This window comes from Ammospiza nelsoni, chromosome Z (assembly GCF_027579445.1).
Source record: "Ammospiza nelsoni isolate bAmmNel1 chromosome Z, bAmmNel1.pri, whole genome shotgun sequence".
NCBI lineage: Eukaryota > Metazoa > Chordata > Aves > Passeriformes > Passerellidae > Ammospiza > Ammospiza nelsoni.
In genome coordinates this window covers 57,863,331-58,007,509 of record NC_080669.1, presented here as the reverse complement: position 1 = coordinate 58,007,509, position 144,179 = coordinate 57,863,331, and the positions used below count along the sequence as shown (strand labels likewise).

Sequence of the window (144,179 nt, the reverse complement as noted above, 5' to 3'; positions counted from 1 at the left end):
TGCTATGCATAGTGTAGGTTATCCAGACAAGACAATGATAGGAGCCATCATCTGTTTCTCCATGGCTTATTTTATTGCTTGTGGTCACTTGAGCTCCTAGACAAGAAGATTTTATACAACATTCTCAAAAGATAGAAAGGGAGATGGCAAGGTGTGCATTTCATTTATTCCTAAAACCCCAGTGATACCCTTGACCAGCAGTACACAAAGTCTTTTGTCCTGCTATCAGCCTGAAAAGTTCCTCTTTCAAGAATTGCATAAAAATATTAATTTGTCAGAATCTGAGTGTTTTGCCATGTAGCAGGTGTAACATAAAAGGATTGACAAATGAGAGTTTAAATAACAGACTATGGCAATCTTCTCTATGAGCTGCAAGAGCCCTTTTGGATTCCTCTCTTAATTGGTGCTGCAATTGTTCCAGTGCCTTGAGAATTGTTATGACAATGATTATGGCTGCAATTGAATAGAGAGCAATAGCAGAGAAATACTCATGCCTAGGTTGGTCTTGCACTTCTTTTATTACATCAATACAAGTACCACTCAAGCAAACTCTTGCAAGAAAGAATGTGCTCATATGTCAAAAATCCCAGTCATCTCAAGGGTGCAGTTTGGTGCCACTTATATGGCAGTATGTTGACTCTGAAGCTGTCTCAAAATGATTTCTGGAAAAGAAATACAAGTCCTTTCTGTTACACGTGCTAGGGAAAATAAAAGAATAAAAAAAAAAAATTATTTTTTTGTCATGTAACATGATCAATAATGTTACTTCAATAATTATCACAGCAGTATAATTGGCATACAAGGACTAACTTTTATTCTGAGCCTTAGAAAATTGGGAAAAAGTTTTAAATATAGTCTTTGAAACTGAAGTACTTAAGATAAAATTAGCTATCTTAAAAGTCCCTCTTCTGGTTTCACCGGGGACTGATTTTTGTGTAGTTACAGGCACGTTGTGATTGAATATTCATATAGAAGCTCATCTGGTCATTTCAAGACCAGAATTTGGCTTCATCATAAGGATTGCAAAATTTGGGCAATATCTGAGGTTTAGGTATAAATGGGCAGTACTGGTTCATAGTATGAAACCAATATGTATAGATATGGTAAGAAATGTTCATTTGAAGAGACTTTATTTTGAAAACCTTGTCAGCGGAATCTTGCATGAGATAGTGAGTTATGCAGACTGCATTCAAAGAGGAGGTTAGAGAGAGCAAGGAAAGGCCTGGACAGGCAGCCTCTGAGTCCTGGCAAGGCCAACACTATTCTAGGTCAAATAGCTGCAAATGGGCTTGCACATGCTGTGAACGTGTGTATGAAGAATATTTTCCAAAGAGCCTTTCAGTCGTCAATCACCCTCCATTTTAGGATCTAGTTGTACAGAATAAAAACTTACTTTGTCCCCCATTTCAATTGCAATATACTCCCATTGAAAAAGTACAGTCATGTAGACAAGATGAACTGATTTCAGTATATCAACTTTACATCTGCATGGACTAGGGATAGTCTGATAGGCTTGGACTAGGTATTCTTTGGTTTCTATAATGCTATTACTTTTCTCTAGCTGGTTGCATCCAATGCAATTATTAAATCTCAGACAAGTCCTTTTGTCACAAGTCCTTTTAGCTGTTATCCCTAACAGTTCTCTGGATGCCTTTTTTGCCTTTAAATTAAGATCCCTTTAACACTCTCAAATAATCATTATGTAAGCAGAACAGTAAAGTTAATCAAACATAAATGTCTCCAGTGCTGTGAAGTGTGTATTCCAGTGGCAAAGTGGTTTTTAAGGAAAGAGCAACATACAAAATAATGCTTTATATTGAGTTATACCTATAAATTATATCAATATGTTTCTATAAAAACTAACATAGCATTAGATGTTCAATATATTAATATTGTATGTTATATTTATTACATGGTGCTTATTGATTATATAGTAATATAATTTAAAATTAATTGAAATGGCTATATGATGTAAAGATACATTAATTAGGCAGTTAGTGTTAACTGTGTAGCATTTTAGATAAGAGATTATGTGTAAGGGTGTATCTCTTTTGTCTATATAATACTGGTTACTTATGATGAATGGTAAAAGTTAAGAAACAGCAGAAATCCCAAAATTAATTCTGTTTAACCTTTATGTCATCCAGTGTATTATAGTGATACAGAATGTGGTTTGGCAAAACACAAGTACTGTTATTCAGCTGAAAAAGTCAATTAGATGCTCAGAGGAAGCCACATGGACCTCTTCCTTAGTCCCCCAGAGAAGGCACTTCTGTGTTGCAAATGAAAAGTGCTGAATAAGGAACACAATGTGATAATATTTGTTTCGGTTCCTCTCAGTCATAGTGTGACTTTATCTTGCTTATTGTATGTAAGCTATACCTTATGTCAACACTTAAAATAGTTATTTTCTTTTATGCTTGTTACAATAGGATCAGAGCACCCTACAAGCACAAATGAGTTAGCCATCTCAGCCCCCAGATATGGTATTTTGTAAACTCCATAAGCATACGTCCCAGAATTTACAGGAGCAGCCTCTAAAGTGTTTCATTACTTGTGCTCTTCACCGGGGATGACTGGAACTCGTCTGATGGCCACCAGTCACTCGTGGCATCTGCTGGCTTCAGCTGCACTGACTTGTCAGCATCTGCGAGATGCAGACTGTGGCTGTCTTGGGCTGGGGACCCAGAAGGGAGGCAGCATGTCATTAGTGGTACAGTGTGGTTGTTTACCCAGTATAAAATGAAAATCCACAAATCTGCAGTCTGCAGAATCAATGTGCACCACAGTCTGTACTAATCCTCACTCTACTGAGTTTATAGCTATCTGTTTAAATTCCTATTGTTAACCTCATCCCTTGAAATAATGCACGCAGTTCTTTCCTTTATATATACACAAGTTTCATGGGAAAATAGAAGTGCAATTCCTTCCAAAGGACAGGGTGTGCCAGTCAAATTGAATTATTTACTTATATAGCTTACAAATGTCAGTATGTCAGTCTTATTATGTATAACACCAAAAGACATTCAGAAAACTTAGGGGAGCTGCTGGGATTAATGTCAATATACTTATTATACAAGCAGAGTTCAACAAACCGACTTAATTTAAGGGTTTTTTTCTGCATTAAACTAATATGAAGAATCAAAATATTTTCATTTTCATTGGAGGAATCATGGCAGTATCTAGGTTGTGGTACTTTTCACTTCCATAAAAAATACACTTTTTTATAAAAGATTATAAATGCTTGATGAGAAAGAAAAAGATTTTATACAGAACAGGTCTGTCAGAACTGTTTCATATCCTCTTTTATTCATTAATTAATCCTTCTAATTTTTCACCTTTGATTATGGTAGTTTTTTAAGGGTTTTTTTTCCTGGTTTTTGCTTTTGTTTTCACAAAAGTAATTTTTAAAAATTAATACTCTGTCTATCCTCACAGTTTCTTCTTCTTTCTCTAATATCCTGAAACCTCCTAGAATCTGTATTTGTTACAACAGTCAAATATCAGTTATCTGGATTGCAGATTATTTATGCAAGTTATGGAAAGACTATTAAGGTTTGGCACAAGCACAAGCACAGTTCCACTGTTTCTCACACCACTTTACCTCTGGGACCAGTGTTGCCACCGCTCTGCAGCAAAACACACAGAAAAACCACCCTGGCAGATACAACCTGGTTTCCAGCAAGCCCATCCAGGTCAGGTGCCTCCTGATCTCCTTATGAAGAGTAGGGCAGCTGGGGAGTACAAGTACCCCCGGCCCACAGATCTCTGACTCCCGGAAGCTTGCTGGGTTTGATGCAAACCCATGTGAACACCTGGACCTGGCTGAGCTCTAGCACAGAGTTGAGCCCAGCAACAAGCCAGAGGCTGGGAGAGCAGTGCTAATCCCAAGAGACAAGGCTGGCCCCTAAAGAAAACATTATCTACCACATATTTTTTCCTGGGAAGATGCAGCCCATGCTCCTATTTATTGTACCCAAGTCCCAGCACTTTCTGGCATCTAGGAGCAAGTGCTGCTTTGAATGCAGCACCAAGGTGCATGCTAGGTTTTGCATTTACACTGCGCTGTGCTATGCTGGAGGCAAAAAGTCCATCCAAAGCACCACGGATAACACAGACCTGCATGGCAGTTTCTCTGAGCAGGGCAGATGAGGTCCAAACTTGTTGTTAAACTAGAACTAATAAAGAGTATTCATTGCCTACTGGAGATACTGGTGGTACTTTGAACCACATTCTCTCTGAGCTATACATCCCTCATGCAGCGCACTCCTGCAGGCCTTTCTCTTTGATCTATAGATTACAGAGGGTATGGCTACATATTCTGAATTTATTTATCTAATTTACATGCTAAGAATCACCATTCAGAGGTGCCTAGTTTCCTCCACATGCTGCTATAGAGAATTTAGTCTCCTGAATTTAGGTGTTGGATATCAAGCAATCAAAGTAATTGAAAGTAGATGGTGTTTAGCAGAATGGGGTTCAAATCACACTATTACCTCGTATTCTATTGCCCAGAAAATCACTTCAGAAATACTTATCTAAAATTTATTAGGAAAAAATGCAGTGTGGAAAGGCAATTTCAGCTCACTCTTCTCCTTAAAGGAGATGTTCTTCAGTTCAAAGTAAATGGAAGTAGAAATACTTTATAGCTACTCAAGTACTCAATGTGGGCAGGGACTTGTCTGAAAGAAGAGCCCTCTCTTAACACCTGTTGGGAAAGAGGGAAAGTGAACAACTGAACACATCATTTACATGCAAGATGTGCAATAATTTAGAATACTTCTATTGAAGAAAAAAAAAATTATGAAGCTGAAGTGATTGAAGGACTGCAAGCCATGTCTGGAAACCTCCAGAAATGAAATCTTTGACAAATATACCTATAGACAAATGCTGCTCTGACAGTGGCTGCAGTCAGAAATGGGAAGGTGAAAGATTTTGAGACAAGTAAAAGTCATGGCCAATACTGTCCATTTTTGAAGGGTAAATTTATATTTCATGCATGAGCGAAGCACTGAAGTAGTCTCCCAGAAGCCCAAAAGAGCTCACAGGCTGAAAACCAACAGCAGCTGGGAAAGTTCTCTGGCAATGATGACATATGTGGGTAGGAAGGCAGCAGGAGTGGTGGTAGAGTTGAAGAGTGGCAACACAAATAACAAAAGCTGCCTTTTACCCGGCAATGCATGCCCTGGAGTTCCACATACTGTAGAGACTATTTCAGATACTTCTTAGCTTGGATAAGGATGTTAGCCTATGTTTGGATGGCTGCCATGGACATGTGAGAAGGTTAGTAATATTGACATAACTTATTTTGCAGATTAATTTTTTTATCTCTGACTGGTTTATTGTTTTATTGTGTCTCTTTATCCCCTTATTAAAGTTATATTTGTTCAAATTACTTTTACTGGTACTCCTTACTTTTGTATGTCTTATTTCTCAAGTTTCTGAGACAGAATCCTAAAGTACAGATTTTTAAGCTTTCAGAAGGAACTGATAGAGTTGTATTGACTTTTTGTAAGGTTAATGAGCACAGCCAGTTTATGATTCATACTGTCGAGCCAGCTATAAGCTTTCAGTTCATCTTTCCCTTCCACAACAAGAGTTGAGTTCAACACCTTCCATGCTTGCTGAATTATTTCTTTATGCATTTAGAAACTCTTACTGCACAGATTTTACACTTCTCAGAGAAGATCTGTGCAGTTGCAGCATGTAGTGTCAGTCTGAGCTGTGTTTGTCATGGTAGTACTTTCCCCTGCATTTGTAACTGCTTTCCTGGCTGCGTGGGTTTGTGGCTGTATCCAAACCCACTGAAATCAGTATAAAGGTTTTATGACTGGTGGGATTTAGATCTTATGTTTCAGGCTGGAAACCAGTTAGACAAATACACATGAAAATCAAAAAGGTGTTTTGAAGTACCTGCAAAATACCTACTAAATTAAGATGAATTAATCTGACAGGAAGACAGATGTCTTTCTAATGAAAGTGTTAAGTAATCCTTTTGCAACACTCCTTCATAGCTTTGTACGGCAAAGCTTTGTATTGCACCTATAGGAGTTTCCCTGGCTCACCTAATCACCATTTACATTTCACTGAACCTCTGCTATGGATGTGGTTAAAGGAAAACACTACACATTTAATTATCCAACCAAATAGAAACAGTAATATATGGAGGAAATTAAGTTTTGAAATAAGGAAACAATATAGGGGCAGTAATATTGTTGGTCAACTATTGTTGTTAATAACAAACGTAGCGAAAATGTTTAACTTGATTTAAAGAGTGAACAGGACAGTCCTAAAGGACAGCATCAGGAAGAACTGTTCATCTCTTCACTTCAGATTAAGTCCCTGCTATTAACATCATGGTTACATGGGGTTGCTTTACCCTTTTCCCCTCAACAGTATTGACAGAGGCTATGAAAATTCCCCAGGATAAAACTTGCTTTAGCTCAGGTTAAGGTAAGGGAGTATTTGCCTTACAGCATATTAATCTTGTGGAAATTATTAGATTTGTCTGTACATGCTCTTGTAGTATCTGACTTCCACTGAAGTATCATCAGAAGCATCACTAAAATACAAGAAAAGTCACTGAATGTGGACATTTGTAAGTTCATTTTAAATTTCACATGTATGATTTTTTCATTGCCTTCTGTAACATAGATCTAGATTTGTATGTGAGACTAACAAAAAAAGCTCACTGCCTGTTATCCCTAAAGGAAGAGAAGCTTCTGTTCTAGGACTGCTCTTTTTTTCTTGTGGGGAAGAAGGCTAATTGTAAAATTGAAAGTAGGAATAGCAAGAAAAAGATGGAAATAGAGATTCCAGGGAATGATGAGACTGCATGAATGTGGGAGACTTTGAGGCTATGCGAACCATGAAAAAAAAAAGGGGAAACCTATATGTTGTAATATTAAAGAGGAAGAAATGTGGATGGATAAGAGCACCAAGAAAAGAAATGAGCAATGACAATTGATAATTACGTTGTAGGCTAGCCAAACCATGCATATTCTGAAGAAGAAACAGGAGGGGAGTGCATGGACAGGTTGAGACTAGGTTGGCATCAGTGAAAAGAATAGCAGAGGAATAAGGGTATTCTCTTACCATGGCTTTTACTGCCAAGAAATAAAAATAAGAGGGATTTTTTTGTTTGTTTTTCTTTCACTAGCAAGACAGCAAGGCTGATATTCCCATAATCCTTCCTCTGATTAAAAAAAAAAAAAACACATAAAACTGGATCTCTTGAAATTTGTTTGAAGAATCAGTTTCAAAAAGAATCTCTCTAGCAAATGGTTGCAAGCCAATTTCTTACCATACTCTTTTTACAAAGCATTTGAAGGTCATTCATCAGAAAGTTATGAGATTATTACTGTATTAATCCAGTAGTTGACTTCTGAAAATTAATTTCACTGATTTGCACGAGTAGGCACTCAAAACAATAGAAGCTTTAATTCACAGGTTCACCTTAATATTTTTCCCTGCAGTTGACATATGTTTTATCTGGAAAGAGCTTCTAACTTCTCTGGAGTGTGTTCTGGAGATGGGGATGTTTTTTGTTTTTGGTTTTGTTTGTTTGTAATATTTATTTTCTGTCAAAAGCTGTTTGTATTCATGTCTTAAAATAAGATAAACATTCTCTGTATTATTTTAACCAATTTTAAAGACATGTCATGTACATGCCATCCAAAAAAATCCCTAATGCAACAGCCCCAATTCCACAGTCAGTCAAGTGCTTTCTTTCTCATACAACTTTCTGTCCTTCTAGCTGAGAACTTACAGGTTTATTTACTGAATTTATTAAATTAAAGATATTTGTATTTTGCACTCTGAACTTTACTGTTCACTTGAGAAGCCATATTTAGCATGGGCACCTTAAATGAAGTGTTGCTGTGTTGCTGTAGTTTTATGAACAGCATTTAATACAGAAAATGCCTAGAATCTCTGACAACCCTCCAAAAAACCCCCAGTTTGCCCAATCTTGATCTTATTATCAGCAATAAATCACGTTTTCCATCTCTTTTTAGTCAGGAAAAGTTACTGTGGTACAGCCATGAAACTGATGCTATTGCTACCTTGCATATTATCTCAGTCCTAGATTTCAATAGTGCTCAAAACTGCACCATGAGGTTGCTGTTCCTGTGCAAATCCTCACACTGGAGCCCAGAAATGTCTGCCTTGCTTCTGCTCTTAAAATCTACCTCTAAAGGGAAAAAAGTGGCTAAGTGGTTTAGTCTTGAAAATTACTGCTGTAGCCAAAATTGGTTTATGGCCTAGTTTCAGGTTACAGTGTGGTTCAGTTTGAATGCAAATATTATAAACGTTCAGTGATCAGTTTTCAAGGTGTGCTAGGAGTTGCCTGTGACTTTAACCTACAGTCCTCAGCTGTTTCCTTAGGGTCATCTTGTCTTTACCAATCTTGTCTGTGTATTTATTTATGCATTTCCAGTTAGTCATTGACTTACAATGACAGTGCAGTGGGAGTAGCTGTCTCTCACTGCCAAGTGCATATTCTTTGCCTGGAGCTCAACCAATCGCAAGAGGAAAAAACCCAACAAAATCAAAATTATTCTTTTTGGTCATTTCTCAAACGATGGACTGATTGTCTTTCTAAATTATTTTTGGAATCAGATGTACCTTCTTGGTCTTTTAACAATAAACACAAGGGAAATGAAATCTGAGTACAGAATATATCAGCTACCTTTTGAAGCCAAGTTTGAGAAGATGGAAATATTAACCAACACCTTTAGTAATATTTTGGACTGCAAAGCATGTATACCCAGTTCCCCGAATCATAAACTACTTCCTCTGCAGTTTCAGTAAGAAATTCAGGATGAGTTCTAATTCATGTTTAGATGTTCTAGTTCCTGCAGCTATTAAGGGTCTCTCTGTAGGCAGGAGGGATAGTCAGATGTGTACTTTGATGAAACTTTTTAAATCTCATCCTCTGGAGACCTCACTTCTCATCCACAAGCAGGGAGAAGGGAAATGTATTCCTCATGAGGATAAGTGCACTGAAAAATGTCAGGCATTTGCACTTTGACACTACAGCTGTGTCAGTGCCGGACACAGACCACGTTATGGAGGCTTCGCAACAAAAATCAGAAAACTTACTGTGTCAGGGTGACTGTGTGATAGGGAATAGAGTTTGTCTTGGCCCATGCTTCTGAAATTTGCTGAGGCATTCGTGATGGCTGAGGGGCTGTGAGCACAGTAATTACTTCCTTCAGATAGTGAAGAACTGAGAGACTATTTGTGCACTCAGAAGACATGAGCGTAGCTCTGAAAGCCAGATGAAATCAAGCAGAACCTAAAAAATGGAAAATGACTGGTGGTACCAACTTATCACAGGCAGTTATAAGGGTTTCAGTAAGCTGAGAAAGCAAGAATTACTATAGTGCAAACAACTCTTCAATACAAAGACAAGTACACTTCGTGTAAAGGCCTGACTCTGAGGAATCTGGAGGGAATGTGGTCTTTGAAGATTGCCTAAGAAATAAGTGCTCAGAGTTCACAGGCTGACTTAATCAAAGCAAGTCACCCATTAAGACTTCCTTTACATCCCAAGTGCTTTGTATCTCAAGGCATATCTCCTTTTTGCACACAGAAAAGAAGGCTTTTTCTCTATGATTTTGTTAGTGTAGAGGGACTTTATAACAAAACTACCATTAGAAAGCCATTTATGCCTCATTTTTATGTTAGCATTGGATTTTTGTGGTGGATTCTGTGATTTGTTTGGCTTGGCAATCTTCTAGCTGAGGACAGGATGTGTGTTATGGACTATCATGCTCATTTCCACAACTCATTCTTCTTCACTTCCTGAATCTTGACTAGTCTGGTCCGGGAGGATGAAAAGCTCTCTTGCACTGGCAGAACAATGGCACTCTGCATAGAGCATCCTACAGTGAAGTCTTCTGTTCTCCTAGATCTCAGATGCTGATGTCTAGAGCAAAATTCTATTAGTGGTGGCGTGGGGCATGAGTGTGATAGGACTCACTTCCCAGGCTACCCAACCCTTGGGAAAGGAGGAAGGGTGAACTGAATCACTCAGCCTGGAAGAGTCAAGTCCAAAGATGATATTTGTCAAGGTTAAACAGCCAACATAAACACTTGCACCTTCTGAGGCCTTTTCCTTTTCCAGGGGAAATCACTATATTAACCATTCTCTTACTGTTAGTGGCAGACAGGCTACAGGATCATCATGGGGAATAGCTTCTGGTAGGGAAAAAGAAGGATCAACAAGTGACTAGCTGGAGGGACCTCAAGGGACCAAGGCTTTATTTAAATGCCCTTGAGGTGCCTTGGTCACAAGACTGAGTCTGGCAGGGATGCACTCATGCTAGTCCCAGACTCTGCCCAGACTACAATCACAGGTCATGTCACAAACCCTGGTGACCTGGGAGCTCTGCTGGTATTTATCATCCCAGCAAACAGTACACTTGCCAGCCCAATGAATTAAGTAGCTCTGGGGTGGAGTTGCAACACAGTAGGCTCATTAAATTATTGTGAAATAAGCAGAATGTTATGGAATAGTACAGAAGATCAGCGGAGGCTACACGGGATCAACATCCCCTTTGTTCCTGCAGGCAGGATTACCAGGTAATGGCATACATACCTTTAGTAAGTTTTGCTGCTTCCAACACTTATAGGTACATATCTGTTCTAATTGCCTTGTTTAACTAGTTTTGAGTCCCTGATTTGCTTAAATCCTACCTTTAGGGGCAATTTTTGATCCTTATGAAACAGTGAGGAGGAAAATGAGCATTGTGATCATCACAGCAGCAATTTTTTTTCTGCTCTTCCAAGCTGAATTTCATTTCAATAAAAGTTTCATGGATTCTGCCTTGGAAAAGAGGGGAGCCTCATCCATCTCAAGAATAACAGTTTGATTTAGAAAAGGAATGAAACCCCAACTGTAATAGTCAGCTGAAGTCAGCTGTTCTGCTGCCTATAAATGGCCGGGACACTGATGAATAAACAGCTAGAGTGCACAAATAATGGAAACATTACTCTTAATAGATCAAGGCTTTACAAAATCTGTTGTTAGGCTACATTATGGGAACTTGGAAGAATTTTTTTTTTACATTATAAGGAAATATTAGAGGCATTGTTGGGATGGGGAGAAGAACTGTTCAATATTCTAAAAGGAGGTTAAAAAGCAGTGAGAGGCATACCAGCAAAGGAAATTTCCACATCTCACATCCTAAGGAATTTCCATTGTATCTCTAGAGAAAGGAAGAAGAGGTAGTAACCATGGACTAAGCTGGCAGCCTTCTAAGGGAGAAAGAACAAAAGGTTGAGATAGAGAAGAAAAAGGAGAGCTTGAGTATTAAAAATGGTAAGAAAGACAACAATCATATCAAATTTGTACTTTGGAGTACAGTGATATAACACTTAAAGGGTAAAGTGGCTCATAACTGAATGCTGCAAAGAGTCTAGGAAACATGAAGGAAAAGTGATCTCTCTCTTACTACTGAGAGGCAAGCTAATCCTTTTCTCCATTTTGAGACAACAGGAGGTATCCAGGCCATTATAGCAGGAGAAAGGACGAAGAAATTCAATGCATCTACTTTACTGCTATTGGTAAAAACCAAGTCATTCTTATCTGTTGTAATCAAGTGTAATTAGGTAAAAAATTAGCAAGTGAGTACACTTCAGGCTTATTCTGTTTGCACTGGATTTTGTTTTAGACCTGTTTTTCCAGTTTTATTGGCTTGATATGCTTTGAAAGATGCCATTTCAATCTGTGACCCAGGACACTACAGATGCTTATTGTTCCTATTTTAACAAAACCACAAGGTCTAGGAATAAAATGGCAAAAGAAAATAAGCAGCAAAACTGTAACTAATAGCATTTATTAGCTCATTCTGGTATTAATGAAAGTACAGTTTAACACCAATGTTGCTATTTTTGTCTATTTTAATGACAAATTTTCTCATTGGACTCAAATTTTACTTTTGTAACAATTATCATGGTAATAATCATGGTCTTCATTTTGCTGGGAAAAAAAGTGTGATGATTATCACCCAATGGGGACAGATAAGGATTAGACTGCTATATAAAATATTGTGTATATTTTTAAATTTAGTTCTATTGTTTGAAAAATTAATTTAAAAATTGACTTGACGACTTGATAGATATTATGCAAATGAGACTGGCACAAAAATATTGTTCATTTTCCTTCCAGTCCCATAGCCCTGTGATTTCAGAGCTCACCACAACTCTCAGCCCTGCTTTGATTGTCAAGCACATTCTTGGAGTTGGTTCTCTCAGACCAGACCCTGGAAGGTGTGGAAAGGGAGCTCACATGTTGGCCAGCAAGGACCCATCTAATTATTTATCTCATTAAGTAAATGTCTCAGTGCTCAATGTAATACCTATGTGTAGAGGCTGTTCTGCCTGCATTCAGGTGCTACATTTGTTGCTGCAGCTGCTGTGGATAGCAAAGCTCTCATGAGTACGTGAAGGGCCTGGCCCTGTGGTGTGGCCCTTATTTGAACTTGGCAGACAAGGAACAGCCAATATTTTAAACTGCAGAGTTCAGAACTGTAACCATCTTCTAGCATTAAGGATTTACAGATTTTATTTTAATGATGTAAAAGAATAAGTCAATTCAGAATAGCATTAAACTTTTGTTTGTAACAAATATTTTCCCTGCGTCCTTTCCTCTAACATACTTATTCAGATGGATATTTCAATCAGGTATATACAAAAAACTTTCAAGACAATAAATAAATCCTAAGAGTGAGGAAGGGAAGATAGCTTCCCCCACTGTGGGGGGAAGGAGTTAACTGCTTTCCTATAACAGAAAAGCCTTCAAGTCCAAGTTACTGCAATCATGGATGCAGAGGCAAATAACAGCATCAGTTATGAGATAATGTGGTCTTCTTCAAAAAATATTTGAAATGTATAGTCCAGTTACAAAAGTGTTCTGGGAATGATCATAAGGAGCTTCAGCCTCTGAAAACATTAACCTGAACTGAAGCAGAGCTGTGCAGCAGAAAGCTGTGCAGCAGAAAGCAGAGAAGGAAAGAGGTGGGATCTGAAAAGGCTAGCAAAGATTTGGAAAGAATATTAACATGCATAAATATTAATGTCTTTCTCTTACATAGAAGAGACTCCAGAAAGTCTTGATGTATGAAGCAGCATCTGAAAGGAGCAATTGAGACAATGAGCATTGCTGCTGTAGTAATTTTTTTCCGGTTCTATATTACTGAACTGCAATCTCCAGCAGCTGTGTCGGGATGTGGGGAGGGGAGGCTGTGGTTGGAGATCACTAACAGGGAGGAGAACTCCCAGGAGTTTACACAAAGCACCATTTAAAAGCTGAGTGCATTGACTCAAAGAGAGTTTTTGGTTGGGTTACACAGACAAAAAACTGGTAGGTGTTTGATTAGAGTGTGACAAAACCTCCTTTGTTTTCATGCTATTAGGTTTTAAGTTATGGAAATTAATTAGAGACAGCTCAAGTAGGCAGATGATCCTGTCTACATCTGTACTACTAAGTGAAACAGAAGCAGTCACTGATGGGCAATACCCACACTTACATAGCTTTTGGCCATGGTTTCCTCTGGGCCCCCATCCAGCACTTGTAGAGTATAATTATTATTTCTGTAGCTAAAATTGTGTGAAGGCTCAGGTTTCAGTCTGCCAGACCAGTGTTTTCATAGTGTGAAACTGCATGAATGTGCTGCAAACCCCTGAGTGTACCATGTTGCATGCCCGGGGATTCAGACACTGCTGGGACAGTGCTGGGACAGACTGAGAGCGAGGAGCCAGCTCCAGTGGTTTAGTCATCTCTGTACTTTCTACTGGAAACAGTTCCCAGCCAGTGCTATTCCCCTGGCATTATTCAGGACTTGCTGACTCAGGTCAAAACTATGCCAAAGAGTGTGTTATGTGATGGGGATGATACGGGGCCCAGTGAGAAATCTCATTGCCAGGTCTTGTTTTATTTTTTTGTTACATTGAAATTACTTTCACTAAAGAGAGAAGATGTGATTTAGTAGAAAAGGAGTGCAAGGGATGACTGGATGAAGCTTTGTCAGCAAGGTTTAGGGGACCAAGGTAGATAGGTACATGTACTCCTCCTGGCACAGCCTGTCCTACTCCTCAGGGTGGCCAGGCTTCTCATCTGTCCCTGTGGCAGTGGCCTCTCTTTGACAGCAATCACCAGCTCCAGCAGCACCGTAGTGACGGTGGCATGCTCTAAAGAAGGGACCGCGGGCCAAAAGATGGATCAGACAAAATACTTTGTACAGAGATAAGGCAGTATTAATGACACAAAACAGAAAATTCACAGAACAGTGTGTTTCACCCACTAAAATGTGATGTGGACCTTGTAGTATCTGAGAAACCTCGGCAGAACCCAAGGTGGGGCTGGATTGCTGGGAGCTTCCCAGAAGCTGAGCATTTTGTTCACACAAGGTTCAGCAACAGGACCATGCCAGGACTGATGTGGATTTCAGATTTTGTGACTCCAGAGCAGCCAGATCTCATATATGGCAGCCAAGTAGCTGTATTTCACTGCTTGAACCAAAGTGACAGGCTTAGGACCTTGGGTAGCAGAACTAAAGTGACTACTGATCTTCAAGCGGGCAGCTTTTGAATTAGGTTCTTAGAAGTTCAGTTCACAGGGAATTTTGAAATGTTCAGGTTTTGGTCCAAATCAAAACAAAGTAAACAAAAAAAGAGTAAAAAAAAAATTGCATTAAACTTGAAATTCTCCTTTTAGGGCAAGTCAGGACCAGGATTATTAGGCAAATGAAGTATAAATCACCAGGTGAATCTCCATTGCAATTAGAATTGATTGACTGTTGATTTTATCAGTCTCTGACCTGAGAGGTGACTGCAGCAGCTTTCTAAATTCAAAGTCAAAGCAAAGAGACAATAATGCAACTATCAATATATCAAGGGAAAAAATTGGGAAGGCAGTGAGTAACTTCAGGTGAAGGACAATTTTGACTGATAAAGAAAAGGATTTTTGCTGGCCATGAATATATTTAAGCGTGGAATGCAATGAATACTAACAACCACAAGAAAAGCTGTCTTTTGATCCTATCTCAAGATTCATTGCTTAAAATGAGCTCTGAGAGAGTTTGAGATGTTCAGATGACACAAGAACTGGAAACTGTGGACCCCTGTATATAAACTGCAGAGGATGTTGAAGAATATCCATCTTGCCTCTCTGCCCATGTGAATAAGAAGTTTGGAGTCAATGGTGTGCACCTGAATCTCATGATTCCTAGTTGTCAGGAGGAATGTAGGCTCTTTATGTAATGCTATGTGTTGGAGATGCCTCTCTTTCACTTTTCGGCAGTTATTCAAAACATCCCACACTGTTCTGGTTTTTCTGTCTCTAAACTTCACTAAAATCATTAGGTGTGAGAAAAAAACAATGAGGAAGTCCCAACATATAAGTAGATATACAGTCATGACAATATTTTGTTGAGACCACTGAAATATGTACATACCAAAGACAGTAATCTTACTATTGTAATCCTTGCCTGCCTGACCCATCCCATTCTTCCCAAATATTTTTCCACTGTAGATAAATGGATGGGGCTTGATGGTTCCAGTCCTGTAGGCTGCCACTTCTGCAGGGTAACATAAACAGTGTCTGTGCTGCACAAGTAACAGATGCTATAATTTTTAATGAGATGTGTCTCCAGAATTACAAACTCCCCTCGCATTTCCCTGTCCTTGGGTAAGTTAATGACTTGTTTCAAATATTAAATTAAATTTCTAGGATGCAACAGGAGTACTCCAGTGCCTCTCTTATGGAGAAGCTTTGACCAGGCATGGATTGATCTGAGTGAGGTCAGAGGCAAACAGACCTTCAACCCTGAGTCCACAGCCATGGTAGCTTGCCTCTTCATCGTGTCAGGCCAATGCCTGCACTAGGAGTTACAGCTGAAAACTACTAATTCAAAATCATAAAAGCGGAAGATTGAATGCATGAAAGTGGGAAACAGCAGTTTTGTGACAGTTTCTCACTAAAGCACACCTTCTGGGGTTGAAATCATTAGTGCTCCTGTTAAACAGCAAGTATCACAACTCTCAACATAACATGGACCTCCTCTTGGCTGTGTCAACCATTTTATGGGATTATTTCTGCATAGGCTATTTCTAGCTGTAGCCTGTGTCAGATATTTGGGCTGGCTGGATATCCAAGTATCTGTTTACAAACATCAGGATGGATGAAATGTTATCAAGTACAGTCAAAGGCAATTGGAAAGGACACACACGGTTGGTGCTCCACTTCAGGGCTAGAATTGTGACTAAAGCAACAAAACAACATTAGGTAAATGTTACTGCCATTGTTTCAACCCATTTAAATATTACAACTGCAAATGACTTCAAGGGTGCTATCTAAACTCCACTAGACTCAAGTAAACAATGAAAAATAAAAGTACAATATAACTAAGAATTTTGATAAAAGACCTCTTTTCCCTGTTTGTCTGTTTAGTCTTTCTGATAGTCAGTAACAAAAGAATAGTGCAAAAGTCTTCGAAGAAAAAGAACAGGGGAAAATCTACATGCTTGAATTTAATTTTATATACCATGTGTTCACTTTTTATGACTGCTTGAACATGAACAGTTTGGATACATAAATCCATTTTGTACAGATTTAATAAAAAAAATTGTATGCATTGGGGAGAAATATGGCAAGCTAAGTTGAAATAATGAGGACACACAAGAAATTAATAAGAGGAGTAAGGATACCTAAAACATGACCACAAAAAAGACCTTACTGATAAATAGAGTTATGAGTAAGGTAACTACATAGTAGGGCAGTCTAACATTAAAGGACACAGCCCTTCACTGGTGCTGAACTTCAGACAAATGAGAAAGCTGGACCCATCAAAAGCTTGTGGATGATGGTGAAAGAAGAGGAGGACTCAGCTGCAGCTGTCAGTAAACAAAACCACAGAACAGAGAATGAACAGAGAATACGCAGGGGAAGCCTTTATCATGAACAAATGACAAATCATTTAACACCCAATGCACAGAAGCAGAGTCACAAGAGAGCTAACTATCCAAAGAATGGGTAGGAAGGGAAACATCAAGTGCATAGATCAATTAACAAGCTCTATACTGAAAGGCATTGTTCACTTCTATTTCTGTATTAAAAACAGAGAGAGGAGAGGCTCTTCTGGATGTGCTTCTATACCAGGGAAAAGTACCAGTGGAAAGTAGCTGTTTGAGAAAAGAATGATGAAAGGTGACTCGGAGACAGTGACTGAAATTATAGAGTATATATTCTCAGGGAAGAAAATAGAGTAAAAAGCAACAATCATGGACTTGAAGCAGACAACTTTCACCAATTCAAGTCAATAAAAAAGTCAAAGAAAAAAGTAATTAAGTTGTAGCAGAAAACATAAGCTATACTTATCAGAAGGGAAACGTATTGAGAGAGAGATTAGTTCAGGTAGGCCAGGAACTTTTACTTTATCTCAAATTCATGAAGTTCCATCTGAAAAGTGGAAATTAGATCAAATTCTTAAACATATAAAATAACAGTACAATCCAATCAGAAGACTAAGGCATAAACCAAACACAGAGCTAGAAGACACTTCAAAAGGAAAAAAACCATTAAAAATACCAAAGAGAAAACAAAATTATGATTGCTTTTCCTGACTATTTGTGAGACTGGAGGCAAGATAATGACACAGCAGATGATCCCAAGAAGATTGGAATATTTAAAACCTTTTTTTGCAAGTGACAAAAAAAGTTGCACACATCTCACTAGCATAATTAACGTTCATGAAAATAAGTTAAGTATTCAATTCAAAACAGGGTCAGTAGAGCCTTATGGAATGTTCTCATGTTAGCCAGACCAGGCAGACTTTGGCCTAGGATATTTTAGAATGAGGTGAATTCTTCAGATTAGCAATTACTTGAGAATCTGTCAAAAATGGCTAAAAGATATAAGTCTGGGAAAGGACAAAAAATAACAGCTGCCTGATATAATAAGAGGGGAGAAAGTAGATGAAGAGGAGGCTGTAAATATTAAATGAATCAATCTAAGTTCAACTCAGAAAAAAAAAAAACAACCCAGAAACAAATTCAAAGCATATATAGAATTAAGTAAACTCTGCAAATACTTTAAATGAAAAATAATATAATAAAATCTAATTTGGTAATGTATATAATTTTGGACCCATTTTCTTTATTTTGATACTTTCATATCACAAAATTACAGAACCTTTCTTTGTTTTGACTTTATTCCATCTTTTTTTAACAATCTGAATAACAGCGTTAATAAGTTTGCAGGTGAGAAAAAGTTGAAAAGATGTGTAAACATAAATGTATTGAAAGACACAATTCAAATTCAGAATTATCTTGAGAAACTGCAGTGGTGGAATGAAAATGGTTTAAATTCTACATTATGTACTGCACTTAGTTGGAAATAATCAAAATTAATGCTCTGATTTATAAATAGCAGTATAGCCTTCAAGTCTTTCTCTTCTGAGCACTATGAGAACATCACGTAGAGAACTTGGTCCCTTTGGGGCATTATACTTCAGGAGAGACATGAAACAACTGGAGAAGGCCCAAAACTGCACGTGATTAGAAGCAAAGAAAATGTGATCCATGATGAAAGATTTTAAAAATAGAGACCCTTTGGCCTAGGACAAAGGAAGAATTCTAGAGTACATGGCAACTATTTTCAAACACAGAAGAGAATAATCTGATCATTTTCAGTGTGGATAGAAGAATTCTTGAATTTAAATTTTAACAAAATAATAAGAGGTAGGCATTATGGAAAGCATTTTAGCAATAAACGTGTGAAAATCTGACACAGGTCGCTTTAGTAAGTAAGGAGGTCTTTTGCATTGAGATATTTAGAAAGCTAGTCAAGAAAATACCAAGAATTAGGAAATTAAAGCAAATCCTGCTTTGGGATACATGCATGAACTATACTATGAGTAGCTAACTCATAGCTTTCCACTGTATCTGGCTTCTCAGTAACTCAAGTGTGGTAACCATGTCAAAATAATGACATGTCAAACATGTCAACCCCATGATGAGCAGGTGGGCTGTTCTGGTGCAGGAGCTACTGCTTAATTTGAATCTCCACCAGTAAAGGGAAATAGTCATCAGATCCTGCTTCGAGTGAGGTCACCTATTTTCCTGGAACCCATCTTTATATTTAGCTTGCCCCAGACCCCATGATGGAACTCAGGAGTTGTATAAGAACACTCCTGTTCTTGGGAACCCTGCTCTATGGCCTCCCCAAGATATATGGTATGCATCATATGGCTATCATCTAAGGTAAAATATTGTTTTGCAACTCCATGAACCAGAAAGAGGCAGGACACACCCCAAACTGGATGACTCTTAAGGCCATTTCTGTGTCCATCAGTACAGTTCTGAGTACCAAGCATCATCAAAGTACAAGCATGCAGGATGAAGAGTTTGAAATAATCATACGCAGCAATTTCACCCAGGCAGTGATTGAGGGCTACGGAACCATAGATTGTGTGGATGGACAGCCAAAACACTGGGAGGAACTCATGGAGGAGAGGAACTTGTTATGTTAGACCCAAAGGGTCCAGAGATCTGTATTTTGACTATAGGGTGGTTATGGCTCCCATTAAGGTTACGGACAGGAGAATTATCAGTGTAATCACATTTGCAAAAAAGACTCCATAACAGGGAAACCAGGGAACTACAGACTTGTGGGTCTGATTTTTACACCAGATTAGATGGATGATACAGAGTAGAACTGGGAAACATGTGAACAAACACAGTCTTTCTGAAGAGTCAAAGTGCTACCTTCCATCCTCTTAGGAACTTCCATGCACATACAAATATTCTCCCTTGAGAGAAACTTCCCTGTATTTGAATTACAAAATAATGCAAGTCAAGATTTTCCTTTCCTGATATTACAATTTTCTTAACATGGTGAATTTTTGTAAAAACCCACACTCTCCAGATAATGGTTAATGTCATCCTGAACAGAAGCACACCCATTATGTAGAGATGGCAACAGCATGTATTTGATCAGTCTCTCCATCTCAAAACCCTTATTGTCACAAATGCTTATGATCTGTCAACTAGAGACCTGAAGCTGAATCATAAATTAAAGGATGCTGCAGCTCCTGGAACTAGCAGACTTTATGAAAACAACAAACAAAATTACTGTCTGGCTTTGTTCACATTCTTTGACTAGGCAAGAAATTTAAGAATCATCCTTTATTCTCCGTGACATTGACCAAATTGCTGTCTGTTGTCTTTTGCATGGCAGCACTACTGTTTAAGCGTAAAGTGAATTTTAAGTACATAAATAATCAAGCATAGTGTCTGTTCCTCTGCGTTTTCCTTTCCAGCTTAATCTGAGAGACAAAAGAACTTGATGTGGAGAGCAGGAACGTCTAGCAAAAGTTGCAGAAAAATGCTCATGAAATGTGGGTAGACAATGAATACATGTTCTGAACAACTAAACATAAAATACTTGGAGATATTAATTGGTTAGGTCTCTAGCATGTTACTATTTAGGAATTCAAACGTAGGAAAGCAAGAAAGCCTTGTTTGAAGCATCTAAACCTTTGGGACACTTAGACAAAAGTGATTCAGGCAGGAGATCTACCAGACTCCCAAACTTGTTCATTGGCAGAAGGAAATGGAGGATAATATGGACAAATTGGGGCAGAAAATGGTGTCAGCCTCTGGATTTCAGCTTTGCAACAGTCACAGTCTTCAAAAAACACTTGACAGACTAAGGATGGGTTTCAGTTAAGATCCAGAGAGCAATAACAACACATTCATGAAATAATACATACAAACACACCCACACACATATATATGCATATACATGCTATAAAATTGATTGATGTTTTTCACTGTTCATGTGGAGAAGTTCTTCTGTCTAATGTAACATTTAGGATGCAGGACAACCTGTATAGTGCTGGAAACAGGCCAGGACCAGCTTTGATATTTCTTGCATTAAAAAATAGCAGTGAATATATCAATTGAACCAAAACCTTTATCTCTACAATCCTCCGTCTCCCTTCTTCAGAAAAAAAGCAAGGAAAATACCCCCAATATACACCTTTCCCAGCAAACCAGAAAGTCATTGAATTCATTATATGGCCAGATAGGTCTTTGTTTTATATTAGCTGTAGATACATAATACATGACTTAGATACATGATACATGATAGATGACTTAGAAACAACAGAATGAGAGAGCAAGATACCTCAGGCTCTGGCAGAGTATTTCTTCAATTTTTCTTTTCTTGCTTTGCCTGTGCCTTCTTATCCTGCCTGCATGCATGTTCACAATTATTCATTGGAGATTAGGTCCTAAGAGAAAATTCTCTGTTTCCACAGATATTTATTGGTTAGGTAATTATTCTGCTTTCATATAAAGTATTTGGGGGAGCTTTGCTCTGTAGCTTTAAAGGAAGTAACCCAGACAACCCACAAACTAAATTTTTCCACATATTCAGAGGCTGAGAACAGACCTGCTATTAAATATTGGTTTAACTTTTATATACAGCAAGAACTGTGCATTCCCAGCTCTTGATACAAGTCTGATTGTGGTTGGAATATGCATTTTATTAGTGTGGTTTCTTTTTGTGGCAAGCAATCGTGTGTCATGGTACTTTTTTTCTGCAATTCAACTTAGGATGGAAATTTAGATTAAAAGAGAGCTTCTCATCTTTCAGCTATTCCTTATTTCTTACATGAATAAAGAACATTAAGAAGGTGAAGGAAGGAAAGAAGAACTAACTTTTCCCTGCACAGAATTTTGACTTGCTATTGTCCTAAAAACAAATATTTTGATGGAAAACACAGTAAATGTCTAATTGACTGATTAACTTTCTATCAAGGTTATCACCTAAGTTTCACGCATTGCCAGTGGACTTTCTTTCCCCTTAAGTTTTCTAAAAGCATGACATAAAGGGGGAAACGCTTATTCACCTGAATCATTCTCTAGTTCATTTCCAAAAGACCAACACGTTCCTTTTACATTCCCCATTTTTTATTACCATCTAGATAAGATCACTGGAGATTAATTGGAAAAAGGTGTGTATTGTATTACTAAAAACTATGGATTCATAGTCCCTGTGCTTGGGCACCAGTAATCTATACCTGTCCTCTTTAATATTTGCATCAATGACCTGGAAGAGGTACTGTGTACTCTTGACAAGTATGCAGATAACACCAGACTGGAGGGATTGGTCAATACACTCAAGGGCAGAGCCGTCTTACAGCAGGACCTAGACAGGCTGGATGAGCAGGCTGATGGGACCTGTGAGACATTCTGCCAGGACAAATGCAAAATCTTGCCCTGGGGGAAAAAAGCCCATGAGGTGGTACAGAGAGATATTGCCAAAGTGGAGGGAAGGACTACCAGGATGCCCATGAAGCACTACCAGGATGCCCAGATCAGGAGTTGGAGCATCGGCCCAGAGGAAAGGAGTATAATAAGAACTGAGGAGCTCAGAGCAGAGAAGAAAGGAAATGTCTTGCCCCACAGGACAGTGCAGCTGTGGAGCAGGTTGTCCCAACATGCTATGCAGCCTCCAGACATGAAAGGTTTTGAAACCCAACTGGGTAAAGCCCAGCAATATTTGTCCTCTTCACTGACCCTGCATTGAGCTGGAGGTTGGACTGGAGAGCTCCTGAGACCCCTTTCTAGCTGCACACTTTCTATTTATGATTGTGTTAGATATGAAGCCAAGAAAATAAGATTATAGATTTAAACTGCAGTTAGGAATGCAGAATATGAACAATAATTTTATTTAATCTCCCTTCTGCATTATTTCATGTAGTTTTGAGAAATATAAACTCTTTTTGTAATTAGTGTAAGTAGTTTTTCACTCAAGAGAACCATATCCATGCACACATTAACCTCAAAACACAGGGAATTTTAAACTACTCAGTCTAAACTACCTTTTTTCAGGCCTCAGGTAAAAGCTCTGCAGGTAAAGCAGTGTCAATTGAGTTCATTTTGCACTACTGTATTAGCAAAAAGCCCAACAACAAAAAGTCGCTTTATTTCCTTTCAATACAAACTGCTACGCAAAGAAACCCCTTTACATTTTTAGCATGGACCTTGCATGTGCACCCCATTATATTGACACAGAAATATATAAATTAACATTGCTTTTGCTGACTACAGGCACCTACTGCCTACTAAATCAAGCCATGGAAGTTTGACTGACAGACTTTACCAATACAGCTACCTTTACACTGTAAAAGCTCAGACTTTAGCCAGTGCTTACAGAAGCACTCACTGGCAAGCAAGTCTGGCAGAAAGTACAAACAGCACTTGCTTTAGACACTTAGCAGGGAAGGAACCTCTTCCAGATGAATTATCATGAACTGAGCTGCTGGAATTCTATTTGACACCTTGTTTATAAACACTGCATTGTACACTATTGTAAACAGAGAGGAAAATCAGACTCAGGCATAATTTTGTCTTCTGCACTTGGTTCCACAGCATCATGCTCAGGAAGGATTTCAACTTTTTTGAACACTGTTTGGAAAGGAGTGAAGCAGCAACTGCATGCAGAGAAAAGGGTAGATGTAGGCCTCCCTGGATATTATGTCAGAGCAAATGGTCAGAATTCAGGTGTCTTTGTAAATGTCCTCAAGCCAGACTTGGTTTTCCAGGCTTTCTAAGGAGATTGGATGGAATCTGGAAGAGAGATAGATAATACAGCATAAACCAAAAAGTGAAGAACATAGGCATGGATGAAGGTATACATAGTTTTAAAAGTAGTGTTTTAAAAGCGCAAGTTATGAAGTTATACATAGTTTTAAAAGTGTTCCTAATGGACGTATGAAAAATACAACCAATTTCTATATTGTTGCTGAGATAAGACTCATGTTTCATATGACACCAATCTTGGGTATTTTACTGCTAATTTATCTGGGAGATTAAACTACTACCACAGATTAGCAGTACTAAATCTAGTAAATAGTTTAATATACCCTGAAATCCTCCATAGAAACTGAGAATAATAGTTATCAAAATATAGACATTTTTATTATTATTTTAATAACAGACAAGCCAAAAGACCACTGACCATTTATGATGCTATTTATTTGTATTGGGGTGATTGAGAAAATTCAAAGTATTTATCCTACATGCAAGCAACACACAGCCTTGTGCTTCCATAGATCCAAGGCCACCTTCCACCTGTAGACAATGCCGAAACTCCACTCTTACCTGTCTCCTGTCTTTCCAGCCCCCCCCCCAATACCCTCACTAACTTCCTGATTGAAAATTACTTTGGCTGCTTTTGCCTAAATCTGGTCTCGTTGGCAGTGTACTGTGTTTGACATTAGTCCACATGAAACTGAACAATCTATCATGTGAAGAAATAGAAAACTTTATCTAGTGTAGAGAAAGTCCAGGCTTGTAAACCTAGACTATAAATCAATGGATTTATTGTTATCCAAGTTTATTTGTATATATAATGAGGGAGAAATAAATTATTTTCTCTGGTTTATTCATGTGGTATTTTACATGTTCAGCTCCCACTGCCACTTAGTTAATGCAAACCAGCTTGTCATAGTCCCAGGTGTTACTGTGTTATAGGAATATTGTATTAACAAACCCCATAAACATCTCTGGACCTGGAATCTTCCCCTTTTATCAAGTGCTTCAACCACAAGACTATAGGGCCAGGGTCAGATCTGTGGCTGCAATTTCTAACACACTGAGTTATTAATCATGCTTTGCCATAGCTTCAGCACAAATGGTAAGAACGAAAGGTCTGAATAACAGCTGCTAGTTTGGCAGCACAGGCATCTCCTGGGAGATGTGGGTATGAATTCCCTGACCAGTGGTAAGAAGTGGAACTTAATGTCCTTTGCACGTATATTAATGCAAAGACAATGGTATTGTTCGATACTGTTTAAAAAAAATCTGCTCCTGTGATTTTGAATGAGGAAATGGCAAGAGATGGTTCTGGTAGGAATAAAGAAGATGGATCTGTGTGCCTTTAGTTTAAAACCTCAAAAGCAATACTTTCATCATATACTTATCAACGTGTGAGATTTTAATTCCCTTAAGTCAATTGGGAGCTGATGAGGTCACATTTCACGATCCATCTCACCCCTATACATGTCTTCATTCCTCTGGAATCACTTTGTTCTGGGCAAAAGAAGCCTGGATCAACAGCACAGTTGAAGACAGATCACTTGCAGCTAGCAGGTCAGCCTTTGAGGAGCGCCAGCCTCCTAAGACAAACAGCTCCCAGTCTGGGAGCACCTAGTTCAATAGGAAGGGAAGGGCAGCACCGACCTGAGCAGGCAGAGGTGCCAGAACTGTTCCCAGCCGTTACGGTGAAACAACTTCCATACGCCAGCACTGCTATTCCTGTACACCCAACACAGCAGAAAGCTTGGGCGAGATACAATTCTCTTCTATTCCCAGTTAATTTCAGAGCCGGCTTTGTGACTTACTAAATGATTGTGAAACTCTTGCAACACTGATCTGCGGGGCTGTTATCCCACCTTTGTTTTACGAGGAAGCCAGATGCTGAGCCATTCTGAAGGTGGGGCCACACACATGACAGGGGGCCCGCAAGGGCCTTAAAGAACAATGTGTCACTGCTGAGGTCACCTTTGCACATGTGGGTCTGCATTCGGTACTTTGTCAATGCAAATGGTACCTGAATAAACTGATGATAGTATGCTCCTTTTTAATGTTTTCTTCCCTAAACAGTTTTTCAGACAATAAATCTTTTATTATTTTAAGACAATCCCTAGCAGACGCTCTCCGTTTTCCTGTAGCTACCTTCTACACTCACACTACTTAGCCCTGTGCGTGCACTGCCACACACCTGGGCGCAGAAGTTGCCATCCCTTCCACCTGGCAGCCGCGCCCGTGGCACGCTCACACCTCCTTCACCCTAAAATCACGTTCGTCGATCCTGAACACAAACACGACTGCCAGCCCCGCTGAGCCCCTGCTTCAGCCTGGGCCAGCAGCCCGCGGCTCGCCCCCGATAGCCATCGCGGGCGGCACTGCGCCCACAGCGCGGAGCGGGCGCCGGGGCCGTCCCCCGCCCGTCCGGCCGGGATGCGCGCTGCAGCAGCCGCCGTCCCCGTCTAGACGGAGCCGCGGGGCGCAGCCCAAGTGTCGGCACCGGCCGGGGCTCGCCGAGCCGCCCCCCCCGCCAGGGACGGTTCCGCTCGCCGCTCTGAGCCCCTCTCCGCGGCCGGCGGCTTCCGCGGTGAAAGACGACGAGGAGTCGGCGGCGATGGCCGCTGAGTGCCCCGCGCCCCAGCAGGGCAGGCACGGAGCGGGCTGCGGCAAGCGAGCAGTGCCAAGGCCGGCGCTGCTGCCGCCGCCGGGCGACGGTGCACGGGAAGGGGTGTGGGTGAGCGCTGCCCGCCGCCGCCCCCCCGCCCCCCCCCCCAAGTGCTGATCTCCCCTCCCTCGCTCCGTCCCTCCGCTCCGCTCCGCTCTGCTTTCCGCCTGCCCTGCCCCGCCCCGCCCCGCCCCGCGGGAGGAGTGCGGACTCAGCCCGCCGCCCCGCCGCTCTCGCTCGCGTTTTATGACGGTCGCTGCCTCCCCAGAAGTTGGGGCCGGCCGCGGCGGCCGCTCGCTGAGGCGCTCCCATGGTGCCGGCGCCCGCCGGGGGGGGGGGCCCGTCCGCTGCCGCCCGCCGCGCCGCCGAAACTTGGGGGAAGTTTCCGAGCGAGTCGGTGAGTACCGGGCGGCGGCTCCGCGCCGCTCCCCCCGCCTGCCCGCCCGCCCGGGGGCGACGGGCCGGGGTCCCGCTCCTGTCCGGCTTCACCTCCCTCGCCCGCAATTGGCGCGGGATCGGCGAGCTTGCCCCACGGTCGGAGCCGCTACAGGAGCGGGGCCGCCCGTGTCCCGCTGCTGTGGGCAGTGCGGCGCCGGAGCCGGGCCGGGACCGCGGCGTCAGCTCCGGCCGGGGCTGGGACGGCGGGCGGGGGGCGAGAATTCCTGTCACGTCCCATGCTGTGGGTGATGGATGGGGTGCCGGGGAAGGCAAGCCTAGCCTCGGAGATCTGGAGAAAGAGTTTTCTTCAGAGAAACCCTCTTTTCTGTGTGGACTTGGATTTTAAAAGCACAGCAAGAATGGTCGTTTAGCTGCCAGCGTCGCAATCTTCTCCGCTGTAATAGACCTAATCAGAATTTTTCTTCTGTATGATTTATTCCCGTTTATACAATCCCTGCAAATCCGACTTTTTTTTTTTTTAATTTTTTTTTTAACGCCATTTGTCTGTAATTTTGTTTCTTATTGTGTGGCGTGTTAAAAGTATTGCATAGGATAAAAAAATAGAGAATGTTTTGAAAAATAAATACTGCAAAAGTTCTGAGCAGAAGTGTGCAAACAGAGGGGTTATATAGCATAGGAGTAACTATTGTTTTATCATAGTAATTTCTTCAGTAAAACTTGTTGCAAACTCTCACGGGGCTAATGCTGCAGATCCAGTGAGTGGATGTGAACTAGTTACTCATCTTTTCAGTGCAGTATATTTTGTTTAGAGTATAGTGTATTATTAACTTTATGGTGTTCAGTCACAACCTAACTTTTCTTTTTGTGTGAACAACTACAGAAGACCCACACCTGGTCATCTTTCTGGTCATGATAATGTCAGAAGTAAGAATGAGGCAATTAAAAACTGTAACCCACCACTTGAGTTGGATCCCATTTTATTAATGCTTTAAGCAAGTATTTACTGATATGAAAAATTGAAGTTATTTGTCAAGATCTTTTTAGCTTAAATCCAAAAGACTCTTAACTGTAGCATAGACTTCGTTGCTCACATCAGCAGTGAAAATGAAGTTGGGCATAGAATCAATTTAAGGAGATTTGGTAAGACACATTTAAATGCTGGTGTTTATTTAAAATATGCTATTTTGAATATTGAGATTAAAGTACATTGCAATTGAGATGTCTTGTGGCTCTGAGTGATAAATGTAAGTAATACTGAAAGTTATTCAGACAGCTTGAGCTGTTTGAATAGGAATGTGATGTCTTTCATCTCCACCACATCTCAGTCTCGCATTACTGGAATTGCTACTTGCCATGTTAATTCATGATGTTAGCATGTTCTAATAATTATGAAGGATTGACAAACCAGACAGCTTCCAATCCTTCTGAGGAGTAATTTCTAACATTGCCAGGAAGTGGTAGTGGTACTTTTATCAAATATGTGACTATAACTGCTGAAAGTTACACCAATGTACAAAAAAGTTATAGACACTCACCAAATATTTTTAAATTCTCTGAGTATGATCAATCATTGTTTTTGTTACCATGGGCTGTTTCCTCTCCTGGTCTTGATGTATTTGCACAGCGCAGTGTAGCACCGTTCAAGTGTAAAAAATCAAGGGCTCTGTAGAGGCAGCGCACAGCACTGCTCCCATGGGTGTTTGTGCCACACTGGCTGGGTTGGGGAAATCCACAGAGCCCAGTACTAGACATCTTTCCAAACTGAAGTGGCATGTAGCACTGTGTATGATCTCTTGTGCCCTCTTCCAGTAAGGAATGATTAAAAGCTCTGAAGGCAAATTTCCCGTTTACAGATTGGTACCATTCCTTTTCATGAACTGGAGACTAAGGAAGTGTGAGTATATAGTTGTCCTTTTAGACCATAACTTAGACTTGCGGGGTCTCTTTTGCCTGACTGTTTGTACATGTCTAAGTGCCTATATCACCTGGAGCTAGGCCTTGCTTCTTTAAAATCAAACTTTTGCTGCAGAAATTGTGTTTTATCTTGCACCATTGAAAGGAGCATTGAAGACAATAAATATAGCATCCTGTATCTTATTTGAAATACCAGATTTCCACTAATAAAATAGAAGCTGCCAATACTTGTTATTGAGGAAGCAATGTAGGCAGAGATGCTTTGATTTTTTTTTTTTCTCTTATTGAAAAATAAGTGCTTTATCAGACATGACAGCACTTGCTTGCATTCCGCCCAGTTGAAGATCTTGCAAACTTAAGGTACATATCAAAACATTTCAAAAGCATTAGAAATTAATAAAAATATTATAGGAATACCAAGAAGAGGGGGTAAAACTGGTGGGGTAACAAAGGGCAAGGCTACCAGCCGTAATAATGAATCTACTCAGCCCACATGGGACTCCTTCAGTAATAGGTTAGCTAGAGAGTCATATTTCTTTTAAATAAAAGGGTTTTCTTCTCTTGTTACCAAATGTTTGTGGGATGGAAAGATAATTCTTTGGCCCAGTGGAGCTGAGGTAGTAATTCTGGGGAGAGGGCACTATGAGGAAAGCAGGGAGAGAGGTAGTGGGGCTGCTACTTTGGTGTGGTGAAGGCGAAAGGCTGATGCAATGAGATACTAGCTTGGCAGGAACAGATTTATGTCAGGACTTGAAGGAACACTTTGTGCTCAAACTGTTTATCACTAGGGAAATCTTTCTTTACCGTATATGAATCCTAGTCTAAATCTTTGTGTGAGGTGGGTGTTTGTTTACCCATTATTTTAGTTCATGAGAGATGGAACAAGCGTCCTGTTACCAAAGAGCTGGTTTTCAGTGTATGAGAAACAATTTTTCCCAGAAGATTGGAAAGGCTGTTTTCTGACAGAGATTAATGTTGTCCATATCACATGTACTGCAGATTATGAATTCAGAATACATTTAAACACATATTTTATTGACCTTTGGAAAGCATGTATTCTATTTAAATACCTTAATCCCTAAAATTAGTTATCTTCAATATTAATAAGTTAGTATAAAATTCAGAAATACATCAGAGTAGCAGAATGGCTTGCAACCGGGCGGAACTTAATGTCTCCTTTGAACAATTTAATGTGCCTTGCTATTTGCTGGGCATTTCAGACATACAATGTTGTGAGGATATAAAAGAGAATGAAAATCACTCTTACTGATGGAATAACTGCTGGAAGACACAATTGGTGGTGGATGCGAGTGTACAGACGGTTGAGTTGGGGTAACTTTTCAGATGTAATATTGCCCTACTCTGTTGCCATGTACTCAATAGCTGAAGGACTACATGACAAATCAAGCATTTCTGAGTTTTAAAACCCATCTGCCGTGCTATTCATACTTACCATGCTAATTTAAACCATTTATGTTTATCTTTTGACTTGCCAAGAGATCCAGACTGCAATGCCAACACCCGTACCTACTAAATCATGTTCAGCTTTAGAAATTAGAGTTACAGAAGTACTCCTGTAGTGACACAGTCTGCAACATAGTCTTTTGTCCTGCTGTGGCCATGCTAGTGGTTGGATTCTGTGGAAGGGATCTGCTGTGTGGGATTGTGGTCCTGTGGGGGAAGGTGATACAGGGCTGCACGGAGAACGCTGGAGAGACGAGAACCTCTGCACAGTGACTGCTGGTGAGAGGATATGAAATGCTGATTAATGTAGCAGAAAATTTTAACCTCTGTGCATTAAGAGAATAAACACAGCACCCATTCTGTTGGTGTGGAATGATTTATGCTTCCCCATTTCTCTTTTTCTGTGGCCATTTAGCGAGACTCAGAGCATTAGTGCATTACAGCGCTAGACCTGCTTGGCCTCTGCATCAGGTGCCGAGTGACTGCCGAGGATAAGTTCCAAGTGTGTGAAACTGAACTCAGAATGTGCGAAGCAAAGATGCTTTGCTGGCTTTGTGCTCATTAAGGCAGCAAGCAGATTGCTGTCTCTGATCACTTAATAAGCTTATTGCTTGTAATTCTAGAACAGAGGTGATATATGAAAACATAAAAACAAATAATCAGTTGCATTTAAATAGGACATTAACAGAGATGGAGGTAATATTTAGAATTTCAAAAGCTGTTTAAATACTGTCACAAATCCATTATGGTCTTCAAACTCTGTAATTGGTCAGTCCAAACATGAAATATTCTTTTGGATGCACAATAGTAATTTCATACAAAAAAGTCAGTAGTTAACAGACAACAACTCTGAGGGAAAGTTGGAAAGAGGTTATTAATAACAACTATAATGCTACAGCATTCAAGCATTTAAATAGAATTTGAGTTTTTATAGCCTCAAGAGAAAACAGGATCAGTAATACTTCATATTGCAGTAAATCTGTAGGATGATTAATCAACCTCATCATAGCCCTCTCCTATGCCCTTCCAATCTTAATCGCAGTAGCCTTCCTTACGCTAGTAGAGCGCTAAATCCTAAGCTACATACAAGGCTGAAAGGGCCTAAACATTGTTGGCCCTTTTGGACTCCTACAGCCCCTAGCAGATGGTGTAAAACTATTTATCAAAGAGCCTATTCGACCATCAACATCCTCTCCAATTTTATTCATTGCAACCCCAATACTAGCCTTACTCCTAGCGATCTCAATCTGAAGCCCATTGCCCCTTCCATTTTCCTTAGCGAACCTCAGTCACCCTAGCTGATGAATTGATGGTTTGTAGAAACTGTACCTGTGTTAGTCCTGTGAACAGATGTCTTTGTGTCTGACCAATATGCAAAAATTTTGGGTTTTAATCCACACGCAGTGTATCTCTACAACCTTATTGGAACAGCCAAACAACTCCCTTTGTGCTTGTTGGAGTTTGGGGGTAGTCTGACCATTAAGTACAGCTTGCTGGACAGAAGAAACAGACTGAAAGACCCGTCACATTTTTTTCTAGCTGTCTCAGTTAAATGAGCATGCAGTCAGTTTCTGCCTTACGTACCTGTTTCCCAGCTGCAACAAGCAGTCTGATTTCTGCTAGGTTTCATGGGGTTTTTTTTTTTCATACATGTGTTTAGTGCTACCTAGAGAATGAGTTGGGCTCTCCTTCACTGCATGACTGAAAATGTTGTTTAAATTTTTTATGGAATGCTTATTAAACTGTGTTTGCTCAAGAGCCATGTTATAAGCCTACTTTATAACTGTTCTTAGCAATGCCTTGTTTACTGTTTTCATCCAGAACAGCTTTAACTGTTTGGTGTTTTGATGGTTTGTGGCATTGCTAATAGGTTTATGTGATGCTATAAAAAATGAGTGAAAAACAAAGCAGGATTCCTTCTTGATGGTGGTTCTTGTCCCTTACTTTGCATGAGTTGAAGAAGACTGGTTGTGGTTTGCTTTGGGACCAAACTTTACCTGTTCTGCCAAGAATAAGAAAGATCTGATGCAAGGACTGAGAGAAGAGCCATTAAAAGGTGCTGTATCTTTGGGTTTTGATTGCATTTTATGTCTAAGCCTGTTACAGTATATCAGGGGGGCACTGTGGAACTTTTACTTAAAAAGAAACCTCTAAGAACACCATAGCTTTCGTAATGACTGTGACAGTTCACAGTCAGATAGAGGAGCTCCAAGTCAGATGTTAAGTAAACAGAGTAGAATACAACATGGTCAGGAGTCTACCAGGCCATCTCTTTCATAGGACACATAGATCAAATCTGGTGAGCTGTGTTTATGCTGGGGCTTTGGTCTTGTAGGTTGAGTCCTGGATGGTTTAGGGTATAAAATAGGTGCATTGAGCCACCTGAAGGAATGATTTGCAGGGTGCAGTGGGAAATCCTGCACTTTTTCTAGAATCTGTTTGCAGGTTTTGGCAGAGGCACACATATAGCTGCAACACATGCAGCTGAAACACTACAGTGCTTGTTCCAAATAGTGCCAGCCTACTGGTCCAGCATGTGTGAATGAGCTTATCTTACAGCTGCAGTGTTTTTGCGGTAGGATCAGAAAGAGTGTGTGAGACAGTGCTTTACACTTTTCAGCTGTGATTCCTGACCTTTGGAGAGCAGCAGTGTGCCTCTGGGTCTGCTCGTGCTGGGTGTTGCTAACAAACACTGCACAGGAGAGGTGCTTGTTACGTGATACGGTCAGGCTGGCCGGCTGTACACCAGCCAGTTCTGCTGCTGCAGGACAGCGTGTACAGCACGGAGGGACTGCAGCCTCACAGGGGGAGAAACGGCCCTCCACTTCCCTGTGAGAAAGGCTATTTTTGTGCAACTGTGATGAGCTCTGGTATCTTCCAGCTCTGAGGCGCTTTAATTAGGAGGGCCATATCAGTTGAGAAAACATGTCAGAAAAAGAAGTCACTGTTGTAAAGAAGCCTGTGCTTCTGGTTCTTGGGTAAGTGTTTTGTTTGAACAGCTAATTTCCTTGAAATAATGGGTAGCTTTGAGAAAATTCATTTCTTTGGTTGTACTACATCCAGTTTTTTTCAGTGGTGTGTAATTTCATCCACCACAAGGCACACACAAGTAGGTTGACTACAGTGGATTCGGCTTGATGGTTCTCAGGGCTCTAGCTGACCACAGAGGTGCTGGTGCTGACAGTAAGGAAGCATGGCATTCACCTCTTTAAGTGGTGTGAGGGGCCTGCCTAACTTGCATCAAATCAAGAGGAACAAGAATATTTGCTTTATACATCATTGTAAAGCTAGCGCGGCTTTGTATGAAGGGGAAGTCTTGACTGACAAATTTGGTGACCTTCTGTGATGGAGCTACAGGTTTGCTGGACAGGGCAGAGCAGCTGATATTATTTACATGGGCTTATGCAGTTTGACACTGTCCTGCAGGCCATCCTTTTCTGTAAATTAGAGAGACATTAGAGAGACATTAGATCACCCACTTGGTGGACAAAGCTGGCTGGATGGCCACACTCAGAGCTGTGGTCAGTAGCTCCTTGTCCACATGGAGACCAGTGAGGAGTGGTGTCCCTCAGGGGTGGGTCCTGGGGCCGATACTGTCCCACACCTTTGTCAGGGATGCGGACAGTGGGATCCAGGGCAGTCTCAGCAAGTTTGCTGCTGACACTGAGCTGGGTGGGGCTGTCCACACAGGGGAGGGCAGGGATGGCATCCACAGGGACCTGGACAGGCTGAGAGGTGGGACCCTGCAAACCTCAGGGAGCTCAGCAAGGCCAAGGGCAAGGTCCTGCACCTGCATTGAGCGATCCCAGGCACACCCACAGGCTGGGCAGAGAAGTGATCGAGAGCAGCCCTGAGGGGAGGGACTTGGGGGTGGTGGCTGATGAAAAACTCACCATGAGCCAGCAGCGAGCGCTCCCAGCCCAGAAAACCGAGGGAATCCTGGGCTGCATCCAAAGGAGTGCGGTCAGCAGGTCAAGGGAGGGAATTCTGCCCCTCTATTTTCCTCCTGTGAAACCCCACCAGGAGCACTGTGTCCAGCCCTGGTGTCCCCAATTTAAGAGGGACATGGAGCTGCTGGAGTAAGTCCAGAGGAAGCCACAAAGCTGATAAGAGGGCTGGAGCTCCTCCCCTAAAAAGACAGGCTGAGAAAGTTGGGGCTGTTCAGCCTGGAGAAGAGAAGGTTTTGTGGAGACCTTACAGCAACCTGCTGGTATCTGAAAGGGGAATACTGGGGAGCTGGAGATGGACTCTTCATCAGGGACTGTAGAGACAGGCAAGGAGTAAAGGGTACGCACTGAAAGAAGGGAAATTTAGGTTAGATATGAGGAATAAATCCTTTACTATGAGTGTGGTGAAACAGGTTGCCCAGGAAAGCTGTGGATCTCCCAGATCTGGCAGTGTTTAGGGCGAGGTTGGACAAAGCCTTGAGCAGCCTGGTCGAGTGGGAGGTGTCCCTGTGCATGACAGGGGAGACTGGGGCTAGATAATCATTACAGTGCAATTCCAACCCTTAATATCTCTATGATCTATGATTTTTCAGGCTTATGGTGTATAATACTATAAGACCTGTATCCAGCATACAGGGAAATTAGGCAATATGTTTGGCCCTTGTATCTTTGATCCAGCCAGTGGCATAGGTGAGTGCACTTAATGCCATAATGTGAGAAGTAATGTTGTTTACTGTTGTTCTCATGTGTTTGTTGTGGCCTGTTCTATTACTTTTATTTTTCCAAATATAAAAAGTTAATATTTTATTAACGTTATGAGGTATATTGTGAAAATCATTCCAGGTCTCTTTTCCTCTCCTCTTCTACTGCTGCAGGTGAAGGTGAAGAGCTCTCTCCGTAAAAGCCCAAGGGAGCTTTGTGGAGCCAGTGTGAATAAAAAAAATCCATCTGTTGAAAGGAAAAAACATAGGATTTAGGAAGAGAGACTCCTCCTGACTAGTTGTTCACACTGACATTGAATGATATGATGGGAATCTTCATGTAGAACCTTCTATAGCCATGCTCCTGTTGTCTTTGCTGAGGTGGGACTTGCAGATTTTTAAAAATAATTTTGTCGTATTATTTGAACATTATTTCAAACCCAAGGAAACAAGGAGCCAAGTTATCACAGGAGATCTTCAATTAGAGGAGGGAAGCAGTTTTTCACAGTGTTAGCATGTGTTTAGTGTTTCAGTTTACTACATCATATAGAAAAGGAGAAGAGGTTAAAAGATCAAGAGCCAGGGATTATACACAGATTCTGGATAATTTGTGAAACAAAATGGAAAATGTGCAAGTAGGAAGACCAGGACACGAAAGTTTGGGAACTAATGGTTGTTGGAAAGACTGAAGGTATAGGCTCTGAAGCAGTTGGTTCCACTGTCTTAAGTGGACATTTATGTGAACATGTGACTGAACATTAAGTGGTCAGTAATCAAAAGAACATATTTAAGACCAAGAGTAATGATTTGTTTAAGGATGTGTGAGGTGGCTGGACTAAAACACAGTAAAAAAACCCAGCTTCCTCAAAATGATTAAAAAATTCTAATGCAATTTGAATTGCACCTAGAAGTGTATTTTCATACTGATTTGAAATTTTCAAAAATTGTTATTATTGTCAAGATCATAGTGTTTCATGGATAGAGCTATGCTAGAGTAGAAATATTTTTTGTTAGGGTCGGACTGATTTTGTCAGTGGCTTGCTTTCCAAATGGCATACTAGTTGCAGTATTTTTTAGCAGCCTGTCAGTGCAACAGCATGTAAAAATAGAGGGAAGAGAAAGATGGTATTTTTGCATCAAATAGATGATGTCATTCACCTACTCATTTTATCTGTGATTGGTGGGTACACATACTGTTTGTTTGTGCTTTTGCAGTTTGTGTTTCATTTACTAATGCTGGACTGTGAAAACAAAATGTAAGCTGTCAATAAAAAAGGACTGGCACCGTTTGTTGTTGGGGCTGAAATAGAAGAGCTGTCTCTCACTAGTTACTTTTTTGTTTGGAGTTTTTAAACTTCTGAAAGGTTCCTGCCAGGAAATCTGATCTTGCAAAAGGCTGCAACTGTTTGTGTAAACTGTTTGTATATACAAATTGTTTGTATATCCCATTTATAAGAAGCAGAACTGTGGCTTTCTGGGCAAAAGAAGAATTATCCATTCCACTTTCTACATCTCAGATACCTGCTCTGACCAAGTATCTTGAAAATGAGAGAAGTACATTCATTCCCATTAAGACTGAGCAGTACCACAGAACAACAGCCTCAGCTGTGGCTTTGGGGCCTGAAGGTCATACAGCTCTCTCTTCTTGGGACTTTTCATTGTTGCTTCATATCCCAGTAGATTGGTATTTTCCAGATGCTCTGATCTCTCCCTATCCTAAGAATACAGTTAGGTACTCTTGCAAAATGTTATTAAAATACCTGGTCAGAAGCAGTGTGCTTGTTTACAGGCTGTGTCTTGTGGAGCCTTTCAGACAGCGCAGGCTGAAACCAGCTTGGGTAAAGTGCTGGATATGCTCAGGCAGAGATGGCAGCTGCGGCTTCAGCTGAGCATCCAGCAGGCTGCAAACACAGCTGCCATCCCCTGCTCCTCACCAGCCCCTCTCCCTTTGCTTCTGCTGAGCAGAAATTGGAGTCTCTCTGAGGTTGGGCTAATGCATCTGAACTCAGCATCCAGTGGTCTCTAGTACCAGAAGAGCAGGCAGTGATTTAGCCTCTGGGTTGTGTGTCCATCCCTGAGAGGGGGGAAGAACTGCAGAAGCCAGTAGAGGTGTGGCACCGCTGGAGGTGGAAACTTGCTAATGGAGAAGAGCAGGAAGGCTGAACAAACAACTGTATTCAGTTAGACAATTACTGAACAGAAATGAGGCATTTTCTGGGGAAAGAGGAATGTCAATCTATGTTTTGCTCCATTGGTGCTGTTCATACACAAGTGACTGATTTGTGCTGGTGCTATAGTCACACAAACAGTACTGGAGGAATTTGGGCGTTAGAAAAATGACAAGAAGGAGTACCAAAAAGACATTTAACAGGCTAATATCTATACTTGACCTTGTGTAAGTTTTCTAGGATGCATGAAGGGACTGAGTAAGTCTAACATCAAGTAATTCTAACAATGTAGGTCAAGGATGGAGGGTATGTACTTCTGCCTCAACAGCACTGACTTTTTGTGTGTTCTACATTGTAAATAGTTGCTTATCGGCAGCTCTGGCTTTTTGCATTCACATTTGATCCTTACTGCTCTTACCATTCCCTTCTTTGTCTTGTCAGTTACTACAGGAAAGAACCAATCCCATGCATTATATTGTTTTGTCATTTGAAAAAAGTCAAAACAAATGCTCATATTCCATTGACTTTTTCTTTGCAGACTTGTGGTGTGTGGAATGGGTGAGAAATGATGCTTTCAAAACTGTCATTGTACCTCCTTTCTGAGAAATTACATAAGGCTCTGGGGAACCATCTGCAGAAAAATTTACAGATTTTATGTGTATTTTGTGTAGTGTTAGTACTTCTTGATATTGTTTGGCTCAAAAGATGTATTCATGGGTGTTAAATACTGGCTGCTCTTGCCTTGATTACCAGCAAATCACTGTGTAGGGCATGGTCATCTAATTGTTAACAATTTAAGCAAATGATGAAATGGTAAAAAAGAGCCATGTGGACCATTAGATATATTTATTGTGGGGTCAGGAAGACCCACAAGAGTAGTTTCTCTTCAGCTATTAGTAGAGTTGGGCATTGAGAAGTTGTGAAGGAAATTCAAAACAATGTCTCCAAGTTTTGCCAAGATTACTCAGTGAAATCACTTGTTGCCAGATGCTCATGCTGAATGAAAGAGAACACCAACCACTGTAGTGGGAATTAGTTTTCTGAAATTGCTCAAAGCCAATTATCAGTCTAGTTGTTTTAGGGGATTATTAATACTCTGTGAACTCTTCTACGGTTTGAATGACACACCAGCAGGTAGAAGTTATATTTATGAGGTAGTATTTCTCACCTTTATCCTGTTAACTGTGGGAATGAATACAGCAGCTTCTATTTGGGATTTCAGTGTAGCTGTGAAAAAGGGATTGGAGCACAGATTGTGGGATCAGAGTGAAAGATTTGGTCTGTATTTCCCAAGCAGTAGCTCCTGGAAGCGATACGGAGCTTGTGGCTAGGAATGGAGCCATAACCCTGTCCATGACTGCATGGGAGGCTCTGCTGTGAGTTCAGAAAGACCTCAGCCAGATGTGAGCCTTCGAAGCCTCTGCTCATGGCACTGCTTTCCAAACCATAGCAGAACCTCATACTTTTTTTTTTCTTCTTCTTGGAAGAGGGGAATACTTGTGTGTTTGGTGTGATTTTGGATGTATTGTGCTCTTAGTTTTTATGCAAAAACTACTTGGAAGTTGTAATAAGCCTGGTGTTAATTGTGTTTCATGGATAGTATATCCAACCCAAGAATACAGGGACCCTGCAAACAGACTATTCCTCTTCCAGCTGTTCTTTTTGGCAGTAGCATGAGCTGAAAAGTTTACATGAGTTAAAGATTCCCGGCTGAGTATGAAGTTATCTGCTGATCAAACCCCTTTGCGCCATTTGTTAATAAAGTGAAAATCCACTAAGTATGTTTGATTGCTTCAAGGGTAGGTGCAGCTGGGAGGAATCTAGCATCCTTTCTGGAGTCTGGTTTGTTGATTTTTGTGTGACCCAGTTGGCAGCAAGCCTGTCCTATGAGGCACAGGACAAGAATATGCTGCACAGCTATTTTGCTAAGTAGTTGAAATACAGTGCCAGCGTTATTTGGGACAGATAAGTCTTTGATAACCTATAGCTGCTAAGTTGTGCAACAGAAAAAACAACTTTCTTTCTATGATAAAACGTTTCTCCATTGTTCATCAGCAAGCAGAGCCTGAGGAGCTCTGCCTCTGTTGAGATTAATGGGTAAGTTTTTAGTCAAGGTGTCAGTCTGTCCTGATGCTCACTGGCAAATCTGCTTATTTTGAAGTTTTCCTGACTGTACTAGATCTCTAAGCATTTGCTAAAAAGCATAGTTTCAGAAAATTCACATTGGGCTGTCAAACTTATTTAGAAGTTATTTTCATAAATCCAGAAAAACTAAAACTTCACTAGTTGGTATCCTCAAAGTTAATCTTATTTTGTAACTCTTGTCTCTGCCACCTAATGACTTACCTGCTGGAAGCAAGCACTTTGTCACCAGTATCAGAATGGCTAAAAACTTGCTCCTTAGCAAAAAATAGGAATCTGGCATGCTTCAAGTACAAACCAGTCTCTTTGTGGAGACTTACTGCAGGCCCTTGGATACACTCGTTGCTCTGCAAAGTTAGTTCAGTCACCTGGTGTGGTTAGTATGATTTTTTCCCCCCTCTGTTTAAATTTCTCTGTTGTTTGAACTCTGCCTGAAAAGTAGACTGGCACATGTTCTCTTATTTTTCAGATCAGTCATGCCAGCTATGCATAAAAGAGCTGGAGCAAAAGCATTCCATATCCGTTAAGTGTTTTATTTTCCAGACTGAAAACTGAATACTTGCAGCTTGTATGTCATTATATGCTTGTCATTCCTAATTACTTTCTGGCATGTTCCTGGGTGTTTTGTAGACAGGAAAATGCATTTGATTATTTTTTTAAGCTAGGCTAGCAAAAAAAAAAAAAAAAAAAAAAAAAAAAAGGAAGGAAAAAAAGAGAGAATTCTACAAGAATGCCAGAGAGGGACTTTTTGCAAGGGCAGGCAGAGATAGGGCGAGGGAGAATATCTTTAAAATGAAAGAGAATGTGTTTTGATTAGATATTTGGAAGAAATTTGGTATTGTGAAGGTGGTGAGGCACTAAGTTGCCCAGAGAGGTGGTGGATGCCCCATCTCTGAATATATTCAAGACTGGGTTGGATAAGGCTTTGAGAAACCTGATGTAGTGAAAGGTGTCCCTGCCTATGGCAGTAGGGTTGGAACTAGATAACCTTTAAGGTTCCTTGCAGCCCAAACCATTCTGTCATTCTGTGAGTCAGAAAACTTTTGGGAGAAAGAAATGTGTAGACATAATAACTGTTGCATTTCATAACTGGAAATTAATCATCAAGCATATAGTTATTTTCAAAGAATGTAGGTATGTGATTTTCCCCTGCAGGTATTCTGAATACTGTGGCATGTTTTACTGAAGGAAAGCATTGAGATTGCGTATCAGATTTTTATGCACAAATTCGTAGATGTGTACAGAGAAGCAGATTTGTAGTTCTGACCCTTTAGACAGGCTACCAAGTGAGCTACAATAACTCATCTGAGGCTAGTGGTAAATAGAAACTGTGCCAATGAAGAACAGAGTTTCCCAGCTAGCATTTCCTTTGCTTCTTTAGATTTTGTACTTTCTTGACAGTCACTTGACAGCTTGACTACTCTCGAAATGTGCTGGAGTATCAGAAGCCTGTTATCTCCTAAAATAGCTGTTGTTCCTCATACAGAATGTAAATCTCCAGAGTCACTGCAATGAAGAGTCATGCAGCTTTGTGGGGTGTGTGTCTATACATGGGCTGCTTATAACAGATTCAGACATGAAATTACATTCGAAGGCTATGGCTGCAAATTTAAGCCCAGATTGATTATTTGGCTCTCATCTCTCTGCCATGGGAGCTGTAGTGCAGGCTGCATGAGCTGCACCCCTAACTGGAAGCTGTTTTCACTGGGCTGATGCAACTTGTCCTACAACTGCCTGGTTCCAGAGATGGGAGCCTGTGGCAGGAGCCTGCCTTGTCACCAAGAAGGGCTAGGCAAATCCTGCTGGGAGCAGCCCACAGCGAAGCTGGTTTTGGCCCTTCACAAAGCTGCTTTTTGCCAGCCTTAGGTACCAGCCAGCACATGAGAAATGGGACCTAAGGGTAGCTTGTCTGTGTGGGTGGTCTCCAAAGTAGTATTGTTTCCACCAGATACCTGAATTGTTGTTTGCCGTCTGTAAAGACTCAACAGACTATGAGAAGTGCAAGGCCGCCTCAGCCACCTCAGTTTAGAGCCTGCTTTTCAGTGGTATCTGCTGAATTTCACTGGAAGTGTGCTGCCTGCTGTGATAAACACGAGCAAAGACTCTTGCCTTGGGTGACAGTAATTTATTACTTATACAGTGCCACAGCCATAGTTTGCAATTCAGTCAGCTATGCTAAACATATATGAAGATATCTGCGCTGGAGAACTGCCAGCATTCAGGAATAGCGGGATAATTTATGGTGCTGAACAAAACAAATAGAGTCACCTGTGGCTGTACTGCATGGTGAATATGTGTGCTTTTGTAAACTGTATTACTAATCTAATGATTCTTAATATTAGTTGCTTCTTTGTACCTTGCTAAAATAGCTGTAGGAAAATATTTTCCTGAAATCTGAGGTTTTACAGGAATTTTAAATATAGCCTGATGAAATATGACAGTGCAAAAATCCTGGAATCTTTCCCTTAGAGTGAAGAAAATTACTCTCTTCTGTGCAATGACGTGTATAAACTTTGCGCTATAAGCTTGCCTCTGACTGGATTAAATAAATAGTAATTTTTCTGGAACAACAGAAGTTTTCAAGAAGTCAAGCCAGTTGCAATTTTTGGCTTGAATTAGAGTAATAGTTTCATCTCTCAGAAGTAGTTATGACTTTATAACTCATAAATGCTGGACTGGATAAACACATTTAAAATAAAAACTTTTTCAGTCTGAAGGATTATTTTAATGTTAAAAACCAGTTAAAAACCAACTAAACAAAAGTAATTTCAATAAGTCCAAATAAGTTCAAATAATTTCAAGTGCATTCGTACAAATGCAAAAAATATTTGGTATTGCATAAAATGATATAAATTTGCTAGAGATAAAAATGTCAGTCTTCCTATAGAATTATGCATCAACACGAATGAAGCCAACTGAATTTTTTTCATGTCACCAGAAGGGTCTGTTACTAAACAGTTTTTTTGCTGCCAGGCTAACTGCTGTCAGATTTTTTTTAACAGAGAAGTAAGTACTTTTACAGTGTTCATGAGGATATTGAAATGCCTTGAAAAATAGAGAATTTTGTTAAATGATTACTTACTGATACAAGGTATTGATTGTGCAAATTACTACTCTTGGGCAAGAGTAGACATAATGTGCTGTATGTGTTGTAGACATGATGCTGCTGCTGGTGCCACGATGGGCACCTCTGGTGCTCATTCTGGTGAGTGGACACACCTCTGTCCTTTGGAGAATGTGCAGCATGCATAGGAAACTGTCTCCTCTCGTGTGGATGGGTCAGCAGAGTCCCTCATCACCTTTGAGTGAGCTCCACAGGGTCTGCTACAGGGTCGTTTTGCTTTTATTCATTACCTAGCTGGAAAGGAGCTGCTTTAACACCAAGAGCGTGGTTTCCAGGCTGCAGCACTTTGAGCTCACCTCCCTTTTCCTTGCTCCCTCACAAGTCTTGCATCTCCTCTGTAAACAAACTCTCACTCTCTAAAGCTTTCTCCACAGGTCAGGTTTTCTGAACGTTTTATCTTCATTGCCCTCTTTGGCAGAGTCTTTCACTTGGCAGCAGTATTGGAAAGGAGAAGCCCTCTAACATGTGCTGCTCCCATTAATGTGCTACAGAATACCAGGTGCCGATGAGACAATGGCATTTTCTCATCAGCTTTTTCTCCCTTTTGATTTCCACTTGTTTGGTTTTTTCCCCTCTTCTCTTTGCAAAACTGCTGCCTAACCTGTAACTCTACACTACGCTGGTCAGTGGTACAATACGACACCTTAAATCTTGTAATAAAGCAATGAGAAAAGTGTATTGAATCCTGAGAAATCCCTAGATGCAATCAGGTTTTTGTTTGGGTTTTTTTTTCTGTACCATTTTTTCCCTTCAGATGCTGCCCCAAAAAATGTGCATAAGAAGAAACTTCAGGCTGAAAATTGCTTTAGTGAAACACAAAACATCCATCTTTATTTCCAGGTTAGGTTTGGGCAATGCAGGATTTGCTGTGGATCTTGGATGTGTCCTATGCTGTATTAGCATGACATTAATGCCCTGCTGCTCTTTGTCAGAGCCAGCACCAAAGTCCTGTTTGGTTTTAGATGTGTAAAGGTCTTGGCTCTCCTTTCTTCATGGACTAAGGTGGTAACTGCAGTAGCCAAGCTAAGCATCTGACAGTACAGCTTCCCTTTGGATCCTAACTGCTGCTTACAAAACTTTGCAAACACAGCTCCTAAGCTGGCAGGCTGCTTGTTTTCAGCTACAGGGAGAACCCTCATAAAGGCTTTCACTCTCCCTGAGGTCTATTGCAAAATGAGAATGTTCCCTTTCTCTTTGGCATCAATCGGGTTTGTAAACTTTGATAACAAAAGAAATACTGAGTTCATATTCCAAAATACTTGGAATCTGGTTGTTGATTTTTGGGTACATAGGGCTGTTGCTCTCGCACAGAATAGTTCAGCCTTTAAAATTCTGTCTGATCCCTTTACACATTTTCTTGTTTATTCTGTCAGATGGCTTATTCCTGGAAAACGTAATATGAGCACAATTTCCAAATTGTCCTGAGGGTAATTGTTCTCTCTTGCTGTGAAAGCTCTTGGTTGTATGCATAGTGGACATTCATGTTACTGATTTTTTAGCGCCATGGATGGGAATATTTACATTACCAGAGACAATGAATTGATGGGGTGTGTACCTAGAGATGGAGATGGGCAGGTAGCACAAGGGTGTGATGTTTAGCTGGGAGTTCTGACTGTTGGGCAAGTAGGAAGGGCTGGTATCTGGGAGAGGCTGCAGGAGGTAAGACTTGCCAGGGGTCACCTACTGACTTTCATCCACTCATCTTGGGCACAGATTGCCCCCCTTGTTCTCCAGCCTATCTCTTTATCTTGGCCATCCCAGCTTCTTTTTGCCTTTGAGGCTGACCATGACTGCTCATATATCAAAAGGTGAGCTCCCCTTAGCAGCCTGTTTGTTCATCTTAATCCAGATGCTGAATTATTTTATATTTTAATTGTTATTTTCTCACTTTTAGGGGGTAAGAAGGACAAAAGGCAGTGCTATTGTAAGGACTGGTTTACAGAGGCTTTGAAGATGGGGCTGTTCCACACTGAGGAATAATGTTTTTTCCCTATGCAGCATCAATCACTTTGCATTCCGTTTCCACTATGACAGCTCAGATATAATTACCTTGGGCCACTTAAATGAGTACTGTATATTCCTGTAAACCTTTTAAACTGCTAAATTAATCACATGGAGAAAGTTAATGCTATTTATATTTAAATAAAAATTTGCAAACCAGGCAGGAGGGAAGAGTGTTTTTGTGTACAGTGTTACCATTTATGCTCAACTGCTTGAGGGAGGCTGGTGGCTTTTTGAGAGATAATGGGTATGAGCTTCTGCTAAAGGCAATTGGTTGTAATGAAGAGTATTTTTAAAAAAAGGGCACTGTCCACTTGAATATTGTGGCAGTCAGTAAATGCCTTATGGGGGGCTATAGCCCCACTTCTCATTAATCCTGTTTATTTATTGATACTGTCATGTTTGGAGGGGGTTGGATCTGAAAATAGGTGAATACATATAACAAGGTTCATTCTGTTTGGTTTGCTCCCTCTTTACCTCCTTGTCCATTTAGCACCTTGCTTGAGATTTAATCTTACACACAGTGCTATAAAATGCCTTAAAGCATTCAATTTTCAAAGAGGTGCAATATGACTTTCTCTTGCTTTTAATGAAATTTTACAGCCTTCAGTGTTGTGTACACTGATTTTGCAAATGCAAATCCCAAAGGCTGATGCCCCAGAAGAAATAAGAAAGCTCATTTTTAAGCACAACTTTAAGCTAGCATCTTGAACACTGAATGCCTGTGGTAAGCTCTGCAAGTCAAGTAACTTCTTAATACAGTCCCATCCACCATCTTTGGCGTATGAATTTCTCAGCTATTTAAAATGCAGAGAGTAGAAACTGCATCTTTTTCTACATCTTCTTTCTCAATCAGTGAGAAAACTGATGTACAGATATATGTGTTGTGCATTACTTGCTTTCGCAAGGTGGACCCTGCTGAAGTCCCTATTCTACAGTACAATCTCTAAGCCTGAGCCAGTGTGGAAATCACTGGTGCAGAATGAGAACACATGCATCTCTTTGAAAAGGGCTCATTTCATGTCTGGGCAGTGTTGGGGGGGAGCAGCGAGGTGCATTTTATCATGGAAATGTTGGAAAAACTGTTTCAAGTGCAAGGAAGGGACAGGAGTAAAAGTAGTGTATAGCACTGAGTCATACTTGTTTAAAAATAGAAAAACATTATTTTCCATGTTAAAATAACCAGCAGTTGTGTTTGATTGCTGGAATGTAGTTAAATTGTTATCTCAGGAGAGTGTGCTCCCAGTTAATAGGATGTTACCCAAACTTTACCAAAAGTACAGGAATTTCAGTATGTTTCACCATTAAGATGTTTTTAAAAGTGAAGACACATCCTGCCCTTTCTTTTTCATACTTTTTCTTTAAGCAACAGTTAAACCATCTCAATGACTCTTAATGCCACTTATCATTGGGAGATAGATGAACACTGAACTGTTTTGCCCTTTGCAATTTATTTCTCACTTCAGGGTGGTGACAAGTGGCCTTTAATTAAAAGGAGGAACAATTATACTTAATTGTTTGCATTGGAGGATTTTAAAAATCTTTTTAATTGTACTACTTAAGATGTTTTCCTCTCAAAAAGAAACTGATATATTCATTTGTGTATTTGTTTCATTGTTTAAGTGCAAATACTAACAGCATTCCAGAACCTTCTCCTCTTGCAGTGACTGTTGCTGTTTATCTCTGTGTCATCTATGGCTCATACTGTTGCACCCTAACCTAAATTCTTCACATCTTGATTACCCAGAGCAGGGGTTTGTTGCTGTGCTGACCATCGGCATCATAAGCTAATACATTCCCTTTGTGTCTGCAAGTCAAATGCAGCTACAGTGATATTTCTCTGTTTGTGTAACTTGCATACTTTGTAACCATCAAAATATCAAAAGAGCAGGCTTTTCAAAAGTACATATGACTTAATAAATGTATTTCTGATGTTCTGATGTATCTACTGGAAGAGGCATTTAAAGGGAGGAGAAGGATTTATTGAGAAATAACAAAATGACTTATCAGAATTACTTGTTCTCTTTTCTTTCCCTTTGTGACTATTTCCATTATAAACTGAAGTTATCAATGTCTGCCTGAATGGAATTGCGATAGCTCTCAGAAGCTGAAATACTTTGTAATTTTTAACGTTCCATTTCTATGTTTACATGTGCTAAAGGCTGAAAGAGTTTAGTAGCTCTGAAGAATATTTGTCTAGTTTACTTATATCTTTTTCTGAGGGAAAAAAAAAAGAAATGGACAATGTTTTCCCTTGTTCCTGAAATTCCTGAAATAACATGAATGTGTTTATCCCACAGTAGATGGTAAAGATGGACTCCTTCTGACAATTAAAGTTGCTCTCCATTAAGGAGTGTGTGTACTGCATTTAATGAAGCAGCACTTAGCTTTGCTAACATCAATCTGGAGCAGTGCAGAAGTTCTTTTAGCACATGACTGGATTCCCAGAACTCTTGCTTTGTAAATAATGTCTGTGCCCAGTGAGCTCTAATTGATAATGACTGGTAATGTAATACCTGCTGGCTAGGCCTGGTCTTTACTGAAAGAGCTCTTTGAAACTTATTTATTGATTGCTGCAATCAGTTTAGTTTTAAAAAACAAAGAAAGAAAAAAAAACCCACCAGAAATCTCCAGACATTAATTTGGTCTCAACTTTCTGATAATTGTTTTTCTTATTTGATAGAGTTAGTGATATTAAAGTCTCAAAACCCTTGTCTGCCTTTTTACTTGTAAAGCATGTCGTGGTTTTGATTATGATCTCAGGAGCAGATACTGAATAAATGTAATTTTCTGTCCAGTTCACGAAAGGCCGCCCCAAAATAAAGACATAGAATTTGCCTACTCTCTGTGTCATGAGGTTTTTATAAACTAATTATTATTTATTTACCTGTGCAGAAAGTGAGGTTTAGTCACAAGGCTGCGATGGCGTTCTCCTCACTGTCCTCAGGGTTTCTATTGCTTTGTATTTGTACACACTGTACAGACGTCAACTTTTGAACCCTTGTCCCATGGTGCAGACTATGGCCAGCTCTGCTGCTGTCTGCAAAAGGGATGGGAGTTGTGCTTTCATCTGGTGAAGTTGTGCTTTCATCCTTCTCACCTTTAGTGTTTCCTTTCAGGTTTTGATTTGATTGCCTTTATCAGAGAATGGATAATGCTTGACATAGATCATCCAATGGTGACATTCACATCACGTTTTCCTCTTCTCTGTCTCACTTTATGGACATTTCAGTAGTTAAATTCTTAGTGCTGAATTACTTAATGGTTGCAAAGTGATCATTTTAGGGAGGGATAGCTGTATTGTTTTGCATTTATGTATTTTTACTTCAAAAGTGATTTAGTTACAGTTTTTTATGACTTGCACTAACTGTTGTAGAAATGCCTAGTGAGAGGTAAGATTTGCTTCAAATGATCTGAAAAACAGTAGTCCATAAAAGAATGCATGAAAAAGAATTAATTGTTGATTTTTAATAAAGGTTTAATTAATAAATAATTATTATTCTCTCTTTATTGCTGGGTGGTTTTTGCTCTCAGATTTTCACTGCATTTTAAACTAATTTTTAGTATGTATGTCAGTTTTACACCAACAAGGAAGACAAATACAGTACACAAAATCAGAAAAATAGCTAAAATCTAGCAGTGTATTTTAGTTGGGATAACTTGAACTTTAGTAGCATTTTGTGGAGAACTGATTTCTGATTTTGATGTGTCCCTTTAAGGATTTGTGCATGGAGACTAATTTATGCCCTGATTCACTCTGTGCATCTCACGTGTATTTTGGCAGAGCAGTTGCACCCTGAATCTTTTGTGACAAGTTTATCAATCCAGTTGGTATAATCTGTCAGTCCTGGGTCTGAAATGGACATGGGATCATACTGGTTCATAATTTACAGCTCAGCGGATGCTTTACAAATGATTGCTCCAACCAGTGGAGAGATGATGCAGTTTTAAGTGTTCTAAGGCACAAGGAGTGCAACAAAATAGTTCCAGATGCACCCAGACCATAAATAAACATCAATGCAGTATAGGTGTCTTCTTCTGACATATGTAGTCATAAAACCAGCAAAACAAATTTACAACACACTTTTATTTGACCATTACTCTGTACAAATAATAACTATTATTAAGCATTTCTTTCCCAGCTGTTATTAGAGTCTAACATTGGTGTATAATACATTTGTGTTAATGATAAATGTAGTTAGTTTAAAATCCCCTCCTTTACAGAAAAACACTTCCAATACAATGGAAAATTTTAAGTGGTTTGTAGCTCTTTTGAGCATCCAACAATATGGTAAAGAGTTTTGAGCTTAGGGATATTGTAGACTGCTAAAAGGTCTGGGGGTTTTGGGGTTTTTTGGGAGGGTTTTTTTGTTTGTTTGTTTGGTTGGTTTGGTTTGGATTTTCAAGTTTATTTTCTCAGAATTTTGCATTCTGCATATTCTGTTGTCCATTCCCAGCATGCCCACTTATGAACCTCCACAGTTTTGGTCTTTGTTAATAGCTTACCTTCATTAGTAAGACTGCACCTCTGCTGAAAGCAGCTGGACAACTGGTGTGATTGACAGTATTTAAAAATAGTAGAGATATTTGCATTTCTTTTCAAGATGTTAAATTTTTTTGTTTTGGCTCTTTCACATGGCAGTTGTCCATCACTTCACTGGATTACCCTCCTGACAGCACTATGGGATTGTGCTGGTGTGAAACAGGGCGAGCTAATACTGTCTTGTGCATCCTGCCATGCCAGGAGTACTCCCAAAGGTGCTTTTGCTGAACACCAGCACCTGTCTTTCATCCTTCTATCCTTTCTGCAGGAGAGCCTCCTTGGATGACATATTTTGGGGGAGCCACAGGGGTATTTGGACTAAGTTCAAGATGTGACAAGGCATGGTTGTAGCGTTCCTGGTTGTCATGGTTTGACGCTGGCACAATGCCAGTGCCCCATGAGAATACCTTCTCCCTGTGTCTGCTGTGAGACGTTACCAGGAATAAGCAAAGCAGGCTCCTACTTAAAAATAAAGAAAACTTTATTAACTAAACTACAAGAAAATAACTAAACTACAAGGAAAGGAAAAAAAAACACACAAGGAAAATGAAAACCTTACAAAAAGCATTTTCCTCCTCCCCCCACCAAGTTTCCCAATGCAATACATTACCCCAAAATCACCAACTCTCAGTCCGGCACCACCCTTTAGAATACTCAATCTTCAGTTCATCAAGAGGAGAGGAGTCCTTCTTGCCCCATAGGCTTCCCCTGCAAACACGTTGAAACCTCGTGTGCTTCCATGTCACTCAGCATCGCCCAGAAAATCCTTTGCCATCGTGACATCTCCCTTTCATGCCCAGTGCTCTCACCACCGTGCATGGACCAGAGCTGCTTCTGGGGTTATCTTTCAAGGATGCCTTGTGTCACTCCAAAAGGCACAGTCTCTCCTTCGGGACATCTGTCCCCCCCAGTTTTTCACCCCCTGGGGCCGAAGGGTCCCCACACTGAACCCTCCTGGTTCTGAGGCACTGCCTCCCCCTAAATGCAGTCTCTGTGTCACAGGAGAAAAAATGGTTCCGTCTATGGCCACGCAAGAAAAGTCCAGCCAAAAGGCCACTCCGTCATCTCTCCCCCACTCAGGAGTCTTCTGCACTTCCCTTGTGGCCCATTCCCTCTCATCTCTTATCTCTGTTCTCATTCAGGTCCAGGAGGATCAGCATTTGCAAGGTTTCTGTCATGCAAGAAAAGGGTTAAATATCTCACTCTCTGCTGTCTGGAGCTCTGGAACTCCCACGCTGCCCTGCCGGGCACCTTCTCGCCGCACTCCTTCTCCTCCTGGGCCGGCTGCTATCAAATTCAGACGCCGGCTCTCCCTCTCTCTCTCCCCTGGTGGGGGGTGGCTGCCCGATGTCTCTTGGTGCTCCTCCACCCTTCCATCCTCAAGGGCCTCCTCACCCCCCATCTCTGTCCAGCCCCAGGCCTACCACATGGCTGCCCCTCCCCGGCCCAGCAGCAGCAGCTGGACGGGGGACGGAGATCCGACCTCTTTCCCGCCGAAGTCCCAAGAGAGCCTCCCAGGGCCGCAGCTCTGCTTTTAACCCCTGTGTGTTCTCAGAGGTGTGTCTGAACCCCACTGGCCACATCAGGTGCCAATATCAAAATCCGAGCACCTATTGGTAACCACAGAATATCCCAAAAAAGAAACCTACTTCCTGTCAATGTCAAACCACGACACTGGTGTTGTACCAAAGCCCCTTAAAAATGTCCTTGCAGCATCCCTCTGAGATTGGTATCCCCAGCAGGTGGAAACAGCTGCCTGGGAGCTGTGCGTTGGTACTTTAAGCATACCCAGAGCTGAGACCTGCAGAATGGCTACCTCTTTACTATTAAAATGTTTTGTTCTTAAAACACGCTTAAGAATTGTTTTCAGCTGTGGGACTTGACCCAAGCCAGGCATCTGCCAAGGACTATGGTGAGATAACCAGGCTTCGTGGGAAAGGCATAATTGTTCTTTCAGGAGCAATGTGCTTGGGAGCATTCCTGTGTTTATTTTGACACCCAGCCCAAGTGAGGACATCTGATACTAGTCCTTTTGCTCCCCTTCTGACTTTCTATATTGAGGTCATTTTTGTTTCAGCAATCTGGTGATGAAGACCTGGACACTCTTCCAATGTTTTCAAGTAAAAAGAAGCAATCATGGTGAATTCCTGTGATGGAGAAATGAATGTCCTGATGCATGCTAAGGCCAAATTGACCAAGGATTTTTAACAAGAGGAAAGCCTTGACTTGGTGAAGATCTAATTTCAAAGGATGGAATAGCATTTTAGTTTCAATTTCATAATCGCATAAAACTGTTTTTAATGGCTTTTCAACAGAGACCTCACACAAGGCTTTTCTTTTTCTTGTGCTTATTATATTGTATAATTGGTTTCTGGTAGTATCAAAACACTAGGAAGTTTCTCTCAATAACATAATTAATCTCTACATGTTACAATTTAGCCTTAGCAAGGTCTGTTTTCCCAGAACTTCATATTTAACATCAAGACACTTTGAATTGTGTGTATATGCTTTGGTGCTGTCCTGTGGTTTTGGCAGTAAGTGCAGTATCCAAATCCCAATACCTAGTGCTTGCATCACGTCAGCTTTTGATGGCCATCACTGGGTCACTGGGCAGTTGTGTCTAGTAATGCCTGGAGTTAATAGGATTCAAAAGCTTATAAATACAAAGCAGCTTCCTCTAGAGTGCCGTGGGGTTCCACCTTGTATTAAAAATAACACAGCAGCCAAACTAAAAACATTAAGGCTTGGCTCTAATGGTCCAGATTTTCAGAAACTGAACTTTCAGATCTAACTGCTTTTATTTATATAAATATAAATATATTTATAAAATATATTTATTTATGTATTTATCAAGTACCACTACTACTAGAATATGCATAAGGAGCACCTAAATACAAAAATAAAACCAAACCAAAATTTGTTCTATATATTGAACTTGCTAGGTGCTTCTTAAGACAAGATGGCTGCATTAAGTGTGAGCTATATTCAGCATGAGTTTGCAGTGGGAAAGTACCTGAAATTGATCAATTTTTTTTCCAGCATATCTATCAAAATCCCATGGAATATTATGCAGAACTCTTTTATACTGTGCATAGGCTGCTTCCATGGAAGCTGAGTGGCTCTTGATGCCTCCTCTGGTACCTGATGCAAATGCCATCTTCCCATGCTGTCAGGCTGCCAGCACTTGTCCTCCTGTGCAGTCCAGAGAGAGGACAGAGCACTCTGCGTCAGTGTAGGTGGTGCAGCTACTGAATTTTGCTTACAAATAATTTGGATAGTGGAGCAATAATAAAGAATTCATGTAGTTCTTTTTGGAACTATTTGGTTTGCCACAAGCCCAGTCTCTATAGACGATGATAGAGCTCTGCCTTTCAGTAAGAAAGTTTTTGTTGCACAGAAGGTAAATATAGGTTGGGGAAGTTTTTCAGTGTACTCATACTGTTGACCCATCGTTTATGAGCAATTCATCTTGGCTGTGCTGAATAGCAAATTAATTTGCATCATTTTGTGTTTTCTTTCTAAAGTTGGCAGCTGGCAAGTAATTGGCTTTCAAAGCAGGGGTCTAAATGTAAAGGAATAGAAATAAAATAAACTGACCTGTATGAATATAGCATTGAAATACCAGGATTTTTTAGGGGACTAGAATAAGAGAATACACCTGAAAATAACGATGGCTGATGTCAAACAGAAGGATAGTAATTTGTACCTCTGTGCCATGTTTTTCATATGCTTTTGAAATATCTGAAATATGTGTTCTCCAAAAAGAACAAACACATGAGATTCTTCAAGATGTGAGCTAGAAATAACAAGCCCAAGAATTGCAAGTGTTACTCTGGAAGACACTGATAATTCTGTGGATATGAAACCTTTGTCTTCAGAAGCCTAAGAATGTTTGTCTATTATTTGTCAGGCTCTTGAGCTATGTCTAAGCTGTATAATGCATACCATTGTGAGCTGTTCACATTTTTAATATTACAGACTCTTATTTTTTTGCTAAGCACTGTTTAGGGACATTATTAATCCCTGATGTTCTCAGTTAAGAATAAAATAAGTATATGACAGATAGAGAACAGCAGAAAAAGACCTTGAAGCAAAAGTATAAGGACTCTGTTCATCTTTCATTAAGAAAAGAAATTCTCATCACCGTCACAACTTTTTCTAACAGGTGAAAATATTCTTTTACCGTATTGACTTGGTTTATTTAAATTTGACATTCATGTAGAATTCTTAAGCATTTATACATTTGAACTAGAGAAAAATAAGGGAAATTCACTTGAGTTATTTTTTCTTCATTTGAAGACTGTCAACTTCGTTTGAACCCAGCCAACTGGGTTTCTATTATGTTTTATATCTCCATAATAATTTCAACTGAGTAGGGATCTGGTCACAACATATTTACTCTCTGGTATAAACCTAACTGTTTCAGTTTTCTTCTGCAGTTAAATCCAAATCAGTATCTCTTGATGCTTCCAACAACAATAATGTTCTTTAAATGAGCACTCTTTGCTCATTTGGTGGTTTGAAGTGCCTGTTTAATTCTTATAGTGCAGCAGATCCTTATGCTCACACAGCTGCCACCATCAGGGAGGTTTTTAAAGAGGCTGGTACCACTCACCTGGGTGCTGGTATCTTCTCAGCAGTACAGTAACTTTTCTTGAGTCTTCATATTTATTTAATTGAAGGCAAATTTTCAAGTTGTTGCTGCATTTAAGAACAGCTAATTGTGATAACTGTTTGCAAAATCTTTGTTTTACTACAAGATATTTCTACAGCTACAGTTACGGAAGGTGTGGTGTTCTGGGCTGTTTCCTTAATGCTTTAGCCTGATATAACTTGGGCTTAACAGGAGCAAGCCACAAGATTGCTGGATGAAATCCTGAACACAGTAAACAAGTGGGAAATATACCTCTGAGAGGTTGCTGTCTCTCCACAGTCAGAACTACAGTAATACAAAGTTGATTGTGAAGAGAGGATTTGAGCAGCAGCAGAGGAGCTACACACAATATTCATACTATTTTTCACCCACAGCTGGGCAGGGCAGTGTGTAAACACAGAGTGGTGTCTGCCACTATTGCCATGCAATGCCATGCCCTTGCTTGGAGAGGAAAGAATCTGATCAGTATGAGCCATCGACTTCCTTCACTGCAATTCTTAGATCTGTGGTTTATTAAAAATCCAGATTCCTTAGTAAAAGTGCCGAGTGATCCCAGGGTTTTGCTCTACAGTTATTTTACAGAGCAAGTACTGCTAAGCTGCTTACCTGTGTGATTCATAATTTTTTTCCTCAAGGTGATGCATAAAGAAGGCTTTATTCTGCATCCCTTTTGCTCAGTGTAATACCACAGTGACAGGAGTGCAACAATGTTTATTGTAATATTCTGAGTGTTTCGCAGCTGCATGTCAGTCATGTGGAATTACCTTATTAATGTTGATGAGAAATCTCATCCAAAAAGTGAGCACAAGAAAGGAATGACCTTTTACACTTCTGGCTGCTTCATCATGCATGCTTACAAAAGGATCTTGCCATAATTCACAATCCTAACCTGGCAGAGAAGCAGGTATCTGGCTGGTGTTAGTTTTGGCAGTTGGTTTCTTTGTAGCTTAGAGTCTTAATTAAACCTTTGAGAGCCTTGGAGATTACTTAAACATACATGCAAGTTATCTTAGTGTTCAGGAATTTTATATGTTTATTTTTAAAGACCTTCCTTCATTCCTTTTCTAGGACTGGAATGGAAAAGAACGTATTGCCATAAAGGTTTCTAAAATGATATTTATGCATAAAATGCATATTATAATAAAGGATTTCTCTCTGGGGTTCAGATTAGGAATTATATTCAGTACTTTTCCTGTTGCTATTCCCTGCTGAATTTCTTCATCTGATAATATTACTGTTTAGGAAGTGGTAACATATGCATCTAACAAGTTAATTGTAAAAGCCCAAAAGGGGTAATTTGATTGTGCTACTGAAACAATAGTAGTCAAGCATTCTGGTCTGCGGTTGCCAGTTTAAATTACCACGATTGCTGTAAATCATGCAAAGGAATTGTGGGAAACAGAACTTTCGGCTTTTCATTAGAAATGCCCCATTTTCTGTCCAGGATCGCTCAGCCATCTGTCTAACAGACTGCAGTGGTGCTTCACAGGCCATTCATTCAGCAACCCAGGGCAGTAAGAGCAGTATGAGGGAACATTCCTTAGTGTTGCAGCGTCTTTGAAATCTTAACTATGCGGGTTTGTGGCTGAGAATCGAGTCCACTTCTCAAGGTAAATGATGCATAAGCAGGCACTGGCAATTTTCCATGTTAGGAACTCTTCATACGTTTCACATACACGTAATTAGCTGGTTAGCACTTTGCTGAATAAGAGATGCTTCTCCTTTTTACTTTTAAAAAATAGAGTCCAACTCCAGCATTCCTGAACTAATGTATTCTCCACCCTTGTGTGATTTCATTAAGGTATCAGAGGACCTGGTAGCATCCTGTAGAAACATTCTGGAGAATCAGAAGGGAAAATACCACACTCAAAGATTTCAAGTAGTGTGTAGGGGGAAATGAGTCTCAATTTTAAAATGAAGTCAAAATATCTCCCATTTTGAAACTTTTTATTTTACATATTCATGTTACCCATGTTGTTGGTATTGGACTGAGATGCAGGCTCTTCCCAGGAAGCCCTAGTCCTGTTGTAGATACTCTATATTTGCCCTGTGGTGGAGAGGGGAAAGTAGTTCACGCTGCATGCGGGGGCTTATTTCTTTCTGGGGTGTTTAACAAAATGGCACTTGAAGAGAATGATATTTTGTTAAATGAGTTCTGAGCTAGGACAACTGAAGAATTTAACTGGTAAGCAACTGAACTGCTGGTTCAATGTATATATAGCCTTACCAGTTTGTTTTTGCTGTCTACAAGTGAGGAAAGTTGTATGAGTAATGTCAAAATCACTATTCTGCAATGGAAGTGAGGGGTATTTGGGTTAGTGTCTCTTGCCATTATAAGGCATTCCTAATGCTTAACTCTGCCCTGATCCTTCCAGTGAAATTTGTACCACTTGAGCACATCATATGGCCACAATGTGTATGTGTGGGAGTTGGGATTTCCAGGATGCTAGTGCCTACATCTGTCACAAATATGTGAAATGTGCTGGGATTCCTAATCTTTTATTTCGGCCTACCACATTTCACTAACTCTACTTTGTTTTGTATCTGCTCTTCTTCTCTTTAAAGGCAAAAAAAAAACCAAAGGAAAATATTAAAAGGTTTCTCTGCAGAAATTTACATCTGCCTAAGTACACATGGCATGGAAACAAATATAGCAGTTCTATATTCTAATCATAAGCACAAATTATTATGAAAGGGAGGCAGTTGCCACTTTATTTTTAAAAATGCATATTTATGAAGTAATGTAGATAGAAGTCATCTATATCTCAGTTCAGTTAACAGCAGAGTAATTGATATGTTTTGATTAATCGGAAGCTAGTGTGATGTTGTTCTTAGTGTGGAGACAGCTACTATCTTTCAAAAGCATTAGCTATTTGTGCTTATCAAGTATAAGCAGTGGTAGTGAAATGCCTTCTGATTGCCTTAATTTACTATTATTTTGGCATCAAATAAAAGAAACAAAGTAATTTTCAGTGAAGAAGTCGTTATATCTGATAGACACTTCAAATTTCCCTTAGTGTTCTTTTGTGATGATGTGGCAATAAAAAACCTGTTCTTCAGCTGTATGCAATCTTGCACTAAAAATTAGATCAGTGAACTCTTAACTTGATTTTCTTTTTTGTGCAGCTTTAAGCTGTTCAACTAATTTCTTTCTGGCAAGAATTTCCTTTTTTTTTTTTTTTAAATCACTTGAGGGGGGGATTTATTTAAATTTACTTTGGCCTTTAAATGTCTTTCATTTCAGTTATCCTTTAACCTTTGAAGTAAGATTTGTGTAAAATTTTAAATAATGTCTTCAAACAAATTCTTACCTTTTTATATAATACTGCAGTGGATACTACGTTCAGGGGGAAGAAAAGAAAAATTTTGCATACTTTCATTGAATCTCACTTCTGTTAAAGTCAGTTTGAGTTTACAGTTATTTTCAGTTTATTCCCAGCTGTATTTTTCATTGTGACAAGAGAAATTCATTTGGAGTAAGAAGTAGGAGGATTGTGCTCAGTCAGAAGAATTTACATATATGCAAAGCTGCTGTTTCTGGGTGAGGCTTCCAAAAGATAAGAGGGAAGGAGGGAGTGAGTTTGAAAGTAAGGAGCTAAAATGGAAACCCTCACAAAAAAACCAGATTTGTGGAGTTCAATCAGAGCAGTGAGCAAAGAAGACTGAGAGTAGAATTAAGATTCTGATTTGTTTTCCAAAAAAAAATCTTCAGGAATTTTCTTGAGGTGCAAAAGATCCATATTTTAAAGTCTGGATGATTAGACTTCTAGTGAGTAGATGTGTTTGGCTTGATGAGTTTGAGGTGAAAATTGTAGGCAGATTCATGACAGTTCTGGGCTGGTAGAACAGAGAATTTTGCAAGATGAGAAATACTGAATTTATTTATAATGGAAAAGTAGAGCCCTAGAGTGAAAGGTCAGAAGACAACACGAGAGAGGGACAGAGAGCAAGAGGAGAGAGATGAAGGATTTAGAGTAGACCAAAACCAAAAATCCATCTAGTTAATAGGTGAGAGAAATCTTCCAGCTCTTTCAACATTAATCCACTCCTTTCCTCCTTTCTCCAAAATCAAAGATATCAGAGGGGGAAAGTAGATGAGTTGCACTGGCTGGCCCATGTGGAGCAGCTGTGTGGCAGCTCCCTGGTGTATTTTACCTGCACTGTTCAGAGATCTCTCAGTAAGCAGGAGATTGATGTGACCTGCAGTTACCTTCTCTTTCCTGGGCTCTGTCTTAGAATGGCTTGAATGTTGACTCATAAAAGGAGCACAGAGTTTGTTCAGTGTTCTCCATAATGCCCCTGGAGCACTTTTTGGATACCTAGAAAAGAAGCTGGGCCTCTGTAGCAGAGCGACACCACCCATGCTGTCTGAATGATGCTATCCTTGAGTCATCGCCCATGTGGGAAGAGCTGATCTGTGGGCCAGCCTGGAGATGAGCTGTTGATCAGCACAGACTGTGCTGTACAAAACTGTGAGTTTTGTTGCTCTGTTTTGAATCTTCCTTGGTTATTTTGAACATTTTGCCATAGCGTGTTTTCCAGCTCATGGTGAATAAGAAATCCAAAGTTTGTTACATGACATCCAACCACCTCACCAGCATATCTACCTTACCAGGCTTTTCTTGTCCTCTGTCTTTCCCTGCCTGTGCAGTGATCCTTGTCCCTTTGAACTAAGTGGAAATAGTGAATATTTAGACTTAGTTAAATATTTTATTTCTCTGTTAATTTCTCTACACATGTTTAATTCCACCCTCAGGCTTTGTTACACTCTTAATTCTTCTCACTTAATTTTTCTAATGCTCAGGGAGTGTCATGTGAGCTCTTTCTTGCTCTGTCAGAGTTGAATTCATCTGTGCTCATTCAGGTATGTCCTTATTCACACTTCCCTATGGAAAAGTCTAGTTCTTCGAGATGTCATAGGACCCACCATGTCCTAAAAAGCTGAAAGATTCTTAGGAGTCATTCATCAAGAGTATGAGCTCCCTTTGAAGGAGGGGGCTGAGGGGCATGCATGTATTCTCCCTGCCAGTCTTTATACTTGCTGTAGTCATTGTGGCAGCTGTGGCATTCTGAAAGAGTCGGTCTGTGGTATGCTTATGAGAAAAAGAGGATGTATTGTTACTTGAAACTGGCTTTCCTATGTGAATTATTTAAGTAAATCAATTAATTGTTGGGGTGATTTCTCCTGATGGATGTCACTTCAGCTGTGGTTACAGGAATGGATTGCTACTGGTAGGAAATGCTCTCACAGGATAAATCTCTTCCTACCTCAGTATTCTGTACACTGGCTTTCACAGGAAAAACTGAGTGTAGCAGATTCTGTCTGCTGGGCTCTCTAGCAGGCTGATACTCAGAAGGACCAAATTCATGGCATGGTAACTGCTTTGGTATTTGGGTGTGATTTTATGTGATAATTTTTATTAAAAATTCATGAGTTTGGAGAATAATACTCACCCTGGTGAGAAGCACTTTCAGCTTCTCACACTGCTACTTAAACTGAAATTGCTGGAAACAATTGCTTTCTTTTTTAGGTCTTTGAAAAATCAGCTACCAAAGTAAACTATATTTCATAAAAAAACTTAAATCATTGATTGATCTTTAGTTCCAAATGACAAAATTACTGAAATGTTCTGATATCAGCATGTGGTCTGAGGACTTAGTGCTACTTTAGAAGGAAACAAAGCATTCTAAAAATTGCACAAAGCCATATCTACAGTTATTTTTACCAATCTGTGACCAAATTCTGAAATGCTACTTTTATCTTTATAACCGTTATTGTGAGTTTTCAGTCTGGCAATGATCAATTCTATAATTCATGCTGCCCTGGCAATCTTAACTGATGTCCACTGTTCTGATTCATTATTTTTGGCAAGGCAAGGTAGCATGCACCAGAGTTATGAGGAACAAGTTGAATTGAAAGTTGCTTGAAATATGATACCTTTTTTTTCTCTCTCTTTTTTTTTCTTTTTTCTTTTTTCTTTTTTTTTAACCCTAGGGTTTCTTTTTGGTAAAAATTTTTTATTTATCTGTGTAGGTCACTGTCTTAATTCTGAGTTTGGTATATTATTTTTCTTAAATCGTGTTCAGGTTTTATTTCCAGAAAGTTGACTTCATTCTTCTTTCTGCCCAGTACAGAACTGCTTACAGAAATAGATGCTTGTAAATAATCTTTTCAAAGACTCACATTGTAACAAGTGAAGCCCTTGATCCCTTCATCTAGGTTCTTAAACACTGAACAGGTAAATAAAAGCTTCATGAAATTAATTATTCAGTAATGGAAAATGAGTGTTCAAGTTTATAATAATAGGTGAAGGCATGAATTGAACTTTACCTGAAACTTACCATTAAATGAAAGAACAAAGAAACATAATTTGCATCTGTATAAATGCACATGCTTTGTGGGAATCTAGTTATTAAGCCTAGAAGCATTCTTTGTAGCATCTATTCAGTTACTATCAGTGCCAGTTAGTCCACTATGATGAAACTTCTGAAATAACCTGAGGTTTGGAAGAACTAACAAAACCCACATCTCTTTGTTTAGGTTCTTCAAAATATTTCGGAGTCCTTGATAACTTGCAAGTCACTTCTGTACTGAGGCAAATAAATTTACAAACACATTATTAAACATAGCTTACAAAGGCAAGAAAACTGCGAATCCCTTTGTTTTTAAGGACATCATTTACCATCAAGGTATAATTATGTCATAAGGAAGCTGTTAGAGATTATCTGATTAGGCATATAGGACTCTCTTCAGTGAAGCTTTATGATGTCTGCATACTGAGGTGCAAAGAGGAAGCCTTTGTTTTAAGTGAAAGTGTTAAGTGAGTTTACTTGATTGTCTTTTGCAATTATTCAGTATTTATGTTGTGGACTGTATAAACAAATATGACAGAGTTGGAAATAAATACCTATATGAAATAAGTATAGGTTTGTAAATATGTAAGTAAATTTATATTCCTAATTCAGTCTAATATTGGCTACCGGCTGGAAGCTGAGTCCTGCCATCAGTGGTGTTCCTGCCAACCCCTGAAAATAGGCCTCTTTGAATTCCTGAGTCTGATTTAAGATTGTTGATTTAATATTTTTAGAAGGAAAAACAAGCCTAAATCAATGGAGAAGTACTTGGCTGGAGATTTCAATTGCACAAGATACATGTTCTCACTTGAGACCTTAGGTAAAAGACTCTGGAGGAATTCTCCACCCCATTCCTATGTAAATTCTGACCCCAGCCCCCAAAAAAACCCTGCTAATGATACTTTCTGTTCCTTAGTTAGCCACAGGTAAATAAATCTTAGTTGGTGATACTGGTGGTCTTATAGTTGAACTCAATTTTTCATTGGCTGGATAACACATTGTTTTATTCTTTTCCTGAGATGTATCAAAAAGACTTAAAGCTAAAGAGGCAGTGTGGATGTAAATGTACATGAAAATCAGCAGCAGAATTTAAGAGAAAGTAAATGATGGTTATGACAAGAACTTGCAACATGAAACGGAAACTTGTATTTATACATAAAACCTTTAATTTAAATATATACATCGATGCAAGCCCAGGCAGTCTTAGGAAATATGAGTGGAAGGGTATGAATTAAATGCTCAGATTTCCCAAGTGCCTCATTGTGACTGACTTCCAAGGAGGAATTCTGGAGCTGTGTTCCTTCTTCTGTTGATCTAATAAAAGGATCGAATAATAGAATGTTTAAAATAGAATGGAAGAAAAATACAAAATCTACTCTAAAATGTCCTTGTTGTATAGGCATCAGAATTTGAGACATAGAATATCTCTTTTGGGTCTCTCTTTCCATGGGTGACACATGCCAGTAATGCCATGTATAATCGTCATTGAGTTAAGGAACTGGATTGGAGATCTCCCTACAAGCAATGTTGGGCTCTGAAATAAAATGTTGAGTCTTGCTTGCGACCTTTAAAATATTTTTTTTCCCGATCTATTAACTTCTTTGTTGTAGGGTTATTCTTCAGATTTAGGTTTTAGAAAGCAGAAATTTTGAAAGTTTGAAGAAAGATAAGACTAACACCAACAAAAAATGTTTCTTCTTCAGCAACTCTTAGAGTTTGGAAAAGCCATAACCTGTTAATATTAAACATAACAAAACATATTAAAAGCCATAACATATATGGCTCCTTTGGCTTTGTTAAAGAGACAGCTCTCTAGCACTAAGTGTATTTGTTTTCCAGAATTGTGGAGGATTACCACAATAGAAATATATTTAGAATATGAAAATATATAAAGTACATATGTAGCTTGCAACAGAGGGCAATAGAAAAGCCACAGCTAAGATGTAAATCTTAGTGACTTTTTGCCTGTTACATGATACCTCAGTGGTGATTGTTGAAGAACAAAATTAAGACCCGTATTTTATAATAACAAAATATTTATTTTGAACATGATTTGTACATTCACTCATATTCCAGCAGTATTTGAGGCCACAAGTATCTCAGCATATTGCAGGAACATCTGGTGAGGCCTGGATGTCTCATTCAGCCCTTGGCTGGGCATCTAGAGTCGCTGGAAGGGGCTGCGTTTTAGCCCTTCAGTCCTGCATGCCTGTGTACTTCCCAGCCACACTTTTCAGTCCTGGCTGGCTTCAACACCTTTCTTCTTAGCAAGCTTCTGTACACCCCTTTCTTTAATGCTTAATCTCTTCACAGGGGTTTCTTCTTGATAGCACGAGTCATGCAGACCTTGGAGCTGTGTGGTCAGTGGTGTAGGGTTTAGGCATTGCTCTGTGTAGCCAAGTGATGTCCAGGTTCCCCTGACTGCAGAAGCTCTTAGGAAGCGCAGTTCAGGACTAAAAAGCTGAGAACATACTTCAGAAGTGTAGAAAGAACAGCCCATTATGCTACATAACTTTGAGTGAAACTCAAAATACCCAGTAACTAATGAAGAGTTACATTTCTCGTGTCAGTGAAATCTGAACCCTGTTAAGCTGAAATGGCAAATTTTAGCCTTTTTGAGGAAAAAGGAGTGATAGTGAGGCAGGAAGCGAAGTAGCTGTTTTAGGATATGGCAACAAAGTGGGCTTTTTGTATTTGCTGTTGAGTGAAGAGAACACTGGAGAAAGTAACTACTCAGAGGCAACGCTTTGTTTGAATGTGACCAATTTGTAGAATTTGTAAAGCCAGGCATTTAAACATTAGGAATGCTTAGGGTAGCAGCTACAAGATTTAATGGCCAAACTAAACTCAAACGTAGAAGAGATGGAGATAAGGTAAATTTGCTGCTATCCCCGAAATCTCTCTCCTTTGTTCTCAAGAATGATGTGCTAAGGTTGCACCATTCCAAAAAGTAGAGAGGGAGAGGGAACCCTGGAGGTTTCATCTTTGCCTGAGTTACATACTAAGGCCCCAGTACACCTAAAATAATATTTGTATCTCTGAATTATAAACCCTGTACTTCAAAGCATAAAATGTTTACTCACTGTGCTGGTTAGTCATGAGCTTTTTTGATCCAATAAATACTGTTTGTATGTTTCTGTATTAATAGTTTGCCAAGTCATTCTTTATACTATGTCTTTTCTTAAAGCACTGACAATTTTGGCAGCATACATTTATTGGGTGATTTTCTGAATATGCTGTATTTACTTTTCAAAAATTCTGTATTTTTTCTTCTTCCTTTTTACAGTCTTAGTTCTGTGAACCAGTTTTTATTCCCGCTTTAGATAGTATTAATAGATTTGTTTTTCCATATCAACTGACATTTTATGTGCCTATTGAGAAATGTTTAATCAAAAAGGAGATTAATTGAATTGCATTAATTGCATTAAGTGATCTGGCTGGGAAGAAGGGGATTGGACCAGATAATGTCTGACACTGTTGCACTGCCTGATTTTCTCCATTTCTGTCACACAGATCACCAGTTACTTGTGCCCAGTAATTTGTTTACTTGAACAATGAGTTAAAGTGATGGAGATTTTTTAAAATTAATATTATTTTTCTTCTAGTAAATTCCAGTTTTCATTTTGTTTCAGCCTTGTAAAATATTTTTTGTTCTTTATTTCTGTTTTTGATTCCTCAGTATTTCTTCGGTTCCATTGAAGAGCAATCTAGTGCTTATTGTTTCTGCTACATGTGGATTATCACCAGGTACAGTAATCCATTATGTATTTTTCTTAATTAACTGGCTATTGCCTTGATAGTAAAAAGGTGCTCCAGACTTCAAGCAACATTTTTATGTCTATGCTCTTTTGAAGTTAGTTTCTTAAGTGTGGACATAAGAAGTGACTACAATAATCCAGTAATATATTTTTTTCTAATCTTTTCTTTGTCATTTTCCTGTTAATTTATCAAAAGACTTTTCCTTTTAAGTTACTGATATGTCAGCAACAGTTTCAGCTAATAGAGTTCTGGGTTTCCATCTGCCCAGATCTCAAAATACTTTCTGTAAACATTGACTAAGCTATTCTTCATAACATTCCTCCAGCACAAGAAGATAATTAGCTGTAGCTGGGAATATGACATATTTCACTTAAGAAAGGCAGTCTGAATTTCTGGTTACCACAAGAGCTATGTTGTTTGACAAGTGAAATTGCTAGGATTTCTGTTTGCATCCTTTACAATACTGGTGGTTTCTTTTAAAAGGTCAAAGAGGTGTATTAATTCCTATATTTCGCCTTGTACCACAGTGTAGACGTCCTGAGCTATCCGTCCGCATATACTCTTGTAACCATAATGCAGTGGAAAACATAAATTCATCTTTTATCCTACCATGAGTGCCAAAAAAGAATAAGTTGTTACTCAGCTTAGTGCTGCTAAGAAAATGTTCCGGTTATTGTTATGTCAAAGGGGCAAAGACTGCCAAGTCTGTAAGGGCAGAAATGTGGTTCAGTGAAGTATTTAAAGCATGAAGGGTAGGATTTATTGTTAGACTCCTAAAGATATGAATAGATTGAGGAAGGGAGGGGAAAAAGACTCTGATTTGGAACTAGAATGTGATCCTTGTCCAGAGTAGATTGGTGAGACTAGTGTAAAGTTAAACAGATTCAAAGCTTTTGGTGTCTGAACAGAAGAAAAAGGGAATGGTGATGGAAGGTTCTGATGTGTTTTCTTCGTGTTTCCTTGAAGGAATATAGGGAATTCCTGTGCAGAAGAGAAAGTTGATGAGAGAATTTAAGAAGTGAGTTCACAGTTCCAGAACACTATTTTAGTTGAGAATGTGAAACCCCATTGCAAGTTTGAAGGTGAGAAGTTTGAACCTAAGAAAGAGCACATAATCCCAAAATATCCCAAGTTTTAAGGGACCTATAAGGATCATTGAGTCCAACTTTGCCCCTCTCAGGACCATATAGAACTGCTTTAGTTAGTATTAATAGATTTAGTTAGTATAAATTTATAATTTTTAATAAATTTAGTTAATATTAATAAACCATATAACCAAGAGCATTGTCCAAACAATCCTTGGAGCCCTGACATACTTGGTGCCATGGTCAGGGGAGCCTGTTGGAGTGACCAACTATGCTCTCAGTAAAGAACCTTTTCCTAATGTCAAACCTGAACTTCTCCAGTGCAGCCTCACTGCACTTCCTTGTGTCCTGGCGCTGGTCACCAGGGAGTGATCGGCACCTCCCCTTCTCTGCCCCCAGGAGGAAAGTGTACCTTGCTGTGCCAGGTTCCCCCTCAGCCTTCTCCTCTCCAAGCTGAGCTAGCCAACTCACTTCAAATGGTCTTCGTAAGTCTTGCCCTGAAGGGGTTTCACCATCTGGGTCACCCTTCTCTGGACACATGCAAACAATCTGATGTCATTCTTACACTGTGGCACCCAGAAGTGCCCCCAGCACTGGAGATGAGGCTGCCCCAGGGCAGAGCAGAGCAGGACAATCCCCTCCCTTGCCTGGCTGCTGATGCTGTCCCTGATGCCCCCAGGACACGCTTGGCCCTCCTGGCTGCCAGGGCACTGCTGGCTCATGTTCAGCTTGCCATAAAATGATTGGAATGACTCAAAAGTGCGTGTGAAGAGTCTGTTTTTCCTTTTGTTTGAGATAAATACTTTCAAAAGGTTTAGGGAAAAGTAGTTCAAGACTCTCAGCAAGTGTCACACATCACAATTGATGCAATCTAGGGAAATAAAGTGCTTTTCAGGTAAAATTAGGATACTTCCCAGACAAATTGTTTTGTTTTCCTTTGAGTTAAGGTGTAGAGTAGTGGTTTAACTGGAAATGGAAAGAAATAAAATACAAGAGAAATAGAATAAAGAGACAGGATTCCTTAGGTCAATCTCAGGAGCACAAATGCTCTGGAAATAGGTGCCAGATATCACAGGTGCCTCTGACACATCCGTTAGAGGTAGCCCAGCATAATGGAGAAGCAGGAACTCCTGGACAATCTTGTAGGACTTGTGAATCCATGTCACGTGTCTGCTTGGAAATAGTCCACCCCTTTTCAATTTTCCATGCAATCACAGGGGTTTTTTGCAATCTTTCTTCCAAAGCATGTAATTTATACGCTCCTCTTATACTTAAAAGTCTGCTGCCTGCAACTTTTCAGCTAGATATGTAAATTCCACAGAATTGTGGAATCGTGGAATTACTGAGGTTAGAAAGGATGCCTGGATATCATTTAGTCCAACCTTGTGCTCAGAGCGAGATTTCATTAATGCAGTTGTGCTTTGAGTCCATTGGACTTTTGAGTACCCCTGGACTCCACAACCTCTAAAAAATCTCTTCCACTGTTTTGTCCCCTCTTCAGTGAAAAAAGTCATTAATGGAGATTTAAACAGAAATTACTCTTGGGCTGCTGCTTTAGTGGCTGTGCCTCAGCTGGACTTTTTGCCATTGGCTGAAATCCTTTGAGCAGGGCATTTCAGCCAGTTTCCAGTACATTTCTCTAGTTTGTACTTCATCATTAAGATTTTACATGGGAGAGGTTCAAAAGCCTTTCCAGCTTTTTTTCAGCACTGGACCTTTCCTTAGATGCTTTTTTGAAGACTGAAAGAACTTCCAGCACATTTGAGTCATTTGATCTTGTCCAGATTATTATTTTCTGGTAGGTTAGCTTAGGACATAATGAGAAGATAATAATGGGCAAAGATCGTCACGTCCCAGTTAAGGCACTGATGCATCTGGGTCTGTTTCTTATTTTGTGAAACAAACTAGTTTGGATTGGCTCTATCAACTCAGTGCTGTAATCCTTTTGTTTGCCTTTTTACTGTTTGTGGATTACAGTAATCAAATGTGCTTCTGTGTCCCTGAAAAAAAAAAAAAAAGAGCTTCACCTATATCAGTTATTCACGTGAATCTGTGTTACCCTTTTTCAAAGCTGCAGTATTTCCAAGAATCATTTTAAAGGGAGACTGCTAATAATTTTAACATCCAGCCTATTACCTTATGTACAGTAATGCCTGTTTTTCACACATAATGAACTGTCAGAGCCAAGTGCAAATATAGCTGATTTTGTGCTTGTATGGTTGTTCTAAACTGTTGCTGCTGGCATTTTTTGTGCTATCACCCCTTGCTGCTGCCACAGATAGAGTGACGCACTTCACCTGCAAGAGAGAAGTAAAAATATCTTTATTGAAGTAAAACAGCCATTTCAGCCATTTAACAAAGTTTTGTGGTAAATGCGTCAGCAGTTTAATGATATTCAATGGCAAGATATACTTGATTTTTTACAGCACAGAGGATGGAGTCATACAGAACTGTCCAGGAGACCATCCTGTTGAGTCACAAGGTTCAAAGGGCTCCCCTGTGTTCCAAATTTTCTGATGTGAGTTTAGTTGTGCCTGGATCCAGACTTAGTCCCAGGCTTGGTCAACACTTTATGGCTAAAGGATTGTAATTGCATAATCAATATTTTATGTCACTTAGGTAAAATTTTGAAGTTTAGCATGTTACTAATCACTTACCGAGAATCTTCTAAGGCGAGGAGTCTCTCAGCCCCAAGAATTAATGTAGAGAGGTGTCCATGCTGAAAGGGAGCTCCTGGAACACAGCCCCTTCTGTGCAGGAGAGCTGATCAAGCCTCAGGCTGCCCACTGTTTATGGAGTAAGATGATTGACTTATTATATTTGCACAGCAGCCGTATTTCGTTTGGCGCATGCTCAACTAGCCCTCAGCTGTTGAACAAGCTTCACAGGCCTTAGGTGTCAAGCAAGATTTATGGCCCTTAACTTTTGTGTTGGTATCTGTGAGCCAGATGTAGCTGTCACAGCCACCCCGGGTGGCTGTTGCACAAGCAGAAAGCGGCAGGGGTTGGACTACATCGCTGCAGCTGCCAAGAGTGAAACAAAATGTTCTAAGTACAATCAGGTAGTCAGAACTTAGGACATTTCCCTTTGTTGCCCATAAAGTAGATGAGAGATCTTTTCTGCTGCTGAGCAGGGTTTCAAAATATTTTGGAAGGACTGCTGGAATAATTTTTTCTGTCCTATTGTAATAGGATTCTGACTTTGTCATATAAAGGTCATTTCCCCTTGTTAGTGCCACAGTGAGTGTTTTGAAAAAGGAATTTGTCAGTAGTCCTTAGTAGCTCACTTCAGTCAATAGCTGGCTAAGACTTTATAACTTTGTTCCACACTAAGCTGTCCTTTTATTTTTGGAAATGAGAGTTGTGGCTCACTGCTCAGTTATTCTGCCTGAAATTCCGAGTTCTTTCAAAAGTCTGAAATTAAATTACACAAGACTCCTTGTAGAATTACATATGAATGTGGGACACAATCAGTAATATTCTCAGCCTGCCGAAATGTGAGCTGTCGCTTTCTAAAAAGTGTGATAATAGAATTTGGCTGAGCATATTATGGGGTAGACTAATGTAAAGACTTAAAATGTAGGGGCTTGTCTATATGATGTGCACCAGGAGGGAACCGTGCTTACAGGTTTTACTTTGGATAACCGCACATAAGATGGTTTTTTTTAAAGTAATACTACATGTTAGTCATGCTTTTGCATGGAAACGGCTTTCTGTTTATCTCAAATGTCTGTTCAATTTTTCTCTATATTGAGGGATTTTCTCATTTGGCAGGTGGGGAGGGTATTGTTTTGAGGCTTTTTAGTATAAACTTGGAGGTGTCAGCCTTTTACACATTGCACTATAGAAGGATTCCAGAGAAATTTGATGAAACTTTCACTCAAAAGCACATTTTGCTTTCCATTGTTTAGTGATCTGTCTGTACATTAAAATTATACACATAACAGATAGAAAATTCTGGGGGTACAAAAAGATTCTTGATGCTCTTTTTTCAGCTAGTGCTAACTCAGTAGAGGAAAATTATCTTCTAAAATGTTACTTTTTTCTTTTCAGGCAAGGGCAGTGTGACCCTAGGCATTCAGTTTGCATGTACACAGTAGTTCTTTAAACATTATTTGAGGGGTTTTGCAGTCTGATTTTTCCCCCCATGTTTTAAAGAACTTGATGCTGTGAAATCTGGTAGTCCCACCCACTAGAAACCAGATTATTGTGAATTATTCAAATCATGTGAGCATTATTGGACTTTTAAAATATCTGACTTTTTAAAATGCCTTCAAAAGCTGACTTGAATTCTTGGGAAGAAGTAACTTTCCATGCTGAATTTATGTTATTTTTCTTTAACAGAGAAATGCTGCTAGTTAAGAATTCTTTTGGATGCTGCTGCTGTGCCAAAATATCATGGCAGTGAAAATGTGCTTAGGAATTCAGAACATATCATGCTACTTTTTTAAATCAGTGTGCCATCTTCCTGAGATTTAGACATCCTCCTTTAAGAGCGAAATGAAATGTTGTTTTCTTAATTTCACCAGTTTATAAATTACTGTGCTGTAATTCATTTTCTAAAGTGGTAGTAGGAGGAGGAGTTGTTGTTGTTGTTGTGGTAGTGAGATATTACTCATCCTCTTAGTGGTTCAGAGATTACTTCCAGGGCAGCTGATTTTCACCAGGAATGTGCATTAAGAGTGAGTTGATCAGTCACCTTGACCTCTCTTTGCCTTTTGAGTATGTGTTCACGTTAATGTCAAGGCTGGCAGGGTGCTGTGGCTTGGCAGGCCTCAGCGGCGCGGGGCTGGGGCCCGGTGCAGTTTGAGTGAGCAGCCCAGGTGCTGCGCTCGGTGCCGCCGGGCACACGGCCCTGCTGGTGGCCTTCCCTCAGGGACAGCAGGACCAGGACACCAGCCTGGATTTTGTCATGGTGCCCTCCCACTGCAGGTGACCTTTGCTGTTCCAGAGCTCAACTCTTGTCTGTTTCTTCTGTTTCCATGAAGGTGCTGGGATGGCTGGAGAGGGTCGTGATCTGCAGTTGAGCTGAGGGAGGCGTGAAGCGTTGTCCATCCCCTGCTGACATTTGAGGTAGGGTGATAATTTTTATCTTACCTGCGAGTGACTTTATTACCAGTGTTGGTTAAGCAGATTGATCAATAGTGTCGTTTAATACCCCAAAATAATCCACACAGATCCTAGGATTCATTCCTGCAGGAGGTGATACTTAGAATGTGCATTATACAAAATTCTGATTGGGATCTAATTGTCCTATTTTAATACCCAAAACAATCTAGATATATGAATTAGGGCTGTCAGATTCAGTCCTGATTAAATTGATGACTTCAAGCCCTTCTGTCAATCTCTAGTAGCCAGCATTTGAGACAGAGGACTAGGTGACTCTTTGAAGTGGTTAAAAGCCATTTTTCCTTGTCAGAGAAAAACTATTATACTGCATTTTAACTAGCCATTTCCCACATAGAGTGCTATTTAGGATATTAATTAGCTGAATTTAAATGCACACTATTGAAACAAATAGAGAAAAAAATCTCTGTTTTATGAATAAAGGAGAATGTGAAAATGCCTATAAGAACACTGTAGGTAACAAATTATGGTTTAAATAACACTTAAAAGTGTCATTGAATTTAAATATACATATTTGTTTTAATTAATGTCTAATTCATTGGTTCTCTCCTGTATTACTGAAAGTCTAATCAGAATACAGTGGTGTAAATTTGAATTGAACATCACAGAAATATCTAGTGTATAAGGCATTCAGACCCGTGGTTGCTCATGGCGTGAAGCTGAAAAGCTGTAATCTGGTGTTAAATTGCTGCATGAGACTTTACAGCTGCTATCTGTGTGTACTGTAGCAGTTTTATGATACTTGAACTGGCTATTCCTGTCTAAGTGTACATAGTTGTACTGTCATTAAATAGAAGAGAAATTATAGATATTTCTAGCTTCAGTTTCTATAACAGTAGGTAAAACTTGCTATCCTATGTCTATGTTTTTTATGTTTCTGAAACCAGATGGTATAGCCCTAGATTCATTCATGCACCTTGGATCTCTGCTTGGGATATTTACCTATATGAATTTTACCAAGGTAATGAGAAGGTCAGAACAGTGAACAGTTACTTGTAAAAATGCTTGTAAAAGTATGCATAAATTAGTCATTAGCGATGTTCTTAACCAAAGCCTTCTTTGTTTTGGTTACCATGCTTTTTCATACAGAGTTCAGCACACCTGGAAAACAGTTTTTGAATGACTTCTGTTATTTTATAGCTGAAACATGGCCAAACAACCATACAGAAAACTGCTTCTGGGCTCTGTTTTCTTGGCTTCCTGTGCCCAGGGAGTGATTTGATCCATAGTTAAACTGCCCATTCCTGATTCCTCTGTGAGCTGCCTAGAACTAGAAGGACACAGCTTAGACCCGGGGTCTGGCTTTGCTTCTGAGCTCCACCGCAAACTCACTCGGGCTCTGTCACCTTCTGTAACCTTGTTGTGTTTCAGTTTCCTGTTTGTAAATGAAGGCTAATACTTATGAACTTTCAGAAGGGACTAAAAGATCCCAATCCTTACGAAGTGCTATTTGCACAGTGCTTATCATCTTTGATGTCATGTTGACGTGGTGTTACCAGGGGAGAATTTAAACCTTTTGCATTTATGTGTGACTTATTTTTATTCTTTCAAGCATATGAATTTAGTCACCAGTTAATGAGTGTGATTACTGAAGAAAAACTTGTATGCAGCAAATGAACTAAAAATAAGGACTTATTTATGCATCAGGGCAATTCAAAACTCTCTCTGCTGTGATATTCCACAGTTTTAATAATGTCGGGAAAAATATATGCTATGAGGAAGAGATTTATTAAATATTGCTGTACAGTTTGTGTTGAACCTGACAGCAGTCAGTCTCATCACACATATGTGAACATGGCTCCTGTCACACGGTTGGTGTGATTGGTGTCATGCATATTTTACCAGATAGTATCATTGCTAATGATAATGAAAAAAAAAAGATTAAATGTTTTTATGTATATATATTTTTATTTTACATTTTTTAAAAGTTTCTCTTAAGATGAAAGTCTTTGGTCTCTCCAATAGTAAAGCTTCCTGTGATATAAAATTAATTCAGTACAAGAACTACAAAGAAGGAACAGTCCTGCTCTTTCCCTTCCATGCTGACACTTTCCACATGGCATGTGAGTGAGACTGCCATTCAGAGCCCAGGGCTGAGTGATGTGAGGGTGTTTAGTGGTGGCTGATTAAAGGGAGAGAGCCAGTTCCTAAGCCTTTTGCTGACAGGCCTCTGTGCAAGCAGTCTTGATTCCTGCTTTAGTATAAAAATGCATACTATTGCAAGGCTCCTAGTCAGACTTCAGAGAAGTTGGGTGATGTGCTAGATGAGAACAGCCCCCAGCAGGGCTTTACAAAACTCCCTGCAATGTCCTGCCCTTTAGTCTGCTCCTTTTTTTGAATGATATATCTGAGATCTAGCTTGGTATGGGATTTATATTTGTGAATAGACAGCACAGAGTGGGTTTGTGCCTGAGAAATACTTAGAGTGGTTGTGGGTGAAGCCCCAGGCTCTGTGAATTTTATCTGTAAATATCTATTTCCTCATGGTCCCATGCAAATAACAGCAACAGCAGTGGAAAAATGTGGGTGCATTTCCCGTTTTTAATGAACAGTTGAATGTGCTCCAAAGTTTCACTTTTTTAATGAGTTGGTATTGTGATGGAGTTCCTGCAGAGAAGGAAGTCATAAAATCAGTGAAGGCAGCGGTGCTGTCACTTGGCCAGCCAGCCAGCTTTGCACGGGGCAGCTCTGTTGTTTGTAGCACCTGTTTGTTGCATAGTATCCCATTTTGATCAGTCCAAACTTGATGTGCTTTATGTGTGATGTCTAAAATCAAATGTTGTAATGCTGAGCTATGATTGCTTTGGTCTCTGACATTTGAAAAGTGGTATATGTGGTATGATAGGCTTACATCCACTACACCGGTGTTACTACAGCTAAAGAGCACAGTTCATTTCTGTTGTTTGTGAAAGAGCTATACACTTATTAAGATGGCTTTTCTAGTTGCTTGAGTGTTTCAGATGAGCTTTTCTTTCCTCTTAATTGCAATTCTTTCCATCTTAATGCAAACTGTCAGTTTGGTTGGTTTGTTTGGTTTTGGGTTTGGGATTTTTTTTAATCCACTACAGCTTTATTTTGTGTTGGTGAGATGGCTGGCCGTGTATCCACAAGACTGTAATATTCTGTGGTATATAAGGGGCGTGTTGTAGTCCATGCTTTACTCTGCTGCTAGGCTGAGGTTTAAATGCAGGCAGGTTTAAATGTTCCTCTTCCCAGTGTGTCCCTTTCTCTGTCTTTTAAATGGATAATGCCACTGATTCCTGCTGCTGGCTGCTTCCAGATTTGCTGATGGAAAATACTATCTGGCATAGTATTAAAATTAAAATACCTCTTTATAAATTGGTCTGTCAAATTATCTTTAAAATTAATATGGTTGTTTCTGTGGCTTATTTTACAGACACTTCTTAATTTCTCCATTGGTGAAGTTTTCTTACGGGAAATGATGGGCATTGGAACAAAGCTCTGTCAGTTTCCAATGTGCATTTTTAATAACAGCCTGGCATTTCTCTTTATGTCTTAACAGGTAATGAGCTGTAAAGAGAAAGCCATCATTGTAGTGCTATGATAGCTGCAGGTGCCCACGCAGATTTACTAGGAGGTAAACTCTCTGAACCAGTAACTCTTCAGTAGATCGTTAACTCTAGAGGTTACCAGGCATGTCTGTTTGGACTATGCACCTTAAAAAGCAGGCTGGCTTCATCACTCAGTGAGCAATCCAAACTTGTCTCACCTTCCTTAATAATCAGTCATATTTCAAAGCTGTTCTGGATCCCATGTTACGTACCCTTCTACCTCTCCAGAGCAGGAAAAAAGGCTTTCCATGAGCCATCCCATACTTCCTGCTCATCAGATCTAAGCCATGCTCATCTGCCTCACAGGATGGAATCTCACCCTCTCATATGTAAAAACTCAGGATATAAATATATCTTTATATACATATATATATATATATATATATATATAGAGAGAGAGAGAGAGAGAGAGAGAGAGAGAGAGAGAGAGAGAGGATGTAAATGATGAGCTGAGTGCTTGTGAAGGTACACCTTCAGGTTTCATCAAAACACCAATATGACTGTGTGCATGTGTGTGTTAAGTATGTGCAAGCACATGACACAAACCAGACCCCACTTATGCTGCTTCCTTGGGAAGAATTCTTTTAGGGCCTGTGATAACTGAAACAGCTAAAATAATGCCATTGTATGTTGCAAAACGTGGATTGGAAGAAGTTCCTTGAAGGCCATGAAAAATCAAGCTGTGTACACAGTTTGTGCACTTTCAGTAAATTCTGTCAGCAAAAAAGCTAGTCAGGCTCCCTATATTTGGAAATACTAGACACTCTAGCCTTGGAAAAATCTCCAATTAAAAATTAGCAGCATTCCTCCTACAGCTTTTGGCCTAAAAGGTGTCATCAACAGCCGTATCATAAAAATGCGTATCAGAAGGATTGTTTCAGTATAAAGGTTTTAGAGATCCTGTTTGGATGGTATCTTAAAATGCTCATATGTTTTTAAGCCACTTTGGTAAATGTGGGCATAGTATATGTGATGCTTCATCAAAACATACTTTAAATTTAAAAGTTGGGTATTTTGTATCCCAGGTCTTACCAGCACAGGTGGAGACAGAAGTTAACAGACTTTTAAAGAATTTTATGAAAGGTTTGAACAGAGATCATCTTTTCTTTACAAGCTATTTCTTACCTCATGAAAACTTGTTTTGGCAGCACAGCATTTAAAGATACTGAATGATCTTCTCCACTTGCTCGTTTCATTCAGCGCTTATTTCAACTTTTAGCTGATTTTCACAATTAAGGATCTAGTTCCAAATCTCTCTATGTGTTGATATGAAGTAGTTTAAGCAGCTGTTGAATGCAGTAGCCTACTTTTTGGTAGGTGCCCACCATTTCTATATTCAGGTTTGTGTGGACTTAAAGTGCCAAATCAGCAACAAATAGGGGAGGGAACAATGGTGGTATGATCACAGAGAGGGCACATGGAAAGCCAATCATACTGTTTCTTATTAAAACAGAACTTCTTAAACATTATTTAATTTTGCTTGCAGTTATTGTGAAAAACAGTTGCATTGAATAGGTGTGCTTATATGTTAAATCTGAATCACTTTAACTGAAATTTAAAGTTGGCTTCAGTCTGCATATTACAGACTCAAAATATACGAATATACGTCATATCTTAAACTTGCATGAGCTGCAGGACCTACAAAACTGCAGTAAATTAAAATGCAGTGATTGCTGTTAAACCTTCCGTCAGGAAGATACTTTTCCTGCAGACCAACTGATAGTAAGTATGTGAGTAGTGCTTGGAGTCCTGAGTGGTCATGCAGAAATGCACTCAGAAATGCTTTGTCTGTCATTCACTAGCTTTCACTTACTGTGCTATTTAAGTTAATGACTTCCTAAATGCCATACAGGCTCTGTTATGTAGTCTTTAATCTGATTAGGAGCACACTAATAATTTAGCGTGCGATTAAACCATATAATTAATTTGTCCCATGGTAATGAGCTGTTAAGTAATTCCGTTAGTCTAGGCTAAATATCAGGCCTTGAACTTAAATTTTACAACTTCTTGAGGATTTTTTTTTTCCTAGAAGAAATGTTTTTTTTAAAATAAGTACTATTTAAAATTAAAAGCCTGCTAGCTCTGATTTCCTGAAATTGCTCTTTGAGCAAAAATGACTGGCTATTACCAAACTGTTCCAAAATAATGAAACTCTTAGTGATCTCGAGTGAAATAGAATTGGATTACAGCCAAGCATTTTTGAACAAAGCATTCTCAATTTCTTCCAATCACCTTGAACTCAAACCTGCCTTGCAGACTTCAAAGAGCAATATAAGGAAATCAGAGGGAGCAGGGTTTTCATGTTATAGAAGAGCTCCAAGAGATCAGATGTGGATTTATTTATGATATGTGCTGAAACCTAACAATATATTTGCCCAAGTACAAGGTAGTATTTTTTTTAATTTGAGCAATAATGCAGATACTGGCTTTCTCCTGGCACACAGCAGAAAGCTTGCAGAGATTGTCCTGACTGAACAGTGGAACTGACCTGCTGTGTAATGATGATCCAACAGCACATATAAAATGGTAATTTGTTATCAAGCATAAAATAATCTTGTCTGTTTTCCCTCATGTTCCAGCCTAAATTCACAGTGCTGTCACACAGGTTGCTTTGCACCATGTTTCCTGTGCTTCATTATTTTTCCCTAATTTCTGTGAGGTGCTAAGCTCTCTCACCATGCTAGGAGAATTACTTAGCCATGTTCTCATGTTAAATGTATAATCTTGCCTGCTTAAAATCAGATGTTTTTTACTGCTTTGCTGGATTGGGTCCACACTGCTGTAGTCCTGATGGGATTTGAACTTCAATGCCAGCAAGGCAATGAAGAGCTTTTGCTTTGTGGTTTGGGATTTTTTTACAGAGCTGGAAATACCGTTTAATTTCTTTATGTAAGGTGTGAATAATTATCTCAGTGAAAGGCTATTGAGTAAAATCACATTTTTTTACTGCAGATTACTAGGGGTGTAATAGATACAGACTTAGATATTTCTCTTTGCTTTCTTAACATGATATTGGACATTAAATTGGATGCATTATATTTCTTCAAACAGACTGGAATATACATTTGCTTCTAGCACTTTTCTTTGCAATTCATTGTACAAATAACAAAGCAAAGAGCAGAATTTTGTCTTTTGGATGACTGCTATCTAATAATAACTAAATAAATACTAATAATATTAATAATAACTAAATTACTAATAATAACTAAAAAAAACCCCAAAAAACCAAAAAAAAACACCAAACCGAGAAGCCTTGGAAGAATTAGTACTATAAGTTGAGAAAGTGTTTTTAGCCTGTAAAACTTAGATTCTCACAAATAGGCCTGAATCTTCCTTAATGATACAATTATATGTAAAGCTGAGTATCTGCTCAGGAATTCCCATCTGCATGTTATGCAGCTAAATGTTTGCACTTTCATCTGAGATGCATTTATTTCACTGCTTTGATCAGTTTGGGGGGCTGAAAGGTAAACAGAGCAATTGAGTCTTTTCCAAGTTCAATTTTTTCTATCTGTGTAGTAGACAGTAACTTAAGACTATAACTGCAATCCTCTTTTTAGGAACTATTTTCTGATGGAGAGATCTACTAGTCTAAGAGCTGAGATCCTCCTTCTGTGTACCTAGTCCATTAGGTTACTGCTGTCAAAGTACAGCACATTTTATTGTAAATAAAGAAGTGATACTTCATTTGCCACAGCCATTCTTAGAGTTATTAGCCAAGCTTTTGGAGAATGACTTTAAAGAGCTTTCAGTACAACCCCAGAGAAATGTCCAAATGTGGATTCACTGAAGGGCTCCTTAACCATATCAAAGAACTGATAATTATTTGGCCTGTTACAAGTTTAAATCAAAGTAATTAATAGACACATTGATCCATAGAAAAAAGAAACCCACTAAAAGCATTAAAGGTGTCTCTTACAATAGAGAGAGAAATAAACTGGGTGTTGAAATTAAAATTTAATATACTTCTATTCCAAAATCATAAGTTTGTATAGGGAAAGAGATTTTTTTAATTCAAAGTGAGAAATTAATTCAATAGATTCTATTTGCAATTTTAACATTTTAACACTTGAAATCACTATAAATTATTTTGCTGACATAAAGACCTAATTAATAGAGTTGCTTCTGCAGGTTTAGTTTGTATTTATAGTGTACTTTTTTAAAGTCCTCAAATTTGCATAAAAACATGTATAGTAAGTGCAACTTTATGTTTTCTTTATTTGTTAAGATTTTGACTTTTTTTAAGTGAAATGTACCATTTGTGAGGTGTTTGTTTGGTTGGTTTTTTAATTTGGAATACGTAACTTCTGCTTCTGTGGTATCATTCGTTGATCTTTTTGTATCCAGGATAACAGTATGCAATAGGTGAGTGGTGTGTACCTCATATCAGCTGAGACAATTTGTTATCTCTGTTTCTTACTGTGGCTGAGTATAGAGCCCTGATGAGGGCTGTGTAAAAGCAGGCACTCGTCCAAGGGCTGCTGATGACTTAATCAAGCCGTAACATCAGCAAGCAAGGGAAGAAGGCTTTAAGTCCATTGCAGTTTTAGATTGTGTTGATCGGAAGGGCTAAAACTAATTTCAGTTGCAGCATGACTCCATCCTGTTGGCACTCAGGGGAATGAGGGTATGCAGGCAAAGTGATTTCAGCTATGCACTATCAGCCAAAGTGATGGGAATGTTTTTAGGCAAGCACAGAAAGATTACCTCTTGGTGTCACTGGTCATGCCCTGAAATAACTTTTAAGAAATGTTCACACTGTGAATAATAAAGGCCTTTCACCCAGAAAAATTCTGCACAGGTACATGCATACATATTTGGTAGTTGCAATAAAGAAGATTCAGATCTGGGGAGCCTGGAGTTATGTTCCCTTCTCAACACTTATTCTTATTTGGTGGTGGATCTGCTGGTGTATATTCTCATGCATGGCATACTCTTGTGCTATTGCCTCTTTCTGATCTAGTGGAATGATGAAACAGCAGTGTATGGAAAACTCTTCAGATTAATCTTCACTCAGTAATTTTGTGGTTTGGTTTGCAGCAGAGAGGCTGCTTTTTGTCCTGTGCTAGCTGCAGAGATGCTGCTGTTGCAAGCGGTGCTAAAAGGGAGGGAGGGGGTTACTGGGGAGAAACTGTCATATTTGGAGTACCCTGAATTAATGGTCATGGCAAAACCAGAAGTGCCATAATAGGTATGTTTCAATGTCCTTGTCCTCCTCTTTCCTTCTGGTTCTTTCAGGTTCGGAAACTATGTAAAGGTCAAGATCTCAGTTCAAGCAAGTTTTTCTTATAAGAAGGTCTCCTTCTGGTTTACTTTGAGTGTTAACATTTTTACCTGACCAGAGTAGATGGAAACAACTCAGTGTGCTGTGACTAAACTGCTTCTTTTCTCAGGGAGCTTCTTAGCCCAGTTTCGCCTGTTTATGCTGACTCTGTTCATGTCCCACTGGAGAGATGTTGTGTTTAAATTCACTTGTGATTGACCTTACTCCAACATTGCTATAGAAAAGGGCCAAGATATTTTTTTATCCTTTTTATAACTCCTGGCTCTCTTTCTGTACTGAAGTAATTAGCCTGAGCTGACCTCTAGCCAAATGTTTCTGTGGTCAAGTTTCAGCTGGCTTGAGGACAGTCAGCTGCTGTAATTTTTTTTTCCTGATTTTAACTCTGTTCATTCTTGCAGGCTGCTGGAGTTGGGTAAGACATAGAATATAATTCTTTAGAATAGTATGTTTCAGAAACTTTAAGGTTTGGGGTTTTTTTCTGTTGAATAAGAGGCACTTTATTAGTGCCATTTGTCTTTCATAGGCACATAGGGTAGGTGTTGGGAGGTAAATACTACTGGATTGTAAAAGGTCAGTTTTGTCCTAATGCCTGCAGAGAAGCTGTCTCTTGCTTGATTAGCAGAGAAGTGTCTGGACAGTACTGCTCCTATTGACAGCAAGCTCTCAAGAATGCTTAGAGGAAGGGCAGTGGGTCATTATGGAACAGATCTTCAAGAACTTTCTGCAAGGTAGTAGTTGTCTGATGGTGATGCAGGTGGTACCTCAGAGAACCCTTCTCTCAGAATTTTTATTCTGTACCACCAAAAGTGGTATTGTGATGGGGCAGTTGCTGCTTTCCACCAGATTTTCTCCCATGAGCCTGGAGCCATGGCAATGTAGCTCTCACTTCATCTCAAATACTGCTAGAAGTGGCTGTCATAACTGCAGCCCAGCCGAGCTTATGGTGTTTGTGCTGGATGCAGAGGTCACGTCCCTGCTGCTTCACACCCTGTGCAGAGCTCCATTTGCCTGGGTGAGGCCTTGAGTACAAGCCCTATCCCAAGGGCTCTGGGTTGCAGCTCCAAGGAGATAGAACAACTTGGCCTTTTACAGAGGCTCTTCCACAAAGGGTGGAGCATCATGCATCCATATTTTCAGAGCAGTTACTGTTTTTGAGCTCAGTCCTATCCATATTAGGTATGTTCAGAGTATACCAGTTGGATATTATTTACTGACACAACTTATCTGAATGGATAACTCAGTGGGATATCCCATGTGGTTTTAGGCAAAGCCAAGACAGTGTTTTGTCTTGCTGAGATTTTGGAATTTGTGAGAGTCCACTGAAGAAACATAATTTGTTTCTATACTGTGTTTTACTAACAGAAGGGCAAGGGATGAAGCAGCAATTTTGTTCATTTCTGATGTTTAGGAACACAAGTTAATCCTGTGCCCCGTTTCAGAGTGATGGTTGTTTTTGTCAAGGTCTGTGGCTGAGCAGGGCATTTTTCAATAATTGTAGAATTGCTCTTAAACAAGTAATAGCTACTGCTGGAGGGTGGCTGTGCCCTCCCCTCCACTTGACTGCTCACTCCCATGCCTGTGCTGCCCCAGCTCTGCTCCTGGGCTGTGTCTTTGGGGAGTCCTGATAAAACAGGTCTGCAAACAGGTTCATTACAATAATGGTTTATGGATTAATTTTGACTAGAACAATCTCCTGATGGAGTTCACTGTGTTGCAGGTATGTAAACAAGCCTACCACTGCAGGAGGGAACAGCAGTACTGGAAGAGGATAACAAGACCTTACTGAAGTGCAGTGTGTTTGTTGACATCTGTAATGTGTTTCCAGGCTCCTGGGTTAGTGCTTCAGCTTCTAAACCTTCTAGACTCTTCTTGGAAGGAGACTGAAATGGCTACTAGTCAGGTGTCCAGGGATGGAGGTGATAGTCATGCTGTGACAGCTGCACATGGGGACCAACCCTGGTCCTACCAGAGTTGTTTGGTGTGATTATGAAAAGTGAAACAGTGTTGAAAAGTGAATGATGGATTCTGATCACGTTTGTTTTCACAGGAGGACTCCTGTGAGGATTTGGCCTTCTCTTTTGACTGTTACTAGGCAGGAAGAAGTAGAAAGACTTGGAAAAAAATTAGTCGGAAGATTAACAGAGGCTGATGGATGTGGGAGAACAGGAAAGTGGGAATAGGAAGGCAGCATGTCATGCCTGGGTACTTGGAAAGGAGAGTTGTAAATAAAGTGACATTGTTCTCAGGCCTGTGAAAGAGGAAATAAAACTTTAGGGGGAAAGCGGAAGAGCAGAGTGGGAGAAGAGACTGATGGGTATACGTTGTGTAACAGGAGAAGAATTGACAAACACAGAGGCACATTTTTGTAGTAGATTTATTAATAACAGATAGTAAGAATCCTGTAAACAAGAGTACAGATGAAGCAGGAGGACCAGTTGAGCTACCTGAAAATTTAGCTGATCTCAGATGAGCCTTGTACTGTGGCAATGTAGCTCCTCTACTGAGATTTAGGAGGAACTGTTGGCCTATGGTTTGCTTTATTAGCTTTGTCCCAGGTCTGTGCGTTCCAACAGCTGCAGTTGTCACTTCTCCTGGTCCTGCTCCCCAAGTTGTCTCACTCCTACACTGCCCCAAATCCTCACTAAAGCACTTCTCTTTCTTCCTTTCTTCCTCTCTTCCTTTTCTCTTTTCCTCCTTTCTTCCCCCCTCCTCCATCAATCCCTCCCTCCGTGCCCCCCTTTGGTGTGACCCATGTCTGCCTGGCCAGAAAAAAGTCCTGCAGGTGCTTGGGCAGTCCAAAGAGCTCCTATAGCTCTTCTCTTGGTGTAGTAGTCCCATGCCCACTCAGGCTGGCCCAAGCTTGTCTGGGTGGTGCTGCTGGGCATCCTTGTCCTGATGTGTGTGAGATGGGGAGCATTTCCTGGCTTACCTTGGCAGGTCTGGCTTAGGTTCTGCTAGTATAGAGCAGTTTGAGTAAATGCCAACTCGTGGAGATGGTAATAGTTCTGGGTTTTTTCTGTACTGTGATTCCATCTGCTCTCTTAGTGTAAGAAAATTGAGGGAATTACCTTTTAAATTCAGCATTACTATAGTTTTACATACTCTACATTCTTGTGTTTTATGGTCTTTAACCTTATTCAAACTTTGATAACTGTACAAAGCAACTGACTAGTTTTTGACACCCAGATTTGATAGCATTGTTACTTGATAACTAACACCTACATCGAGATTGTTACTCATTAGTTGGCTTTGGACACTTGTCGTTTAATCTCCTATTAGAAAGAAGATTAGAAAGAAAGAAATAAAGAAGAAAGAAATAAAATCTCTAAATGAAAACAGTCCAGTGTAGAATCAATTTGTCATACCAGTTTACAGTCAGATGTGGAAGTGGAGCTATTCTCTCTCTGCTGCCTCTCTGAGAGAGGTGTTAGTGTATGGTGCTGGTTTGATGCCACAGAGCAAAAAAAATGCTGCCTGACTTGTTTAAACATCCATGCTCATTTTAGCATGTATGTTGTAGGTTTAGTTTTGAAGGTCTCTGGTAATCTCCATGGCTATAAATGGTCAGGTTATAATCCATGGTATGGATGTTTTCCCCATACTTCCTATGGACACCTCAGTAGGTTTTTGGGAGTAAGGTGTCATCTTGTGCAGGTGTCTGCACAATCTGCAAGTCCAGCACAGAGCAGCTGCTGCCCTTCACCATTGTTACTATATGCTGGTGATAATGGCAAGAGCAAAGTAGAGCCTCAAAACAGGATTGTGTGATGGGGTTGTACGATGTGTGTACATATGTGGCACAAGTGAATTAAGGAAAACAAGGAGTGTGCTTTTTTGGGGGAAGTTGTAATGCCCTGGTTTAGTTTATGCTGGTTTATGCTGGGATTTGCATTCTTGGATGTTTTAAAGTCATTCGCAGATGTAGTCTATCAATTGACAACACTGATTTTTCCTCCCTCTGTATTTAATGGGAAATCAAGAAAATACTTGATTTTTCCTCCCTCTGTATTTAATGGACTAGAAACACATAAGCTACTTCTCTTGTAAATACAGTATTTACTATCTGTTCCAGACTGCAAGATGATGTATTGTTTTATGAGGCAGTGAACAATAAACTAAATGCACTTCTGGTTTAAATCCAATCAAAAATTCAATAAAACTAGATAATAGCTTAAATGTCGTATCAGATTAGTAATATTTACTTGTAAAGAAACTCTCTAATTGTCTTTTCGTATTACAGAGTTAGGAGTATGGATCTTCGGCATCTGCTGTTTACTTTGGCACTGATCTGTGCAAATGACTCACTTTCTGCAGGTGATGGTAAGTTTTATGATGCCTTTCCATGCCTTTATGTGTGTAGATGTATAAATATGTAGCTTTATTTAAATTGTATTTTTATATTGAATTTTCAATGACTGTGCAACTTTCTTGATTGCAGTAACCCAGGTACCTAATGTGACAAACGCATCAGTTAATCTTTTTGTAAACATAGTGGGTGAGGCTGGGACACCTTGCGAAATGAAGGTGAATTTCAAAGACAGTTTTTGATGTGTAAGCAAGATGAAATTGAAAGAATGAAAGAATTGTATGGGATTAGTTCGTTTTTTTCCCCTAACAAGTCTTCTAGCATATTCATATTTTAATTTTAGTATATTAATTTCTTAAGTGTAGGACTTAGTATAAGTATAGGACTAAGTATTTAGACATACAGGATAAGCATTTGAAGACTGTATGCTTTGAATCTCAGGCTAGTAGGAACAAGTTTCATAAGAAATAAACTTAGTAATTCTTGGGTGGAGATTATGGGATTTCAAAAGAACATGTACCCTTAACCAGGCAGCTGGGACTGGTGTTTAACTCATTTAACAAAACACACGAACTTCAATGGGACTTGCATGTTGTGTCAGATTGATCTGCTTATGCTTGCTATGATCTAATTAACTAAAGAAGTGCAGCTCAACCTGGTCAGCTCTGTACTGTTCTGGTTTTCAGAACAGACAGCAGTAACAGTTTTCCATAATAATTAATTTTATGCAGACATGTCACTGCTTCTTGCAAAGCTGCAGAGCAGCTGCAGCTCTGTAAACAGGTGCCCCTCCTGACTTAGCAGAGCAAGTCAGAAAGGGCAGTTTGTCAGGAAATTTTATTAAAGTGGGATGAAAACAGTGTCCACAGCTAACTCTAAATAAAGTGATATAATTTTCAGTGAAATTTTCTGACATCTCAATTTTTTTTTCTTTAGGTCCATACTTTGGTTTTACTGACTGCAAATTAAACATCTATAGACTTGCAAGCCATGTAACATCAGCCTTTCTAGTGCTAGTTTTGAAGTATGGTAGTAAGCCTAAAGGCGATGACATAGTTGCCTGTAGTCATAACTGGCTCACATTTTAAAGGTATAGCCATAGCTCTTTGTCTTGATACAGTTCTGTATTTTCTTGGAGTTGCCTACTTTGAATTTCTAGGTGTCTTGTATACATTGAAGCACTGGAGAGGCATATGAGGTGTTACTTGGATGTTAATGGAGACCTTAAACTAAAATAGGAAATAATTAAAACTCAGGTGATCAGTTCTCAGACAATTCTTCTATAAAGTTCATTCTGTTTATTAACAAACAGGTTTGGATACAGAAAATATAAGTGTCTGTTTATTTACTTCTATGCAGTGGCTCAAATGCTTGTCCTCTGTGCTAAAGAGAATCTGTAAGGCTGCTAGTTAAGACTTTTTCTTTAACATTTACCAAACATATACACATGCACCAGCTCCTATTCATTGCAACCACAGAAAAGTCAGTAGAACAAAAATTAATGTATCCTGACTTCATCCTTTCTCCCGCTATGTCTGCATTTTACAGTAGACTCATTCAACAGTCAAAAATAATCCCCAGGGCAGTCTGGACCAACTGATTTCTCTCTTGAGTTTTAAGAGCACATGATTGTTATATGATCCTTGGCAGATGAGCTGTTGTCCAGATGTCCTAAGTGCAGTAAAAATCATTGTTATAAATAAAACTTGACCATAGCATCGTCTTTGTGTGACTTTGTCAATGTTGATGAAATAGTAATTTCTATGATATTACCTTCAGAACCAAAAATTTAAGAATATTTTGGTTGTTTCTGTGCTTAAATACAAGACACAGTACTAAATATTTATGTTCTGATTTGTTGTGCTAATAAAGATTGTGTGTGTGAAGGGAATTGCTTTTTTTAGTGATTGCTATTTATTTAATTGCTTCTAATTCTTTGGGCACATGCACAGTGAGAATGTTAAAGAAGGAAGTATAAATTGAGCAGCAGTATTTGAGATAACAGTACGAAAGAACATCCATTTGCTGTTCTTTTGTGATTTAGAACAGAGTATTAGACAAGATCTCTTTATTACATGTTTGAGTTTTTTTCTCCCATGTGAATATGCTCATATCTACCAAAGTTCTCATGAAGATCCAGCCCCACTCAGATCGTGAATCCTCACAATCTTACAGTGCTCGGCCCAGCACAGTCTTGCTGAGACCTTTGTATAAAGTTCATTAAATGTGCTCTATACTTCTACCATAACTGATATGTTGCCTGGTGACTGGATCTATGGTGTCATGATTCCCTAAAAAATTCACTTCAGTAGTTCTATTTCTTCTGGCAGCAGAAGAGATAAAAATTACATATGTTTTGTAGTCTTGTACCAAAGCCCAGTACTGAACCAGTGTAATATAGACTTGCACATGGGATACCTACATGTCTTGAAAGTAAACAAAGTGCAAGTTCAGCTTTGCAAGAGTGCTTGGAGTTGGCTTTGTGCCATGGGGTCAGATCCACCCTAGATAGAGTGAAACCCCATACAAGTTTCCTTCTGGCAGGGTCAAGGATGTGAGGCCAGCAGTTGGCTAGGCAACTGCACAGCATTTGAGACCAGATATTGGACATTTAGTCACCTGTTTCCTGTCTCCAGGCTGGTATCCACTTCCGCTGGAGGCTTTCTATTGATTTAGCTTGTTTTTCATGCTCTCCTCTTGCAAACAAGCTGGCTGCCAGCTCCCTAAACTGAGACTGCAGCTAGCATGAAGTGAGAGAGGTTCCCACTGTCTCTGAGAGGGTGATGCTCGAAGTGACCAGGTGTGTCCACTGCTCCAGGCCTTTGACTGTAATTCAGGGCTGAGCAGGTCTGGCACTTTCAGCCTTTCAGCAGGGTTGCTGGCCCTCGTGCTGTCCATTCCCGTGAGCTGCCTGATGTACAGTGACAAGGAAAGAAAGTAAAGGGTGCAATAACAGGAAGGTAATTTCTAATAGGTGCATAATTACCATAGGTAAATGGGTTTTCTGCCTTCAGGATTGGAAAGCACAAGGGCTGTTTTCACAGCTGATTAAGACCTTTTTTTCAGCAGAATTAGTCTTCTAGGTTGCTTTGAAGATGGGTAATTGTGTGATATTGACATTTTAGTTTAATTTAGTTAATTAGATACATAAACAAGAAAGAGTACTGCCTCATAAGCAGATGTATATCTGTGCAGTATTAATTGTAGTTCAGATATAAAAATATATAATTGCATGCAAATACACCGTTTGTATTTGAGATTTTGCATTAATGTAACTGTAGTGTTTCAAAACTATATCCAGAATTCACCAAGTACTTTGGTTTACTGTACCTGCTGACATCAGAGTAGTTGAGGGGGATTGCTCCAGACACAGACTGAAATATGTTTAGGAAGCAAAATGAAAGTTGTGATATTGTTTGCTTGTTCCTTCTCTACGTCTGATGAGCGTAAGTCAAATAAGGACATAGAGAAATAAACTGGGAACTAGTCCCAGTCAATAAAACAATACATAAGCTCAAGCAGCTCCAAAATTAATTTCTTCCCAGTGAAAAAAAATGAGAAATGTCTTTTACCATATTTTTATGCTAGGACAAAGTTAATTCCAGACTATTACAGTTATGTTAATTTATCCTCTGAAACAGCTTTAGAAAGGCATTAATCTTTAATTGTTGCACAAGAAAAATAATTTTGAGTGAACTGATTGTACAATGACAATTTTAAGAGCAACAAGCCTTATATTATAATTCATTTTATCTAATTTGATTTTAAAAAAATATTTTTCTTTTTCCATCACAGCTTTTAAAATTATTTTATGAACCTGCTATGCTCAAATAGTCTATTTTCATAACTTTTATTTAAGAAATAGACTTAGTTATTTTCCTTTCTGAAACAAACACAGTCCAATTTTTATTTCCATCTGGATGTCCTTTTGTTTTACTGGTGTCTGTTGTTGTACTTGGATGTTTTGTGTGCATTACACATTGATGATAAACCATCTAACTATATGTGTGCACTGGGTATCAGTGTTCCAGTTGCAGAACTGGAGATTGAATCCATAACCCATGCATACGACTTCAGAGTCATTAAAGACATGGCTGAGCAGCCAAGATTTCTGTGCAGGGTTCCCAGTGATACCAGTGGACCTGCAGGACATCTGCATCTTCCTGGGATGGTCAAAAGCTTAAAGAGCTCTCTTTAAAACCTTATGCCCAGGTATCTGATACATAATTAACATGTTTTTTCAGGTAATTAAGTCAACTCTATCAGCTACTCTATGTGCCAGGGCCTGTTTTGCCTAACTCTCTATTTACTATTGGGAGCTTGGACACCTAAGGCTAAGATTCATCACAGGGATATCTCTAGATACTCAAAAAGTGTGCATAAAACTTGTAGATAGCACACCTGTGCCTTTTAAGCTGAAGCTGGAAGGCAAGCAGAGTATCCTGGGCAGTCTGAGATAGCTACAGATGTTTAGGCAACTATATTTTGCTCTATAGGGCATAAAGGGAGCTAACTTTAGGTGTTCTTATTTTGAACTGAGCCTCATCTTTGCAGCTGACTTGTTTCAATGTGCATAATTCTGCTTGCTTTCTTCTGGGTAGTGTCATAGCTACTCAGCCAGACACAGTAGGTTTTCTGCTACTGTCAAGGTGAGGGGTATTCTCACTGGACTGTTGGGAAAGCATGTGGGATCTTGCTGGCAGACACATGTTGTCTGAAGGCTTTTGTGACATGTGAAGAAATTATTAGAATTAAATTAAGCAGAAAGGTGACTTTGAATGGCAGCATATTCTCTTCTAGGACAGGGAAATTTGTCCTTCAGTTCGTGGAGTCAGGAGGTACCAAACGATTCAGAAAAATGGTCTTATCTGTAAACATGTTTTGTGATTTAGATGAACTCAAATTTTATAGATGCAGTCAGTAAAAAAACATTTCTCAAGTATTTGTTGGGGTTTTTTTAATAACTTCTTTCATAATCACAAAGACTAGATATATTTGCATATATTAAAATCCTCATCTTGTTAGGAAGGGACAAAAGGACAGAATCTTCCTTAGCTTGAGCTGCAAACATTCTTGCCTTCTCTTGGTAAATAGTACATAATACAGTTAGTAGTCATTTGTTCACAGTGGTCATTTTCTCTTCTTGATTCTTTTAGTTTGGGTCATCTTTCCTATGGCCTTTCTCTATTTTGCCTGTTTTCTCAGTTAAATGCAGCTAAATATGGAGCATAAGTCCAAGCAGAGCTGGCAGGAAAACCTGATAAACTGAAAACTGTGATCAGTGTGATGAATCCTGGTGGATGTGGATGGGGGCAGAACTGTTGAGAAGGCAGGTTTAAAACTTCCACCTGAAAACAAAGCCTTTAGAATAGTTGCCCTATTTGCCTATTTTAAGTGTTTCCAAGCAAGAAGTGTGTTCCGTTATGTAGAAGAAATTGCTACAGACACATTCCAAGAGCCAGAATCAGAAACCTTGGCACAGAGAAGCATAAGTTATACCACTGCGATCTGGCTAAGCCATTTCAGCTGAAGAGAAGATTCATTTTGGCAGAGAAAAAAATAGTATTTCCATCATCACTTTCCATTGGGATTAAGGATAGCTTTGATGACTAGCAGAAAAATCCAAGGGAAGGCCAAGGAAGTGCACTTCTGAGTTACTTTTACCACTCTTGCTTCCTACCCAGTAGTATATATTTCAGGTAAACCATTTGTCTGGGCCTGTGTGACAGTATCTCATGGGGAAGAAAGGATTTCACATTGCCTGTCTTTTACAGAAAACTATTTGGGATTTCTAAATGTGGAAAACACATGCTGAAAATTAATTGCAGATGGGGCTATATTTTATAAGAAAACTCAGAAAATCAAAAGCATTTTAAGGTATTTGAAGCCTGAAATTGTGCCCCGAAATGTCTGTGTTTAGGCTTACGTCTGAGTAGATCCAATGGTTTAAATGCTAACCTGAGATGCAGAAACTTGTCTCCTTTGTCCTTTCTTCCAAACCACATCTGTGACTCCAGCATGTACTGAAGATTTTCAAGGCTTTGAATATCTTCACCGGCAAGCCTGCCAAAAACACTTCACGGACAATCAGCTTCAATCAGATACCCTGTAAAAGACGGTACATGCCAAAGTTTCCCCATCCAGTTATCTCTGTCATCCTTAATATTCCTCCTATTGTGTGTATTTCCTTCATTGCTCTACTGTTGCTATCATATTTTTTTCTCTATTTAACACAGACTTGCCAATTTGCTGTCCTCTGATTGCTGTGTTTTGAGGCAACTTGCAAGAATTAGCAACTCATCAGTGGTTAGTGCCTGGTCTAGTCAGAAGGAGAGGTCAGTCTTTCTCCCTCCCAGTGGCAAAACTTGTGATCCCAGCAGGGCTTTGCTCTCCCAAGCAGACTTACAGACTGCAGGCTAGCTACCAACATGCGCCCTGGTCCTCCTGTGAGCCAGAACTGCTCCTCTGCTACCAGGACGGAGCTGCATCCAGAACCACTGACTGATGGTGGCCACTTGCTTTCAGAGGAGTGAGGCCAATTTGAAACACAAACTTTTTGCCCACAAACAGAGTGAAGCTTTTGTATTTGTGGAGGAAGATCAGGTGGTGGAAATGATGCAAAACCTTGCACAGCAGTTAGTTACCACTATCTAAGAGGCTAACAAGTGAGAAAGTTCCTGGTTACAATCTTTAACTCCGCTTAGTATTTTAAATGTAGTTGTGTATTTAATGCGAATTAGAGAAACCGTGTGTACTGCACTAGCCAAATCAATGCAGTTAATTAACTTTGCAGCAGGGGAAAGAAAAGTAGCTCTAGCAAATAAACACTAGTCTGTATTATAAAAGCAGACTACATGAGTAGTCATTCCACATGACTGAATAAATTGTTCCATACAGTAAAGTACACACAGAGAAAATTTCTTTCAATACCATCCATCTCTAACAGGAAAAAGAACCTTTAGTTGCTGCATATTCATAGTATGTAATGAAATGCTCCTGAAAAGGGGTGACTTTTTCAATTTATTTAAACAATGATGCAGCTATTGTGCAGTAACTTGCACTGCCTGATTTAAAACACCAGAGATTTTTACAACCAGGAGACTCTTTGCTATTTTGCACATTCCTTATCCATGCTGTGACAGCAGGGATTGTACTGGAAATTGAGTAAAAGTGTGACTGGAATTTGGACAGCTGTAATTGAACAGATCTGGTTTCTATAAATCAGGGAGTATTGTGTGCACCTCAGCAATATTTTGACACAATTGGGTGTTCCCCTTCAACCATTCCAAGGGATCCAAAGTGAACAAGGAACATTCTAGAGCAGGAGTTCCCAAGATGCCATTCTTGAGGCACACAGAGTGACCCTGAAAGCTTTGCACTAGCCAGCACCTGCAGCAGAATCAGATGATTCTCAGGGTTGCAGCAGAGCTTTCAGCACAGCTGGGTAGTTCTGGAACTGGAGCCACCATCTGAAGTGTGCCCTATTCCAGCCTTGAGGAATTTTTGGTCACTTGGGCTCCAGAGACACCCCTGTTTCCAGCCCTGGCAACTGCCCCAGTCTTCCTTGTTACACTCTGGCACACTGAACTGGTACCCAGCTGATTATTGACTTCTGAGGATGGAAAGGGGAATGGGGATGAGATACTGTTGGGGAGCTTGGCTGTGGTGTGACCCTCCACAACAAGTTTCTGGCAAGGTTTCCCTTGGAAAACAAAAGTACCTGGCATAATGTTTCCCTTCTGAATTACTGGAGAGGTGCCCATGAACTATGGAAGAGTGATGTAGTAGGTGAGAGGCAGAGCTGCAAACTAGGAGTCCTCTCTCTAGCTTCTGAACCTGGAACAAGTCCTGCTACTTAACAAGATGGAGGTTTCTCTACTTTGCTTGCTATTCTCGCCTTTTGTAGAAGCATAATCAAATAGTAAGAGCAATGGTCAGTTTTATTCAGCACATCTAACAGATTGTGACTCTACTGGGGATTTTAAATTCTTCCTGCATAATGCAGTGAAGATTTTCTTTTTTAGAAGTATTGCATTTTTTTTTTTTTACAGATGTTTATATGTCTTCTACTAAGTCATTTGATGCAAAGGGGTAAAAAAAGAAAAGCCATAATGTATGCTGATAAAGTTGGTCGAGTGTCTAAAGAGCCATACAAAATACCAATTCAGTCCTGTGATTCATTCTCATGAAGTTGGTCAGGGAGACAGACAGTTGTTCGCTCTCTGCCATTTTGGATTTTTTTTGAGTCCTTGATATAGCACTGTAAGCAACAGTTCCTTGAAGAAACACCAGGGACAAAATGGAAGGACTTGTATGGATTAAAGAATTAATCAAAAGTGGGGTAAAAAAGAAAAATGAGCTCCCACATCCAAGGGTATCTCCTGTCTACCCTTGTGCAGGGAAGAATTAAATCCAGGTCTGTTCTGCTGTGGCAGGACCGGCTGGAAAGCAGTGCAGGTCTGGGAGGCGCTGAGGGAATGAGGGAGAAGGATGCGGGGGGAGCTGCTGGAACCCTGCAGCCCTGTGCACAAACACTGGGCACTGCTGGAATGGGGCTGCCCTGGGAAACGCCACAGAGTCACCCAGACCAACAAGTGTGTCTTCTGTGGGCTATCCCAGATTGTACCCTGAGCATATTTGGAGAAACATGCTGAAAGGAAATGTGTTTATTTTGTATTTGGTCTGGGATTTTGTTTATTTATTACTCCCCTAGAAATGTGTAGTCTTGGCTTTAGGGCTGACACAGAAACTTCAGAAGCAAATTGAAAACTGACTTGGATCAAAAATTTACTCTTGAATCCCTATCTACTAGAACCTTTCTGTGTATTGCACTTTGTAAAGACAAAATAACAAGACCAATTATGTGCCTGGCAGGCAAACACCATGTGCATCATGTTGCTTTTAAGATACACTTTGTGTTTGCTACCTATGCCTACTATATAACAGGAAAAACAGAGAGTATTTAATAAATAGTAGATATTCAACAAAAAATTTGTACAAATAAAATAATGTCATTATGCCCTTTGAATATGTGTCTGGTCTCCTCGTAGCTGAAACACTGAACAAAGAATAATGTGCTAATTTACTTTTAACAGGAAAACTGCAAGTGTTGAGGAAGCAAATTTAGGTAATAACTATAAATGTTAACATGATCTATTTATTGTTTGCTGTTAGTGATCAAGTAGTTAATAGTCAATGTAATTACTTCAGTAAAAATGCTGATGTCAACTATAGTTACTGTTTTAATACTGTATAGGTTTTAATTCAAACCATCTGTTTTAATCCTTGTCTATATCCTGGGTTGATCTTTACTTGCAGTGAAGTGTTTTTCTGGCAGTTAAAAGTAATTATTAACGGAATGGAAATTATTAGTGGTTCGTGGTTTGGCAAGGAAAAGAAATGCCTTTTCAAGTTCTTGGTGTCTCTTTTAGAGAGCTCCTGCACCAGAAATGGTTGAGGTTGGAGTATAACACAGAGTATTTTCTGTCACAAGTCTATGTGATATTTGGGGTTCATCCCAGTGAGGTGTTTGGAAGTGTAAGTCACTGGTCTGATTATTCTCCACCACTTAATTAAGCCCATTTATTTCACAGGGCAAAGGAAATATGGGTGGTTTATTAAAAGGGAGGTATAAAACACTGGGGAAGAATGTCAGAAATGCTGGCATGTATACATAAACAACATAATTTACTTTCTAGTGAACTGTGTCATTCTCCAGTGTATTCTTCAGAGGATTTATAGAGGATGTTTGGTCTTGCTAACTTGTTGAATCAGCTTTGACTGTAACTATCCTGTCTAAAATTGCCCCGTTACTCAAGGATATCTCCACCTGGCTCCAGAACTCAGCCTTCATGCTGTAAAGATCTGTTAAGCCACTTTGCAGTAAAAGGAGAAGCATCTAGGGCAACTCCAAAAGTAGTGAAATTGATGCGAGATCAATAATTTATTATCCTTCCTTTCTGATTTCACAGCTATGACACAATAGGAAACTGTAGAAGTTTATCAGAAAAACCCGAAGTATCTCCATGTACTCTTGTCACATGCCTTTCAGCACACCTAGGGGCCTTCAGAACTCAATCAAAGTCCTGGTTGGGTCATGCCATACTTTATAGATGCAGAGGGCAAGACTTCGCTCTAGGAAGGATGCACTGGAAGCTTTTCAGGCTGTCCAGCTGTCACAGCTGACTGTGTTTAATCTCCCATTCTTGGTCAAGCCAGTTAAGCAGAGTTAAATCGTTGTCTACAAAAATACTTGTAATAATATTGCAAGAACCCTTCTGACAGAGACGTAATGTTAAGACCAGTAACAGAGACAAAGCCATCAGAATTTCTTGTGGTGACCCAAAACATGCAGCTGATATTATGTACTTTTCAAGGCTGTGAATGATGTTCATAGTTTAAAGTAGATTTTTCTCTGTTATGTCCTTTTTTCCTCCCTGAATCAAGAAACATTTGTTTTTTACCAGGAGGAACATGCGTTACAGGATCTGGCACGTTTGCATGTGGTACAAGCTTGTGAATGTTTTGTTGAGATAAGTGAGTGGCAGCTTCCAGTTGGTGTTCTGCAGGAGGTGAGGGTTTCTTTCCAGAAGCCCTGACCATCTCAAAATAACTATATTCTTCTTGCAGAGCTCCCAGTCTGACATGTTATCTTATCCCCTCAGTACAGCAGTGCTGATATTTTACTACAACAGTTTTTCATGCTAATTGTCTTGGGTAGCAGCTTTAGTTACAAGAAGAGCTGAAAGGATTATATCTATCAGAGTTAGCATTTTGTCTCCGTTGCCCAGCATTATAACAGAAGACTTGACTGTAAATTGTTGTTAAATGCTGTTTTTCAGTTGTGACAGCATGTTACCACTGGAATTCAACTTATTTTTTTGTTCCAATTTTTTAAGCCAAAAAGGGCATTTTTTTCTTAAGAGAATAAGGCTATGTTTTCTTCTGTTTTAGAGAAGTGTCAACAGTTAAGGCCATGCTATTTAATTCCATTATACCCCCTGGAAATTTCTCAAGAAACATGAGTTATGACCATGTCAATGCTTTTCACTTTATGGGTTTCACATCTCAGCAACTTGCAAAGATGTGTGAAATACAATTAACAATTCCAGTGGTCCCAAGATACCTATATATAAACACTGGCTTTCTAGACATAGCATTGTTTTTCCCAAGGTCATAGCTATCCCTAAAGGAAACAGAGTATTAGCCTTAGTATGTGGCTCTTAACCCTGTTTAAGAACGCAAGTGGGACCTGATTAAAATAGTATATGGCTTATACTGGTGGGAGTCCTTGATCTAAAGAGAGCTGGCCTCTGTATGTTGTTCTAATTGCTGTGGGAATACCATCATGCACTCAATTGTAGTTTATGAAAAGCTGCTGTAGTCTTCTAAAAAGTTACTTTTAGAAAAGTTCTGAATCCATCATATTGTTACTGGAGATAATCTGCCATGACTGGTATAACATACAGCATTTCCTGGTTGTAATGCACTGTAGCACTTAAATGCAGCATGTTAGAAAGACATTATTTTTTTACAAAAATACATTAAAATGAATCATCCTTCCTTTTAATCAGGGCAAGTCTAATGTACTAAATAAGGAATAAAATTTAATCCATATTTGAGATGGCTACAGGGTAGATATGTCCCTAGGAGTTTCAGACTGTCCTGAGTTCTCAAGTGTTTATTTCAGTGCTAAGGCATGAGTGAGCTGGGGAGTTAGTTAGGGAATTTTGTTATTTTTGTGGGTGGTTCTCACCTGATTGGTGTGAAATTACAATTTGTATTGTTTTTGTTTCCTGGAGGGAAACATTTACCTGAATTGTCACTGACAGACATACCTGTCACTGGTCTCAGCAGAAAGGCAAATCAGTGGCAATAATCTGAGATCTCCAGATAAGGCTGAGGCGTGTTGGCAGAAATGGTGAGCTTCCAAAGCCATTTACTTGTCCTAAAGAAAGCAAAATTCCTGTGACTCCAGCAAGACTAATAGTTCTATAATGACACTGGTCTGAAACAAGCTTTCAGCATCTGGCTGTGCCATAGAAATTCCTCTGTGTCCTTGGAAAATTGATTAATATCTGTGTCCTGGCTCCCTAGCTGAAAAGTGAAAAGGCACTTTAGGGATAAACTTCTTAATCTGTTTGAGTTTATCAGATATTATGGTGAATGAAATTGCTGAGGTTGTGCAATACCCTCTGTCAACAGCATTGTATTTATTGTACAGAACAAAGTGATAGAAAATTGTATCTTCTCCTCCAGCGCTCATGAAGCTGGCAGGCTCCCTCCTCCACCAAGGCAGGGAAAGGTGTCTGTACGCTTGTCAGGAGGTAAGGGACACCACCCAGGAGCACAGAAAGAGCTGAAGTGTCCTCCAGCGCATATATTTTTTTTTTTCCTGAGTAAATCTACATACTTGCAGAAACTATGCTTTTCTTCCAACAGGAAAGGTCTTACGCTAATGTGGGCCCATAACTAATTGTTGCCATGGGAAACTCTGAAATGGCCACCCACGCTTTTATATCTGAATGGAGCTTGTGTTCATTCCATCTGTGGGTCAGCCTACGCAGATTAGTGTGTATATATGTTTCTTCCCTGGTCTAGCATGGTCAAGCTGAATTATGAAAGGTTGCCTTTCATGTTAAAGATTCTGGAAGCATCAACCAGCCCTGGAACACTCTGTCTTATGGGGCTGCTCCAGTGCTGACGTGCCCAGAGTACCCTGTGGTCTTCCTTCAGTTCATTGGTGTGCTCAGAGCTGATGAAAGGCACAGCCAGTCTTAGGAAATTTTCACTTTAATTGTTGGCAGCGTGACCCTGCAGCCCTTCTCCCCGCAAAATGAAATATTGTGCAAACATAAAAATGCAAATACTGGAGCTTTTCAAAGAAGAAAATATGGTGTTTTGAATTATAAACCTATTTTGCCCTTTTCTTGTACTCGGACTGTATTGTCCTGTGTGAAGTTTTCTAAAATACTTGCACTGTGAGATGTGCACTTGATTTGGAGAATCCCAGCTCAGATGACTGAAGTTTGGAGAAATTGGAAGTGACCTAGCCATCCTTGGTGGCAGGTAGTGACTGAGGTGTCTGCTGGACAGGAGAAGGCAATGTCACTGGCACACAGTTTCTGCTAACCAGCAAGTGCTTGTGGAAGGTACTTGGACAAGCAATTCTAGATATACTTGTTGATAGGTAAAATTTGACTTATTTTTAAGCTGCTTAGTTTTTGAAAGCTTTTTTAGGTCTGCTACTGAAGACAAGGTACTTGCTAGCTACTTGCTAGGCTAGTACCAAGCACTAATTGCTAAGCTAGCAATCACTAGGCTCAAGAAACAGGGACTTCTCTCACTGTACCATTGTCCTTTCAGAGCAGATCTGTGTGAAGCAGATTCAAACATATTGATGAAATGTTGTGGAAAAGGCTTCGTTGTCGCTGGCTGAACTACACATTTTCTTTGGACTGTGAATTTGGCACCATTTATTGAGACGAAAGAAACACCAGCAGTAGAGTGCAATGCTTGGCTCCCTCCCTGCCTTCAAAACAGCCTAACCTGCCAATTTCTTCTGCATACCCAAATACTGACTAGATTAATATACGTGTTAATTATAGCATCATTTGAGACAGCAAGCTAGTACTTGTTCCTGTCTAGCACTTCCATGTTGGTGTGTGAGCACCTTTAGTCACCAGCAGCTCTTTTCCATAAATACAGGATAAGCCACAGCTGTCACAGGAGCATGAGCCTTAATGATCCCCTAACTGTCTGACTTTGTACAATTTATTAAGTTGTTCCCCTGATTTCCTCATTTTTTGTTTTGAAAGGTTTTTTAAAGTCTGAAGAAATAGAGACTACACATGCTATGAATTTAATTTTATTATGGTGGATTTATTTTTTTTATGATTATGATTTATTCTGGCACTTCAGGCGACTAGATAAACTTAGTGGGATTTTGAGATGTGATTTACATCTAATTGTCACACTATTGCTATGCTTGCATTTCCTTAAATGACAATTTTGCTTTAACTCTGGGAGAGCTCACAAAAATTTTAGCTATAATGAAGTACATACTTACAGTATAGACTTCCAGTAGGACATTGAGGTGCTGGAGTGGGTCCAGAGGAGGGTGGCAGAGCTGGTGAAGGGTCAGCTGGGGATGAAAAGTCCTGTGAGGAGCAGCTGAGGGAGCTGGTGGTGTTTATTCTGGAGGAAAGGAGGCTCAGGTGTGACCTTACCACTCTCCAGAACTGCCTGGAAGTAGGCTGTGGCCAGGTGGGGTTGGTCTCTTCTCCAGCAACTGGTGACAGGAAGAGAGCTCATGGCCTCAAGCTGTGCTAGGTTAGGTTTATGCTGGACATTGGAAAGATTTTTTTCACAAAAGGGATGACTGAACACTGGGATGGGCTCCCCAGGGGCATGGTGGCATCCCCATCCCTGGAGGTGTTTAGGACTGGAAGTGACACTCACTGCCATGGTCTGGTTGACAGGTGGTGTTCAGTCACAGGTTGGACTTGATTGCAGAGATCTTTTCCAACCAAATTGATTCTTTAATATTGAAAGTGAGAGTACCAAGCTAAACACCTCTGCATGCAGGCCACCTGATGCTCATTACCTCCTTTTCCTAGACTTGAGTAATTTACTAATGAAGAAAAGACCTTACAAAAATAATGTGAATTTAAAACATATTTTATAAAAGTTCCCCTATTTTTAAATGATCTTAAGGATATTTTACGAATTAGTTAAACTGAATTGCATAAATGAGACAGAAACCTGTTCAAGCTACAAAAGATTTCATGATCTTGGAAAGAACCTTTTTTAGTAAAATATCAATATTGAAGTTGTAAAAGAAGAATACTTTTGTTTTTCCACCCTCAAGGTTACTTATCTAACTGCTATCTGTATTTTTGATGAGTTACCATAATATTTTGTATTTCTGTTAATTGGGCCACTTAAAATATCTTTATAGATTTCCAAGTAGATAAATCTCTGCTTTCAATTCTTTGAAATGCAATAACAGATGTTTGTCATGTTATAGTTGTAGTTGTAGAACCATAAGCACAACAAGAGTTTCTAATTTACTTCATTTTTCTTTCATTTTGTGAAGTGCCTTACTGGAGAAAAAGGATTCTTAGGGGTATGGGTTACTTTAAATCATGAAATGTACTACATAGGGACATATTACAGATGCAATATTTTATCCTTTAGCTGAAGTATCTTTTGAAAAATTAAGAAATTTTTGTACTAAAAGTATTTTTAATAAGTGAGTAAAACTGTACTTAGTTGTTTTTAGATCAACAAAATTCTTCTATTTTAAGTGTTTGCAAAACAGTTGTATAGAATTTTTTGTTGTTGTTGTTGTACTGTCTTGTGTGTTCTTCTTTTTCTTTTCATCCATTACTGAGAACTTTAATCATACTGAGCTTAGCCCAAAGGTTTCCCGTGTTCCAGCTTTTAAGCTGCTTAACCTGTGTAAATACATTAGGGCTGTTCTAAACCATTAAAAACAAGAAGAGATAGATGTGTGCAAAGTTCAAATGTGTTCTGCTGGCTCTTATCATCAGTGTGAATCATACAGCAATTTAGAAGCTTAAAATAGTTCGTTGTTCATAAAACACAAAATACAGAAAACGAAATCTCTTTAGAGTAAACAGAAATATATATTGAGCATTTCAGTTCAGTGTTGTGGGAGGTTTCTTGCTGTAAGGGACTTTTATCTATTTGTATGTTTTCTCTTTTTTTTTTTTAATTTAATTACTTTTGGTGTATTTAGAATGGTGTGTTTTGAAAGCTGCTGAAACTGAAATCCATCTTTCATCCTCAAAGATGAAGTAGTATGGAAATACTTTACTTTACTTTACTTTACTACTTTAAAATACATCCTGCTTCCAGGACAGATTTGGATCACAATTGTTGCCCAAGTCAGGATTCAGTCTTCCTTATGAATTAGTCTCTTCTTTTTCTGTTATTTTCTGAGACCGCTAGTTTAATTTAACATTTCGTGCAGAATGAGTGAATAAAAATGCTCAGAAAACTTTAAAAGCCCCAGAAATTACACTTTGTGGGCCTCCTGTCTGAAATGTCCATGACATAGGATAAGCACTACTGAGCGACAACCAAAACATCACTGTGTAACCAGTGTGATTTTCATAGAGAATCCAAAACAGAGCACTGTACCAGCTGCTAGGAACAAAGCTAGCTCTACCCCAGCTGAAACCAGGACTCAGCTATTCCCTAAAAGCAGTAAGCACAGTGTGCCAAATCAGCAAAGCTGAGTGGGGAGTACATCAATTCAGGAAAGTGTATGAAATCTTGTAGATTCATTGCAATTGATTGGAATTTTTTTTTCATCTTGAATTGTCATTTGTGTACAAGACACAAAACAGTAGATACTTGTAAAGTGACCATTAATAGGAGTGACACCATTCACTTTTGTGTTGGGAAAAGTTAGAGGTACAGGAGAGGCAGTACTTGAACTGACAGACAACTAGATAACAGAGAGAAGGAGTCAGTGAGCTGAGGTGATATTTGTGTGGGGACCTGTTCTTTTCTGTGCATTCATAAACAACTCAACAGACGAGGCAAATGCTGAAGTTTACAAAACAAGAAGTTTGTCGATGCCCCACTAAACCATAAAGGACTAGCTAAGGGGCTGCAGAAAGTCCTTACAAGGCAAATGCTTGGGTAATAAATCATTAGCAAGCAATGCTTGGTGTAGATAAATGCCAAATTATGCTTGTAGGCAAAATACAACCCTAACATGGCACATAAATTCATGCACTCTAAATGTTATGACTCAGAGATGGGGTTTTGCTGTTGTGACAGGGTGTCCCCAGGAAGGTCAGCTCATTGCTTTTCACAGCTCCATTCCTCCCCACACCAAAGACATAGAGCAGAACTGGAAAAGTGCAGAGAAGGCCAATAAGGATGAACAAAGCTCTGGAACAGATTCTTTGAAGGTCTTTCTTCACCTTCAGTTTTCCTAAGCTGTTACTTCTTAGATGCTCCTACAATTGATGTCCTGAAATGAAGAACCAAGACCTTCAACAACAAAAGGTCTCTCTCACTTGTGCTCACAGAGACCAGCTGGGTTGCTGTGTGCAGGCACTACCTGATGGCAGCACACAGGTTGCATGAAGCCATACCCTGGAGAGAAGAAGGCCACTGGCGTGGCTAATCCTGCACTCTGTCTCAGTGTGTGCAAAATAGTCAAAGTAGTTTTGGTTGGGTCTAGTCACTCTTGTACTGATTATTGCATCTGACACAAGCTTTCTGGAGGAACATGGTCAAAACTAGTTGATGGAGACAAATACTACACAGCCAATTTTTAAAAGAACACCAATAAAGAGTGAGGGCCTCAGAAGTCCTACTTTTTCTGTAGTTGTTTTGTTTGTCTGCCAACCTTAAGTTAGAGTTTAAAAACATTGTGCCCAGATGAAAACTCAGTTATTGAGCAGGAGTAATAGAAATGTAGTAGAGAATAAGGGCAGCTCCTGTTATGTTATGTTCTCCTCCATTCTGGTATTTGTGCTATTTCCACAAAAAATACTGGAAATTGTCTAGTCTGTAGTCAGCTTGAGGGAGTCCTTGGCTCCTCTTCTGCTCTTGGTATGAAATAAGTCTCATTCCAATTAGAGTAAAAAACAAGAAAACAAAAACAAACACAGGAAAAAAACAGGAGAAGAAGAATTTGAGGACATTTCAGAACAAGGATGGGCAGCACTCAATGTTTCTTCTCTATAGTTCCTTCTACAGCCAGGTTTTTCCAGCTGAGGAGGCTTTATCCATCCTCAAGAATTGCAGCCCCATCCAAGAACACATGCTCTTGGCAGCAAGCTCATGTAGCAAGAGAACTGAAAATAGCTTTCCTAAGGGAGAAGCTTTAGGCATGACTATCTAATGTTGTTAGGTTTTAGAGTATTTATTTTGTGTGATTAGAGCATTGGAGATTAGGGTGGGGGGTTGTGCTAGTTTTTTTTTTCTTCTTTCTCCTCAAAAATAAACAGCTGAACAGTTTACCCACAAAGATAAATTATATCAAACCTGCTGCTGCATATGAAATCCAAATTTCCAGTCTGTAGTTTTGAATTATGTGGAAAAAATTCAGTCATTGACATCAATGCTCAGTCTTTGTTTTGTACTGTTTTGTAAGTGGAGTTGGCTTATTTTCCAGTTTTCTCATTTATGTTAAGAGCAAAGAGGTACAGCTAACAATAATGTTGGGTAAATAGATCAGTAAAACCTTAGCAATTTTGTTGGGGAAAAAATGGTGGAATTTGGATCACCATTTTTTTCTAATAGGACTATCTGTTTTCAAGTAATTGTTAGCAGTGCCTGTTAATTTAAAGCAATCTAACCAGCCACTGCTGTGGGAGTATTGTGACCTGGTCACCCACTCAAGGCAAGACACTATGTCATTTAAAAATAAATCCTTAGACTGTGCTAGTGCTATAGCTTGATTCAAAATAAGTGGGCTACTTTAGTAGTAGTAGTAGTAGTAGTAGTAGTAGTAGTAGTAGTAGTAGTAGTAGTAGTAGTAGTAGTAGTAGTAGTAGTAGTAGTAGTAGTAGTAGAGTCTGTTGTGATAAATGATCCTTAGGAAGCTATTGGTGTCTTCATATGCAGTGCAGACATAGTAACAGAACCATATATTGAGGTAAAAATTGCTGCATATGCTTCTTATAGAGGACCTTACATTTGAGAGTATCAAAATACTTAATAGAGATTTAATACAGAATGACAACAGGTTCCATTAATATTATTTTCATTTAATTGCTGAGGGAAACAGCAGTATAAAGAAACAGTGATTTTCCAGAACTGTAATGATTAAGAATGTGCAGACTGGGCAGAGAAACAATGGAGAGGCAGGTTTCTCATTTTACTGAGTTTTGCATATTTCTATTATATTAGTAATAAAAGTGATGTTTTAAAAGTGTGTGCTATACTTATAGAGTATAATTTGGCAATATAGAGAACGTCTGGTTCTGACTTTTAGTTACTGGTAGGGAAGATCAATAGATTATTTTGGGAAGGAGTTGAAGAAAATTTCTTTCGTGTTTCTTTTAATTTTGGGTTTTACTTAATTTCAGATACAATTCCCCACACTGAAAGCATAAAGTAGAGACATTTTGTTTGCAATGCTGGTTACACTCTTTATATTTTATCAGCTTTCAGTCTGCTGAGACCAAAAAATCCTATCAACTATTGGCAGCTTCACTTATTTACCAAATGTCATTTATATGAATATTTTGGCTTTTCTGAATCACTTTATTGGTAGAATAATTTAAATGTTTCCTGAAACCTGAAAAATATGTGAAAAATGTGCAAAGAAAAAAAAATTTATGGTATGAACTGTGCTGTTTGGTAATACTCAATTTATGAGTGTGCTCTCTGAGGACGCTCACAACAGAGTGCTTATTGAAGGATTGATCCATGCCACATAAGAGAGAAGAAAAACATAAAAGTAGAAGAGATGAATGGTGATGGATGAGTTTGAAAGCTAGCCACACAGTGGACCACTCTTATCAAGAGCAATACTCTTTTAGTAATTTTAATGATAATGGCATCATTTGATATGTATTAAGTTGAAAGGTAGGACCAATATTGTCTGTATTCTGAAAGAACAGAAAATTCAGAGTTTGCTGATTTTAAGTTACATTTCTATTTAAATACTTGTAGTAGATTTTCACTCTTGCTCTGTTTTGCAGGTTATAGTCCTATGCAAGTAATTTCTTAATTCTGACAGAACATTTACATTTCAAATGGTTGAGTATGGCTGTTACACACTAATTGCTTTCTACAACGAGCTGAAAATCCTTTGCACCCAACAGCACTGAAAATTAAAAGCACTTTCTGGATTTACTCTACTTTATTATAGAAAATTGCAAACGTTATTAAGTGGTTCAGAGCAGGAAACATGGGAAATGGTGATCTCTGCTGAGGGATACCAATTCTGCCAGATCCACGGCACTGAGCATTCATTGAGTACAACACAGAATTGCAACCAAAGAAAATACTGGAAGACCAGAGCAATTAAAAACTGTGAATTGAGTATGAAACTCTCTGGAAAAAGGAAGGATAAATGAAGAAGGCTGATGCTGCTGTTAAAATTTTTCTGCATTTCAATGCAGAACATGTCAAAGAAAAAAGTATTTTAGGTTTTTCTTTCCTCATAGAATAAGGGAATTTGTACCAACTAGATATTTTTCACGCAAAACATTATGACAAAAAGACAGGCAAAATTGTTATTGATTAGTGTCTGGAGCTCTGTGCATGAGTTATGTACATACTACAGTCAGCATAAGAACCCATTCCTGTGTTTTGGAAATCTGGGATAAAAACCATTAATGCATTAATGCTTTGAGGTAGGTTGCCTCCAGAAAAAAGCAAACAAATTATTTTTAGGGTTAGGAAATAGTAAGTTTCTCATCATGCTGATTGTGTGATTTGACCCTCCTCTCTGCCATCACAAGCTGGACAGTCTTGTTTCTGCTTTAGGAAGAATTAAGATCCTTATTAAGGTGTTTCTTTAAATAGCAGTCCACTCTAAAAACAAACCATGGCTCGCCCTGATCTTATGAGCAGATACAACTGGACTCTTCATGGACTACTCTCATGGAAGTTGGAGATGGTTTTGTTCTATGTCTTTAGGGCAGGATAGTGAGCCCTAAATCTCTGCTGGTTGTCACGAATTGTTGATTTATAACATTTGTCCTGAACACGATAAACTGTTCCATTTGTCAATAGGACTTAACAGTTCTCATAAAAAAGTTTTCCTTTTTAAGAATGAGTGGCACCATTTTTTACTGACAGAAGCACAAGCATTTAAAGCAACGATTTTTAGATCTGTTTTCATTTTTGTGGAATAAGTGTTCCAGGGAAACAGTAAGATTTACTGTTGGAAATGCTTATGATGCATTTATAGAGATGTGCAGCAATCATTTTCCTAGTCTTGCTGCCAGATGTCTGAGAGGCCTATTTCTAAATGTTATTATGATGAAAAGACTTCAGTAAGATTTCATACATTGTTCTACAAATAGCCATTTTCTAGCTCAGTTGTGAATTGTGTAGAGGTCTTTTGCATAAAATAAACAGACCAGTATATGGGAGATTAGGTCAAAGTAAACATAATTTTTCCCTACATGGAAACAAAAGCAGCAAGTGTGTATATATGCATGTGTTTTTGTGTATTCAACTGAATGTTTTTATCTGTTGTCTTCACATGAGAGAGAGAGTAAATAAAGTAATTTTTAGGATTGCAATTCAAGTCAAGAATGAACTGGACAGCAGAGTATGGCTGACGTGGATGAAAAATGCATAAAAGAGCTGAAGTAAGGGCGGGGAAGGGTAAGAATAACAATATGAGGAAAGTGAAAATCAGGGACACACTGAAAATACTATATAAATTAAAGCTGCAAAATGCTGGCTCATCAAGAAGGGCAGAGTGCGGCAGAATATGTAAGATTGTTTTGATTTTATTTTTGTCAGCGTTTACTCATTCTTTGTTCCTTTCTTCCAATAGGGAAAAAATTGAGTCTTCAAATGTGTCTGGAGTGATTATGTTTAAGAAAGCCTTGATTCAGAAAAGTCCTAGCAGTTCTTACAATATCTCCAGATTTTACTATTTTCATCCAAAGTTGAACTTCTGAAGCCCAGTTTATAAAACTGAAGAACAACAGCCTTCTTAGTTAACAATTAGTCATCTATTCTGTATGGCCCCTTTTGAGTCATAGAAACTTTCAGTCACAGAATAAATCCGAAGAAAACTCTTCAGGTCTCTAGTCTACCCCCCTGCTGAAAACAGGGCTGAGTTTAAACTTAAATCAGGTTGCTATGGGCTTTGTCAAGTTTTGAATGTTCCACAAACTGTCTGGCATACCTATTCCTGTCCTTGACCACCCTGACTGTGGGGCAAAAACTCGAATTTTTATGTCTAACCAGAATTTCCATTACAGCAACTTCTTCACTGCCTTCACCAGTTCCAAAACTAGCATAGTCTCCACATCTGAATTTATGAGTGTAGACCTTCATATCCCCTACCAGCTCTTCCTTAACTGTAGGTCCTGCAAAGCATTTCCTTCAGTTATCCTGAGGTAAAAAATTGTCACCAACAGACTCAGTTAACCTAGGTAGCAAAAGTAAATAGGGAAATTTTCAACACCTGTACCTAGAGATGCTTTGGAGATAGATTGACATTAACACAAGAATGACAGGTAAACTTCAACCATGATTGACCTCATCATAAAGCTGATGTCCATCCGATTTTACGTCTCCTGTTTCTCTCCACTGACTGTAAAGGCTGCTGACTGTGCTATGTATGGGTATCTAAAGTTGAATTCAATTAGTCACGCCTTTGCTGACATAAATGACCACATCTCTGTGTAACTCATGGGTATTGGAATCCTGTCAGATAAAGTACAAACTTACTGAATATGGTAGTTGCAGTACTCTGAAGGACCTATCCTATGGGGATGTCATTATGGCATTAGCATTTAACATTGGCAAGAACATACTTTATTTTACTATAACACTTTTATTGATATTAAATATCCTGTTAGTTTGCCCAAAAATGTTTGCAAATTAAACTAATGTAGGCTATAAATGCTTTCTTGTCTGCTCTGCACATGTTCTGACAAGTTGATAATTTTATCTGCTGCTTCTGTTCCACAGTGCCATACTATAGTTTTTGGCTTAATTAGGCAGTATCATTTTATTGTTCAATCTGTGAAAGCCTAGACAAGAGTTTTTACAACTGTTGATAGAAAAGGTTGGTCTTGGACAGGTATGTGGAAAAATGCCAATCTGACTGGGAGTTCAAAGGAAAGCAAAAAAAAAAAAAAAAAATTTCCAGCATCTTGGGAAGAAACCTGAATCTGCACAGACACACTGGCCTTCTTTAGTGGGTTCACAGGCTCTTTTCTTTCAGTTTTGCTGTGTATAAAAATTATTAGGAATAGAGTGAAAAGGTGTTTCTAACTTGCAGGCTTCCTTTCCCTGCCAAAGAGTGTCATTCTCCAACCAGCCTAAATATCCCTCCTTAATTAGTAACAGATGCAGCAGTACGTGCACAAGCGTTGTGTCAGGAGGACATGTAGAATCATAGCAGAAGGTGCTGTGCCAGATAGGAAAGGAGTATGTGAAGCTGGAGCAGGGAGTTGTTAGGAGAATTCAACAGTTGTTTTGTAAAGATAGGGAGGGAAATGGGACAGCTGTTATGGGATTTTAGGTAACGTTGCGCATCAGACACATGACTCCCGCTTCTCTTCGCTGGCAGTCTTTATCTGTAATTTAGATTTGTCAAAAATGCATAGGAGTTACAAGAGATTCCTCCATAACTGCTCTTCAAAATTATGCTTTAAACATTTAAGGATTTTCCTCCTGTCTGCAAATGGAGAAGCTTTATAGCAGTTTTATGTCCACATTTTCTTTTCCTCTTCTTCTCTTGCTATCACATCGTTGTGTATGGAAAGCAGGCAAGGTGCAAAGATATTAGTGACTGCACCAGTACATGTAGAAGAAACAAAGAGCATAGCTGCACACAAAATTAAACAAAAAATATTTTTCTATCCCTTCTTTTAGCAATGCTGTTACTATACTGGTGGTATTTTTATTGCTTCTGATTATGTTAAGAATATAGTAATTGACCATATATATTTAATAGAAATTTTTATTGAGGTTTTAAATATACTTGCAACAATCTCAACATATTTAGCCCCTCAATTCCAAATGCTAATTTTGAAAACTTTTGGGGTTTGGTTTGGTTCAGTAGTCTTTGTTGTTATTGTTTTTATTCTGTTATGGTTTTTATCATGGTGGCTATGATTTTATTATTAATTTAGAATAGTAAACTTATAAATATATGAAGTTACATTGCAAAGTTTCTGCAAGTCTCACTAGACACCATGACTGCAATCCTTTTTATACCATATAGGCTGTAATTTATAAGTACTGGTGTTTTCAGTGCATTTTTTGTGACTTTGTAGACTAATCCAAAATACTCAGATTTTAAATTTATTATTGTGTAAGAGATTTAAATGTATTTTTAAATATAGTTGGAGAAGTCGAATCATGAATGAGCATTGAAGTGCAGAGCCTTTGATAGGCACTGACCCATAACTGCATGACCAAGGAGGTAGAGTGGCTCCTCTACCTGTGGTGTCATGTGGATAAGGAGTGTCAGGCACTATTGATGCATCTCAGCTGCCACTGCCCCTTCAGAAATACCCTGTGAAGGAAGGATGCTTCCAGGAAACCTGGACTTGAACTTCCCCAAAGACATTACAATGGTTTTGGTATTAGGAATACAGGAATGAGGCTGGCAGCCCTGCTGCTAGCAGTGGCAGGCACTGTCAGAAATACATGATTTCTGTTGTCCTTCAGGAATATCACAACTGGTACCACATGGTTCCCACTTTCCTCATTGTTTCTCTGTACAATGAAAAGTGAGGAGTTAGGCTTCGAGGCAACAAGAACTCACTGTGACCTGACAAATCTGTTAAACCCTTTGTGACGGCTGCAGAACAGTGCCATGGGATAAGGTAACTGCCCTTACTATGCTGGAGGAGTTTTCATCAGTTATTGTTTCCCAAGAGCTGGATAATTTGGAGAGCTTTTCTGTAGACCACTTCAAACAAACTGGTGTTCATTGCAAGAAGTATTTCCAGTTCTTAAGTGTACAAAGTGATTAATGAGGCTTTTCAGAAATATTTTTCAGAAGCACATGAAAATCATCTCAGTTCACAGAAATATGGTGCTTTGCCAGATGTGGAATATTCTAAAAGAAGGTACTTTCGGCTCAAAATTTGTAACCTTGTACTTACACCCAATATGCTTTCAGGTGGGGTGTAATGCACAAATACCTTGGGACATTTTCTTCCTAATAGTTATATTATTGCATAAGCTTTATTTTTTAATCTTACTGTACAACACACCTACAGAAACTCGTCTGTGCTGTGTGGTAATTACTGGCTAGATCTACCACTTTGCTTACAATAATTTTCTTTAATGAATCATGAATGATCTGTAAAATTTATTCATAATATTTATATTACTGTTGTTAAGCTAATGTGTTGTTGTGGGATTGAGCAATCTTGAGAGCTTTATAAATACTTGCAAATATTGCTGACAAGCTGGAGGCAGTCCAGTGGAGGGACACGAGGATGGGTAGAGGGCAGGGACACACAATAAACAAAGGAAATGGAAGAAACTGGCTTTGTTTTTTGTTACCTACAGGAGCTTTCATACCTACAGAAGCCAGTGTCTTCTGAGAGGTGTACACAAAAAGTAAGAAGTGGCAATGGCTTACAAACTGCAAGAAGAGATGACTCGCATGAGCATAAGAAAAACATTCTTCTGCAGACAGAAAAGGTTTTGCCAGAGAGGACATAGGATCTCCGTCTTCAAAGTACTTGAAGCAGGACAGTGCAAGGCCCTCAGCATACTTACATAACTTCAAAAGTCCTTCCTAGGCTAGATGACCCCCAAGAAGTCCCTCCTACCCTAAACTGTTGTTTTTCTCATAAAGAGATGCATCATAAATAAACACAATTTTATGTCCTCCTCTGCACTTGCAAGCTCACTGGTGGCAGAATGAGTGTGGGCAGTGGTGCTAACATGTTATGAGGTTACATTTTGCCTCAGTCTTCCTACTGAAATATTCACAGTTGCCTGTAGTTTACCATGGAATTTTCTTTTACTCTGTATGTGAAAGTGTGTGCTCAAATTCTGGTGCTCCTGCAAGAACTCTTCAGTTCTGTGTGTGCTCAGTAGAAAGTAGCTTGCACTTAGAAACTAAAATCTCCAAAGCCCCTGACATCACAGTTTGCTTAGGCTCTCCCAGCAATTAGCACTGACGAGGCTGTGTGTGCTCCCGAAGGAGGGTGTCAGAGCACGCTGTGTCCCCGGGCTGCAGGGATGAAGCCGAGTTTCTGCAGCAGCCAGAGCCAGCTGCTGTGGGCTGGGATGTGGCCAAGCCTGGGAAGCAAGAGCAGGAAGCCTGTCTCTTGTGTGCGTTCAGTGACCCCTTTGCTGGTGCCAAAGCAGTGTGGAGGAGGGAATAGGTTCAAATTTAGTGGGGACAAAACGTAAACGGCGAGGAAGGGATACAGGCAAGTATGCAAAAATACAGATGCTGTATTTTTGCAGCTGTGTGGATGTGAGCTGAAGGCATCTCAGTGGTCCTGTAGATCCCTATCTGCTTTACTTAATCATTTGCATGCATTTGTGGCTCCCTCCTGTAGTGATATCTCCGTATTCCAGGAGAATATTCTTGAAATACTGAAATTTCGTTTGGATAGTCATTTAGAATAAGCTTACCTGAAATGCAGTTGAACCCATCTCTCTGTACAGTCTGTCACCTGCTGCTGTTAACATCATGCAGGTATTCCCTAAAGGTGATCGTGCATTGTGTAACTTCAGGGCAGATGAGGGTCTGTATTGGCTGAGACATGCAGGGCTGGGTACACAGCCAGAGAGCAGGCTGGACCTGTTTTAGACAGACTGAAAGAGAAGGCACCTGCACAGCAGCTTGCTGTGTCTTGAAGAACTGTGGTGACACACAAAGAAAAGATAAAGATTATCTGAATGGAAAAGGGGGGCTGAGCACAACTTGAAGAGTGCATTCTGTGAAAAGGGCAGGAAGCAAATGACAGGTCTGTGATACTGAGGCTTGAGGTCACACTAGCAAAGAAATGCACAGAAACTCCCTGTATAATCCCTATAGGCTGCTTTCATCCAAAGCCTGAATTAGAACTGTATTTCTGTCTCGTCAGTCTGGTGCTTCCTGCTGAAGGGATGTAAATCTCACTGGCAAAGCACTTGTCAAAGAAAAAGACATACGAAGTTCCAGCACTTAGGCATTTCCCATCCTGGCAGGGTTGTTGCAGTTGGAATTCAGGAAGGTTGGCTCATATTTATTCCATATTTTCCTCCTATGTACATAAGTGTGCTTTATTCACTGTGCAGTAGAGCTGCAGCAAAAGAAAACATAAATCTGCTGGTGACTGAGATTACCCTAGGCACTGCACCAGAAGCACACTAGTTTTGTCTCCTTAGAAGTAACATATTAGCTTTAAGAAGTTAGAGAGGGAATGTTTTATTACATTTCTCTTCTCAATTTAATCTGGATAGGCCTGTAGTACATTTTGCAGAAGGGTCCCATGGGGGAATTGTCTAGGTACACCCTGTTCTGCATGAGTAAGCAGGGCACAGTTGGCCCCACCCTGTGTTCGTTTGATAATTAGTTTCCATCCTTTTTAGTGATAGGATTTAAACTGCTTAGGAGTGACTATGATCTTGACATGCCTAAATTACAACCCAGCTTTCTAAAAAAGCTGTTGAAATGTTAATGGTTATTCAGTGTATCTTTTATGTGAACTTAAAAGACAGTTTTCATAGAAGAAATTACCATTGTGTCAACAAAAGATTTCTCACCAGAGTGCCTGTGACAAAAGTAAATCCATTTATAAATTCTGTAAAAAATTACTAAATGCTGTAACACCCACATTATGCAAGGAAGTTAGTAATGATAACAAGGATTCTGTGGCAGCAGTTTAGAGAAAGCTTTGCAGTATTTTAAGGTCTTGATACCTTTTCATTTGTAATGCTTGTGAGGGGTTTTTTTGTGTTTCTTGTTGCAGTCTTTAAACACGCTTAGGTAAGTTTTCACAGTCACATGTCACATAGCAGAGCTGTGGTTCTCATGGACCCTTCTGGACTTCAGATGGCAAAACAGAATTCACACAAATCATAGAATCATAAAGTGGCTTGGGTTGGAGGGGTTATAAAAGACCATCTAGTTCCACCCCCCTGCCATGGGCAGGGACATCTTTCAGTAGACCAGGTTGCTCAGAGTTCCATCCAACCTGGCCACGACCACCTCCATCCACAGCTTCTCTGGGCAACTTGTTTTGGTGCCTCACTATCCTCATGGTGAAGAATTTCCTTCTAATATGTTATTCCTAATGGTAATTATTCCTAGTTCTTCATATGTTCTTCCTCAATACTTGCCAAAATGTATTTTCTGAATTTTAGTAGTGACTTATGTTGTCCCTATAGCAAAAACTCAGTGTTCCCTGTGAAGCAGCCAGGACAACTGTTGGATGCACCCTAATTGAAGATACAAAGATCTTTTGGGATTATTTTTTTCTCTCCCTGGATTAGCTCATTTCTACTATCCCATTTCAGGAGGTTTGCTGGGAACTCTTGGTCCTACATAGAAAACAAAATTGTGTCCTGGGACCACAGCAGGGTCTGTCCCTCAGCAAGCAGTCTGCTGCCATTCAGAAATGATGTGTCACACATTCCCTCATGCACTCATCAAATGCAATGTTTACTTGAAGTCAAGGAATGTGGAATATCAAAGAGAAAATCAAAGAAAATAGTGGTAGTGGGAAGAAGATGTCAAGAGGATGGATGAGGCTCTGCTAAACTATAGGACAAGAGGCAAGGGGCAGAACATGCTGTTCAGGAAGTTCCACCTGAAAATGAGGAAGAACTTCTTTATTGTGCTGTGGCTGGAACAGATTCCAGAGAACTGGAACAGATTTCCCAGAGAGGCTGTGGAGTCTCCCATAAGGGAGATATCCAAGAATGATCTGGACAGAGTGCTGTGACATGGCCCTGATTGGGCAAGGGTGTTGGACCAGATGACTCGCAGTGGGCCCTTCCAACTTGACCCATTCTGTGAAAGCACCTTAAGGAAAAATGCAAGGAATACATTAGTGGAAATAAGGACATTAGGGAGGGAAGGGGATGACAAAAGGAGAAAACGAGAAGTGTGCAAAAGGATTTCTGTCACTAGGATTTCTGTCACTAAGTGACAAACCTGAGACATTCAATGCTCTGAAAGAGCATGAAAGGGAATGTTTTCTCTGATCTTCCCATCACAAGAATGTTAGCTCTTGTCTTTTTACAAACTGGGCTTAAAAAATCCTAGTGTTGCCTTTCTTTTGACTCTCACCTTCCTAAGGTGAGTGCCTGGCCCCAGGTGTACTCAGTTTTCATTGAAATTGTACACTTGGACTAGATTATTCAACTAGGCACGTTTTCTTGCTGTTCTGTCCAGGGCCCTACCACACTATAACACAGAAGTCAGAAACTGAATTGATTCTTGCCACAGACTTGATTATTGAGGGATTGAAAATTAGGTAATTTTTGGCTCTTCTGAGACTTCACAGGCTTACAAGCCATAATAGCCCCCTTCGCTTTTCTTCATCCCTACTGTTAATCTCAAACTGATCTTAGTCATCAGTGACTGGATTCCAAACCTGTGCATCCTCTGCCTTATCTTTACGTGTAGTTCAGAAATCACAGACAGAGTAAATGCTGCAAGAACTGCTCCACAAGTTTTGCAAGGGGAGATAGTGGCGTGTGGAGTGAGGCAGATCTTAATCTGCAATAAATAAGTCTTTTTCCATCTATCTCTGGTACAATCTCAGCAGCAAAATAAGCATATGGCAAAAGCTTAGGGAATACTCTGTTCCTTTAGTTCTTCAAATGACTCCTGCTTGTCATAGCTCTGCCTGGAATTCAGACAGGTTGGCTGTGGAACTTACAGTTGCTGCCGGCTATTGGAAGTGGTGGATTTAGAGCAGTTAAAAAACCACCATGAATGCTGTATTTATTCTGGTAACGGAAAAATTATTAGGAGGGTTTTTTTTCACAAGGGAATACCTGCCAGTCTTATTGGTCCTAAATGACTACTTGTTAAGAGACTTTATTAAGCTGCCTTTCGTTTCGTTTGGTATGGTATGTCCTTTCTTACAACAAATTGCCTCTTTTTGTAAAAGATACTAAAGAAACTACTTTGTTTCTGGTCTAAAGAGGGAATGCAGCTTAGGCTTCCCATTCTTGGCTGCACTCCCACACTGGTGCTTATATAGTAATTTGTAAGTGAGCCTGAGAGGTGCCATTTACAGACAGAAGACAAGGTAGAGCTCAAGAAAAGAGTAGAGGGCTTTACACCTTTAAAAACTGAATTTCATGCTACCTCTGCCATACATCTCCTTCTGAGCTCTCTGTGTACATTGTACATAACTTGGGTTTTCTTCTGGCAGTAAAATAGGAATTGTTGGCACAGAGCTGTGAACTGACGAGAGCTTGCCTAGTATTTCTTTACTAAAAGTAGAGGAAAGAACTTGTGTCATGTTTGTACTACATAGCAAGTTTTATTAATTTTGTAATGTACTGACAAGGGATAACAAAACTAGGTTGACTAATTAAATAAATTGTAATTTACTTTGTAGTAGAAAACATATTTTGAACTACCACAAGTTGCTACTCATGTCTGTCTTCCTTGCAGGCCTGTCTTTTCAAAAGCATTGTGAAACAGTAATAGCTGTGCCAGTGTAAACCTAAAATTCTATTAGCTTTGTATCATATCTCCTGGAGCTCCAGTGGTTGCTTGCCAAGTACACAGCAGAGAGCAGAGTGGAGTGATCACTGAATAACACACCTTCCGCTGGTGTTGTGTGTCTCTGGGGTTTGGAGCCAGAGATGGTACCTTGATATTCATTACCTTTGAATACTTTTTCATCTAAAGTTGACAGTTGCCCTCTTGAACATGCAGATGTAGAAAATTTTAGGATCCTAAATGCCATTTAGTAAGGATCTTCACAGCTCAGCTACAAGCTGTGTGGAAAAATGTGTCTTTTTGTTCCTTTAATCTGCTACTTCCTAGTTGCTTTAGCTTTCCTTTTGGTTTGTGGTTTTTGAGTTGTTTCATTTCTGGGGGGGGTTGTTTCTTTGGTTTTGGGGGGGGGGGGGGTGTTTGGTTTGTTGATTGGGTTTTGTTCTTTATTTTTTAATTTAAAGAGACAGTGACTCAGACAGTCAGGTCATCTCTTCTTTCTAGTTTTGTAAATCTCACTACTTTGCTATCTCTTTTCCAGACAGGGAAGTCCTAGCATATTTATTTTAAAATAAATAAATTATTAAGCTTTTGTGGTAGGCTTGTCTGAAAACTGTTTAGGATAGGATGTTGATTTTCCTTTCCAACTCTGATGAAGCCAGCGAAGGAGATGCACCTGGGAGAGGACAGAGAGCCCCATTGTGCAAATCAGCTGCCGTCAAATGTAAGAGCAGCTGTTTGGAAGAAGTTTACAGGCTTTCTGCAGTGACAGGGGGTGATGGTTCTTTGACTTACCTTCTACAAGGCAGCATTAGATATTCTTTTGTAATGTTGCTTCTCTAGATGCTTAAGCAACTGATACTTTAATCTGCTCCTCACTTAACCTGGTTTGGAAAGGGCTTGGCACTTTTATGGGAAAAAGGATCCTGATTTAAGCTCAAAATATCTGCTGAGTGATTTCTAAAAGAAGAAAACTTGTAAAAACATATTTGATTTATGGTTCAGTGAGACATACGTAGGCATGTTTGGGGGCCAGGTGTAGATTAGTCTGTCAGCATTTTGCCACTGTCGTAGGAATTTCCAACATGTGCCACCATGTTCCATGCCCTTAGGACTCAAAAGGGATCACTCCTATGTTTGGTTTCCCAGCTCAAATAACAGTACAAACATCTCACCAACAGACTGAGACCTACACTGACCTATAATAGGATTATATAAGCAGTCACCTCAAGAAAAGTCTATCTGTGCCTCATGTGATAAAATTGTGCCTTGTGCCAGGGACTAGTGCAAATTTAGGCACACTGTGAAGCCTATAGTGGAATTGGAGCAAATTTCCACAAAATTATGTGGTGTTTCTAATTCAAAAGCTGTTTTCAAAATGAAGAACCCATAATGCTTAGCAGGAGCAAACCACTAAGGAATCACCAAATCGTTTCAGGTGGAGATTTCCATAAAAAACAGGTTCCTGACACTGAGATTGTCACCTCAAATAAATATGTTAGAGCAAAGATTAAAACATTCAAGTACTAGATTTTGTAGTGGGATGTGTAAAGAAGACTTAACTGATGGCATTGTTAGCTCTGCTACTGATACATGTTTTATTTTAACATGCTTCTGTTGTCTTATATCTGTTTTGTCATGTGGACCCTGAATCTATTCTCACTACTCTTCCCATCTTCCAACAATTTTTCTCTCATACACTAAGATAAGATCGCAAAAACTACTAAAATTTTTTGAGTTTTGTTTTACAGTTATCACAGCAGTGTCTGGAGTACCATAATTTTCCTTTTTCTCTTCATTGAAATGTTTTGATTTCATTTGAACGCTTTCCTCAAGCTTAATCATCTAGAAATGAACCTGGAAGTCTTACATATTATACTGTAGTATTTCCCATTTTCTTTGGTTTCTGGTTTTGTTGGAATAATTTTTACTTTGAAAATAATATTTTTACTGATAATTTGACTTTTCATTTTACTCTTCCTGATAGAACTAACAAACATAATTAAAGATTAAGAAAAATTGAAGGATTGTAAAAAAATTTCAATCTTTCATATTTCAAATAAGGCAAAGCTGGACATTAAACGTATATAAAACTTTGTGTTGTTGTTGTTTCCTAAACCAGCTTGCTTATTTGTCTTTAATATACATGGTTCTCAGATTTGTTGGGGCCTAAGTTGCTGGAGCTGGTTGTACAGTCAACACAGAAATGTTCTTCCAAATTTTAGGTTCACTTAATTGGTATGAGTTGCGCTCATTAAGTTCATGTGTGGCATGCGAAAGCAGTACAAGCTGATTTCTTTTGTCTTTCATGTTCATTCCTGCTGCTGGAGCCACACTACAGGCCAAGAAAAGGGACCAAATGTTCTTCTGCTTGTGGCTGTTACTCCACCCAACGTACCCCTGAATGATGTTTAAGCTGTGCAAAATCACTGGCACTCAGCCTTAAGACACCTCATGAGGAGCAAGGGTGGTTTCTTGTTTTCTTTATTCCCCAAAATAAATACTTTCACTACAAGTGAAAGAATTGAGCTCATCTGTGCCTGGCTGCTTGTTTCCTAACCATGGCTGCCTCCCACATGCCTGGCAAAAGCTTTTTTTGCAGTCACATGGAAGGCTGGCTTGATAAACTGATTTGGCTGGAAAATACTCTTTTCCCCACTAGCCCCCAGCCCACCTCACCACCACCCCCATGGCAGCAGTCAGCTGCATCCCTTTCCTAGTCCATTATACCACCTGATCATACAGGCTGTTGGGCCAGGGAGAGAAGTGGCCTTGGAGCTTCCTCCTTCCTGCAGCACAGGCAGCTGTGCCTGCTGGAGGAGCTGGCAAGGAACTGCAGGCAAGGATGAGAGATCAGCATCTCCAGGTAGCAGATCAATATCTTCATATGGCAGATCAAAGCACCTCAACTCCTTTCTTCAGGGTATGAATTAAGCCCTTTGAAGTCAGAAGGTAAGATTCCATGTCTTTGCACTCAGAAAGCATGCCAGGGAGCCCGGGGAGAAGGAAAGTGGTAGAGCCCACACAGAACAAGGAAACCTTTAGGGCAACAGTAGTGGCATGTATCCATAGCACCCTGGGAAGTGTTCAGTGGGGCTGTTTTGACATCACCGTGCTACAGATGTTAAAGAAGTGATGCCAGGCTTGTTTGTAGAGATCAGGAACAACTGATTGCATCATGGAAAGATTCCCTGTGCTCTCTTGCTTTGATAGTAGCAGGAAACCCACAGAGAGATTATCCAATTTGTACCTATTAAATATCCTGTGTCTCCTGTTTAGGGCAAACAATTGGTTTAGGAAGTGATTTGATTTACTGTTTAGTTTTCTTATATGTGTCTTGAGATGTTGAAGGAAATGCCTGATAGCATGGGATACTTCCTGGGCAATGAAGGGACCAAACTGTGTGTAGCAGAGTTGCAGAGGGAAGTGTTCTTGGCTGCACATGAGAAGCAAGACACAGGGTTTGTGAGGATGTTTATTATTGGATTTATGGCTAATAGAGTCTCTAAAAATTGCCAGTGCAGTATCTAAATAACAACTTTATAATCTATTACAATGAATTATAGTATCTAAAGAGTTATAATATAAGCAGGTTCAGCTAGAAATATACAGGTTTCTTCGGCCTTGCAGACTTCACAACTTCATTACAAAGCAACAAAGCACCTATGGAGATGCTCTAGGTTCTTTTCTCCATATTTGGTTGAATCTTACTCGCTTTTACTCAGATATCCAAAAGGGAATGTTCAGTCTTCGGCCTGGATGGACCTTGCTGGCATCCCTGGCAGGGAGGAGGCCTGCACCTGGAAGCTGCCTACAACCTTGGGAGGCCAGTTTGCCCAGTTGTCCCAGTCTCCAGCAGCATTCCCTACACTTTTACTGGCTGATGTCCTCCAAAGTAAATGCAAACATGTCAGCTCTCCCATCTCATACCCACATGATGTTCCTTTGTTAGGAAGAACCACATTGAACATCAGGGAAAAGCAAAAAAGGGTGGGAGGGACAAGGAGGATGGGCCTGGGGGGAAGGGAGATGTGATGTGTGCATGCAAAATCCCAGCTATCTTCAGTTGCTGTCATACTGACCAAAGTCAAGGTAGTGAGGTTCCTGGGAGTCTGACATAATGGCAAAACTCTGTCAAATGGTTGTATCGAAACACTTTGTTGGTCCTGTGAGTATGAAGAAGGGCTTTTGAGCTGTGGATTGTGACTTCACTGTTAATTTTGTGTTTTCATTGCCCAAGAGGAGCAGTATGTACTCCAAAATCCTGACTGCATGTGGTGCAGCAGAGGGAACATGGTGGGGAATATAATCTGTCACGTTTCAATTGTCCTCTCTTCTCAGAGCAGTTGTCATTTTTTTTCTTCTGTAACATCTGCATGCTTTCACCAGGACAAAGTGTACGTAGATCATGTCTGCATGTCTCTTTTTCACTGAGTCCTGAAGCAGTTAGGTCTCTTGGCTTGCTAGTGAGAAAAGGAACAGAGATACATATTGTAAAATACAGATGGAATTTTCTGTGTCACCAGTGAGGCCTCTGTCTCCATGTCAGGCCCTCTTGTCTATTGTATTACTCTTCTATCTTAGGGAAGAAGGGTGAGCCTAATACTAATATATAGAGGACCATTACTGGATATCATTGCTTGAGGATCTTTCTACTTTTTAAAACAAAGCTGTTATGTATTTCCATTTCCTATTGTTTTGTGAAAGATTAATTTGCTAAAGAGATCTCTGTCATTGCCTGGACACTGTCTGATGTGATCTGTATTTTTCTTACCTTTTCAAAACAAAGAGCTGAGAGCATCTGAAGAAAAAATGATCTTCACATTACCTAAGTTACCATTTTTTCCTATTTTGAAATTAAACAGTTAGTAGTAGTAGTAGTATACTTATATGTATTTTTATTGTCTTAGGCCTGTCTCCGTCTGTGCTAGGCCTACATGCAGAAGCTCATCATATTATACTGTACACTATACTAATACTATATCTTGTGCAGACACAGCAGAAATTATTTGCACTTTATTTCTGGGTTAACCATCAGAATGTGATGGCTGATGTCATTCAGTATATTTTTTTTTCTTGGTCACTGAAATAAGCAAGGTGACAGAAACCCAGAAGTTCACCATAAACTCAGAACTTTGCAGATTTTGAGGCTGACTTGAGTTTTGAATGTCACCTCTGCAGTTTTCATATTCAGTCTGGGGACTATCTTTATGTGTGGTGCAGTGCAAAGTCAGTGGAAACAATCAGATAGCCTCTCTCTAGGTGTAATTATTTTTTCCAAGGTCTAACTGCATCCCCTGTTTTAACATTACTTTTAACCCAGCTATGAAAGGAAGGTGATGAAAGTCACAGTTGAGCCCCTGCTCAGAGACTTTCAAGTCAGCTTTGAACACCATGGGAAAACCTGTAACACTTGCCTGGCTATACTCAGCTGGATTGCAAGCTGAAGAATTTGTCTGTAGAGATGCAAATAAACTTCCAGGCTTGAAGCGCTGAGCTCAGCTTTCCTGAGTTTAGTCCAGCTGTGACCAGCATTAAACACTAATGAACATCTGCCAAGGAAGGGTTTTTTAATGGAAATAGTGTTGTTCTTTTGGTAGAGTCTTTACTGCAGTGTTTTAGAAAACAAATCCATGTTTTTCACAGTTTGCAAAGTTCAACTGTAATGGCTGATGTAAACCTGTCCAACTGTTCGGGATTGTTCTGGCCTCAAAATCAATGACAGAGAACAAACATGATGGACTTTTATTGACAAGTTTACTTCTTAGATGTGTCAGTAAGGGCAAGTAGGTCTAAAATGTTGCAACATTTTAAACAGACTGTATGCTTACTTTTGCCATTTAATCTTTTTCCTCAGTTTTGAGCTTTTTCAGATCTAACGTTTTGCTGTAACTGCTGCCTTTCTGTTGAGTTTCTTGAATGTCAACTTTCCACAGAAATATTTTGCTCTTTCTTTTTATGTTTTCATTAAAAATTAATTTTGTAGCTACTCAGAGTAGCAAAGATCAAATATTTTGAAAGAAGCAGTGTTTGTTTAAAATTAGGGGGGTTTCGTCAGTTACTCAGAGCTTGTGAATGAGCCTAGGCTGGTTCTTCAGGCAGATGCCAATTTGTGCAAGCCCTTCTGACTTTTTGGAAAACCAGAATAAATATACACTTATGGCTGTAATACAGACTAATTAGTGTCACTTATTTCAGTTGAATAGCAACATTTGTGCATTGGCTTTTTGTTCTCAGGCTTCCGTTTAAGCTTCTTTCTATAACATGCATTTAAAAAGGTGCTTCCAGGTAGGTGTCATAGGATTTATTCAATACTTGGGTTCTTGTCTTCTTTCTGCATGCTTTTCCTTTTTTTTCTTCTGTCTTTTTTCATCTACTTTTTGTGTGCTGCTTTTAGCTCAGCATAATAACATGTTTTTTTCTTCACCTGTAGATGGAGTGAATTAATCCCTTAATCTCATGTTCCTCAGTGTGCCAAAAATGTAGGTTTGGTCAATTTATATAATTACAGCTTGCCATTTTTGATGAAGAGATGGTGTGATTATAACATTATTGTTTATACCTGTCTGAGTAGCAAATCTACCCCTTACTGTGCAGGGGTAGATGGAATCATCACAGTTCTGAGACTATATCAGGAAAATCTGGCTGAATGTACAAAAGTGGTCTGTGACTTGTTTTAAAACCAATTTGCTCTTACTAACGCGCTGGAGCAAAATCACAGCTTCTGGCTCTAATGGTGCGTTTGTTGACATTTACAAAGTAGGAGAGGATACTGTAAGAAAACTCAAGAGAGCGTGGAAAAGTGGGCGGGAAGGGAGGTGACGCATGTTTACTGTAGGAGACAAGTTCTGCAGTACTTGCCTTCACGGTTTCCAAAATTACAGGGTCTCTAGAGCAGGCAAGGTGTATCTCGTTGTAGTACCCAGTGTCAATGAATAGCGCATACATCAGTGACTAACCACCTGCATCTAGAAAACTGATTGCAAATGGAGCTTTCTAACTGACTGGCATTTAGTGTGTTCTTTAATGTGTGTCTGACACAGTGAAGCAAATTGTTGATGGCAGGATTTTTCTGAGTAACCATTTGGGATTTAGGAACTATTCTTCCTTTGAACCATCTGAGCTCACTTGAAGCAAACCTCTCTGCTGCTCCTGTTTCTTCCCTGCAAAAAGCAGTAGTTTTGGGGAGATGATGTGTAAATGTTTAATGATAAATTGAATGAGGGCAATTGCAAAAGTCTTCATGTATTGTGTGTAAAATGTTCGTGACCTCCTGACTTTAACTGCATATTGGAGAGCTCCTAGAGGAGAAGGAAGTGTGTTACTATAAATAATATGTAAGACTGTTTCCTGACTGACCTCTATTTCTTTGATTGTTTTAAAGGCTCATTAGATCTTCCCTTATTGATAGTGCCTATTAATCTTTTGTTAATCCAAATAAAGCATGAAAAATGTATTCCTTTTGCATGAATGGCACTCAGGGGAATGGATCTCTCCTTGGCATAGTATTGTTAAAAGTCCATGCTTTTATCAGAAATGAAGTCTTCTGAGGCATGCTAAAGACTACAGTAATTCAAGAAACCTAGGTTGGTCTTTAGTTAACTTGAATGTTTGGGCTTGGTTTCTTTCTTGTCAGGAAATGTCTGTATTTTCAAATTTTAAAAAACACATCTTCCTTCTAAATACCTCCTGTAGTCATTTGAAAAGACTAGTTTATGAAATGGAAGGTGGAAAACAAGCCAGATGGGAAAGTCTCATTCTTTAATAGCCACCAAACTTAAAGAATATCTCAGGAGCCTTTATTTCAAAGACTTCAAGTATTCTGTCCATGAGTCTTCCCTACGTAAGCTCTGAAGCTCAGGGCTGATAGCACTGGATTCTTAGAAAGACAAAACAGGTGCCAGAGAAAGTCAAGTTCAGCAGAGGATACATAATGTAAATAAATCATTTTTGGCAGTCTGTCAAAAAAAAATCCTCTATAAATCTGTCCACTGTGATTTTTGGATTTTCCATTTTACTACTCTGCAGTAGTAAAATAAGGATTAGTCTGGAGGCTTACTTCTGGCCACCCAGTGCCATAGAGATGATCAGAAGATCTTTTAGGTTCAAAACCAGATGACAGAAATAAAAGCTGAAGGAAAATATGTTTTATTCCCTTAAGCCAAACTCACTTCTTAGTCATGAGTGTCCCCCGTTTGTATGTTCTCTGATGTTTTGTTCCTCCTAGTGCTGAATTGCCAGTACTTCTGGGGGTGGGGTGTGTGTTTTTCCACTGTTGAATTAATTCCACCAGTCTAACATCATTGACATGAGCTCTTCTCTTGTTTGGTATTTACATCATCCTGAATTTCGGATAAAGTCAAGATGCATCCAGCTCAGCAACTTTCCCATTTTGGGAAGAGCTTCAGATACTCCCTGTTTGTAATTTACAGCTGTGTCACATACATTTCCTTTCATGTGCAGGAATCCAGCTGGGATCCACAGCACATGTGTCAAGTCATGGCTGTGAGAACTGCTTGGTACTCCAATTTCTTGGTTGGGGTTTTTTCAAATAAAAGTAGTTTGTAAATTAGCAGGACTTTTAAATGATCTATCACAATATTGGCTTCATTTCTGACCATTAGGAGATGGAGATTGTTGCTTTATAAATATGATTAAAAGGACAATCGTAGTAGGGCTACTAGAACTTTGCTTAAGAGGAGACAGAACTATTGTCACAGTGATTTTCATTTTAAAACCTACTAAAAAAAAACTTTCTTACAAAAGCAAGAGCCCTGCAAAACTGCAAAGACTCATGTACTTGTTAGGTTTGAAGGTAAAAGGAGGAGAAAACAATTATTTTATTCTTCTTGGGTTCAATTTTTAAATTTCACTTTGAAGTTGGAAACCCATAGTTCACGATTTATTGCAATAATAAAGCTCTGAATTATGGAATGAATAAACATTCTGGCCACAGTAATAAAACAGATACTTAAAAAAGCACAAGAGAAATATGGCACAACAGAATATTCTAAAATACTCAATTAAGTTTTCTTTGGGATCCAAAAGAAAGTGTTATGGCCTAGAGCTGCAAAAAGACTGAAAATACCATGTAAGTCCCTGTGTACTTCACAGTCTGTCTAATGATGAAATTGGGTGGTTGTCGTGATGAAGAATTGTGAAGAATCACTAGACTTGCAGTCTTCAAAAAGTTTTCAATCATCACTGCCACAGGAATCCTTGGACTCCTTTGAGAATTCAGCTTCTGTTGAGTGCCTGTGACTCTGCTTGCCAAGGATATTTTTTGTAGTAGCACTTCTCAGGGAATGGCTCAGTAAAATGCTATGGAATTTCATTCCAGGTGAAGGTAACAAATGACTCTTGTAGTAGCAGCCTCCATATCTTTTTTTATCTCCATATTTTTTAAATTGCTATATGGTGACTGTAATAGGGAACTTCCCTCCAGACTAAGGAACAAATTGTTGCTGCCTTTTTGGAATGCCCTTCAAAGATATTCAGATAATTATTCTCTGGATAGATCTAGAATTTTTGCTTCACTTGAATAAAGGCCAAATTTTACTGCTTCAAATGGCGATGGTTTAAAATCTCTGTAGAGTAAAAGGTAGTATTTTCCTGCCATGTAGAAAGAGATACTGCAAATATACCAGACAGCCATTGTTTTGAAGAATGGTTAAAATCCGCAGAAGTCAGAAATAACTTGAAAGTTTAACTGTGGAAAGTACAAGAATTAAGAGATTAACTCTCATCTCCCAAAAGCAGTGTGAATTAAAAGGACTGAATGTCAAGAACAAGGCCAGATTGGGGGCCATATTTCTGTGAGTTATTTCATTCAAGTGTAACAAGGGTGTGGATAGGAAATAAACAAGAAATATCAGGACACATTTCTGTATAACCAGCACTGTTTTGATGATGTTTAGGACACAGTGTCATTGTCATCTTGCCCATGGATTTTGGGATATAATATCACTGTTAGTGCATGGCTGCATCTTGGTGATGAATGAAACCAGGCAAACTCACAGCCCTGCTTTCATGGAGCACTGATTGTATTAGACCTGATGTCTGACACTTAGATTTGTGAGGAAGACCTCAGTCTTTCTGTTGTGCAGAACTGCATTATTCTGCAGTAGTCCTTAAACAGGTTTGCTGTGTCAGTGTTTGCTTGTCTCTTTTCACACTGCCCTTGCAACCATCTGCTTTCTTCTCCAGTCTGTTGCCTTAGTATCTCTCTTGGGTGATCCCAGGTACATGCAGTTTCTGCTCTACATTATCAAGGTATGCATGTGCCAGACCCAAAATTGTTGTCTTCACTGTTTGAACTGAGTAACAGTGACTGCAGGCTTACATCAGCTCATGTGTTTCATTTATAGTTTTTCAATGTTATGCTTGTTCTGCCTTACCTCAAGTCTTTTGCTGCCCTTACTTATCTTCCTGTCATAACCACTTATGCTTTCTTGTGCTTTTCTTTCCAAACATGTGGTTTTCTCATTCTTCTTTTCACCTGTGCCTTTGTTCTCCTTTTTCTTTTTCTCCCTGTTTTGGCTCCATTTGTCTACTCCCACTCCTCTACTTCCCACTACTCTGCTTCTTTTTTTAAAACAGTCTCTGTATTGTTGTCAGGCTGGCACTTGTGCTGTTTGCTTTCCTAACATCACTCCACAGTCATTTGCTGCTGCCAGGTTTTGCAAGGTGTGCCCCGCAGTACCCTGCCCTCCATGGGCTCCATGCCCCAGCCACCTCCACCAGGCTCTGGGGCTCAAGGCTTGGTCCCCTCTTATCCCCTGGTCAGACCAAGACCTGGCTTCCCTTACCCAGTGCCAGTAGCCACTGCAGTGCAGTCAAAGTGCCCCATCTGCACAGTTTCTTGTTTATAGGAAGGGAGCTAATGTTAAAACAAGGGAAGTAAGTTGCAACATTTAGGCAGGAGCATTAAAATATGCCCTAGAGTGACTTTTCATTGTTTTGTCAAGTTGCAGTTCTTACACCTGACAATCTTACTCCCCATGTCCTTTGAGTACTCTCTTAGAGTTTGGGAAGGTGTTAGGTCCTGGATTGGGAATGCCAAGTTGAACTTTAGCTTCTCTTTCTGAAAAGCTTGTCTTTCTGGTGCTGGTTCTGAGCACCAATCTCAGCAAAGATAACCCCTTATTGCTGCATGGTAGGGAGCAATACATTTGGTTTTAGACAGTGTTAACTTTGAACTGGGCTTCAGAATATAAATTGCTAGTACATATGCAGGAGAAAGAAGGATATTGAAAATTTTTATCAGTTTCAGTTTCAGTTTGCAAACTGAAAAATTTGTTTGCACTGAGAAGGGCATGGAAGACCTTTTGTGGTGTTTGCTAATTGCACATTCTGTTTGACACAGGACCTCATTTGTGCTTCCATATTTCCTCACATAATCTTCCACATAATGCTAGCCAATACTGAACATCTCTGGCAATGGCTGTAACAGATAAAAGCATTACACTTTTTTTTTTTTTTGTACATAATTTCTTGAAAAGGTCATTTCAATTTAAGTTACAACTACATAAGCAATTAAGAGAGAATTGAAAATGGGCTTGTTACATTAACTGCCTTTCATTTACAATTACCATGACCTTTGGCTTTGCTTCTCTTTATTTGTTGTATATGAAGACAAGCCAGTAGACAGTGATTACCTGAAACAGAAATCCCTTGATTCCACCACTGCACATGGTAGGGCGCGATTTGGAAAGCACATACCAAGTACCATGGGACATGGCACATGTGCACATCCACTCTCCTCCCTGTACTTTCCCATGGGCAATGGTACTGAGTAATGCTGTGTGATTGTTTTTTCTCTCAGTCCTGAGCTTTATTTACTTCATTTGTGTGTATTACCCTTACATGTGTGAGCCACATTGATTTCTGTTCTGTGGATGCTTGATAGCATAGAAAGTGTGGGAAACCAGCACAGCTGTTAGACTTCTATGCTATGGAATAAGCTCAGTTTCTCCTGGCTTTTGTGCTTTTAACCATATCAGACTCACTAGACTAAAGATAGAAGAAGTTTTTTTCGAGTTTTTTTCTGAAAGATCAGCCAGAATAGTTAGCTGCTTTGCAGGGATGCCTACATAATGTATTTTGAGATAGCAGTCACCAAATTAATGTTCAATGCAGAAGTAAACATCCCACTTTCATTCTTCTAAAAAAAACACCTGAATTTATCATGAACTATTAATATATTTAGGCTTACTTCATGGTCATAGTATTCTCTTACACAACATTTCCATTCTGTTTTCACTGTGATACAGCATATCAGAGTTATCAAGCTTTGCTTTGTTTCTGTCAACTATTTTGTACAAAAGGATCTGATTTATTACTGATGTTAAATAAATTTTATTCTTTTCCACAAAAATATATTCCAGAACTTGTTGGTCCTTTATGGGTCCCTTTTACTTAGGGCAAAAACTGGGTCAGATTAGCAAGCAGCCTGATGTGAAGAGGTGACCTGGTTCTTGTCTCCCTGTACTGCTTCTCCTGCTCTCTGTATAGGATGTCTGACAATTTATTAGTACTAGATTGTACCTATTCAACATATCATCCACTGACACCAAATGTGGTCCATTTTACTGCCTAATTTAAACAAATTAGAATTTCCTGGTAGCACAGAAATCAACTGTCTCTTATTAATTAAATGACCCAACCTTTGATGGGCCTGGTGGATTCAAGAGCAGGAGCTAATTGACAGAGCATTTACTGCCAATGTACAAATTTGAGCTACAGGAAATAGCACTCCAGCTTTTCATAGCTGTTTTCAGTGTTAACTGTAATTAATTCCCTTCATTGTATTGCCATTTCCAACTTTCTGTATTGCGCTCTAGCAGTGACACATTGTATGTGCTTTGAGAATGGATTATATTAAGAGATGTGCTGTTGCATAAGATTTTAGTTATCAGTGATTTGCATATTGGGGCATGTTATTCTTCTGTGAGTTTAACTTTGCTGTAGGTTTGATTGGTACAGGAAGTTCTGATAATGGATAATTCTACTTGAAGCTTCTAAAATTCACACTAGAAACACCTCATTTTGTTCAGCAAAAGTGCAGCCCCTTTTATCATTTTGTGTTTAGTTAGCTTGAGTTTTATCAGTCATATGCTTATTATCATTTCACCTACCAAAGTTCTACACCAATAAGTGAGATATTTCTGTACAGTTTGTATACTCCTCCACTGTTGTCCCTGCAGAAATGCTAGAGGTCTGGTAGCAGTAGGACTTTCTCCAAGATGATGATAAACTGTTTTGCTGCACCCTGGTTACATATGTCAGTTCTTTAGTCTTCCACACTTTCAGCTCCTTTTAAAGTTATATTTTATTAGAGGAAGGGCAGGAAGAGGAAGAAAAGGAAAATAAAAAAGTAAATTCAATCTCTAAAAGAATTAGCCTTCTGACACTTTTTTTCCCATGTTTTTTCCTGTTGAAATGGCATATTTGGTCAAGCCATTATCTTGAGTAAAGCAAGTGGTTTTATTAATGACAGTTTGACTGGAACTTACTGGTTTAGATAGGAAATGAGCAAGTATGCATCCATGCTTTGTTTTGCTCTTCTTTGTTTTTCTCTTCTAGTCTATTTAAAATCTTCGTTTGACAGCCTTTACTTTTATTGCCCTGCTGTCTTTATGCCTAAATGCATTCAGCTGAGCTATTGCTTACAGTTATCACATTCTGGGACAGTTTGTTCAGATGGAGCTCACAGAGGATGCACAATGCTGATAATTGACTTGTGTGGGAAACAAGGAATTCATGAGCTCTACCCCAGGAATGCCAAGCCTTACACAAGTTAATATGCTAAAGTTTTCTTCAGTCAGTCACAAAATCTGCGGCTGAAAACTTGATACAGAAACTGGAAACGTTTATCATAAGATAGTATTTCTTTCAAATAGTCATAAAATAAAAATATACGTATTCATATAAACTGGTTAACCAGGAGTACTGAATCCCAAACAAAAATACTCCCTGTTCTAAAATTCTTGGGACTGTTGATGGAACATCTATGAGATAGAGAATTAATGTTCCTGTCATGATGAAGTGAAAATGAGAGACTTGGGGATACATTCTTCTGAAGTTAGGATGTAAGAGATCAAGTCTTAATCTGTACTCTGCATTTCTAATCCTCTCCATTGTAAATGATGCCATTCTGGTTGTGCTATGATCTGTTTTCCTAAAAGAGTTTGTACATCTGAAAGTGTGCATAAAGCTGGTAAATTGCAGATAATTGATTAGTAAGACATGGTAGAGCCTATATCTAAGATTCTGCTGGACCTCTCAAGATCTAAGTGAAATACATCAACAGAAATACTCTAATTTAGTAGTTTTCCAATATATCATTTTCTCAAATTCTTAATGTGTTGCAGTAAAAATAACTATATTTGCATGTAGCTGAGGATAGAAACAGGAAAAGCCATAGCATGTATTTCCTTGCACACTATGTGTTTATAGAAGAAGGGAGAGACATGTGTCTTCTTGATTATAGGTATTATGCAATTTTATTCATGTCTTTGAAGTAAAAGCAGAAAATATAATTCATTTTTCTTTCTTCTGTTTTTAAACATTTTTTCATTTGTTTTGTTTTTATATAGTAATTTGATTTTCAATTAAATAAGAAACTTCAAATTTGAAAGCTGGGACACTTGCACTGGTAAAAGTTATAAATACAATACTGTTTTTGAATCTTTTATCCTATTTTGTTTTGGACTTATGTTGCAACAATTTGCAGTTTCGTGATCATGTGCTGTTTCTAACAAAGACGTCTACTGCATAGAAATTGTTTGACAAATGATGTGAAACTATGTAAAAGCTCAAATCAACATCAATCCCAGAAGCATTTTGAAGTTTTGCCAAAGCTGTCAAACACTAAATATCACACTAAAAATAATTAGACACAATAGTAAAAATGTTCTGTTTCAATATTTTCTGGAAAAAGAACAGTGCAATTTGTTTCCCTTTGCACCAACAGTTCATTTCAATATTTGTTTCAGTTTTAAACTGAAACTTATTTAAAGTTGAGTGAAACAGAACATGCTGGCTAAGAAAAAAGCCAGTTTTTTAAATCTTTCCAATCAAACTTCACTTATTTTAGGGTGGCAAGATGAATTCTCAATGCTTTGGGGAGGCAGGAGAGGGAAGGGGAGAGCAAAGAAATTTAATCTAACCAGCTTGTGAAATCTATTTACAGACATGTTCTCAGGCCTTGTTCATTGTCCAAAGTGTAAAATCAGACAATTTTATGGGATGAGCAAAACCGAAATTCATAATACTCATGTACCAGTTAGTGCCTGATATGGACACTTGGCAGTTTGTAATATAAAGTACACAATTTAAACCATTGAGCCTGAGAAAAACAGATTGCTCAGGCATGGAGTGGCTGCGTCTGTCTGAGCCATAAATAAAGGAGTCAGCATTCATGAAGGCCACAATATCCTCTAGTGTAGCAGGAAGTCCCTAGTGCTTGTGGATAACTGCATCTGACTTTGAAGGTAAATGTCTTGTATCAAGTATTATCCCAGAATCAGAGAATGGTTTGGGCTGGAAGGCATCTGTAAGATCCTCTAGTCCAACCCACCTGCAATCAAACAGGCTGTCTTCAACTAGACCAGGATGCTCAGACTCCTGTCCAACCTAGTCTTGGATGTTTCCTGGGTGGGACACCCACTATTTCTCTGGGCTATATGTTCCAATGTTTTGCCAACCTGACATTAACATATTTCTTCCTTATTATTTTGTCTGAAATTCTGATATTCACAGCTGTGATATATATTTCCAGCGGCCAAAACCTTTGTAAAGAACTTTGCATGCAGGGTCGAGGAGCACCATGTTATTCCCTTTTCAGGGATCATTTCACCACTCATAAATACCTGACTAACATCTACATCTTAAATGCATTTTGGAGAAATTTTCTTAAATAAACAATCATATTCCCAGATAGTCTGTGAAGAGAGGTAGACAATTCCATGTACTTTCTCTGAAAGCTTTTCAGGCCAAATAGGGAAGACTGGCAATTAAAACCTTCAAACTCAGGGAAAAGTTAAGGCTTGGCTTTGGAAGCAGTGAATCATACCTGCAACTTCTGCATTTATACTTCTCACAAGAGTTGATGTGGCTGACTTATTGCAGCAGTCATTTTATGAGCTTTCCTTGTTTCAGTTTTGACAAAGAATAGAAATTGTGGATATAGAAGTGGGCATGTGGCAGAACATGCCCATGCTTAGCTCAGGTAGCTCAGCTCAAGGTAGCTTCTGTCATGAGCAGGTGTCATGAAATGCATCAGCTGGGTATGTGCTAAGCTGTGGTGAGTCTGATGGAAGCTCTGCAGTACCACACCTTCTTCAAAGCAAATGAAGTGCTAATTCAGATGTATCTGTACTGAACTAACCAAACTGGGGACAGCCAGCTAGTCCAAAGGCAATGTGCCCACTGTGCTCAGCCTTGGTGTGACCTCCCTGTGTGCAGTATTGGGCGCTGCAGTTTAAGAAGATTTGAATGTCCTTGATTGCATCCTGAGGAGGGAAACAAAGCTGATAAGAGGGCTAGTGACAGGACATGTTGGGAATGTTTCAAAACTGCACCCGAGGGCTTGGGACTGGACATTAGGACAAGCTTCTTTAAGTGGTCAAACTCTGGAACAGGCGTCCTAGAGAAATGGTTGACACCCCAAGTCTGCCAGTGTTTAAGAGGCATTTGGACAGTGCCCTTAATAACAGGCTTTAACCTTAGGTTAGCCCTAAAGTGGTCAGGCAGTTGGATTGGATGATTGTTTTAGGGCCCTTCCATCTGAAACAGACTTTTCTGTTCAGTTACAGCTGTAGGGCTGGCAAATCCCTTTGCCTAGTGTCAAGCTGTGATTATATTCACTTCTACATGGCACAAAAGAGAGCTTGATGCGTCTTTTGAATTTATGGCTTCTATATCCCTCTATATGTATGCATGTAAGAATTTAAATCTTGCCTCATTGTACATAAGGGATTGAAAGAAAAGTTAATTATTCATTAAAGGTGCTGTTTCATTTTAACAGCAGGTTATCTGGGGTTTGGATTTGTTTAATGTGTATCCTTCTATCCCCTGCTTTTTTTTTTTTTCTGACAGACCTCTTGCAGTGGCCACAAATCAGCAAATGCAGATCACCTGAAATGGAGACGTTTTCATGTTTTTGGACTGCTGGAAATTTTTATAACCTCACTGTTCCAAGAATACTACAGCTGTTGTACAAGAAGAGGTAATAAAAGCTGAAAAAGGAAAAGAGAAAAGTATTTTTTGGCATGTTTGTTAGGTTGCTACTGTTAATTTTTTGCTCCGATATGAACCATACTCTTTTAAAGGGTATAAACCCATGTTTTAAGTACATTTTTTCCAATGTTAAATTTTGTTGGTAGTTACTGAGCAATTTGCAGCAACAAGCATTATTTGACAGATAATTAAGAACACATTCTTACTAAATGTAGGTCCAGGTTGCAGAATCCAAAACTGAACACTATATAGCTTGGGTAAGGATTTTTTAATAGGCAACTTCAGTTTATTCTTTATCCATCTCACCTGCAACACTAAGATTCCTTATATGTGTGCACAAATGTGGAGGTTGGATACAGGCCCTTTCAAATTTTTATTAAAGTTTTATGAAGCCCCCATTGATCAATTGATGTGATAAAATCTGAATGTACTGGTCCAGGGGAAAAGGCTGCTATGATACTGGGATAATGTTCCATTGAGTCCTGTTCAATTATGATTCAGCTCCACTTTAAGCTTTTTTAAATTTCAGGTTGCTACAATGATTAGCCTGAAAAATGACATAGACATTACCAGTAATGGCTATTAAGTAAATAGGCCTTTTGTTCACAGGAATAGAAGGACGTGCATTTCTGTTCCCTCTAATGAACAGGGTTTTGATCTTTTTGATCTACAGATGATGGTAATGATACATTTGCCTAGCAGACTTAAGCCTAATAGCAACGTTGGCTTTCTTAGTTACTCTGAGACATCTCAGAAATCATAGGAATATAGAATAACAGAATCATAAAATGCTTTGGGTTAGAAGGCACCTTAAAGTTTAGCTATTTTCCAGGCCACTAAGTACCTGAGTACCTAAACTCAGTTACACAGGTTTCTTCAACAGTGGTTTAATTGTAAATCACCATCAGTACTGACATGTTTTTATCCCTTTTATAAATTTTACAACTTATCAGTACTGTGTCTAGTAACATCTGTAATTTGTACTTTGTAAGGTCTGTAAATCTCTCTCTCACGAATATTGCATTTTTGTTTTCATTCTAGTAATGAGGAAGACTGGAAAGAATGCCCTGATTATATGACTTCAGGACAAAACAGCTGTTACTTCAATGCATCCTACACCTCTGTGTGGACACCATATTGTGTTCAACTTGCCAGTAAAAGTGAAGTATATGATAAAAAATGTTTCAGTGTTGATGAAATAGGTATGCTTCCATTATGTATCTTACCTCTATAAGTTTTTGTATTACTTAGGCTGTATTTAAATATTGCCTCTCAGAAAAGTTAGTACCTAAAATATATGATACGTGGGAAGGGATTTGATTTTGCAACACTGTAATGTGATCCACACCAGAAAATACTGCCTAGATTGGAAGAAAGCTTAAAGGATAAAATCAAATATGCGATTTCTTTTTCTAAATACCAGTGGTCTCTCAAATGTGTGCATGCTCAAATGAGCTTGTCTTTGCTTTCACTTTGAGTCCTTTCTAATGCATACTACATCTCCTTGTAGAGCAAAGTTGGCATTAAAACCTTGATCCTGCAAAACTCTGGAAGCCAAACACTATTTTTTCCTGAATCAACTGTAATCTAAAGGATCAGGATGTCTAGTATTTCTAAGCTAGGATTTATATTTACGGCAATATGAATCTTGACTGCCTGGGACTTTACAGATGTTATTGCTTGTTCAGAGTGGTAGTGTACCACTCTGAACAAGCATTCTGCATATCCAGATAATTTATTCCTACAGCTAACTAGAATACCCAATGCTGTCTTTTATTCAGCTGAGCATTCATTCTTAATCTTCTTTATTAGTTGGTTGGGTGAGATTTGTGCAGAACATATCTACTACCAATTGGCAGAGTGCCTTCTTGTTATTAAACTTGCAATAGCTTTGACATTGCAATATATTTTATTTTAATCAGAAAATACATGGTTAATATACTTTTAAAGTCCTGAAATAATTTATCATTATGTATTAAGAATGGTCATTTCACATTGAAAACTGGCTGTTTTATTCCAAATACTCTTTTAAACAGTACTACCTGATCCCCCTGTCAACCTTAACTGGACTCTGTTAAATACTAGTCAAACTGGGATCCATGGGGATATCCAGGTAAGATGGGATCCACCACCAACAGCAGATGTTCGGAAGGGATGGATTACTCTGGAATATGAATTGCAGTACAAAGAAGTTAATGAGACAAAATGGAAGGAGGTATGAAACAAATATTTATTATACATTAGTCATAGTGCAGTGCAGGCTTGTTCTATCCCTAACACTCTTGTACCACTATGAAAAACATGTTTGTAACTGCTAATCAGACAATGCCTTGTTTCTTAAACAATATACCTGCATTTTTTCTGACATTTTCTAGCACATGCTGTAACTTTATGTGTCAAGATAGTTGACAGGCAGGGTAATGAAAAGCCCAGAAACACCTGTGTTATATTAGTAAGTATAGGAAGAGTCAGATATATACAAGTGTTTTCAAGGATAAAATATTAATCTATTGTTTTCTTAAACCTCAACTATTTAAACAGTGCATGATGTTTCAGTAGTCTGAACAGGACTATTTTGTTTGGCAAATATCACCATGTTAATCCAGATTCTTCAGAGTACCTGTAACATGGATGGATGGATGGATGGATGGATGGATGGATGGATGGAAGGAAGGAAGGAAGGAAGGAAGGAAGGAAGGAAGGAAGGAAGGAAGGAAGGAAGGAAGGAAGGAAGGAAGGAAGGAAGGAAGGAAGGAAGGAAGGAAGGAAGGAAGGAAGGAAGGAAGGAAGGAAGGAAGGAAGGAAGGAAGGAAGGAAGGAAGGAAGGAAGGAAGGAAGGAAGGAAGGAAGGAAGGAAGGAAGGAAGGAAGGAAGGAAGGAAGGAAGGAAGGAAGGAAGGAAGGAAGGAAGGAAGGAAGGAAGGAAGGAAGGAAGGAAGGAAGGAAGGAAGGAAGGAAGGAAGGAAGGAAGGAAGGAAGGAAGGAAGGAAGGAAGGAAGGAAGGAAGGAAGGAAGGAAGGAAGGAAGGAAGGAAGGAACTGACTTTGAGTTACAATTTAAAATTTGATACAATAAGCAAATAAAAATAATGTAACATAGATAAGACTTACAGATTTCATACCAGACATCAATGGGAAGTTTTGGGATAGTCTGTGAAAATATAAAATAATATATTATAAATATTTTAAGCTTACTTTTTGAAAACCACTTAATTTCTCATGTAGTTAGCTTTTCTGTTACAGGTAAGATATTGTGCCCATCTTACCTGAATGCATAGGCTAAATTCCAATGTATCATGGCATATTTGCATATGGAGAGCTCTTATTCGATTCAGTAAGAACATTATGTCAGAGCAGAATTCTTCCCTTGCTTTCTTATTAATATGAACTGAGTTAATTGGCAGGAAAAAAATCCAGAAAATACTGTTACAAATTTGTCATTTACTACAAAAGGAAAATTCCAACAATTTGAACATAGCTAGATTTACCAGTTGAAATGTAGTCAAACTGGTCTGTTTGCCTTCCCCTGCGAAAGACCTTGGCTCACTCCTCACTTCTGGTCCTTCCCAGTGTTAGTATTTTCTCTTTAACCTAGTCCTTATTAACAAGTCTACAGCCAAACAGGCCTATAATGTCTGTAATGATTTTTCCCATTAATTCTCTGTCTTTCTATCTATACTGGTTTAATATATTAGCCTCTTAATATATATATACTTAGTGTATTAGCTTCTATTTTAAAGCCTGTGAAATGTGTTAAGTTTAGGCAGTAAATCAATAATCTTTAAGAAGCTGAAAATCTGTAAATGTTCAAAAGCAGAATACAGGTATGTCTCTAAAAATGCACCATTTTAATGTTTTTTTAATAAGAATTTTGATAGCAGTCATATAAATACCCTAGTAAAGCTTTGTTCTTGCTCCAGTACTGTCAATAATCCCAGAACGCTTTGAGAATAGTTCTTCTCAGGAGAGGAAAGATTTGAAGATCAGTCTTCCTTCTGAACACAGATAAGGAATTCCTGATTGTGATACTTGCCTCAAGAGACAAAGTGTTATAGATTATGTTGGACTTAACCTGTGTGTAGTGGAAGGTTTTGTAAGCCTTTCATCTTAGGAATATAAACATAGCATAATTCACTGAGACTCATATATGAGAGTACAAAAGACAAATTTCTGAACAAAATCCTGGTCTGGCCTAGAACAAAAGCAAATTCTGAATGACAGCATTGGAGCAAGGCTACAATTTCACTCTTTGGATTCCTTGCTACAAATGCCTTCTCTAATCAATGTTGAAGCACATTAAGACATAAATGTCTGCTTATACATGGTTAAGTTATACATGTCTACTTATTACTAGTTTTTTACACCAAGGATAATCCTTGACTGCTTAAATACACCATAATGCTTTGTACATGTAACGAATAAAAAAATTGATTTATAGTACCTTTTATGGTACTAAGTCCCTCCTTACTAAGATTTGCTTGTAATTTTTCAAGATTTTTTGGGATGATTCATTGCTTTTATTATTTTCTCAATATATTTACTAGTTGAAAATAAATAATTTCTAAATTGAAAGAAGATTAAACATTAATTAGTAAGTGTTAAAACAGTAAGTTATAGTGATAAGAGGACCAAAATTATTTTCTGAGAAACGTTCTAAATGAATAAAATCCACCCTGACATAATGGGTGTTCATGAGACAGAGATAAATTTTTGATTACCTTTTATGATGTCTCTCTCATATGACTTTTACTTGAATTAATCTATGACAAATGCTGTTTGTTCATCCTTTCACTTCTTGCTGAACTTTCCCCACTCCATACATCCTGCTCCATCCAGGAGTCTTTCATAAAGGCTCTGATTTATTCTTCTTGGCTTTTTCCAAGTAAGACCATTATTTGGGATGCATGTAAACTTATCCGTAAAACTTCAGTGAATTATTTCTTTGTGGCTTAATACCATGAAATAGGTATATATGAAATATCCTTCCCAATGATTTCCAAATGGATATTCTACACATATTAAAAACATTGGTGATGTACAGCTATGGTTCTCCACAATGCTCAACTCCTAGGAGAGAAGAGCAGTCTGTCTCCTCCAAAATCTGACTGGTTGGTTGTAAGAACATTGGAGTCAGGAGTCACCAGGGATCAGACAACTCCAGAGATCATACCTACCAACAAATATTGTCTCAAGTTGAGGTTATGCAGCTATAGAGATTATGAGACTGTGTTGTTGAAGCTTCCTTCAAATTCCCAAAGGCAGCTGTTGTCCAGATATTTTAAGTTCTAGCCATGATGCTTTTTTTCTGGTATCATATTTGATTCTAAAGTAAAAGTAGAATATAATATCTGCCACTTTGATTTCTATTTTGAGTGCATTTTCCTTATTTTGTATACTTTTGTAGGGTTATTGGAATGAAAATGCATATAGAGGTATAATAGAAAAAGGCAGAAATTTTACTTATTACGACCTCCAGTGTGATTTCCTAAACATTTTCATATTCAGCAGTATCTAAGTAATGTTTCAGCTAATATAGAAGTTTCAAAGACCACAATCTGATGCCAGCTGCCACACAGTCTCCATTATCACATTTTGTATATAGCTGGATATTTTGATTGTTCACCAAATAAAAACATTTATAGCATGCAAAATGTTTCGTTATAACCATTAAACCCATAGTGGAGATTGCAGTAATTTAGAACTCCTGTGTTATTTTAACAGCATTTTTGGCATTCTGTAATCAGTAATGTTGTGTTATAACAGTAAAAAGTATTTACAACCTGAAAGATCAGTGAAAGATGTTCACACCACCTACTTATGGTATGTAACTGGGGGAAGCTGCCTTTCTTCACTGACTGTATCTTCAGAGCTTGGATTGTCTGCTTCTGGTCCCCTGAATCACAGAAATGCCTGATGACTACTAAGTTGACAGTAAATGGTGTGAATGTTCTCTGAACTGTTCTTGTGCTATCCTTAAAATGCTCAGTAGCAAAAATGCCTTCAGAAATAAGCAACATTGTAAAATTTCCAGTACAACTCAAACAAATAAATCACAGTTCTTCTGTCTTTACAGTTAAAACCCAGGCTCTCAACAATGGTTCCACTGTACTCTCTGAAGACAGCGAGAGATTATGAGATACGAATCCGATCAAGACAACGAACTTCTGAAAAATTTGGGGAGTTCAGTGAAATCCTCTATGTATCATTTTCTCAAATAGGCATTGGATGTGATCATTGTACAGAAGGTAAATAAGAGTTTTAAAGCTTTCTGTCCAGTGTTCCTTGGCCCAAAAAAATAAGAGTGACATTTCTGTAGGAAATTTTAAATTATAAAAAAATTAGAAAAATCTAAGACTAAAGCTAGAAAAAATTTCTCTATGCTTTGTAGTTTACAATGTAATATTAAGAATAAGGGAATTGCTAGTATTTAAGAGATAAAACATTGCATTTATCAGCATTGTTCGTAATTTCTACTAAATTGCTTATTTCAATAATTTCTAAATTCTTTGTAGCCACCTGCAAAGGTAAATAAAAGGGACTTTTTTTCAGTTGATTCAGTTGGTCCACAAAATAATTAATGTTCGACCTTTAGAAAGAGAAGTGGTATGTTTTTTGACACCACCATACCTTAGTTTTTGTGAGAGAAAAATAGTTTGCTTGTGATTTTATGTGCTATTAGTAATGTTCTTTCAGCGTGAATGAACAAGTATTAGCATGGTCTGTGGCATTATATGCCCTCAGGACTACTTGATACCATGTTCCAAGCATGTTCCTCGTGGCTCGTTTTGCTATAGACATTATCTTTATTAAGATATTGTTTAGATTTATGAAATCAGTCTGGTTTAGCAAGGAGTCCCAGTGGTCTCATAAATGCATGGAAACTGCTGAGAACAAAAGCTGCCATGGATTAGGAATGATACTTCCCAATTCAGTGCCGTGACTGAGGCTCTCCCAAACCACATCCTGCTCACTCAGTCCCTCTTCCCCTTTCTGCTCCAGTGGGAAGGAGTTGAAACTGATAACACAAAAAGTGAAGATCACAGGTCAAGATACAAGCAGTTTACTGGAAACAGCAATGAGATAAGAAAACAAACAGTAAAAGCATAATAATATACCACAATACCACAATATTAATATAATATTAATACCACAATATTAATAGCAAAAGTATACAAAAGAGAGTGTGGTTCACACCCTCTGAGTGAGAGATGCTCACTGCAGAGACAACAAGCAATGTCAGACAATGCCACCACATTTTTCAACCAGAAGTTACACCCTTCTTCTTGGAAGGCAGTGAGTCCCTTCGTCCGCCCCTGGCTGTGACATGAGGTGGTATCCAGGAACATCCAAGTGCTGGCCAGAACTAGGACAAAAGCACATTTTTATTTCTGCTGAACATAGAACTTTTACATTTGAGTAACAGACATTTTCATCAGTTTTTACCATTTTGGAATCCTCAAGTGGTGGAAGACAAGGCTAAAGTTAAAGATGTGACATTCCTGCTTATATGTTCATGTTTTGTTCTTTCAGAAGTTGAGTTTCCATGGTTCTTAGTTGTTGTCTTTGGAGTGTGTGGGCTGGCTGTAACAGTGATCTCAATCATGCTGTCTAAACAACCAAGGTAGAGACTTTTTATTTGTTGGATTTTATGTACCTGTAGCTTAAAAAAAAAAAGGAAAAAATAAGATCTTTCGATTATTTCAAATATGGGGGACAAGGAACCATTTTGAGCATTTCTGTCTATTCTTGTAAATTACATATAACTGAGATTAGTATGTATGGGGCCTTCAGCATGGGGAATCTGATTATCTTGATCTTCCTCTCACTGCAGTACATTTTATTCTGCAGAATTGACATGATTGATTTACTTACGCTTTGAACTCCTTTTTTTAGTTCACTCAAATTTTGAACATATTATTTTTTATTCACATGCGGTTCAAAAATTTAATACAAACCTATGTCTATATATTTGATTTTGTTCTTAGACCATTCCACTAAACTCTACTTCTGGAAACCAAGGGAAAGAGATTGATTCATAGGGCAATATTTGGTCTCTGTGGATAAAGTGCAGTTTCTGTAGATAACAGGAATAAAATGAAACTAAGCACAGAATCGCATTGTTTGTAAAAATTATGAAATGGTGTCATATACAAAAATGAAAGAATGAAACATAAATAAAAATAACAGGTGTTAAAATTAATGAATCTTCTAATATGTGTTTTCAGGGGTAGGTTTTGGCAGAATTCAACTTGGATGTCATATCAGTACTGTTGTACACTATGGAGCAACACCATGGTCAAGACCCAGTGCACACATGGGTGTTGTCAGTGGTCTTGTGTATGTACTTTGAAAATGAACACTGAATAGTTTTGCACATACCAAAAAATGGTGAAATTTCATTTCACATTCTGAAATTACAACAATTTGGTGCATTTGGAGCAGATCTAAAAAAAAAAAATTTTCATTAGGCAGTAATTTTTTATTTAGGCAAGCTCTGTGCTTTGACAGAGTTTAATTTCAGGAAACCATTCCCTGCAATAGCATCCCAATCCCAGATTTAAGAGCAAGGCTCCTGATACAATTTATGACAAAAGCTTGATGTGTCAGAATGGAGCAATGTGCATGTAGCACCAGGAGCTAAGGTCAGCACACTGAACAACAGGTGGCTCAGACTGAGAAATTTTCTCAGTGAGAAAATCCTCAAGTCTGAAGCATATCTCTAATCAGATTTTATAAATATCTTCCACGCTAATCATGAATGCTGGAAGAAGCTTTTCTCCACTGAGGATCTCATGTGGAAAGTTTTTCTGGACTGCAGGTATACACCCTTTCCTTCAAGCATTGCCATTTAGTGGTGAAATGGCAATATTTTCTGCAGAGAAGCAGCCTGCATAGGTTTTCCATAATGCAAAATATCCATGCTTGGTTACCTTCTGATTCTGAAAGATGCCAATTAATATTTTCCTCAGTTATGATCTCACAGGCTCTGAGCAAGTCTCTGTAGGACAGATGCCATAGGTTTAGGTCATTCGAGTTGAGAGACGAAAGCTTGAATTATGCTAGGCTAAGAAAGGAGCAGAGCACAGTTCTCCCTCCCAAATGTCTTCTCCAGGCAGTGAGTGGTAAAATTCTTTGTCTGTTTCATTAGAAGCAATGCCCAGTCCTGTCACAATAATTGATTTGTGGATTCAGCTGTAAAGCACAAGTCCGAACTCTGAGAACCCAACCAGTTTACACTGCCTCTCCAGAGATTAGATGGAAAATTACTGTATTTCTAGCTCTCACTAAGCTTTCTGGGCAGAACACTGAGGATCTGCTCAAAACCAGAAACATCTGAGGAATTTGGACATGCCATGGTTAAGCCAAAGGTGCCTAGATTTCTCCCTAGGCACTCTTTAAGACATCTGCTACCCTCTCTGGACCTCACCAACGTCCCTAAAAAGGCAGCAAAACTAATACCTGAATTTGTATTAACCACTTTCCACACCTTACTTTCTAAAACAGGCAATTAACCCAGTATAAAGAGAATTTTGAATTTTTCTTTTGTTCATCTGTTTGTAAAAGAAGCAGAGAGGTAACATGGAGGAGACAGGCGTGAACAGCTACTGTTGTATTAAGGGAAAATAAGAACTGGGGAGTGGTTTGGTTTGGAGGGGGTTTTTGTCCCCTAAAAATTAGGAATGCACTTTATGAAGGATTAGAATAGTATGTATTTCCACAGCCTGCAAATGCCCAAGAAGTTACTAGACCTTTCTCCAAAAGGGTAACCCCCTGCCTTAATTACAAATTATTTTATTATTTGTTGCACTAATAATTCAAGAAGCAGAAATGTCATAGCGATGGCAAAATGCTAGCCTAAATTTTTGCAGATGTTTATCAGTTTTATTTATTAGTTCTAAAGTAATTCACTCTTTCCACCAATTCCTATTTTCTGTTCCCCTATTTAAATTTATTGGGCATATGCAAGGCTGCTGTATCTCTGAAAAAAAAATTTGGAAAGGTCACATACTGAGGTTTGTATCAGGTTAAATTGAAAGTATGTATACAGGGAATATATTCACAGAGCTCTAGGAATTTGCTCTCTTTCTATACAGCATTGAATTGTCAAAGACCAGACTCCAAAATGGATTCCCACATAAATTTAAGTGATTTCCAAAAGGAAGCTTGCAGAGAACTTGTTTCTTAATTTGCAATGAGAGAAAATATTCTTTTCCCTAGGAGTATTTGAAATTTTATTTTCAAATATTTAAGTTTTCAAGTAATTAAATATAAATGCAATGTAAGCCTGTCTTCTTTCTAACTTCCTCAAAAAAGACCACTGTCAATTAAAAGCCTTTTTTTTTTTTTCAGGTTAAAAATGCTTATTTTTCCTCCTGTGCCAGTTCCAAAGATTAAAGGGATTGACCCAGATCTTTTGAAGGTAATATCGAACTCTAAAATCTACAGTGGGAATCTTTATAGTAGTAGAAGATGACAACTGTTGTCCCAAGCAGAAAAATTTTGTAGAAGAAAATTCTGACATTTGGGGAGTTGGGGAGTTGCCATAGAATTAGTTTGCATAAAATAATTTTGAATCCCTTTGCATAAGTCAACATTATAAAAAGGACAAGCATTTCTATTACTTTGTTTATAAAATTCTTTTTTATTTGCCTTGTAGAAAGGAAAGCTAGATGAAGTGAATTCCATCTTAGCCTGCCATGACAACTACAAGACACAGCTCTACATTGATGACTTGTGGGTTGAGTTTATTGAGTTGGACATCGAAGACCCTGATGAAAAGAACAGAGCCTCAGACACTGACAGGCTCCTGAGTGAAGATCATCTGAAATCTCACAGCTCCTTGGGAGCTAAGGATGATGATTCTGGACGGGCCAGTTGTTGTGAACCAGATATTCCAGAGACAGACTTCAGCGCAAGCGACACGTGTGATGCCACCTCTGATAGTGATCAGTTCAAAAAGGCTACTGAAAAAGAAGAGGATCTCTTGTGTCTTGACAGGCAAGATAATGATGAGTCACTTCCAAGCCTTGCCAACACAGACCTGCAACGCCAACATAGGAGTACTCAGTCTGAAAACAGCCACCTGTGGGCACCCTTTGGAGACAGCGTTGAGTCACCCCGTCCGTCAGTCCATACCCAGATAAGCAACCAGAATTCACTGGCAAGTACTGACTTTTACGCTCAAGTGAGTGATATTACTCCAGCAGGCAGGGTTGTACTTTCACCAGGGCAGAAATCCAAGCTGGGGAGAGCACAGCGTGAAGGCTGCACAGAACCAAGCTTCACCATGGACAACACCTATTTCTGTGAGGCAGATGTGAAAAAATGCATTGCTGTGACTTCTCACGAAGAGAATGAGCCAGGTGTTCAGGAACAAGGCTATAATGAAGATGGTTACTTCACCACAGAGAGCCTTACCACTACTGTTGCCAATTTTGGAGCTTCAACAGCAGCAGCCCCAAGTTCAGAGATGCCTGTGGCAGACTATACATCGATCCACATCGTTCAGTCTCCACAAGGCCTTGTGCTCAATGCCACCGCGCTGCCAGTGCCAGACAAGGAATTCAACACGTCTTGTGGCTATGTGAGCACAGACCAGCTGAATAAAATCATGCCATAGCTCTGTTTTTCACTAAGTGTGTGTAGTGTTTCACAGCAGAGAGTCAGTTTCGGGCTTATATGCTGAAACCAAAATGAAGTCTAAAAGTTTTTCGTGGTTCCTATAATTTTATCTGAAATGTTGCAGCGTAAAATATACATCAAAATATTCCTATTGTGTTCTGTAAATATTATCTATGAATTTGTCTTGAGGCTGTTTTGTCTTGTTCTTGTGGGTGTTGATTTTTGTGAAATTAAACATTGAAATTGCTGTTTAATTTACAGTAAATTGTGCATTTTAATAAAGCTAAAAATCAGGTGGTTAAAAGTGTAAGAATTTAAGAAAAAACTGCTGTTGGCAGAGATCTTTATATCAATAGTTGGGAACTGATCATATAGGTGAAAACACAAAAGTAGCTTGACTAAATAACACATCTATTTTGATTTCTATAAATTGGTAAAATATATTTTAATACTTTGGTTGTAAAACCATAAGTTTTTTCTATTACACCAAATATTGTTGTTCAATTATGGTGACCCATTTAAGTAATGTAATTGCTGCAGTCCTAAAAAGGAGTTTTCTGGTTTTTAAAATTTTGTTCACAGCTAAAATAAAAATAGGTTTTTACAGAGCCATTTTATACCTCCAAAGAAACCTATATAATTTTTTGGAATATTGTAGAAACTTAAAAGTAACTGATTCTATTACTTTCTTATGGGAACTGTTATAGAAATATACATGCAATTTAAAGTTCTATGTAAAATTTTTAAATATACAGCATACTTGGGCAAATTATTCTGTTCCTCATCAGAATCTAGTTAATGATAATAATAATACACTTTTTATAAACAAAATCTTGTTGAGCACAGTATTAAGCACTGTGCAACTAAATTTTCACTGAATATTTCTGAGAACACGTGAATAAGCTCTGATAACTTAGCAGCATAGTATCTTCATATTTGACCAACTTCTGAAGCCCTTCGTGAGCCAAAGGTATCATTTATTAGTCAGTGCCACATAAAGTCTTTATTTTAAAAAAATAAATTAAGGACTTCAGAAGTTAGCCAGCAGTTAATTTTTAAATATATAACAGGATTAAAATACTTCAGTGGAACAAGGGGATCAAGTGCAGTATTGTTCAAACATGGTTTTCGTTTTTGCAGCCTAACAGCATCTCCTCTGACCGTGTTAGGCACACTTTCAGAAGGAAAGGAGAGAAAACTGAAACTCAGTGGGGAAGCTCTCTTTGTTCTTGCACATGTTAAGAGCCTGACAGAGCTTTGCAATTAACTCTTATTGTTTCAGGAGTTACCTTCCTAAGCCATGGTTTCATCACAGCAGGGTTCTTTCTTAGAGGGCAAATAGGAACATTCATTTCTTTACTCTGACCTGAAGAGAAGTGTATGATGTGCAACAAATTCAGGTCTTGCTTATGATGTCTCCAACTGAACTCACTGATGCTCTTTTTGTGACCAAGTGCTACACAACTGGGCCCAACTACTGGGTGGGATTTTTAAGTTTAGCACGTACTTTATGGTAAATGTGCATTAGATATTCTGCTAATTTGCTGCTACAATTTTCTAACAGCTGCATTATTTAGTTTCATATAAAATTTCATAGATGGTAGACACTAATGCAAGTAATGCCTATGTGTGTGTTTGAAAGAAGTTTCTTACTCTGTTTCGATTGCCAAAAATAGTTAAATACCTCAGTCAAACTCAGAATGTCATTTTGGTACTTTACTGGTCACACAAGCCATGATATGCCGGTCAGAAGACGTGTCTTTCAGTTTCTATTTAACTTTCTCTATGTTAGTGTTTTGTTTGTTTTTCTCAAAGTTTAATAAATGTATTGTCTTTGATCTGTCTGGACACAATGTGGCTTTTTGCAGGTAATTTTTTTAAGGGAAAATAGATTTTATTAGGAGAAAACAAGTATTTCTCATAGAATAAAGCATAAAGCCACTTTCCTTAGAATAGAAACAATGCCTTATATAACCAGTGTTTTCACTAATGGATGTGTATGGAGACATAGGACATATTGCACCCAGAGCTGGCCAAGATGTGTTGCCAGTTTAGCTGACACATTTACATGCTGCTGGAACATCCTGTGATGGGCAGGCTAGTCCCCAGCCTGTACTGGTGCATGGGTTTATTCTTCCCCTACTGCAGGACCCTGCAAATTTGCCTTTG

The 144,179-nt window shown here is 39.1% G+C and overlaps 1 protein-coding gene across 2 annotated transcripts; it reads left to right on the top strand.

The window, feature by feature from the left end:
* The first annotated feature begins 26,479 nt into the window (after positions 1 to 26,479).
* GHR (growth hormone receptor) lies at positions 26,480 to 143,863 on the top strand. 2 transcript variants are annotated; one of them, XM_059492189.1, is made up of 11 exons: positions 26,556 to 26,666; positions 63,360 to 63,427; positions 69,512 to 69,596; positions 82,747 to 82,826; positions 130,250 to 130,379; positions 131,432 to 131,592; positions 132,427 to 132,605; positions 136,462 to 136,633; positions 137,919 to 138,009; positions 140,739 to 140,808; positions 141,046 to 143,863. In XM_059492189.1, exons 4-11 carry the CDS (start codon positions 82,757 to 82,759, stop codon positions 142,006 to 142,008), a joined length of 1,836 nt encoding a protein of 611 aa, XP_059348172.1. In that variant the 5' UTR covers positions 26,556 to 26,666; positions 63,360 to 63,427; positions 69,512 to 69,596; positions 82,747 to 82,756; the 3' UTR covers positions 142,009 to 143,863. The 2 variants fall into 2 exon arrangements, with proteins under 2 accessions (XP_059348173.1, XP_059348172.1); XM_059492190.1 differs by lacking the exon at positions 63,360 to 63,427 and having other exon boundaries at positions 26,480 to 26,666.
* The last annotated feature ends 316 nt before the right edge of the window (positions 143,864 to 144,179 follow it).

Bases quoted from the DNA above. Each gene is read 5' to 3' on its own strand.
- GHR (XM_059492190.1), top strand. From the start codon at position 82,757: ATGGATCTTCGGCATCTGCTGTTTACTTTGGCACTGATCTGTGCAAAT. The intron at 131,593-132,426 runs GTATGCTTCCAT...TCTTTTAAACAG, and splicing joins TTTCAGTGTTGATGAAATAG to TACTACCTGATCCCCCTGTC. The intron at 138,010-140,738 runs GTAGAGACTTTT...TTTTTTTTTCAG, and splicing joins ATGCTGTCTAAACAACCAAG to GTTAAAAATGCTTATTTTTC.